Below are 144179 nucleotides of genomic sequence, written 5' to 3' on the forward strand. Positions count from 1 at the left end.
GCCATACAGTTTTGAAGCCACCAGTTCCAAAAACATTTATCTTGGTCTCATCACTCCAGAGTATAGAGTCCCAGTAGTCTTCATCTTTGTCAGCATGGTCCCAGGCAAACTCTAGGTGAGCTTTTTTGTGCCTGGGCTTTAGGAGAGGCTTCTTTTGTGGACGGCATCCATGCATGCCATTCCTCTGCAGAGTACGCTGTATTGTGTCACGGGAAATAGTCACCCCAGTTTGGCTTTCTACTTCTTTAGATAACTGCAGTGAACTTGCATGCCGATTTTCTTCAACCCTTCTCATCAGAAAACGCTCCTGTCGAGGTGTAAACTTCCGTGGACGACCTGGACGTCTCTGTGAGATGGTTGCAGTTCCATCTTTCTTAAATTTTTTTGTACCACTTTTGCTACAGTATTCTGATTGATAAGTAAAGCTTTGCTGATCTTCTTGTAGCCTTCAGCTTTGTGGTGTAAAGAAATTATTTTCTTTGGGGAATTCTGAAGAGACAAATTGAGCATCACTCTCCATCCAGCATCCAGTCACTAAAAGAGGTCATTGTTGAAGAATGGAAAAAGATTGATGTTGCAAAATGTCACCAACTTGTTCATTCCATGCCTAGAAGACTTGGTGCTGTCATTAAAAGTCATGGAGGCCATACAAAGTACTAGATGTAGTAGTTTTTGTTGTGGGGTGTACTCATTTTTGCACCACCCTAATTTGAGTAAAACTGGAAAATGTGCAATCTAAGTTATATTATTAACCTTAGTTTCATGTTATAAGTTAAACAGATGTTATATTAAATTTTGTCTTGTCAACAATTTTTGGAAATTGTTTGTGTTCATTGAGATATTCTTTAAAATGTTACTTTTCAAAGGGGGTGTACTCATTTATGCTGAGCACTGTATCTATCGTCTCTTTATTGTGCTTTGTAACCCAGTAAGAACTCACCACTGCCAGTGCTACTGACGAAAGGTGCTTGGACCCCACACATTGCTGCTTCCCACTATATTTGCCTATCAATAATGATGTTTTTATTTCTTTTTGTGTCTTTTCTCTGTTTTGCATATGTCACATCTCTTGTATTTTCTTGATGTTGGTTTATGTTTGTATTGCTCTGCATTCTTCCACCTTATGAGACCTTTCATTGTAGCAGCTAAATAACAAACAAAAGTCTTAACGATCCTCTGAAGAAAGAAATGTACTTTCATCACAGATTCAGGGTCCCAGGTTTGAGCCTGAAGTCTGGTTACTGTCTATTCATGTTCTCCCACCTCTCAAAACCATGCCACTAAGATGAATGAATCAGTGATTAAATGAATAATCTACACTGAAACTGATTCAGCCAGTCTGTACTAACAAATGTGTGTCTATAGAAGACTTGAGATCCATTGGTACCTGCTGTCTGTTCTTTTGCTACTGGTGATACTGGTCATCATCATAATCATCATCATCATCAGCATACGAAGAAAGAAATGCAGTAAGTGTCCCTGGTGTGTAAAATGAAAATACAAATTAATTTTGCATTTTTGTGCAGCAGCAGGATCACACCAGTTAGCCATATTATTTGAAATGGACATGACAGAGGTGTTCTGAGAATCCATTTCAAATCATTCAAGTCAAAGTCCCTCTCATGCCAGAATCTGGTCTTCCCAGGCAGTCTCCTGTCCCAGTATTAACCAACTCCTTAAGGTGCATGGGTGCGGCGCCTATCTCCGTTTCGATAGCCCTCGGCCTCTCGCCTATACAGGTAGGGTTACAATGGGGGGGGCTAGTCCTCTGGTAACCGCAAGAGTTTGACTTCCCCACTCACATCTGTATTGCAGCATGCCTTGCCAAACAGTAATAGGTACCATTTTTATGATGGTCTTTGGTATGACCCGACCGCAAGTAGACCTTGTGATCTCCCAGTCGAGAGACGGACACGCTAACCACTAGGCCAATTCGTGGTTGAGAAGCCATTTGCTGGAGGCTTATTGACAAGAAATTCCACAATCCAAAACTTAACATCCAAACAGGCCAGGGTCAAATACAATACAGCATTTCTGAAACCAGAGACCGCGAGCTGGCCAAGTGGTTAGCGTATCCGCCTCTCAACCAGAAGATCATGAGTTCTACTTGTGATTGGGTCATACTAAAGACCATCATAAAAGTGGTACCTACTGCCATCTGGCAAGGCATGCTGCAATACAGCTGTGAATAGGGAAGTCAAACTCTCGTGGTTACCAGAGGACTAGCCCCCCACTGTAACTCTAGCTGTATAGGTGAGAGGTCGAGGGCTATGGAGATTGGCACCACATCTATGCGCCTCAAAGAGCTGGTTAGTACTGGGACAGGAGACTGCCTGGGAAGACCAGATCCTGCCGTGGAAGGGACATTGACTTTTTTTAAACCAGAGGACAGAGCCAAAATATAGTCAGATAAATCAGCCAGGAGTCACTATATACAACAGTATATACAGAATCAAATGGTAAAATGAAAAAACGCAAGGGTCATACAGTACCTGTCAGGGTGCAGGCACTTACAGATGCAAATGCAGGGGAGAGTGGGTGCATTGCAAACTGGAAACCAAATCAGCAAACAGAAGATGTAGTCAGGGTCAGACTAGGGTCGGCCGATGTGCAAACAGCGCCTCAGAGATCAGGTGAGAAAGCAGAGTCAAAGTAGTCATGGGAAATAGGATCAAAGTCACAGGAGGTCAGTATTGGTAAATAAGGCACAATATGCTCAGGCATGAGGACACAGAACAATACTTCGCAACTCGTGTGAGTGTTTGCTGAGCTTATATAGAGGGGTGATTACTGAGGAAATGGGAAACAGGTGCAATTCCTTGTATTTGGAGATGAGGGGCGCTCTGGTGCTTGGGAAGTGTTTGGAGGCTGCTCCAAACTCAGGTTTTTGGTACTATTACTGACTGTACCCTGTTCAACAACTGTAATAATTCATATTATGTCAAGAACTGCTCAAAGTAAAGAGAAATGGCAGTCCATCATTACTTTAATACATGGCTTTGAATTAATAAAAATAAAGAAAAACATTGAATTAGAAGGTGTGTCCAAACTTTTGATGTGTACTGTACAATGTAACGGCTCAGAACTTAAATGAATGGTAATAATTGGCAAGGCTTTGAGTCTCTAAAATCTAGGGGAGGGGGCCCTCTCGTTGCAGAGAGGTTATATTATTACACTGAAACCCTACTATAACAAACTCTTTTACTATGAACTCTTAGAACGTAATGAACTAAGTTCATGTCCCCCGCTTTTAATCACGAGTCAGAGTCTTTAAAAAAACATCACTGTGTCACATCCCTGTGTACTGGCACTTGGAGCATGAAGCAGATTACGATGTGTGCGCAGTGCCATTAGGACTAATGACTATGCACCTGTTCCAGACTAGCGTGCAATCACAACATGTGCTTATAAGGACTCTCTAAACACACAGACTTGGTGAAGTATACGCGCTGTACCGAGTGTCTCACATCACCAAGACTTGTATCAGTGTATTGCCTTTCTGGTTTTGACTTTGTTTTGTGTATTTGGACTCGGCCTTTCGTTTTTGCCTCCATCTTTGTGTTTGCACCTCACGTGACCATTGCCCATTTCATGAACCTGCCTTTGTCTTACATTCTTGAACTGTTTGCCTGCCTGTTCGTAAATAAACATTCTTCCTACAATTACATCCATCATTCACTTGCGTATGTGATACACTGAGCCATGCGTTCCTCTTCCTACCAGAGACAAACAATAAGTAATCAAGTCCGCAGGCAAGTTAACAATACTTGTTCAAGCCATAAAACAAAGGCTTAACAAGCTTCGCTTAGGTGTTGATTACTAACAGTTATCGAGAACGGTTATCAAAGGATCGATAAAAGGACGAAATGACTGCTGATGCCGCTAAACTTAACACCTAGATAAAGCGTACTGGCATTGATTTTATACCCCCTGCCCAGCCCTGTGGCATGACATAAATGGCATCATCTGTGATTTGCAACACACACATAAACTGAATGGTGAAGATTTCGAAAACATCACGAGTCATTGGGTGGACAGTGACAACGATACACTTGTAACCTCCGTCATTTCTGTAACAGGCAAAGAAATCATCACCTCTGTTCATGATCCACCCATCCATTACGCGTAGCCGCTTATCCTGTTCTGCAGGCAAGCTGGAGCCTATCCCAGCTGCTTATGGGTGAGAGGCAGGGTACACCCTGGACAAGTTGCCAGGTCATCACATGGGTGACACATCGAGACAAACAACCATTCACACTCATATTCACACCTACAGTCAATTTAGAGCCACCAATTAACCTAACATGCATGTCTTTGGACTGTGGGGGAAACCGGAGCACCTAGAGGAAACCCACACAGACACAGGGAGAACATGCAAACTCCACGCAGAAAGGCCCTCGCCGGCCGCTGGGCTTGAACCCAGAACCTTCTTGCTGTGAGCCGACAGTGCTAACCACTACACCACCATGCCGCCCTCATGATCCTTTAACTCAATCAGTAAGCTGCGATAATAACTCAGGAGAAATTTGTGCTGAAAATTTCACATGTATAACGTACGGTAAGTGTTTGGTGTGACAAGTGGGTCCCTTTTAGTATTACAAACTTTTTAGTACAGCAAATTATTTGTACCTCCTCCAAGGAGTTTGTTATTGTGGGGTTGTGGTGTATTATTATTTAGCTCATCCGGTCGACAGGCGATCATCTTATGCCATCACGTGCTGTCCGTCATCCATCCGGTGCCATTCACATTTCCTGAAAATCGCTTCTTCTCTCTCAATTCTTCACAGATTATTATTCTTTTTGGCAGGAAGGTAGGTCTGCCTGGGGTACATATACAGTAGCTTCTACCCAAATTTGCATAATGGCAATTAATAATGAAGATATGGAGTAATTAATCAATCCCTAACGAGAAGTTTCCATACAAATTGCTTCTTTTCCTTCAATTCTTCACTGATTTTGATTCTCTCTCTCATGAAGGTAGGGGTAGCTAGAGTACAAAGAACTTCTACCCAGATTTGCTTCATTACAATTATTAATGAGGTTATGGACTAATTAATCCTTAATGAGCAGTTCAACAAATATCACTTCTCCTCGCTGTTTTGGATTCTTTCTGGCAAATAGGTCGGTATTCCTAGAGTGGGAATTGCTTCTATATATAGCTTGTATATACTGTATATAGCTTGCAACATTTATTGTGCAAAGTGGCCCAGTTTAGATCGTTCCTTCTGGACTAGACGGGGCCGGAGTGAGCTATGCCGTCATTGATGGTCTCATTATTATTATTATTACTACACCATGTAATTATTTGTATTCTTAATAGGATATAATTGAATTCAGCTGACGAAGAGTAAATTTGCTTTACTCCCTCTTTCTAACTTCCAGAAGCAAAGAATCAAACCCGGAGCAGTGAGAGGAGCACTGACCCCACTGTTCACACTGTGAGTATTGCGTTTCATGTGTGGTGTAATGCAATCATGTTACCAAAATCACGTTCCCTTTTATTTTATTACTTTTAGTACCTTTTATCACTTTTAATGATCTGTCATCATCACAATATCTCATCGTGAATGAATTTCTTTCAGGCTGAGAGTGAGTACAGCACAATTGTTTTCAAGTCAAGAAAGAAGAAATCAAAACAAAGGAACCTGGAGCAGGTTTGCCTTTATTTTAAATTGTGTAACACAGTTATTTGTGTTGTAAAATATTCTCACATATGTTTGATTAATATCCTCCTGAGAACCAACCCATGGACTTGTGTCCTCTGTAGTTGACATTAGTTTTACGTGCACACCCTCTTACTCTTTCAAGCTATTCACTTGAATCCTGGTGTCTTGTAAAGAGTGCATCCTGGGCTTTCCAGTGATATATCATCTGACTAGGAGGGTTGCTGGGAAATTCCTAGTAAGGAAATCACAACAAAAGAGAAATTGAGAGACATTTTTTTTTCTTGGTTTCCAGGAGGCTAGAATTGTTTTTAATATGATTATGGGGGGGCAGCATGGTGGTGTAGTGGTTAGCGCTGTCGCCTCACAGCAAGAAGGTCCGGGTTCGAGCCCCGTGGCCGGCGAGGGCCTTTCTGTGCAGAGTTTGCATGTTGTCCGCGTGGGTTTCCTCCGGGTGCTCCAGTTTCCCCCACAGTCCAAAGACATGCAGGTTAGGTTATTATTAACTGGTGACTCTAAATTGACCATGAGTGTGAATGGTTGTCTGTGTCTATGTGTCAGCCCTGTGATGACCTGGCGACTTGTCCAGGGTGTACCCCGCCTTTTGCCCGTAGTCAGCTGGGATAGGCTCCAGCTTGCCTGCGACCCTGTAGAGATAATGAGATGAGATGAGCTAGAGATAATGAGATGAGATAATTGTGGGGGACATTGTAGGGATGTTTGGCACTTTTTAAAATTACAGTTATTCTTTAATAAAGAGCCAAAATATCTCCTTTTGGTTACGCCGCATAAGATTAGTTACATTTAGGTGTAGCTTTGCATTAATCAGCTGCATTAATAATTATATCATATTCTTATATTAATTATTATTCATCAACATTTATTAAATATTATTGATACTTTAACAAAGTATTTTCTTACATCCACAGTCTTCAGTATCAAAACGTAATGAGCAGGACACGACCTACAGCTTTATAAATATTACTCCCAAGAAGAAAACTGTGAGTAAATTCCTTTAACTGAAGTCTATTCCTGTACAATCCAAGCTAAGAATCTAAGTATATAAACCCATTATAACCAGTTTACTCACTAATCTGCCGGGGACTGGTTTGATATTGAGACTCTTATTCATCTTTATTCGTGTCCTGTTCTAGGTGTCTCCAAATGATGTTGATAATCAGACCATCTACAGCACCGTGGTTGTCTAGTAAGAGGTGTGTGATAAATATATATTCTTATGTTTGGTAAAAGTGCAAAGCTTTCACACGGCAACTGTATTTATTGTCTTTAGAGACTAACTTGCTGTTTTTGTGGAAGGAAACTGTGGCTGGTGCCTCAAGGATCATGACTGGGTCTCGTGTTCATATTCATCCTGAACAAACCCCATCAAGACAAAGACAACATGCTCCACACTCATACCACAGATTTACATCATAGTCACATGACCCTCAGGTCATTCAGAAGAGACCAGTTTCACTCTCAGAACATAAAGTACCTTAAGTACACTGTACTCCTGCAGGAGCATAGGGTGGGGGTTGCTTTTTTTCTCCTCTCCTTAAATTCTTAAGTTCTTTTTAAATTTGAATTTAAATTTTCTCTCTTTTTTTCCCTGTCTTCCTGTCCTGTCTACCCCCCTCTGTTAATATGTGTATGTATGTAAGGACAGGTTGATGGTCAATTTCACTGGTAAAGCAGTGACAATAAAGGGTTCATTCATTCATTCATTATTGTAACTTTAGGCCTGTAACGGCTTGTCATTGGCGCAGTACCTTCTAAGGTACTTATTTGTACCCTTTATAATATATATATATATATATATATATATATATATATATATATATATATATATATATATACGCACTGCTTGGGAACATATCACTCACACACTCACTATCCGTTTACGTCAATGTTTCCACCAATGTGGCTTTGACGGCACATGGTATTTATTCTTTCCCTCCACAAATCGCGATTAGCAGTATCTCTGGTATCTAGTCCAGATAACTTAAGATCTTCTCGCAACACCTCTTGCCAGCTCTTTCGTGGCCTTCCGCGTGTCCTACTTCTATGCACCTGGAGGGAACAGATCTTCTTGGTCCAAGACACACTCCGCTGGACATGGCCAAACCATCTAAGACGGTTCCGCCTGAGGACTAGATCAAGATCTTTTATGTTTAGCCTCAGGCGGAGGTCATGTGTACTGATGTTATTTGTAGGCTTGATAGCACACATCCAACGGAGCATGGCCCTCTCATTACTCTGGAGATGTGCCAGGTCAGATCTTTTCAAGGGCCAGCTTTCACAAGCATAAAGCAAGGCCCCCCTAACACAGCTATCGTAGACTTTGCCACGGGTGTGCAGGGACAGACTCTTAGCGCAGAGTATCGGCATCAGCTCCCTGAACTTTCCCCAGGCAGCTCTGACTCTGGTTATTGTGGCAGCCTCACAGCCACCACCCGCAGATATGCTATCTCCCAGATGGCAAAAAGAATCGACAACTGCAAGCTGATGGTCATATATGTACCTTTTTAGCCCGAAACAATTCCTTCTGCACCAGTGGTCATCATTTCCATCCATACGGCATACACCACTGTTGTGTGTATTAGCAGTTTTTATTTTAAGTTTAGGATTAGATTTGTCACTTTCAACCAAGTTTTGACTTTTCCTTCCAAGACGGCACGGACGACCCGCAACATTAATCGGAAGAAATTATGAATAAATAAGTTGTTGTTGCTTTTGTTGAGTATTTGAATGCTGTTGTTGACATTTCTGGCTGTGTTACAGTTACAAATATCACTTCTAATGATAATTTCCACAGTTACAACACAGTCGACAAATTCTTGCGGTAAAGTAGCCCTGTGAGGACTGAAATAATATTATACATTGCTGATAGGAATGAGTCATTATACACTTGCATTTTATGGTATTTAACATCATTTTAGAATATGTTTAGATTTCTCATGTATGTCTTTTGAGTTGTGTGTGTGATTAAAAACTAAACTTATAGAGAGGACTCCCAGTAATATTATTGATTGTACTGTACATCTATCTATCTATCTATCTATCTATCTATCTATCTATCTATCTATCTATCTATCTATCTATCATATAATGGACATTCTTAGTCAATGGAGTTTCTCTGTGATATCAAAAGAGCATTCCTTTTCTAAGCAATATATTAACTTTGAGTGAAGTTACATTTGTATGCTATTGTGTCGTTAACTACTGCAAATAAAGCTTGTATTTTGTTCCGACATGTGTCTCTGACTTGCTAAATGTCTGAATGAGATATTCTAAGGTGTCATGTGCATGAAGAATGTGAGTACAGTTTTCATGCACTCTTCCATCCTATTTTACATTCACGTGCAGAATAAACCTTTGATACATTAAACCCTGGGCGGCACGGTGGTGTAGTGGTTAGCACTGTTGCCTCACAGCAAGAAGGTCCGGGTTCGAACCCCGTGGCTGGCGAGGGCCTTTCTGTGTGGAGTTTGCATTTTCTCTCCGTATCCACCGGGTGCTCCGGTTTCCCCCACAGTCCAAAGACATGCAGGTTAGGTTAACTGGTGACTCTAAATTGACCGTACGTGTGAGTGTGAATGGTTGTCTGTATCTATGTGTCAGCCCTGTGATGACCTGGCGACTTGTCCAGGGTGTACCCCGCCTCTCGCCCGTCGTCAGCTGGGATAGGCTCCAGCTTGCCTGCGACCCTGTAGAACAGGATAAAGCGGCTAGAGATAATGAGATGAGACATTAAACCCTGGTACTGGTGCATTGCAGGAGATCTGCAGGTTCCTGTTCACATCAGAGTCTGTGAGCCACCTCCAGGTTTTTATCACATACACTGATCTCTAGTTTAACATACGATATGCTAGATATCACACTTTTTTTTTTGACACTGACTCCACCCACTCAGGGGCAGCACAGTGGTGTAGTGGTTAGCACCGTCACCGCACAGCAAGGAAGTTCTGGTTTTGAGCCCAGCGGCCAACCGGGGCCTTTCTGTGGAGAGTTTACTCCACAGTCCACAGACACGCAGTTGGGTTAACAGGCTACTCTAAATTGTCCATAGGTGTGAGTATGCAGCAAGGAACTGACCACCCTACTGCTGCAATTCTGACCAAGTCAACCAAACATGGTTTGCCTCAGGGTCAGCAGTGACGATGACAACCACTCACCATGTTACAACTTGCATGCTCCATTTTATTCGAAGCCCATATTTACAGGTCTGCACAACTGTTGTAATTTTGTCTTTGTAATGTGTCCTAAAAATTTGTCCAACTAGTATCAGAATGTGTTTTAACCAATGACTGTATCCATCCATCCATCCATTATCTGTAGCCGCTTATCCTGTTCTACAGGGTCACCGGCAAGCTGGAGCCTGTCCCAGCTGACTATGGGCAAGAGGCGGGGTACACCCTGGACAAGTCGCCAGGTCATCGCAGCTGTATCCATATATAGATGGATATTCTCACAGGGGGTTCCAAAGTGAAGCCAAGTGGTCTCTGAGTCCCTCTAGTGGCTGGTTGCAGTACAGTTTTTATCCCAGCCCATTCTCATGGTAGTGAATGAACCACAAGACAAATTCACATTTTATCTCCAAAAGAATGTTGTCATTTTTAGAAGTTCAGTTGACCTTGATATCTCTTGCAATATTTTTCTTTATGATAAATGTTTTGTAGAAGTTATTTGATGACAACTAAAAGGCCACGACTGATGAGGTGATTGACTCATGGAAGCGTCCGCACTTTCCAAGATGTAGCTGATGCTGCTGAGAGTTCTGTAGCAAAGCCATGTCTTGTTCTGCTGTAAACTGTTGTAACAAACCCTCAGTGAGAAATTATTTCCAGTTTTTCCGGTATGTTTCATTTTGATGTCTAAACTAGCTTGGTGCTTTGATACAAATAACAAACCAATGGCCTTAGCGGGCACTTGAAGGAAATATTTTCTTGACAGCAGTAAAATCAATATACTTGTTCAAAGTATACGACTACAAATGACCATTTTGCATATTAATTAATAGCCCTGTACTTACCTCATTGAGCTAGTTTTTTGATGCACCATTTGAAGTTGCACTTTAGCTAATAGCTTTCACCATGAAGCTGGGGAATGTCCACAACCAATATGGACATGGACAAGAAGACTGGTTTCAGTTTTGACCTACTGCACAAACTCAGTCAACACCCTGCCAACACCAACACCCCACAATAGGAGTGAATTTCATCATGTCGTCCACTTGTACATCCAGTCACTTATTCAAGAGGCTTTATCAGTTCTACCATCGCTGGCCTGTTGAATACCTGCTCATTCATGCAATTTTCCAGTGGTTTGCCAGTATGATGTAAGTGATAAAAAAATATATTTAACCCACTCAAATGTGTAGGTTTAAAGGAACAGTCCACTGTACTTCCATAATGAAATATGCTCTTATCTGAATTGAGACGAGCTGCTCCGTACCTCTCCGAGCTTTGCGCGACGTCCCAGTCAGTCAGACGCGCTGTCACTCCTGTTAGCAATGTAGCTAGGCTCAGCATGGCCAACGGTATTTTTTGGGGCTGTAGTTAGATGCGACCAAACTCTTCCGCGTTTTTCCTGTTTACATAGGTTTATATGACCAGTGATATGAAACAAGTTCAGTTACACAAATTGAAACGTAGCGATTTTCTATGCTGTGGAAAGTCCGCACTATAATGACAGGCGTACTAACACCTTCTGCGCGCTTCGGCAGCGCATTGATACGGAGCTCAGTATCAATGCGCTGTCGAAGCGCGCAGGTGAAGTATGGTGGACTGTTCCTTTAAATGACAAACCTTTTGCACAATAACTGCATTTATTCTCTTCACAGAAAGCAAAAGAAACTGTGGAAGGAAACACATGGGTGGTGCCTCAGGGATCTCTCCTAGGTCTCATGCTAAGCATTACATTACAGGCATTTAGCAGACACTCTTATCCAGATTAACATACAACATACCCAGAGCAGCTTGGGGGGGTTAGGTGCCTTGCTCGAGGGCACTTCAGCCATTCCTGTTGGCCCAGGGAATTGAACCAGCAACCTTTTGGTCCCAAACTACTTCTCTAACCATTCAGCCATGGCTTCTACAGGCAATACCAAGCAGAACAAGGACAACATTCCTTACACTCATACCACAGACTTATGGCCCTTTTCCACTACCCTTTTTCAGCTCACTTCAGCTCGCTTCAGCTCACTTCAGCTCACTTCAGCCCGACACGGCTCGCGTTTCAACTATCTAAGAACAGCACGACTCAGCTCGCTTCAGCCCTGCTCAGCCCCTGAAACTCGCACGGTTTTGGAGTGGGGCTGAAGCGAGCCAAACCGAGCCGAGTGGAGCTAGGGGCTTGAGGAGACACTCCCCTGTGCACTGATTGGTGAGGAGGAGTGTCCTCACACGCCCACACACGCCCCGCGAGCACGCTGGGATCTGTAAACACCGTAAACCCGGAAGAAGGAGAATTACGAATTACGAGAATTATGAAGCCTTATGCGCCTCGCCTCATCTATACGCTCTTGCCAGTATCTGTTGGCGTTGTAAATGACAACAAGCCACAGCACCAAGACCAGCAACACTAACGACTCCATGTCCTCCATGTGTATTGTTTACTCTCCGGGTCGTGAGACTACCGCTGAAAAGATCACTGATGTCACTGTTTGCGCCGCCTAACGACATCACCTGACGTCCACCCACTTTCGCTAACTCCACCCAATGTGTCCACCCACTTCCAGCCAGCACGGTTCAGTGCGGTTGTAGTCGAAATGCAACTCCAACAGCCCCGCTCAGCTCGACTCAGCCCGACTCAGCACGGCACGGCTCAGCCCAACTCAGCCGCGTTGGTAGTGGAAAAGCGACATTAGATCAGAGTCACATGCCCCTCAGTCATGAAGAAAAGACCAGTTCCTGACAAATGTAATCCAGCGATCACTTTCCCTCAAGCTGCTTTATTCTCGTCTGTATTTTAGTCTTTTTATTTTTATTATTATTTTTTGCTAGACTTGCGAAATCTGAAATTTAACATTTTTATCAGTGCTTGTTTTCTTTTGTAAATTCTAATTCTGTAGTGGGGTGGCATGATGGTGTAGTGGTTAGCACTGTCACCTCACAGCAGGAAGGTTCTAGGTTCAAGCCCAGTGGTTGACCGGGACCTTTCTGTGTGGAATTTGTATGTTGTCTGTGTGGGTTTCCTCCGGGTGCTCCAGTTTCCACCAAAGACATGCAGGTTAGGCTAATTGCAGGCTCTAAATTGACGGGGAGTGTGAATGGTTGTGTCGTCTCTATGTGTCAGCCCTGTGATGACCTGGCAACTTGTCCATGGTGTACCCCGCCTCTCGCCCATAGTCAGCTGGGATATGCTCCAGCTTGCCTATCTATCTATGTCTCACAGAAATGTTGTGTTTTTTGAACCCATATAAGAGTAAATTAGATGAGTTTGTTAGAAATAGTGTAAAATGGCAGCAAACATATGAACCTATTTATGGCTTTGACGATGTGGTGCAAACCTTCACTGAGAGTTACATGAATTAGTAAAACTAGAAAATCTATTGTGTACACTATGCGTCAACTGTAACGCGGCTGTGATAAACCAGACGCTCGCGGATTATAAATGAACTCAAGGTTTTAATGAGAAAAGGGTAATCAAAAACAGTGTACAAAAGCCAGGCCAGGGGCCTCATGTACAAAGCTTGCATACGCACAAAAAAGCTACGTACGTCACTTTCTGCGCAAACATTCGTATGTACAAAGATTGACTTGGCGTGGAAAAGTGCGGTACTCTACGCAAACCTCATGGCTGGCATACGCACATTTCTGGTGCATCTTGGTACTTGGCGACACTTAGAGGCAGAGCAACGCAACTACATTTAGGCCTACTCGGTCAAGAGTCATGACATGGCGATAAGAGGCATCCAAAAATGCATCGGAACATCAGGATGCTTGAATTGAAATGTATGTCAGTCATACGACATTGTCGAGGCACATAATGCGAGACTGTTGGGTAAATGCCAACAGATCCATCAACCATCCCTTCCATATTGTAATTACGGGAAATGAGAAACTCCAGCAATATAATTTCGATATTATTCCCATTGACTATTGGTTCTCATCTCATCTCATCTCATTATCTGTAGCCGCTTTATCCTTCTACAGGGTCGCAGGCAAGCTGGAGCCTATCCCAGCTGACTACGGGCGAAAGGCGGGGTACACCCTGGACAAGTCGCCAGGTCATCACAGGGCTGACACATAGACACAGACAACCATTCACACTCACATTCACACCTACGGTCAATTTAGAGTCACCAGTTAACCTAACCTGCATGTCTTTGGACTGTGGGGGAAACCGGAGCACCCGGAGGAAACCCACGCGGACACGGGGAGAACATGCAAACTCCACACAGAAAGGCCCTCGCCGGCCCCGGGGCTCGAACCCAGGACCTTCTTGCTGTGAGGCGACAGCGCTAACCACTACACCACCGTGCCGCCCTGACTATTGGTTAATTAATTAAATTAAAGAATGCACATGCAGGACCATGCATTGCAGCTAGCTTAATAGATCTTCCTCGCGCATTTGCCGCGAGGTGTCAGACTGAAATATTATTATTAGTTGATGTTGCGTGGGGTAGCCTTATCACATAATTACCAAGATCAATATAAGAAATGATTTCCAAGTGCGTACAAATCAGACACAACCGCGGTGTGTGGGGACCAATCACTAGCATGCATCAAATTAAATGAGGATATAAAAGCATGCGCAACATGTGGCGATAACCGATAGGATGACAATGGCGTGGTTGGCCTTAGTGGAAGACGCTGCAAATGGTCAGATTAGGAGGGAACGGGTGTTCCGTGATTACACCGATTTCCTGGCTCACGATGATGACTGGCTTATCAACCGATTCAGACTTCCAAGAGCCATTCTTTTGGAGCTCTGTGCTGAGTTGGGCCCGGGGTTGGAGAGGGAGACGGCGAGGAGTCACGCCTTACCCGTTCCTATCCAAGTCCTGACCACGCTTGGGTTCCTAGCAACAGGCTCATTCCAGAGGGAACTGGCCGACCGGTCGGGAATGAGCCAGGCAGCTCTCAGCCGCGCTATTCCGTCTGTGTTAAATGGGATCATCCGACTGTTGGCCAGGTACATACGGTTTCCCTATGATGTGGCAGACCAAGCACAGATAAAAGCGCAATTTGCAGCGATAGCCGGTTTTCCAAATGTAATCGGAGTGATCGACTGCACGCATATTGCTATAAAGGCGCCATCTGAGGGTGAATATGCGTACGTGAATAGGAAACATTTCCACTCTATAAACGTACAGATTATATGTGATGCCCAAATGCGTCTGACAAATATCATGGCAAGGTGGCCTGGGGCGACCCACGATGCATTCGTCCTGGCGAACAGCTCGGTGGGAAACAGGCTGGATGCCGGCAGAGTGCGTGATGGGTGGTTACTTGGTAAGCAATCTAAAACACTTGAAGTGAATTCACTTGAAATATACACATGTTGGATAGCTTATGCTGGACCTATCCCAAGTGCTCATAGGAGACAGCGGCTACCCACTCCGAAAATGGTTACTGACCCCCCCTAGCCAACCCACGGACTGATCAGGAGCAGCGCTACAACAACCTCCACGCACGGACGCGGTCAGTGCTGGAGCGCACCATTGGCCACCTGAAAAGCCGGTGGCGCTGCCTTGACCGGAGTGGGGGGGTGCTGCTCTATCAGCCTGACAAGGCATGCCGTATTGCACTGGCGTGTGGCGTGTTACACAATGTGGCACAGCGGCACGGCGTGCCAATAATGGAGCGAGACCTGCCGGAGGACCCAGACCCTGGGCCTCACAACGAGGTGCCACAGCGACATGGCATACAAACCCGGCAGCGCTTAATAGCCACAATGTGAAAAGGTAAGGGCAGATGGGACACCATTCATTTTTTAAGATATTCTTTTAATGTGTTATTCAGTTCCTTCAATTCCTCGCGGATTCCCTCGAGGTTGTCGTTAATCGCCTCTATCCCCTTTAAAATTTCCCCCTGCGACTCAAGGACCGCGCGCGTCAGCACCCGGCCTGTGGACCCGGCGACAGGGGCAGGTGGTGGAGAAGGGGGGCAGGTGACAGTGACGCTGGATCCGCTCGGCTGGGGGTCCTCTTCCTGCTCGGGTGGGATGGACTGGGGACCTCCTGTTGTTCCCTGACACCCTGCTAGAATACATTTGTCATTAAAATCCTATTGTGGAAAATATGTGCACGTTTTATTTCTGGTTACATGTGGCTAGGAATATTGGGCCTACTAAGAGAGGAAGACATTTCCTCAAATACAGGGTGTCCCCGAAAAAATGTACACATTAGAGCACTAAAGGTGTTTTTTTGTTTTCAAAACCCATGTAACTCAAATAGACACTCATTGTGGCGCAGGCACTGCGGACGATGCGAATCATACCGTTATCTTGGTATAGGCTACATTCACATTCAGTGGCATACAATCAGTGACCGTTGCATGTCTCATAGCATACACTTTGAACATCACTTTAATTGGAGGTGACAGAACAATTAAGTGATGTATGTGAATTCTATTACACTGTGCTAAAGGCAGGGATTTCAGTTCACACATACTTTATGGCGATTTAGAGTATAGGCTACATTTTTCGGGACGCCCTGTATGAAAATGATTACAGCACCTGTGAGATCCTGCTGGGCCAAGTCGGAGTCCCCCTCTTCGGGCGGAACCACGCCGACTAATGCATGGTCACCGAGGACCGCGGTCACCCTCTGGTCGAAAGGGGAGAGGGCCTCGACCCCCGGCCCGCCATCCGTCTTCATTGCGCTCCTGTGCTGCGCAGCCATCCTCCTTTTCACATCTACTTTGATGTCCGACCATTTTTTTTTAGTGTCGGCTGTGGATCGATTGTTGGCCCCGACTTGATTGATGACATTAGTTATTTGCTCCCAATTCAGACGTTTGGTTTTGGTGCTGATTCCGGAGGAGAGGCTTCCGAACAAGATCTTGTGTCTTGCCTCTACCTCCAAAATCAGCGCCTCCACCTCGCAATCTGTGAAATTTCTTTTTCGAGATTTCGCCATGTCTTTTACCTAACGCGGGCCTTACTGCAGGTCTATTTATACTAATTAACATATTCAGTGTGGAATAATTGAGGGAGGAGACGGGGCGGGGAACGGGGCTCGTGCATGTGCGCCGAATTCCACGTTGATTGGGATGTACAACAGGAGAGTGCGTGGAAACCTTCGTACGCACTGATTGATACATCCGGATTTTTTTGGTCATACGCAAATTTCCCAATTTTGACGTGCGCACATATTTAGTGGGAAATCCACGCAGGACTTTGTACATGAGGCCCCAGGTCAATACCGAGAGATCCAAAACAATAACAAGGGCTCGACAAATTGTGGTCAGAAAACAGGCAATAGTCAAAGAACCAGGAATCAGGAGATACGGGCAAGCTAAACACAAGGGCGAGGCAAATCATAATCAGAAAACAGGCGAGGATCGAGAAACGGGCAATCAAAACACAAGGGCTAGGCGAAACGGGAAAAAACTGGAAGGCAAAAAGTGTCGTACACAGGTAAACAATCAATACAATAACGCTCAGTAGGCTTATGAAAAGTGAAGGCAATACTGTGCAAGGAACAAAACAGACAAAGGGGTATAAATACAGACATAAACAAAAAGGTGCAGGTGATTGTGATTAGAACTCAGGTGAACCACCCCTAGGAAGTGGTTCTGGATTGGACGACGGAGTGCACGTGGTAGTGACTGGTGTGTGAGGGGGATTATGGGAACTGGAGTCCTGAGGGTTGAGGGTGAGCCTGGAAGCGTGACATCAACATTGCAAGGTATGAAGTGATGCAGGTCTTGCTTCTGGTAGGACTGGGACTGCTGATTCTTCTTCTGCTCAGTGTTATTTTCTTACAGGCTTTTCAAAGACACATTTAAATGTAAAAACTCACTGAATCCTGGACTTTCATTTTGCATCAACAAACAAATCTCCTGCAAATGTCCTACACATAATTAGGTTCTGCCACCCATTAGTGTCCTCTTGTGAGAAAAGGAAACTTGGGACATGATCTACAATTGCAGTGTAATCAAAAGTCAAGCCATTACATGCTACACGAGTGGAAAAAAAAATACATTATCTATATATACACAGGACTAAGGAGATATGAGTGTGGCAGTGAGGGTGTGGTCGAGCAAAGGTGAAAGGTGAGGAGTCAGGCTGAACCAGTAGGTAACATGTGACAAAGTACGCCTTTGTCTAATTACGGGCTGTCTATTAATGTGTGTCTTTCAGATAGCCAGGAACGACAGAGAAAACTTTGTCACCCCATCGCATGCATATATGTATAATGTGCTGAAAAGCGTTAATAAAGTTAAAGTGCACCTTGAATTGCAGCGCCTGTCTCCCGTTCCTCATTGCCCCCCTCATAAAGTTATTACAATGAGCAACACTTGTGAACAATGACTGAGCAGGATGAACAGTTAAGAAAAAATTAAACAGGGTGTGCTGTTACAGGAATGTAATCAACAAAAAGCACTCATAAGCTTACGGTTTTCCTTTTACAATACATCTTGGAGTGGTTAAGTCTACTTATATCATAGCAATTTGGCAAAACTAACATCCATCCATCCATTATCTGTAGCCGCTTTTCCTGGTCTACAGGGTCACAGGCAAGCTGGAGCCTACCCCAGCTGACTATGGGTGAGAGGCGGGGTACACCCTGGACAAGTCGCCAGGTCATCACAGGGCTGACACATAGAGACACACAACCATTCACACTCACATTCACACCTACGGTCAATTTAGAGTCACCAGTTAACCTAACCTGCATGTCTTTGCACTGTGGGGGAAACCGGAGCACCTGGAGGAAACCCACACGGACACGGGGAGAACATGCAAACTCCGCACAGAAAGGCCCTCGCCGGCCACGGGGCTCGAACCCGGACCTTCTTGCTGTGAGGCAGCAGTGCTAACCACTACACCACCCTAAACGGCATCTTATATTCATTAAATGACACTAAATGGAATAATAAATTAATTAAAAGCATAACATCAGCAGGACAAATTAGTTCCTGTGACAGTATCACAGCTAAAAACACTTTTGCTCTTTTATCAGCTTCTTTGCTTCTCCATTTGATATAATTAAGGCACGCTGTGGTTTTCGTCTGGATAGAAAACTGAGCAAGAAGAGGAACTGCTCGAGTTTCTACAGACTCAGTAACACATTCACAGAGAAGCCAAACAGAAAAGAACCTCACTTTTTACAACATCAGAACAAATCAAACATGGGCTGCTTTTTCTTTTTTATTCTCATCATTTCCAGTAAGTACATTTCTCATACCCTGTTCTATCCTATTCATTATTCATGAGCAGAATAAAGCATTGACTCCATCAAAAACTAAGTATTGAAGTAGCCTTCAGAAATATATTGTATTATTAGGGCTGTCAAACTATTAAAAAATTTTATCGTGATTAAGTCTTTGATGCAAAGCATATGCACAGCCCTTCTAATGCAGAACATGGGTCAAAAATGACCCGCTTTCATTTTCCAGGTTATTTCATGCTGACTGAGTTTTTCTTTGCTCTATCTTTTGAAATCAATTTATTTTATGATTGAATATTCCAAGTATTCTTTAAATATCTTGTTTTTAATTACCACAAATCATTAATTTAATTTTTTCTTTCCTACTTTATGAACAAAAATACTTTTTATATTACTACACATGGGTCATCCAAATGTGATTTAAAATTAAATGTCTTAATACTATAATAATAATTTGTTTCAAGTAATTACTTTAGCAGTGAATGGGGCCAGTTATTTATTTATTAACTATGTAGTTAGCTAAGCCAACTACAATAAAATTAGCTAACTAAAGTAGAATATGTCAACAGCTCGGTAGCTAATAGTAATTACTTGTAACTTTCTGACAAGTAATCTACTCACTCTCAAGGTAACCTAAACATAATCAGTTTTTTTCTAAGGTAATGTTAGAACAATTGAAAAACATTACTTCCATGTATTAGATGGGCAAAGGGCGCTGTGCTGAGCTGTGAAATGTCTGACACAAGCACAATTCACAGTTCCCACCAAACGCTGGAGTAAATGCATGCGGGTCGGTTCTGACCCATGTGTGTAAACTTGATGTAGAATTACAAAAGCTGTGCTTGTTCATAACTTAAGAAAGGAAAAATAAAAATGATTTGTGCTAAACAAAAACAAGATATTTACTGCATATTTGGAAAAGTAAATGACAAAATGAATTTATTTCAAAAGTATATCACAGAAACACTCAGCCATACTAGTACATGAAATAACCTGGAAAATGAATGCAGGTCGTTTTTGACCCATGTTGTGCATTAGAAGGGTAGTGATACAAAAAGGGGTTTTATTCAAAAAGTAAGAAAGAAAAAAATAAAAAGGATGTACGATGATCAAAAACAAGTTAATTGAGGAATACCTTGAATACTGAATGATGGAATTAATTTATTGCAAAGATATAGAAGATAAAAACTCAGCCGGGTCACTTTTGACCCATGTTTTGCATCAAAGGGTTAATCTCAGAATTTCATATAGTTAATTGCGATTAATCATTTTTTTTAAATCTATGTAAATGAATAAGGCTTTTAAAGTGAAATGTTACAATTAAAACGGTGAACACATTTTATGCTAAAAGTACTTGTTAAAAACTGCTGGGACAAGAGAAAATGGTAAGGGAGTTTATTCACTCACATACTAGGCAGTACTGAACATACAAAACACAAAATTGGATTTTGTGATGGATTAGGGAGCTGTAGTCTCAAATATAAAACATGTAGTCACATACTACTGTGTCTCAGTTCAGACATGTGTGACAAAAGAAAAAAAATGAAATAAAACTTCAATTGTGCTGGAGTTGTATTCAGTCACAGCCTATAGGACTTCACTAGTCTGGTTAACACCAGACCATATCACAAGTGAAATATGGTCTGGAATCCGCCTACTGAATTTCTCGTAGGGGAGGTGTGGTTTACGATTGTCAATGGCCGTTTATTGGACGTTGCGAATGTCTATCATTTGGCGTATACGTAGCCCATGACCAATCATGGCAGTTGTACCCGGTGATGTAGTTAGAGCGACGAAGAAAGACTGTAACGCCAAACGCTGTTCTTTTTTTAAAACAAACTTTCGCTCTAAACTATTCAAAGCAGTGTCTAAAGCTTGATCGAAAGTTTGGTTCGTCTCGCTCGCCGCCATGTTAAATGTGATCCGTAAACAGTCCCAAATAAACTACAAGCTTCTGTTTGTCGAGTAGTACGCGTCACCGTCTTTCCACCCCTCCCCACTCTCTGATTGGCTCCCTAACTCAGGCGAGCCTTTAGACCAGGGGTGGGCAAACTTTTTGGCTCAGGGGCCACGTTGACTTTTGAAATTTGCCAGGCGGGCCGGGCCAGCACCAAATTCATACATATCGAACATAAACCGGAAAAGCTTTAGTGTTATTGTAAGGCCTTCACTGACAGAGACCCAAATGCAGATCAGATTGACATTTATTTTAGTTCTCAGTCAACAAAGGCAGAGCAGAAAAATGTTTGCAGTTCAATAGATTGGCACTGGATCCATCCAGAAAAGTAACACACACACACACACACACACACACACACACACACACGACAGTAAGAAAAGTAGCACACTTAATTCTTAAATTACATCTTTGAGCTGCCAGGATGAGTAGGATGCCAGTGTATTTGTATATTTGTATCATTTTATACATACAACTAAATTGCATATCATTAAATTGAACTAAATTACATATCAGTACATATCATTTTTGTACATTTCACTGAACTCGTAGATTTACACCTGAGTGTTTTTTTTTAACCATCCACTTCCAGCCTGCCAGTACAACCAACCACCATTAGTAGGAGAGGTACCACACCATTCCAAAATGTTTGCAGTTCAACAGTTTGGGTACCACACCATGCCAACATGTTTGCAGTTCAATGGTTTGGCACTGGATCCATCCAGCCCACAAAATCAAACAAAACGGCTCAAGAAAGCAAAAAACTCCAAACTGGTTTTCAGGTTCAAAGTCACTCACTGAAATATTTCCAGTCCTCAAAAAATCAAAACACAGGTTCCAAACAGGTTTTCATATTCCAAAAGGCCACTCATAGATCAGAATAACCTCCACAGGCAAAAGTCCAGGAACAGATATAAGCAGAAGCAAGGTCAGCTGCTCATAAAACACCTATAATAGCAGACAGGGACATAAATGAGGGGCGGAGCAGACACCCAAAAGCACATGGTACCTAGGTCACAACCAGGTGTAGTCTGCTTTTTTGCAGTGGGTATACTCAGTGCTTGCCATGCAACGCCCCCCGGGAAAAAAAATTTATACTCACACACACATATAACACGTGTGTGTTGTGGCTATTACTTGTACTCATCCATCTTGTAACTGTCCGATAACCTGAAAGCAACACCTCATGAGCACCATCACTGCCTAATGCAGAGTAATATGCATCTTGAAACTGGTTTTGTGTACAGATCTACTGTATGCAAAACAAATGTGGTTTAAATGTACAAAATTTATAAAATTTTGATTCACCGTTCAACTTAAGATAAGTGGGCTTTTCCATCATTGTTTTTTTTTATTTTTCATGTATCAAGAAAATTTTACATTGACATGTAAATTAAACACATATCACACAATGTTTTTAACATATTAAATGCATTTCTTATTTCTTATCTATTCAGCACATCAGCTTAAATGAACAAGAAAACATCCTAGATGTGCTAAAACAAATGTTTGCTTCAAAGAAGAAAAAAATAATTTAATTAACAAATATGCAATGCCCTTCAGTGTGTTAGTCCACAAGCCCTGCAAAAAAGGTCTACAGGACTTTCCAGGTGTTTTTATATTCTGGCATTTGAGGTCTGCATTGCCTCCTTGGTTGTGTTGCAGAGTGATGGCTGAGGACACTTCTGAAAACACTGAAATAGTGTCGTTTGTTTTTGTTTCATGATTTCGCAAGCTTGATTGAATGCTAGATAATGCCGCGTAGTCTGTCATGACTGAATAAGCACTGTTGCTTAGCAACAAGTCAAAGGCAACAGGCATCAAACTACGTAGCTTCGTACGACCTGTATGCTTTCCTCTCTATTCTGACGTCATTTGACTGGCTACATACACGGCAAGTGCAGACGGCTGGCTTGACTGACATAGCAACAGTTGCTATGGGGGGGGGGCGGAGCTCCCGGAAGGGTCAATTCTCTGCTCTTGGATCAACTCGCAACGCCTTGAGTGCTGAGTCGGCTCTGTCAGCGTCTAATAAATGAAGCCCATAGGATTTGAATTGAATAGGCGCTTGTAGCGCTAAAGCGCGTTTGGTGGACACAGGCATCTAGGAATGGAACTGTGGAACATTCATCTGACAATGTTGACGTTGGTTTGGCCAGTTCAAATAACGAATATATTTTTCGGCAGGCGTATGCGCATACGCAAATCACTGAGCTCTTCAGTGAGTATACGGAAATCGCTGAGCTTTTCCAGTGGGCATACGGCGTATACCTGCGTATCACGTAGACTACACCACTGGTCACAACCGGACGTACGATTTTTTTTGCTCGTGGAGAAAGACGCGCGCTGGCTGTAAGTTTGTCTTGCAACCTGAAAAAAATGTAAGCGCCCGTAGAGTTTGTTTGACATGACAAAGAACCTCTGCAGCCGGTCTGCGGCTCGAAAATCAGCACATCATGCGCGCCCTCCGTGCGTTTCTTGCACGTAGACCGGCCGTAGGAGCACGTACGGCCGGTTGTGACCTAGGCTTTAAAAACAAACCCCAGCACTACAGCAGCCAACCACGACAACCAAAATTTATACTTTTTATATAATTTCTACTTTTTATATTATTATGTCTGTAAACATGTGACTACCATCTTATTACAGCTCCAACATAGTTTTAAAAAGAGAAAGTGTTAATACTCACATTCACTCCGCAACCGCTGAGCTGTATTCGTCCGTTCTTGCGCTGACTGGTTGTTAGCATAATTAGCATGCTTGGAGGAAAAGTGCCGTTTGATGTTATATATTCCTTTAAAACTGCAACGGTTTCTTTGCAAATAAGGCATACAGCCTTTGATCGGACTTCAGCAAAAAATATGTAGTTGTCCATTCTTTACTGAACACCCTGCACTCACTGTCCACTTTTCTTCTTTTAGGACCACTCACTGTAAAGTTTTATCCTGTGTTCTCGAGATCATCAGTGGCACGGGCGCCAGAATGACTTCCATGGCACGCGCTGCACCACTCTGCAAATGTAATCTCGCGTGAATACGACTGAATGGAAAGACGGATCTCTAGAACACCTGTCTACGTGATAACACTGACGCTTATAGTTTATAGATCTGCTCAATCGCGTTTATATGATTGTCTTCCGCGGGCCGGATTAAAAACGCCAACGGGCCGGATGTGGCCCGCGGGCAGTGTTGCCAGATATTGCTAACGTTTTCCACCCCAAAATATGTTCAAAACCGGACAAAAAGCACCTAAACCCGCCCAATCTGGCAACACTGCCCGCGGGCCGTAGTTTGCCCACCTCTGCTTTAGACCATAGTTTCCATGCTGTCTTTTCAGATCGGAACGATTGTGCAAAGCAGCATGGGATTTCCCAGGCTAGGACTTCACAGTGCTGTGCAAACAAAAATAAATTGCAGTTGGACTTCAATAAAGACATTTAGTGTCATATCACAGTGCTACAGCATACTGAAATCTCACTTTACAAAAGTATTTTAGAACTGCAAAGTGCATACCAAAACCAACTCAATCACACTCTTCTTCTGAAATGAAACTTCCCGTTTAACAGACCTTTCTCCATCACTTACTCTTACTGCAGCAGCGCGCGACAAACCTCAACATGAACTACGGGTGGCTCGCAGGGCCAAATTAGAATTTGCGTTAACGGCACTATTTTTTTTAATCGCGATAAATTGAGATCGCGTTAATGCGTTATTATTGCGTTAACTTCGACAGCCCTATGTATTATCAAATATCTCATATATTTTATTTGCATTGAGTAATATAGTGTTTTTCTGTTCTGTATGCAGGTGTTGCCAGTCAGGATTACAGGCATTTTAGTGTTAAAACTGGAGGATCTGTCACCATCCCGTGTCATTATGACAGGAAATATATACAACATAAGAAATACTGGTGCTCTGGTACAACATTAAATTTCTGCACTATTGAGGCGTATACAAATGAAACACGGGGGAAAGTGACAGTGACTGATCACCCAGCTGAGAGACTCTTTACTGTGACTTTGAATAATCTCCAGACAGAAAACACTGGATGGTACTGGTGTGCTGTAGAGATATCTGGAGGGCCAGATGTTAAAGAATACCTTTATATCACAGTGAAATCAGGTATAAAGTTACAAATTGCAAATAATTTGGGAATTCAGCAGATTAATCGTCATCATAAAGATTAATCATACCTAACTGACTATATACAGTATTTGTGCTCAGATCCTGATCTGTCTGTGATGAAGAGCAGTGTGAGTGCTGAGGAAGGAGGCAGCGTCACAGTCCACTGTCTCTACAGCGCTGCGTATCAGAAGAAACAGAAGCAGTGGTGCAGATTCAAAGACCGGCAGTGCATCACATTGGGGAAAACTGGGAAACCCAAGACATCAACAGTGCAACTCAGGGATGATGAGAGAAGAAGAAACTTCAGTGTGCAGATGAATGGACTGAACAAGAGTGACGCTGGCTGGTACTGGTGCAGAGCAGGAGATCTACAGGTTCCTGTTCACATCAATGTCACTGATCCACCACCAGGTATCATCACATACACTGATCTCTACTTTAAACACATGATGAGATCGAAATCACATTGATTATTTTTCTGTTTCTTAGTTTTGACTACAACAGTGATGGCAGCCAGTCATCAAGCCACTACTCATGAAGGAGGAAGTTAAGTAGAAAAGCTCCATTTTATTTGACGTCCATATTTACAAGTCTGGCGGCACGGTGGTGTAGTGGTTAGCGCTGTCGCCTCACAGCAAGAAGGTCCTGGGTTCGAGCCCCGGGGCCGGCGAGGGCCTTTCTGGGCGGAGTTTGCATGTTGTCCGCGTGGGTTTCCTCCGGGTGCTCCGGTTTCCCCCACAGTCCAAAGACATGCAGGTTAGGTTAACTGGTGACTCTAAATTGACCGTAGGTGTGAATGTGAGTGTGAATGGTTGTCTGTGTCTATGTGTCAGCCCTGTGATGACCTGGTGACTTGTCCAGGGTGTACCCCGCCTTTCGCCTGTAGTCAGCTGGGATAGGCTCCAGCTTGCCTGCGACCCTGTAGAAGGATAAAGCAGCTAGAGATAATGAGATGAGATGAGATTTACAAGTCTGTACAACTGCTCTCATTTTGTTTTTGTAACATGATATACCACAGTAATGGGTTGATAACATTTTTCTTTAGGCAGGCGAAAATATGAGCAGAAATGGATCAACTTGAAAAAGCGAATTAAGCATGAAGTTAAATCTTACACAATGATGATGATCCTGTAGCCTGTAGCCACATTAAAATCAATGATGCACAGCTTACTGCATCGTCTACAAGGACAAAAGAAAGCTTGTAATGACTTATCCAGGCTTTTATACGCATTAGCCTGTAGATGAATTGAGTGTAACCTGCACATTAAAGAGCAGGCAACACTTTCCTCCAAGTGTTCAGCAGCCCTCTAATATAGTATAAGCAGCAGTTCATAAAATGGCTTCACGTGTCTTGGAGGAAGCACATGTTGGCCTTCACGCCACCTGGCATGTGATGAGGATGGGAATTGGAAAACGGCCAAATTGGAGAAAAAAACTGTACCTGTATATAAATCTAACTCCATTACTACGTATATGGAAAGGAAAGTGAATGTAGTCACCATGACCTTAAATACGTGTAAACATTTTTATTTCATTAAACATAACTCAGAGTGCTCAAGCTTTACTTTGTCTTTTTCTTTTATGTTTTAAATACAGATCTGTCTCAAAGTACAGTCCAGGTAAGATCAAATGTACATTTTATTGAGAAAATTAATAAAACTCTTCTTCTTCTTTTTCTTCACTATTTGTGCTTCTCACATTAAGTATTTCTGACCCACATCAGCGTCGACCTGTGAGGAAACCACGTAAGTGTAAACCACATCCATTCTTTATTAAAGGAAAGGGCGTTGAACATTTCCAGTCAGGGGTGTCAAAGACATCTTTAAATGTATGTTTCAATATGTAGAAATATTGTAATCTGGCCCACCAAAGGATTTTACAGTTCATGTTCTGAATGAAAATCTTGTGGATTGGAGTGGGGTCACTGCACAAACACTTCAGCGTTCTGAGTACTACTCCGGTGTTTCTGGTTCCTTCTCTAAACACGCAGTAGAAAACCCACATCAACAACCAAAGATCCATTAAGGCTTGTAAATGTGAGAAATTTTAGTAGTAAAGAGTAAATAATAATAATAGTAGTAGTAGTAGTAGTAGTACAGTCCCTGATGCCCCTGTCTCAACTTATTTGAAAATTTTGCAAGCATCAAATTCAGAATGAGTGTATCATTAAAAGTTATTCCATGAAATCAAGCCATACATGACCTGGCAGCCAATGAGGCGCGTAGCACCAAGTCGGCTGTAAGCCATGTACGACGAGATTGAGTGGGTAACTGTTTCATTCTATCCACATTACTGGGTTTTGAGAAACAGGGCATTTTTATTTTTTGCAAATTCGATAAATAAAAACTTTCTACAAAACGTCCGACAAAATCATTTCCACTTAGAATGTAAACAAACCGGTGAAATGACAGGAGCAATTTGTGAAAAATGTGATAATTCTTGAAAAAAAAAGTTCTTATCATCAAATACTTTTATTCCAAATTTTGTTGATTTTTTTTTAATTAGTATTTGTTGGGGTTTTGGTTTTGAGTAGAGTTTTTATTTCATCCTCGGTTAGTTCAGCAAGATGCTCCGCCATTTTGTTTTTCTTCTTCTTTAGTCTTTTCTGGTGGCAAAGCAACTTATGCATTACCGCCACAGACTGGGCTGGAGTGTAGAATGGGAGATATTGGAGGGGGGAAAAAACCTGTATTCTTTGAACTACAGTGCCTTGCAAAAGTATTCATCCCCCTTGGTGTTTGTCCTGTTTTGTCGCATTACAAGCTGGAATTAAAATGGATTTTTGGGGGGTTAGCACCATTTGATTTACACAACATACCTACCACTTTAAAGGTACGCAATGTTTTTTTGTTTTTTTTATTGTGACACAAACAATAATTAAGATGAAAAAACAGAAATCTGGAGTGTGCATAAGCATTCACACACACCCAAAAGTCAATACTTTATAGAGCCACCTTTTGATACAATTACAGCTGCAAGTCTCTTGGGGTATGGCTCTATTAGTTTAGCACATCTAGCCACTGGGATTTTTGCCCATTCCTCAAGGCAAAACTGCTCCAACTCCTTCAAGTTAGGTGGGTTGTGTTGGTGTACAGCAATCTTCAAGTTATGCCACAGAGTCTCAATTGGATTGAGGTCTGGGCTTTGACTAGGCCATTCCAAGACATTTAAATGTTTCCCTTTAAACCACTCCAGTGTAGCTTTCGCAGTATGTTTAGGGTCATTGTCCTGCTAGACTATGAACCTTCGTCCCAGTCTCAAACCTCTGGCTGACTCAAACAGGTTATCCTTCAGAACTGCCCTGTATTTAGTGCCATCCATCTTTCCTTCAGTCCTGACCAGCTTTCCTGTACCTGCAGATGAAAAACATCCCCACAGCATGATGCTGCCACCACCATGCTTCATTGTAGGGATGGTATTCTCAGGGTGTTGGGTTTGCGCCACACATGGCATTTCCCATGATGGCCAAAAAGATCAATTTTTGTCTCATTTGACCAGAGAATCTTCTTCCATGTGTTTGGGGAGTCTGCCACATGCTGTTGGGCAAAGTCCAAATGTGATTTTTTAAGCAATGACTTTTCTGGCCACTTTTCCATAAAGCCCCAATCTGTGGAGTGTACAGTGGTGCTTGAAAATTTGTGAACCCTTTAGAATTTTCTATATTTCTGCATAAATATGACCTAAAACATCAGATTTTCACACAAGTCCTAAAAGTAGATAAAGAGAACCCAGTTAAACAAATAAGACAAAAAATATTATACTTGGTCATTTATTTATTGAGGAAAATGATCCAATGTTACATATCTGTGAGTAGCAAAAGTATGTGAACCTTTGCTTTCAGTATCTGGTGTGACCCCCTTGTGCAGCAATAACTGCAACTAAGCATTTCTGGTAACTGTTGATCAGTCCTGCACACCGGCTTGGAGGAATTTTAGCCCATTCCTCCGTACAGAACAGCTTCAACTCTGGGATGTTGGTGGGTTTCCTCACATGAACTGCTCACTTCAGGTCCTTCCACAACATTTCGATTGGATTAAGGTCAGGACTTTGACTTGGCCACTCCAAAACATTAACTTTATTCTTCTTTAACCATTCCTTGCTAGAATGACTTGTGTGCTTAGGGTTACTGACCCACCTTCTTTTGAAATTCAGTTCATGGACAGATGTCCTGACATTTTCCTTTAGAATTCACTGGTATAATTCAGAATTCATTGTTCCATCAATGATGGCAAGCCATCCTGGCCCAGATGCAACAAAACAGGCCCAAACCATGATGCTATCACCACCATGTTTCACAGATGGGATAAGGTTCTTATGCTGGAATGCAGTGTTTTCCTTTCTCCAAACATAACGCTTCTCACTTAAACCAAAAAGTTCTATTTTGGCCTCATCCATCCAAAAAACAGTTTTCCAATAGCCTTCTGGCTTGTCCACGTGATCTTTAGCCAACTGCAGATGCGCAGCAATGGTTTTTTTGGAGAGCAGTGGCTTTCTCCTTGCAACCCTGCCATGCACACCATTGTTGTTCAGTGTTCTCCTGATGGTGGACTCATGAACATTGGCTAATGTTAATGTGAGAGAGGCCTTCAGTTGCTTAGAAGTTACCCTGGGGTCCTTTGTGACCTCGCTGACTATTACACACCTTGCTCTTGGGGTGATCTTTGTTGGTCGACCACTCCTGGGGAGGGTAACAGTGGTCTTGAATTTCCTCCATTTGTACACAATCTATCTGACTGTGGAATGGTGGAGTCCAGACTCTTTAGAGATGGTTTTGTAACCTTTTCCAGCCTGATGAGCATCAACAACGCTTTTTCTGAGGTACTCAGAAATCAGGTTCATGCCATGATACACTTCCACAAACATGTGTTGTGAAGGTCAGACTTTGATAGATCCCTGTTCTTTAAATAAAACAGGGTGCCCACTCACCCCTGATTGTCATCCCATTGATTGAAAACACCTGACTCTAATTTCACCTTCAAATTAACTGCTAATCCTAGAGGTTCCCATTTCTGTACTTATGCCACTCACATATGTAATATTGGATCATTGTTCTCAATAATTAAATGACAAGTATAATATTTTTGTCTCATTTGTTTAACTGGGTTCTCTTTATCTACTTTTACGTGTGAAAATCTGATGATGTTTTAGGTTAAATTTATAGAAATACAGAAAATATAGAAATATAGAAAATTCTAAAGGGTTCACAAGCTTTCAAGCACCACTGTATGGCTGAAAGTGGTCCCATCTCCACTGTGAATCTTTGCAGTTCCCTCAGCATTATCATTGGTGTCTTTGTTGCTTCTCTGATTTATGCCCTCCTTGCCCGGTCTGTGAGTTTTGGTGGGCAGCCTTCTCTTGTATGTGGTGGTGCCATATTCTTTCCATTTTGCTATAATGGATTTAATGGTGCTCCCTGGGATATTTAAAAGGTTGGTATTTTTTTTTTATGACCCAACCCTGATCTATACTTCTCCAGAACTTTGTCTCTGACCTGTTTGGAGGCTCCTTGGTTTTCATGTTGCTTGCTTAGTAGTGTTGAAGAGTCAGGGTCCTTCCAGAACAGGTTGATTTTATACAGACATCACGTGACAGATCATGTGACACTTTGATTGCACACAGGTGGATCTCATCTCATCTCATTATCTCTAGCCACTTTATCCTGTTCTACAGGGTCACAGGCAAGCTGGAGCCTATCCCAGCTGACTACGGGCGAGAGGCGGGGTACACCCTGGACAAGTCGCCAGGTCATCACAGGGCTGACACATAGACACAGACAACCATTCACACTCACATTCACACCTACAGTCAATTTACACTACCGTTCAAAAGTTTGGGGTCACCCAGACAATTTTGTGTTTTCCATGAAAAGTCACACTTTTATTTACCACCATAAGTTGTAAAATGAATAGAAACTATAGTCAAGATGTTTTTCTGGCCATTTTGAGCATTTAATCGACCCCACAAATGTGATGCTCCAGAAACTCAATCTGCTCAAAGGAAGGTCAGTTTTATAGCTTCTCTAAAGAGCTAAACTGCTTTCAGCTGTGCTAACATGATTGTACAAGGGTTTTCTAATCATCCATTAGCCTTCTGAGGCAATGAGCAAACACATTGTACCATTAGAACACTGGAGTGATAGTTGCTGGAAATGGGCCTCTATATACCTATGGAGATATTGCACCAAAAAACAGACATTTGCAGCTAGAATAGTCATTTACCACATTAGCAATGTATAGAGTGGATTTCTGATTAGTTTAAAGTGATCTTCATTGAAAAGAACAGTGTTTTTCTTTCAAAAATAAGGAAATTTCAAAGTGACCCCAAATATTTGAACGGTAGTGTCAAGTCACCAGTTAACCTAACCTGCATGTCTTTGGACTGTGGGGGAAACCGGAGCACATGGAGGAAACCCACACAGATAACATGCAAACTACGCACAGAAAAGCCCTCGCCAGCCCCAGGGCTCGAACCCAGACCTTCTTGCTGTGAGGTGACAGCGCTAACCACTACACCACTGTGCTGCCCACAGGTGGATCTTAACCAACTAATTATGTGACTTATGAAGTGACTTAGTTGGACCAGCTCTCATTTAGTGGTTTCATACGAAAGGGGGTGAATACTTATGCACACTCCAGATTTTTGTTTTTTCATCTTAATTATTGTTTGTGTCATAATGAAAAAAAAAACAATATGCACCTTTAAAGTGGTAGGCATGTTGTGTAAATCAAATGGTGCTGACCCTCCAAAAATCCATTTTAATTCCAGCTTCTAATGCAACAAAATGGGACAAACACCAAGGGGGATGAATACTTTTGCAAGGCACTGTATTTCTGTTTCTTTTAAATACTCAATAACAGAGTCGCCATTTTGTTTTTCTCTACTCATGGTATATGAGCTGATATCCTAGTCGCAGTCAATCAGATTGCACGATTGCTCAGATCCAGTGAATGTGGATAGGATATATATAAGTTTAAACATTAAATGCCTTGTCTTTGTATTGTATTCAGTTGGATACAGGTTGAAAACGGTTTGCAAATCATTGCCTTCTGTTGTTTTTATTTATGTTTAAACCTTTTCGGAATTGGGGTTGTTGCAGTAGCAGCAATAATAATACTACAAATTATAATAATAATATTATTATTATTATAGCAATTAATTTAATTGCTGATGCAAGTGTTGCCTCATCACATGTTGTAAGACACACTGATCGATCCCTGGTGTGTTTTATGTTTCAGAAAGCCAGGGCACTTCTGTATTGCAAACAACTGAAGGCTGTGATCCTGAGAATTTAAAAAGCTGGCACGTCTGATTTCTATAATTATATAATGTTTTGTAAAAACAGCACAGTCAGTCTTGTATTATTCCTTACATATCAGTTCCAATACAGTATTTTATCGCAGAAATTGTACGTTTTTTACTGTGCGCTTTTGAAAAGACAGGAGAAAAACCACATATTTCACTTAACAGATCAATAAAGTACATCTATCTATCTATCTATCTATCTATCTATCTATCTATCTATCTATCTATCTATCTATCTATCTATCTATCTATCATATAATGGACATTCTTAGTCAATGGAGTTTCTCTGTGATATCAAAAGAGCATTCCTTTTCTAAGCAATATATAAACATTGAGTGAAGTTATATTTGTATGCTATTGTGTCGTTAACTACTGCAAATAAAGCTTGTATTTTGTTCCAACATGTGTCTCTGACTTGCTAAATGTCTGAATGAGATATTCTAAGGTGTCATGTGCATGAAGAATGTGAGTACAGTTTTCATGCACTCTTCCATCCTATTTTACATTCACGTGCAGAATAAACCTTTGATACATTAAACCCTGGGCGGCACGGTGGTGTAGTGGTTAGCGCTGTTGCCTCACAGCAAGAAGGTCCGGGTTCGAGCCCCGTGGCTGACGAGGGCCTTTCTGTGCAGAGTTTGCATGGTCTCCCCGTGTCCACCAGGTGCTCCGGTTTCCCCCACAGTCCAAAGACATGCAGGTTAGGTTAACTGGAGACTCTAAATTGACCGTAGGTGTGAGTGTGAATGGTTGTCTGTGTCTATGTGTCAGCCCTGTGATAACCTGGCGACTTGTCCAGGGTGTACCCCGCCTTTCGCCCGTAGTCAGCTGGGATAGGCTCCAGCTTGCCTGCGACCCTGTAGAACAGGATAAAGTGGCTAGAGATAATGAGATGATGAATGATGAGACATTAAACCCTGGTACTGGTGCATTGCAGGAGATCTGCAGGTTCCTGTTCACATCATAGTCTGTGAGCCACCTCCAGGTTTTTATCACATACACTGATCTCTAGTTTAACATACGATATGCTAGATATCACACTTTTTTTTTTTGACACTGATTCCACTCACTCAGGGGCAGCACAGTGGTGTAGTGGTTAGCACTGTCACCGCACAGCAAGGAAGTTCTGGTTTCGAGCCCAGCGGCCAACCAGGGCCTTTCTGTGTAGAGTTTACTCCACAGTCCAAAGACATGCAGTTGGGTTAACAGGCTACTCTAAATTGTCCATAGGTGTGAGTATGCAGCAAGGAACTGGCCACCCAACTGCTGCAGTTCTGACCAAGTCAACCAAACATGGTTTGCCTCAGGGTCAGCAGTGACGATGACAACCAATGTTACAACTTACATGCTCCATTTTATTCAAAGCCCATATTTACAGGTCTGCACAACTGTTGTAATTTTGTCTTTGTAATGTGTCCTAAAAATGTGTCCAACTATTATCAGAATGGCAGGCAAGCTGGAGCCTATCCCAACTGACTATGGGCGAGAGGCGGGGTACACCCTGGACAAGTCGCCAGGTCATCGCAGCTGTATCCATATATAGATGGATATTGTCACAGGGGGTTCAAAAGCGAAGCCAAGTGGTCTCTGAGTCCCTCTAGTGGCAGACAGAAGCATGGATGCGCCATGGGCTCACCGGTATCCCCTATTGTGGCCAATTTATACATGGAGGAAGTGGAACATATAGCTTTGACCACTTTTGCAGGAGTTGCTCCCAGCCATTGGTTTAGATACGTGGATGATACCTGGGTTAAAATCAAAATCCATGAGGTGGAAGCTTTCTCGAAACACATCAATGCAGCGGATAGCAACATCAACTTCACTCGGGAGGATGTCAGTGGGAATAATCTAGCCTTCTTGGATTGTGATGTACACATTAGACAAGACAGAAGCCTTAGTATCGAGGTCTACCGGAAACCCCCACACACAGACCAGTACCTACTTTTCGACTCTCACCACCCACTGGAACATAAATTGGGGGTCATTAGGACCTTGCAACACAGGGCTCAGAACATTCCTATAACGATAGAGGGAAAAGAGAAGGAGCAGAATCATATCAAGAAAGCACTTCAGAATTGCGGTTATCCCAACTGGGCTTTCCTAATGAGCATAAAAAGGAACATAACGGACAACAATGATAACAGGAACAAATGCAAGAACATTGTCATTCCCTACATTTCTGGTCTATCTGAGAAACTCAGGAGGATCTTCTACAAACACAACATTCTGGTACATTTCAGACCCAGTAACACCCTGAAGCAGAAACTGGTCCACCCTAAGGACAGAATACCCAGACACAAACAGGACAACGTAGTGTATGCAATTCAGTGCAGTGAGGAATGCACGGACTCGTATATTGGGGAAACAAAATAACCGCTATACAGGCGCTTGGCTCAACACAGGAGAGCCAGCTCCTCAGGCCAGGACTCGGCTGTCTACATTCATCTTAACAACAAAGGACACTCATTTCAGGATTGTAATGTACGCATTTTAGCCAGAGAGGATCGTTGGTATGAGCGAGGAGTTAAAGAAGCCATTTTTGTCAACCTGGAACGGCCATCACTGAACAGTGGTGGGGGTCTAAGACATCATTTATCAACCATCTACAAAGCGGTCTTGGACACTCTTCCCAGACAGCTGGGTGTACGCCAGGACCCAGCTGTTTTCGGTGACTCACAGGAGGACAGAGAGAGTCAGCTTTCCATTGATCACCCTAATGGGCAATCCTTTGATCACCCTAATGACTCGCCGTTCACACCCAGACTCCAGTGACCCACACCAACATGATGCCTCAATGACACCTTAGATGAGCTGGTCATCAGAATTCTGATTCTGATCCAGGAAAGGATAAATATCTGATACTCCCTATTAGGCTACATCCACACGACAATGGCAACGAGATTTTATTTAAAAAAATATCGCTTCCACATGGGCAATGGATCAGTAAAATATCAGGTACATATGGCAACGCAACGCTTGCTGAAAACGATGCAATACACATGCCACACCACTAGGGGCGCTGTAAGACGGTCCCATCGGAGACACCAGAACAATAGAAGAAGTAAACGCATGCGCATAAACCCCTTCTACCCGGTGTGAAGCACTCACAGGAACAAACACACAACAACAAGAAGATGACTGCAACTACGCGAGGAAATCGTGCCTTGTGTGTGTACAAATTAGTTTTATTAGTGTGCATAGTTTTATATAACTTAATTTTCTTATTGTGTGTGAACATTTTGAAAAGCATTTTATATAATTTAGATAACTTTTTATATTGTGTGTGAACATTTTGAAAAGCAGTCTTATCCAATAAAAAAAAGAAATTCAAGAAATGGTTCAGTTACTTGTTTATTTAAAAGAAAAGCTGTATACAAAAGTGAATGCAATGCAGTGGTTCATACAAAACAGCGAGAGTTCTGCTTGTTCTAGTCATGTGGTTATGATGTCATCGTAAACAAATCCGTTCTACTTATCCAGACGACTTCGCAATGGCGCCGTTGCCAGATTTTTCCACTCTGGAACCCGTTCTCAAAAAATATCGTTGTGGGGCACCCAAAACGCCGGTGCCGTGTGGACGCCAGGGCGAAACGATAAACAATTTTATCAGATTCACCTGAATCCGTTGCCGTGTGGACAGGGCCTTAGTCAGACAGAACTGAGGAAGCCTTTCGGACTCGAGGTGAAATGTTTTCAAGAACCTTCAAGCAAGTCCAGTTGCCCTTTTCTACCACCCACAGTTTAAATTTCTCATGTATGTCTTTTGAGTTGTGTGTGTGATTAAAAACTAAACTTATAGAGAGGACTCCCAGTAATATTATTGATTGTACATCTATCTATCTATCTATCTGTCTCACAGAAATGTGTTTTTTGAACCCATATAAGAGTAAATTAGAAGAGTTCATTAGAAATCGTGTAAAATGGCAGCAAACATATGAACCTATTTATGGCTTTGACGATGTGGTGCAAACCTTCGCTGAGAGTTACGTGAATTAGTAAAACTAGAAAATCTATTGTGTACACCATGTGTCAACTGTAACGCGGCTGTGATAAACCAGACGCTCGCGGATTATAAATGAACTCAAGGTTTTAATGAGAAAAGGGTAATCAAAAACAGTGTACAAAAGTCAGGCCAGGTCAATACCGAGAGATCCAAAACAATAACAAGGGCTCGACAAATCGTGGTCAGAAAACAGGCAATAGTCAAAGAACCAGGACTCAGGAGATACGGGCAAGCTAAACACAAGGGCCAGGCAAATCATAATCAGAAAACAGGCGAGGATCGAGAAACGGGCAATCAAAACACAAGGGCTAGGCGCAACAGGTAAAAACTGGAAGGCAAAAAGTGTCGTACACAGGTAAACAATCAGTACAATAACACTCAGTAGGCTTATGAAAAGTGAAGGCAATACTGTGCAAGGAACAAAACAGACAAAGGGGTATAAATACAGACATAAACAAAAAGGTGCAGGTGATTGTGATTAGAACTCAGGCGAACCACTCCTAGGAAGCGGTTCTGGATTGGACGACGGAGTGCACGTGGTAATGACTGGTGTGTGAGGAGGATTATGGGAACTGGAGTCCTGAGGGTTGAGGGTGAGCCCGGAAGCATGACATCAACATTGCAAGGTATGAAGTGATGCATGTCTTGCTTCTGGTAGGACTGGGACTGCTGATTCTTCTTCTGCTCAGTGTTATTTTCTTACAGGCTTTTCAAAGACACATTTAAATGTAAAAACTTACTGAATCCTGGACTTTCATTTTGCATCAACAAACAAATCTCTTGCAAATGTCCGACACATAATTAGGTTCTGCCACCCATTAGTGTCCTCTTGTGAGAAAAGGAAACTTGGGACATGATCTAGAATTGCAGTGTAATCAAAAGTCAAGCCATTACATGCTACACAAGTGGAAAAAAAATACAGTATCTGTAAAGTCAAACTGGTTTTTAATGGTGTTTGTTTACATTTGGGAAACACAGGGGAAAAATGTGTGTTTAGAAAACTGGGAAAAAAGTGTGTGTTTGAAAGTGAGATCACTGCAACTCAGCTGATTGACTGGAACGAGCATTGCCAGTCAGCTGATTATCAATTGCAGCTGGGCTCGTTGCAGCTGAGTGTGAGCTGCAAACTGAAGGCTCACGGGTGTGTTAATCAGCTGATTAGTTGTGGGGTGGTGAGAGACTGGTAAGAGTTGCTTTAAAACTGTTGTGCTTCTGAGCTACTCGAGCTAACACTGTGCAAATGTGGCATTTGGGAAACTGGAGAGGCAGCCGGTAAAGGCCCGGTCCCACTGCACTTACGGATGCAAAGAGGATGTAAAACGTAAAAAAATCTTTGCCATCCGTTGGAAAACGCTATGCATCTGTTGTGTACTCATTGCATACGTGCTTCATACGCTCTATCCATCGAGCATCCGTCCACTGTGATTTCATCCGCGCAAAAAGTTTTGAGCTGCACAAAACTTTTAGAACGGATGAACTTTCCGCCGTGTACGATGTAAATCCGCGACATATACGAGCAACAAACGTTCTATGTCCGTCATCATCCGTTAAATGTCTGCTGTATCCTCTCTGCATCCTCGCAACTCACATCCGCTGCAGCTGAAAACGGAAAGAGGGAGGAAACATAAGGTACATGAAACGTCTATTCATCGTTAGTAGCACGGAAATAGAAAGGATGTAAGCGTATGCATCTCGTATATAAAGTATTCAAAACGGACAAAGCGTTTATATCTGGGATGTATCTCGTATATTTAGGATGTCTGGAGTATGTCTAGAGTATGTAGAAGGACACCTAGCGCAGTGAACGGTCTGCATCCGATATACATCCGTGCAACATCCCCTTTGTTTCCATTAGGCGTACGTGATGCAGCCCCTTCATCTGCTATGCATCTGCTCTTTCTGCTATGCGTCCGCTTCTCAGTTATCACCGGTAACCCCTTCGGAGCTGTCATCCACTTCCATCCGCTTTCATCCGCTAGGCTTCCTATGAACATGCGTTTAACATCCCCGCTATATACTACTCACGTCCGTTCTTTTCCGTTCTGTTTTCGCAAATTTTCGCCAATTTTGTCCATTTCTGGAGCGGATGAAAATGGATAGAGCCACCCCCGAAATTTTGCTCGTCCACTGTGTCCTTTTTGCATACGTTTTGTGTCCATCAGCCAGTGGGACTGGGCCTTTAGCATTTGTATTTTGTTCTGCTTTACTTAATGTTGAAATTGTTTGTGTTGCATCTCTGTGTTTGGTTGGTATTTGCTTTGACAATGCGTGGCCGTGCAACAGTGTTGGGCTTTCTATTTGGATACACGCAGCATAGTGTTTGTACTCCATTGTTGGCGTCTTATTGTTTGTGTGGTTAAGTATAAACCTGGGCACAGATTCCTTCATTGCAATATTTATCTGCATTATGTGGTATTGGTAGTTGCAGTGGATTTGTGGGCTACTTAAAGAAGCTGTGAATGGCCCAATTGAGCGTACTGCTATAGCTTGTGTAGTTGTATTGGTTCTTCTGGTACAACCCCGATTCCAAAAAAGTTGGGACAAAGTACAAATTGTAAATAAAAACGGAATGCAATAATTTACAAATCTCAAAAACTGATATTGTATTCACAATAGAACATAGACAACATATCAAATGTTGAAAGTGAGACATTTTGAAATTTCATGCCAAATATTGGCTCATTTGAAATTTCATGACAGCAACACATCTCAAAAAAGTTGGGACAGGGGCAATAAGAGGCTGGAAAAGTTAAAGGTACAAAAAAGGAACAGCTGGAGGACCAAATTGCAACTCATTAGGTCAATTGGCAATAGGTCATTAACATGACTGGGTATAAAAAGAGCATCTTGGAGTGGCAGCGGCTCTCAGAAGTAAAGATGGGAAGAGGATCACCAGTTCCCCTAATTCTGCACTGACAAATAGTGGAGCAATATCAGAAAGGAGTTTGACAGTGTAAAATTGCAAAGAGTTTGAACATATCATCATCTACAGTGCATAATATCATCAAAAGATTCAGAGAATCTGGAAGAATCTCTGTGTGTAAGGGTCAAGGCCGGAAAACCATACTGGGTGCCCGTGATCTTTGGGCCCTTAGACGGCACTGCATCACATACAGGCATGCTTCTGTATTGGAAATCACAAAATGGGCTCAGGAATATTTCCAGAGAACATTATCTGTGAACACAATTCACCGTGCCATCCGCTGTTGCCAGCTAAAACTCTATAGTTCAAAGAAGAAGCCGTATCTAAACATGATCCAGAAGCGCAGACGTCTTCTCTGGGCCAAGGCTCATTTAAAATGGACTGTGGCAAAGTGGAAAACTGTTCTGTGGTCAGACGAATCAAAATTTGAAGTTCTTTATGGAAATCAGGGATGCCGTGTCATTTGGACTAAAGAGGAGAAGGACGACCCAAGTTGTTATCAGCGCTCAGTTCAGAAGCCTGCATCTCTGATGGTATGGGGTTGCCTTAGTGCGTGTGGCATGGGCAGCTTACACATCTGGAAAGACACCATCAATGCTGAAAGGTATATCCAGGTTCTAGAGCAACATATGCTCCCATCCAAACGACGTCTCTTTCAGGGAAGACCTTGCATTTTCCAACACGACAATGCCAAACCATATACTGCATCAATTACAGCATCATGGCTGCGTAGAAGAAGGGTCCGGGTACTGAACTGGCCAGCCTGCAGTCCAGATCTTTCACCCGTAGAAAACATTTGGTGCATCATAAAATGGAAGATACGACAAAAAAAGACCTGACAGTTGAGCAACTAGAATCCTACATTAGACAAGAATGGGTTAACATTCCTTTCCCTAAACTTGAGCAACTTGTCTCCTCAGTCCCCAGACGTTTACAGACTGTTGTAAAGAGAAAAGGGGATGTCTCACAGTGGTAAACATGGCCTTGTCCCAACTTTTTTGAGATGTGTCGTTGTCATGAAATTTAAAGTCACCTAATTTTTCTCTTTAAATGATACATTTTCTCAGTTTAAACATTTGATGTGTCATCTATGTTCTATTCTGAATAAAATATGGAATTTTGAAACTTCCACATCATTGCATTCCGTTTTTATTTACAATTTGTACTTTGTCCCAACTTTTTTGGAATCGGGGTTGTAGTTTATTTCCTTGTAATTTTAATGTGTATACTAAATAGTTAAATCCTATTTTTCTAGTCATATTTAAGTGTTATCTGGTTTGTAGTTTAAAATATTTATTCTCATATGTCTAATTTTGCATAAATATTTAAGGCACATTTGCATAGTGCATTTCTACATGTGTATTTTGCACAGAAGCATTGCATTTTTGCATTTTAACTGTTAATAATTTGTTTTTTCTATTTTTATATTTTCAAAGGATTTTCACCTAAAGACAAAGCTAAAGGAAAAGTGCTAAGAGCTAAAGAGAACTAAAGGCTAATGAGCTAAAGGCTAAAGAGAGAACTAAAGACCTAAAGAGCTAAAGACCTGTTAACTGTTTCTACCATCTACCTGCCATTGCAACTTTATGGATGTGCCTTGAACTTGATGATAAAAAAAGAAAAAAAAAAGAGGAAACGGAAACAGTTGTCTTGTCGAATCCTTTGAGTGAAGTCCAGCTACCCTAAACCTCCACCAGATGCCACAATCCTTTATTAAAGTTGGGGAAATTGTACAGAAATAACCAAACAAAACTGACACAACTTGACAGTGTGTGTGTGTGTGTGTGTGTATGTATGTATATATATATATATATATATATATATATATATATATATATATATAAGCAGCGTTGTCGTTGGTGTCTTTGTTGCTTCTCTGATTTATGCCCTCCTTGCCCGGTCTGTGAATTTTGGTGGGCAGCCTTCTCTTGTTTATAGTGGTGCCATATTCTTTCCTTTGTGCTATAATGGATTTAATGGTGCTCCCTGGGATATTCAAAGGTTGGGATTTTTTTTTTTATGACCCAACTATGATCTATACTTCTCCAGAACTTTGTCTCTGACCTGTTTCATGCTCCTTGGTTTTCATGTTGCTTGCTTAGTAGTGTTGCAGAGTCAGGGTCCTTCCAGAACAGGTTGATTTTATACAGACATGTGACACTTTGATTGCACACAGGTGGATCTCATCTCATTATCTCTAGCCGCTTTATCCTGTTCTACAGGGTCGCAGGCAAGCTGGAGCCTATCCCAGCTGACTACGGGCGAAAGGCGGGGTACACCCTGGACAAGTCGCTAGGTCATCACATGGCTGACACAGACACAAACAACCATTCACACCTACGGTCAATTTAGAGTCACCAGTTAACCTAACCTGCATGTCTTTGGACTGTGGGGGAAACCGGAGCACCCGGAGGAAACCCACGCGGACAACATGTAAACTCCGCGCAGAAAAGCCCTCGCCAGCCACGGGGCTCGAACCCGGACCTTCTTGCTGTGAGGTGACAGTGCTAACCACTACACCACTGTGCCACCCACAGGTGGATCTTAACCAACTAATTATGTGACTTATGAAGTGAATTATTTGAACCAGCTCTTATTTAGTGCTTTCATACGAAAGGGGGTGAATACTTATGCACACTCAAGTTTTTTTTTCATCTTAATTATTGTCAAATGAAAAAAAACAAACAAAAAACAATGTGCCCCTTTAAAGTGGTAGGCATGTTGTGTAAATCAAATGGTGCTAACCCTCCAAAAATCCATTTTAATTCCAGCTTGTAATGCAACAAAACGGGACAAACACCAAGGGGGATGAATACTTTTGCAAGGCACTGTATTTCTGTTTCTCTTAAATGGTCAATAACAGTCGCCATTTTGTTTTTCTCTACTCATGGTATATGAGCTGATATCCTCGTAGTCGAGTACCCAATCATATTGCATGATTGCTCAGGTCCAGTGACTGCGGATAGAATATATATAAATGTAAACATTAAATGTCTTGTCTTTGTATTGTATTCAGTTGGATACAGGTTGAAAACAGTTTGCAAATCATTGCCTTCTGTTTTTATTTGTTTAAGCCTTTTCGGAATTGGGGTTGTTGTAGTAGTATCACTACCACTACTACTACTACTAATAATAATATTTTTAATTGCTGATGCAAGTGTCACCTCATCACATTCTGTAAGACACTCTGATCGATCCCTGGTGTGTTTTATGTTTCAGAAAGCCAGGGCACTTCTGCATTGCAAACAACTGAAGGCTGTGATCCTGATAATTTAAAAAGCTGGCACGTCTGATTTCTATAATTATATAATGTTTTGTAAAAACAGCACAGTCAGTCTTGTATTATTCCTTACATATCAGTTCCAATACAGTATTTTATCGCAGAAATTGTACGTATTTTACTGTGTGCTTTTGAAAAGACAGGAGAAAAACCACATATTTCACTTAACAGATCAATAAAGTACATCTATCTATCTATCTATCTATCTATCTATCTATCTATCTATCTATCTATCTATCATATAATGGACATTCTTAGTCAATGGAGTTTCTCTGTGGCATCAAAAGAGCATTCCTTTTCTAAGAAATATATTAACATTGAGTGAAGTTACATTTGTATGCTATTGTGTCGTTAACTACTGCAAATAAAGCTTGTATTTTGTTCCGACATGTGTCTCCGACTTGCTAAATGTCTGTATGAGATATTCTAAGGTGTCATGTGCATGAAGAATGTGAGTACAGTTTTCATGCACTCTTCCATCCTATTTTACATTCACGTGCAGAATAAACCTTTGATACATTAAACCCTGGGCGGCACGGTGGTGTAGTGGTTAGTGCTGTCGCCTCACAGCAAGAAGATCCGGGTTCGAGCCCCGTGGCCGGCGACGGCCTTTCTGTGTGGAGTTTGCATGTTCTCCCCGTGTCCGTGTGGGTTTCCTCCGGGTGCTCCGGTTTCCCCCCCACAGTCGAAAGACATGCAGGTTAAGTTAACTGGTGGCTCTAAATTGACCGTAGGTGTGAGTGTGAATGGTTGTCTGTGTCAGCCATGTGATGACCTGGCGACTTGTCCAGGGTGTACCCCGCCTTTCGCCCGTAGTCAGCTGGGATAGGCTCCAGCTTGCCTGCGACCCTGTAGAACAGGATAAAGCGGCTACAGATAATGAGATGAGACATTAAACCCTGGTACTGGTGCATTGCAGGTGATCTGCAGGTTCCTGTTCACATCAGAGTCTCTGAGCCACCTCCAGGTTTTTATCACATACACTGATCTCTAGTTTAATATATACGATATGCTAGATATCACAATTTTTTTTTTTTTTGGACACTGACTCCAACCACTCAGGGGCAGCACAGAGGTGTAGTGGTTAGCACTGTCACTGCTCAGCAAGGAAGTTCTGGGTTCGAGCCCAGTGGCCAACTGGGGCCTTTCTTTGTAGAGTTTACTCCACAGTCCACAGACACGCAGTTGGGTTAACAGGCTACTCTAAATTGTCCATAGGTGTGAGTATGCAGCAAGGAACTGGCCACCCTACTGCTGCAATTCTGACCAAGTCAACCAAACATGGTTTGCCTCAGGGTCAGCAGTGACGATGACAACCACTCACCATGTTACAACTTACATGCTCCATTTTATTCGAAGCCCATATTTACAGGTCTGCACAACTGTTGTAATTTTGTCTTTGTAATGTGTCCTAAAAATTTGTCCAACTATTATCAGAATGTGTTTTAACCAATGACTGTATCCATCCATCCATTATCTGTAGCCGCTTATCCTGTTCTACAGGGTCACCGGCAAGCTGGAGCCTATCCCAGCTGACTATGGGCAAGAGGCGGGGTACACCCTGGACAAGTCACCAGGTCATCGCAGCTGTATCCATATATGGATGGATATTCTCACAGGGCGTTCAAAAGTGAAGCCAAGTGGTCTCTGAGTCCCTCTAGTGGCTGGTTGCAGTACAGTTTTTATCCCAGCCCATTCTCATGGTTGTGAATGAACCACAAGACAAATTTACATTTTATCTCCAAAAGAATGTTGTCATTTTTAGAAGTTCAGTTGACCTTGATATCTCTTGCAATATTTTTCTTTATGACAAATGTGTTTTGTAGAAGTTATTTCATGACAACTAAAAGGCCACGACTGATGAGGTGATTGACTCAGGGAAGCGTCCGCACTTTCCAAGATGTAGCTGATGCTGCTGGGAGTTCTGTAGCAAAGCCATGTCTTGTTCTGCTGTAAACTGCTGTAACAAACCCTCAGTGAGAAATTCTTTCCATTTTTTCTGGTATGTTTCATTTCAATGTCTAAACTAGCTTGGTACTTTGATACAAATAACAAACCAGTGACCTTAGCGGACACTTGAAGGAAATCTTTTATTGACAGCAGTAAAATCAATATACTTCTTCAAAGTATACGACTACAAATGACCATTTTGCACATTAATTAATAGCCCTGTACTTACCTCATTGAGCTAGTTTTTTGATGCACCATTTGAAGTTGCACTTTAGCTAATAACTTTCACCATGAAGCTGGGGAATGTCTCATCTCATCTCATTATCTCTAGCCGCTTTATCCTGTTCTACAGGGTCGCAGGCAAGCTGGAGCCCATCTCAGCTGACTATGGGCAAAAGGTGGGGTACACCCTGGACAAGTCGCCAGGTCATCACAGGGCTGACACATAGACACAGACAACCACTCACATTCACACCTACGGTCAATTTAGAGCCACCAGTTAACTTAACCTGCATGTCTTTGGACTGTGGGGGAAACCGGAGCACCCGGAGGAAACCCATGCGGACACGGCGAGGCCCTCGCCGGCCACTGGGCTCGAACCCGGACCTTCTTGCTGTGAGGCGACAGCGCTAACCACTACGCCACCATGCCGCCCAGGGTTTAATGTAACCAATATGGACAAGAAGACTGGTTTCAGTTTTGATCTACTGCGCAAACTCAGTCAACACCCTGCCAACACCAAAACCCCACAGTAGGAGTGACTGGCACCACGTCGTCCACTCGTACATACAGTCACTTATTCAAGAGGCTTTATCAGTTCTGCCATCGCTGGTCAGTTGAATACCTGCTCATTCATGCAATTTTCCAGTGGTTTGCCAGTATGATGTAAGTGATAAAAAATATATTTAACCCACTCAAATGTGTAGGTTTAAATGACAAACCTTTCGCACAATAACTGCATTTATTCTCTTCACAGAAAGCAAAAGAAACTGTAGAAGGAAGCACATGGGTGGTGCCTCAGGGATCTTTCCTAGGTGTCATGCTCATCCTAAGCATTACATTACAGGCATGTAGCAGACACTCTTATCCAGATTAACATACAACACACCCAGAGCAGCCGGGGGGAGGGGGATTAGGTGCCTTGCTCAAGGGCACTTCAGCCATTCCTGTTGGCCCAGGGACTTGAACCAGCAACCTTTTGGTCCCAAAATACTTTTCTAACCATTCAGCTATGGCTTCTACAGGCAATATCAACCAGAACAAGGACAACATTCCTTACACTCATACCACAGACTTAGATCAGAGTCACATGCCCCTCAGTCATCCAGAAAAGACCAGTTCCTGACAAATGTAATCCAGTGATCACTTTTCCCTCAAGCTGCTTTATTCTCATCTGTATTTTAGTCTTTTTATTTTTATTATTTTTTGCTAGACTTGCGAAATCTGAAATTTAACATTATCAGTGCTTATTTTCTTTTGTATTTTCTAATTCTGTAGTGGGGTGGCATGATGTAGTGGTTAGCACTGTCACCTCACAGTAAGAAGGTTCTAGGTTCAAGCCCAGTGGTCGACGGGGACCTTTCTGTGTGGAATTTGCATGTTGTCTGTGTGGGTTTCCTCTGGGTGCTCCAGTTTCCCCCAAAGACATGCAGGTTAGGCTAATTGGAGGCTCTAAGTTGACGGGGAGTGTGAATGGTTGTGTCGTCTCTATGTGTCAGCCCTGTGATGACCTAGCGACTTGTCCAGGGTGTACCCCGCCTCTCGCCCATAGTCAGCTGGGATAGGTTCCAGCTTGCCTATGTATCAATCTATCTATGTCTCACAGAAATGTCGTGTTTTTCAACCCATATAAGAGTAAATTAGATGAGTTTGTTAGAAATAGTGTAAAATGGCAGCAAACATATGAACCTATTTATGGCTTTGACGATGTGGTGCAAACCTTCACTGAGAGTTACATGAATTAGTAAAACTAGAAAATCTATTGTGTACACTATGCGTCAACTGTAACGCGGCTGTGATAAACCAGACGCTCGCGGATTATAAATGAACTCAAGGTTTTAATGAGAAAAGGGTAATCAAAAACAGTGTACAAAAGCCAGGCCAGGTCAATACCGAGAGGTCCAAAACAATAACAAGGGCTCGACAAATCGTGGTCAGAAAACAGGCAATAGTCGAAGAACCGGGAATCAGAAGATCCAGGCAAGCTAAACACAAAGGCGAGGCAAATCATAATCAGAAAACAGGCGAGGATCGAGAAACGGGCAATCAAAACACAAGGGCTAGGCGAAACAGGTAAAAACTGGAAGGCAAAAAGTGTCGTACACAGGTAAACAATCAGTACAATAACGCTCAGTAGGCTTATGAAAAGTGAAGGCAATACTGTGCAAGGAACAAAACAGACAAAGGGGTATAAATACAGACATGAACAAAAAGGTGCAGGTGATTGTGATTAGAACTCAGGTGAACCACTCCTAGGAAGCGGTTCTGGATTGGACGACGGAGTGCACGTGGTAGTGACTGGTGTGTGAGGCGGATTATGGGAACTGGAGTCCTGAGGGTGAGCCCGGAAGCGTGACATCAACATTGCAAGGTATGAAGTGATGCCAAGGGAGTAACTTTTTGATTTTGACATTGGTGGGGACACAAAAGTGATCCAAGGCAGAGCTTCCGAAAAGTGTTTTTTTTCCCCATTAGTGTTTCGTTCTTCATTTTGAAATAAAAGAACGTTGTTTAGCACTTTGTATTTTATTAAACACGGAGCATATTTACATGCGTCTTCACTGAATCATGTCTGTGCTAAATCTAATCTGTGTACAATGTTAACCATTCATTAATAAGGAACGCTACTGACACCTTGTGGTAGGAGGTAGAATTACACATCATGACATCCCCCTTTCTTTAAAGTAGATACTCACCAAATTAAATGCATTGCAGGTGTCAGGGTTTTTTTTTAACCATTTACCTTAGATAACTTTTCATTTAACTTGCATAACTCATCTTACTATTGGTAGTAGCAACTCATAACTCATTTCTCAGTACTCAGCTACTGTAAATCACAATGGCAAATTACTGTGACTAACTTGAGCATTAATGTAACCATAACACACAACATATAACAAAGCTCATTAACTCTCTTTTTTTTTACAGGTCAAGTCTTTCAGGTTTCTTGATTGTTCTTGTGGATCTTCTTGTCGCTGTTTCACCTGGAATAAATGCATTGGTTAGATTTCCAGTGTGTGTCTGTGTTGCAGTGTGTAGTATGTGTAGAGTTGGACTCAGACTCAGCTTGTGCTTGACTGAGCTCTTGGTCTGGAACAGTCTCTGGTGTCGCTGGTGTCTTCAGGAGACTGCGCTGATTTCGTCTGATGATCTGTTCTTCTGGCGTTCTCACGGTGTAGGATTGTGGAGCGACCTCTTGAAGAACAGTGGCTTTCGTCGTCCATCCTTCAGGACTTTCAATCCTGACTGCGTCATCCCTGGACAGTGGTGGAAGCTGCTTTGCTGTTCTGTCATAGAAAGTCTTTTGTTTCATTTTCTGATGTTTCAACTTTTGTTCCAGCTTAAGGTGTTTCTTTTGCTTTGAACAGGTTGGAAGTGTTGTTCGGAGCTTTCTTTTCATCAGTTAGTTAGTTAGAAACTTTATTGTCCCCATGGGGAAATTTTGGTCAGCAAGTGAGGTACACCAGGCATGCTGTACTTGCCTAAGACATGAAGGAACAAAGTCCAACACACTTGCATTACACATTTACCCAGATATCAACAACAAAAAAAAAAACATTGGACATTAGACAGGACAGAACAAACTATTCAACAGTCCCACTCACAGTTTCTACTTCTCTGGCACAAGTGCATAATGGCCAAAATGCACTGGCCGTGCAAAAACACTGGCTGTGCAGGTACAGCAGGGAGGGGAAACAAACAGCACTAAAGTGCCCTAGATAAAAGTATATACTGGAGAAATGTGCAAACAGCAAGGAGGAAATAAATACATCCTTAAAAACAATAAAAACGCCAGAAGTTAAAAGTGTACACTCAATAAAATAAAATGTGATAAAATATGTCTTCCCTGCTCAGGCCCACTGAACAGCTCCTGCACAACCAAAACCAAATTTAAAATCAAAATTAAGATCTGGGGTTTCGTTTATTAAAAAGGCTAAAGGCTTGTGGAATGAATGACTGCTTGGTCCTATTCTTGGAGAGAGCAGGGTAACAGAATCTACTGCCTGATGGCAATAATTCAAATGTATAAAATAGAGGGTGTTTCAGTGTGCTGCTCCCACCTTATCTTGTTATCTAAGACTACCCCCAAATATTTATACTCTGTGACAGACTGTATGGTCTGCCCCCCGATGACAGTGGGGTTGGTTGGTTTGTCTTTTCCAAAATCAATAGACATCTCTTCTGTCATAGAGGTGTTGAGCAGGAGGTTGGACTTCTTGCACCAGACGAGAAACTCTTCCAGGACTGGTCCATGGTCCTGCTCGTTCTCACTGAGCAGGCTTACCAATGCAGTATCGTCTGCAAACTTGATTAAATGTCTGCCAGGATAAGAGCTGCAGCAGCTATTGGTGTACAGTATGTACAGTAGCAGAGATAAAACACATCCTTGGGGGGAGCCTGTGTTAGTGATGGTTTTATCGGAGAGAGAAGAGCCCACCTTCACCTGCTGGACTCTCTGACTCAGGAAATCTGAGAGCCACAGGATCAAGCCTCCAGCTAATCCAAAGTCCTCATGTAGCCTCTGAGCCAAGATGTTCGGCTTGATAGTGTTGAAAGCAGATGAAAGGTCAAAAAAGATTATTTTTGCATGGGTTTTAGCAGCTTCCAGGTGTGTGTACACAAGATGTAGTAACGTTGCAATAGAGTCATCAACCCCCCCTGCTGGGACGGTACGCAAACTGTAATGGGTCCAATAGCTGATGAGTGTGTATAAAAATGTATTTCTTCACTATTCGTTCCAAGCATTTCATAACAAGGGAAGTCAGTGCTATAGGACGGTAGTGGTTTTGCTCAGAAGGTGAAGGGATCTTTGGGATGGGGATAATGACTGAGGTCTTCCAGAGTGTAGGGACAGTCCGCTGATCCAGAGAAGACTGGAAAATGTCAACAAAAACAGGGGACAGTTGTTCGGCACAGTGTTTTAATACGCTACCACAGATGTTATCTGGGCCAGGGCACTTGCGTGTATTAATTCCCTTAAATAGCCTACTGACCTCCCACTGTGTGACGGTAATAAACTGGGTGGCTGACAGGTCAAGCTGGCCTGTATCAGTGTTCATATCAGATTTAATATCAAAGCGGGAAAAGAAAGCATTTAAACCATTTGCCATCTCACAGCCATCCTTGCCCATGACACTCATGTTGCGTTTCCCACTACCCTTATCAGCAGCTCAGCAGGTGACAGCCCGCACTCCAGAGGTGATGCTCTGTAGCTCAGTAGAGCCAGGTAAGGATTGGAGTCACTATCTGAAGCCTTCTTCAACAGCTGCTTGAGGATGTGAATGCCTTTCTCAGCTTTGCCATTAGACTGTGCATACAGAGGGCTAGATGTGACATGCTTGAAATCATAGACTTTTGCGAAGTCTTGCCACTCTTTGCTACTGAAGCATGGTCCATTGTCACTCATTACTGTATGTGGAATGCCATGTCTGGCGAAGATGGATTTGGCATGTGTAATGGCACAGTTGGACGATGTACTTGAGAGTAATGCCATCTCGGGGTAATTTGAGAAATAGTCAATGACTACTAAGTAGTCCTTTCCTTTCAGGTGGAACAAGTCCATTCACTTTGTGCCACAGTGCTGTTGGCACATCAGTTACAGTCATTGGTTCTTTTGTTTGTTTGTTTCTGTATTTCTGGCATGTCTCACAGCTGCTTATCATATTGTCAATGTCTTTGTTAAGTCCAGGCCAGAACACCATCTCTCTCGCCCTTCTTTTACATTTTTCGACACCTAGGTGTCCTTCATGAATTCTCTGCAGTAGCTCTTGTCTGAGCGTACTTGGAATGACTATTCTGTTTTGTTTTAACAAAAGTCCATGAACTACACTCAGCTCACCTCTGAAGTGGTAGAACTGTGGACATGATCCTGCAGCCCATCCATTCCGCATGTTCTCCATCACACGCTGTACGGTAGTTCTGGATCTCTCACTGTCTCATCGATGATCTGCCTGGTCTTGGTGTTGGACACAGAAAGCGTTGCAGACACCGTGTTGACGTGCACCCGGACATCCTCTTCGGTCGTGCTCGCACAACCCTTTACAGGTGCTCTTGACAATGCATCAGCGAGAATGAGGTGTTTGCCAGGTGTGTAGATGAGTTCAATGTCATACCTCTGCATCTTCATCATCATGTGTTGTATCCTTGGTGACATTTCATTTAAGTTCTTCTTCATGATTGCTACGAGTGGACGATGGTCAGTCTCCACAGTGAAGGTGGGTAGGCCATATACGGTATGTAGCTGTGAAACTTCTCAAGGCCAAACACTAATCCGAGACACTCTTTCTCAATTTGTGCGTATCTGCACTCAGCCTCTGTCATAGACCTGGATGTATATGCTACAGGCTCACCTTCAGCTTGTAGTAGTACTGCACCGATTCCATCTTTCGAAGCATCTGTAGACACCTTGATTCTCTTGGTTGGGTCAAAGAATGTCAGCACAGGTGTGGCAGTGAGTGCATCTTTGAGCTTTTGCCACTCGCGCTCATGGTTGACTGTCCAGTCGAAGTTGTTGTCTTTGTGAAGGAGTTCACACAGGTAAGTTGTCTTTGTTGAGAGGTTGGGTATGAATTTCCCGATGAAGTTTACCATTCCCATGATGCGTAGGACGCCTGCTTTGTCTGTGGGTTTCAGTATGTTCAGTATGGCGTTGATCTTTTCTTCATCTGGCTGTATGCCCTGAGCTGAGAGCTTGTCTCCCAGGAACACGATCTCTTGAGCAGCGAACCGGCATTTGTTTTTGTTGAGCTTTAATCCATTCTTCTGTATTCGCTCCAGGACATTGGTCAGTCTCTGATTGTGCTGCTGGATTGTGGACCCCCATATGATTATGTCATCCACATAGGCTCTTACTCCATCCAGGCCTTCGATTATGTGTTCCATTGCCCTATGAAAGATCTCAGAGGCGGATATAATTCCAAAGGGCAGCCTCTGAAAGCAATATCGTCCAAAGGGTGTATTGAACATACACAGCTTGGTACTGCTCTCATCCAGCCTAAGTTGCCAAAAACCTTGTGACGCATCAAGTTTGGAGAAGTATCTGGCGCCTGCCATCTCGCTGGTGATCTCCTCTCGCTTGGGTATTTGATAGTGTTCACGCTTGATATTTTCATTGAGGTCTTTCGGATCCATGCATATCCTCAACTCTCCATTCTTTTTCTTCACACAGACCATGGAATTGACCCACTCTGTCGGTTCTTCTATCTTCTTTATCACACCAAGCGCTGTCATCCGCTCCAGTTCTTTTTTCAAACTGTCCCTGAGTGCCAGTGGAACTCTTCTTGCGGCATGTACAACTGGCTGTGTGTTGTCTTTCAGCTGAATTTTGTATGTGAATGGCAGCACACCAAAACCTCTGAAGACGTCGGAGAAGTTCTGCACAATCGCGTCAGCAGAGTCAGGTGCGTCAGTTATGCTGGGGTTGATCCGATACACTCTTTACACAAGCTCCAGACTTTCACAGGCTTTGTCCCCCAGCATTGAATCAAGTCCTTCGGGAACAACTGAGAAGAGCAGGTGATGCACTTGATCCTTGACTGTGACTTCCAGCTTGCATGTGCCTAAGCACTCGATGCTCTGTCCATTGTGGTCTTTCAGTGCGAGTGTTTTCTTCTGTATTTTTGGTTTTTCTCTCATTGCCTTCACATCTGACATACTGATTAAGTTTGCTTTTGCGCCAGTGTCCAGCTACAGTGTGATTATAGTCCCATTTATTTGCAGTGGTGCTATCCATTTGTCTGCTTTAACAGCGTTTATCTGTGCTTTTGGTTCTTCTTCACAGTTCACCTTGCCAACAAAGAATGTATCATCTGAATCCGGATCTTCCACGACATTCACCGATTTTCCTTTCTGTTTCTCTTTTCTTTTTGAAAAACACTGTTTGGCGAAGTGGTTCTTGCCCTGGCAGTTGCTGCATTGTTTACCGAAGGCAAGACATTCTCTTGGCTTGTGCTGTGCGCCGCATCGTTTGCACTGGAATTGCCCCGTTTTCTGTCCGCTACCCTTTCCTTGACGAGCGTTGTGTAGCTTGGACACGGCACCAACGTCTGCTGTTTCTCTCACATTCACGCTGCCAGTTGCTGCTTCACTGAACGTCCGTACGTGCTTTTTGCTAAGTTCGCTAGCATGGCAAATCTTCACTGCTTCTTCTAGCTTCAGTTCAGTTTCTCTTAGCAGTCTTTCCCTAACCTTTTTATCTTCGATGCCAAACACGATCTGATCCCTGATCATTGAGTCTTTGAAAGTGCCGAAATTGCATGACTGTGCCTTTATCTTGAGGTCTGTGACAAAACAGTATTTGTGCTCAGATCCTGATCTGTCTGTGATGGAGAGCAGAGTGAGTGCTGAGGAAGGAGGCAGCATCACAGTCCAGTGTCTCTACAGCGCTGCATATCAGAAGAAACAGAAGCAGTGGTGCAAATTCAAAGACTGGCAGTGCATCACAATTAGGAAAACTGGGAAAACCCAGACATCAACAGTGCAACTCAGTGATGATGGGAAACGATCCTTCAGTGTGCAGATGAATGGACTGAAGAAGAGTGACGCTGGCTGGTACTGGTGCAGAGCAGGAGATCTACAGGTTCCTGTTCACATCAATGTCACTGATCCACCACCAGGTATCATCACATACACTGATCTCTACTTTAAACACATGTTGGGATAGAAATCACGGATTATTTTTCTGCTTCTTAGTTTTGACTACAACAGTGACTACAAGCACACACCATGTCAGTACTTCCACGTAAGTAGGAAAGCTCCATTTTATTTCAGCATGGTTTTCTCCTCTGTAGTTTTACAGCTTTTCTAGATTTATTAACTAATTCAAAGAAGGTGTGCTTAACGTGCAAAACAAACACCCCGTTATTTAATCTTTTGACCAGTACATGAGACCATTTGAGCAGAACCTGAGACATTATCTTGTTAGATCTACTTTCCCATGCCATAAGACCTTAAACTCAGTGATGCATGAATGAGCAGATGTTCTTACTAAGTGTATTGTTTTTGGGAGTGAATTAAATTAAATTAAATTGTATATTAAATTGTGAGCTTGAAATAGCAAATTAAACATGAATAAAGTAGCAAGATCTTAAACATTATGATCCTGTAGCCACATTAAATTAAACCGCACACAGTTTAGGACACTGTGTACAAGAAAACAAGAAAAGCTTTAGTGCCCTATCCAGGCCTCTCTGTGCATCCTGTATGTAGGGTTTCTCAAACTAGGAGCTGTTTGACTTACAAATGTAAGAGCTAGTCAAGCAGTAGCGAGAGGATGAGAATTGGAAAAGTGACCAAATTAGGTTTTTAAAAAACTGCATAAGATACAGCAAATCACCATGATCTAGTGTTGTACTCGAGTCACTAAATCTCGAGTCCAAGTCCAGTCTCGAGCCCCCGGTGTTCAAGTCCAAGTCATTAAAAAAAAAGTCAGAGTCGAGTCCACTATTGATCCAAGTCGAGTCTGAGGTCAAGACTTCAACCACACCATTAGACGATGGCCGTTTCAGTGCCATTAACATTATTTTGTTCCTGAACATGATGTATGAACAGGTGAATGTGCTTCTCTTTGTCAAGAAGTGTGAAGTATTTTGTCAGAGATGGTTGAGAGACGGATGAAAGTGCAAAAGGTGTATTTATTAATACAAGTGAAGACGGTAAACAATCCAGAACGGCAGGCAAAATCGTAAAACAGTGAAACAGGCAGTAGGTCGAGCAAGGCACAAACAGGCTATCGTAGACTCGGCAGAATCAAAGATGAGAAACAGGAAATCAGGGATCAGGAAACCAAACAAGGAAATAAGGCTCGGTAATTTGTCAGCAGTGCAGCTCAATACTTCGTAAGTGCATTTTCACACCGGTGCGCTGATTGCATCTTAATCCTGTACAGGTGTGAGTCATTTATGGCGCGTGTGAGAAAGCCCAAGAGTCTGATGCACAAGCCAAAGCACACAGATGTGACGCTCTTGCATGAAATTAGTACAAAAATTAATGTAGATATAAATATCTTATGCTAAATTATGGCACGTTACAAAAAAAATAAAGAAAAAATCCAAGTCTTCGTCTCCAGTTTATGAGTCCAAATGCAGTTCATGTACAAATCCGAGTCCAATTCATCAGTGCTCAAGTCCAAGTCGAGTCATGAGTCCTTAAAAGTAGGGCACGAGCCGGACTCGAGTACTACAAGCCTGCCATGATCCTATGCATCATACCAGTCAAAAGTTTGGGGACACATTCTAATTGTTTTCTTTATTTTTATTAATTAAAAGTCACGTCATGTCATGATATGATAACAATATTGCATGCCATCCATAAACCCACTAGAAAGGAATAGAATACATGTTTTTATCCCATGGAAAAAGTATCCCATATGTATAATAATTCATAATAATGTGCACCAGGGGTGGAGAGTAATGAACCATATGTAGTCTGGTTATAGTACTTAAATACATGATTCACTGTAATGATACTTTTGGTTAACTAAAAAGTACTTTTTTACTTACACTGTGAAGTACATTTACTTGGATTTTTTTTTTTTTACAAAAAAAGAAATTCAATGTCTATTTCTATGTCAAGACCCAATTAAAATAGTCATTTCCTGCTGAAAGTATACACTTCAGGGATCAGGATTTACATTGGAATGGCGCTCAAACTAAACATAGCAAAGCTGAAAAATTTTATTTGCTCAGAAAAAAAGAAAGTAAAAGTAATATTTCTCTGATTTAAAAATACTCAAAAATATTCCCTTACAGTGAATTGTGTATGTAAGTACCAAGAGTACACGTAATTCACTGCCAAGTTAGAGGATGGGAATTGGAAAATTACCAAATTGGGGAGAAATAGGAAAAAATGAAGTGCATATTGATATAAATCTATTTACATTTATACTGTATATATAAAGAAATATCTCCTACAGCCATGACACATAACCACAGCTATATGACAGACACATTAGTAGATTCATTAAAACATTCACTCCCAAGTGTATTCATATTATACACATACACAAGCCAGATGACGGTGTTGTAGATGATCATTATAGTCATGAGTGTTAAAATTACTGCTGCTTCACCACTGTTCTCCAGTGTTATTAGGAATCCAAGCACCAAAGGAAGAATGCTGAGGCCAAGAGACAAACATTTTTTCTGATGATTCTTTTGCTAATTTCAAATCAAACTGCAAGTTGGACTATTAAACTCCCCTCACTTAGATTTCAGTTTTCAGCAGCCATTTCACAAAGTTAGCATGAAGATATCATCATAGACCTTGATAACGTATGTTGTAGTATGTACAGTGCTGAGCGTAAATGAGTACACCCCCTTTGAAAAGTAACATTTTAAACAATATCTCAATGAACACAAACAATTTCCAAAATGTTGACAAGACAAAGTTTAATAGAACATCTGTTTAACTTGTAACGTGAAAGTAAGGTTAATAATATAACTTAGATTACACATTTTTTCAGTTTTACTCAAATTAGGGTGGTGCAAAAATGAGTACACCCCACAACAAAAACTACTACATCTAGTACTTTGTATGGCCTCCATGATTTTTAATGACAGCACCAAGTCTTCTAGGCAAGGAATGAACAAGTTGGTGAGATTTTGCAACATCAACCTTTTTCCATTCTTCAACAATGACTTCTTTTAGTGACTGGATGCTGGATGGAGAGTGATGCTCAACTTCTCTCTTCAGAATTCCCCATAGGTGTTCAGTTGGGTTCAGATCAGGAGAGATACTTGGCCAGTGAATCACTTTCACCCTGTTCTCCTTCAGAAATCCAAAAGTGGCCTTGGATGTGTGTTTAGTCATGTTGGAAAAGTGCATGACGACCAAGGGCACGGAGTGATGGTAGTATCTTCTCTTTCAGTATAGAGCAATACATCTGTGAATTCATGATGCCATCAATGAAATGCAGCTCCCCGAAACCAGCAGCACTCATGCAGCCCCACATAAGGACACTGCCACCACCATGTTTCACTGTAGGCACCATGCATTTTTCTTTGTATTCCTCACCTTTGCGACACCATACAGTTTTGAAGCCACCAGTTCCAAAAACATTTATCTTGGTCTCATCACTCCAGAGTATAGAGTCCCAGTAGTCTTCATCTTTGTCAGCATGGGCCCTGACAAACTCTAGGCGGGCTTTTTTGTGTCTGGGCTTTAGGAGAGGCTTCTTTCGTGGACAGCATCCATGCATGCCATTCCTCTGCAGAGTACGCCGCATTGTGTCACAGGAAATAGTCACCCCAGTTTGGCTTTCTACTTCTTTAGATAACTGCAGTGAACTTGCATGCCAATTTTCTTCAACCCTTCTCATCAGAAAATGCTCCTATCGAGGTGTTAACTTCCATGGACGACCTGGACGTCTCTGTGAGATGGTTGCAGTTCCATCTTTCTTAAATTTTTGTACCACTTTTGCTACAGTATTCTGACTGATAAGTAAAGCTTTGCTGATCTTCTTGTAGCCTTCACCTTTGTGGTGTAAAGAAATTATTTTCTTTGGGGAATTCTGAAGAGACAAGTTCACTGGATCACTCTCCATCCAGCATCCAGTCACTAAAAGAGGTCATTGTTGAAGAATGGAAAAAGATTGATGTTGCAAAATGTCGCCAACTTGTTCATTCCATGCCTAGAAGACTTGGTGCTGTCATTAAAAGTCATGGAGGCCATACAAAGTACTAGATGTAGTAGTTTTTGTTGTGGGGTGTACTCAGTTTTGCACCACCCTAATTTGAGTAAAACTGAAAAATGTGTAATCTAAGTTATATTATTAACCTTACTTTCACGTTATAAGTTAAACAAATGTTATAAACTTTGTCTTGCCAACATTTTGGAAATTGTTTGTGTTCACTGAGATATTGTTTAAAATGTTCCTTTTCAAAGGCGGTGTACTCATTTATGCTGAGCACTGTATCTATCGTCTCTTTATTGTGCTTTGTAACCCGGTAAGAACTCACCACTGCCAGTGCTACTGATGAAGGGTGCTTGGACCCCACACATTGCTGCTTGCCACTATATTTGCCTATCAATAATGATGTTTTTGTTTCTTTTTGCATCTTTTCTCTGTTTTGCATATGTCACATCTCTTGTATTTTCTTGGTGTTGGTTTATGTTTGTATTGCTCTGCGTTCTTCCACCTTACGAGACCTTTCATTGTAGCAGCTAAATAACAAACAAAAGTCTTAACGGTCCTTTGAAGAAAGAAATGTACTTTCCTCGCAGATTCAGGGTCCCAGGTTTGAGCCTGAAGTCTGGTTACTGTCTCTTCATGTTCTCCCACTTCTCAAAACCATGCCACTAAGATGAATGAATGAATCAGTGATTAAATGAATAATCTACACTGAAACTGATTCAGCCAGTCTGTACTAACAAATGTGTGTCTACAGAAAGGACATTCCACTGAATGGGTGCCACTGGCTTGTTGTACCACTCCCAAATTAAACTTAATTTGTTACATCTTTTCAACACTGATTATAGTAACACACACATTTAACTATTCAAAATGTTAAAAGGCTACATTATTTATTTTTTATACAAGGTTTGGAAGTCAAAGAAGGCTGCATTTTTTTCAGTCCTGTTACCAAAACTCAAAGTAACAGGACTGAGTTTTTAGCCTAGGATTAGCTAATACATGGAATTAAGCCACAAGGCATCATCGCTAATAGCATGACCACACTTAGCACATTCTAGTGATTTACCAAAAATCTGTATTTTTAAAAAAAACAAATATCATCTAAGAAATAATTTAAGTAACAGGACAGTATGTTGACATTGACCTTATCAGTCAAAGTTAAAAAATCATCAAATATACAGAAAAGTAAATGAGAGAACTAACTTTTGGTCTTCCCATGGCCTTCACAAGACACAAATGATGTAACTTCCTGTTGAGCATGTGATTTATGTGTAACCCCTTTAAAGTGTCATACCTACTTTAAAGCTGCACTCGAACACTAACAGGATCCTGGGTTTCAGCTATAGATGGTGAATTCACTGGATTTTCCGTCTACCATTTGCAGTTAGGGAATTTGCCATTAAACTTACAACAGTAGGCCTATGCCTTAAATGAACAACTTGCGCAGTGCCTCCACTGGAGAAATACTGTACCAGTAGTCCTGACATACACTATGTAAATCTCCAGAAATTTAATTATTAAGTATATGCAACACCACTCTGCCATGAAATATAACCAATGGGTGACATTTATTTTGTAGGGTCTTAAAAAAAATAATAAATAAATGAAAACAGGTATAGGGGTGTGGCAAAATATATGCCCACGGGTGATGGTATAAAATACAAGTACACTTTGTCACCTTTGGTATACCAAAATGAACATAAAATATGCCAATAAACCTGGCACACAACATACCCTGTAAACCTTTATAAAATAAAATAAAAGGTTAGAGAACACCTGTAGAATTACTTTCCTTAATCAAATGAACACTAACGCCCTACAGGCACACATATTTACAATATCTGTCCCATCAGTCAATGAATACCCAGCTTGCAAGCATAACGTTGGGGCCCATTACGTTGGTGCACATGAAAGGGCAAACAAAAAAAATGTAATCCACAATGCAGCCTCCAAAATGTGGAAACGAGGTCCAACGGACGAGAAACAATGTTTACTCACTCACACGGTAGTCTCTCAGCTACGTGGGTGACGAGACAGTTGAGTTTCAAGTTGGCTACTCACAACCGGTAGCTCCGTAGCGAGCAGACAATGGCCGGGCCTTTCGAAGTGTATACGCAGGCGGTCCCGAGGGCAACGAGTCTTTGAGGAAGAAGCCTTTCTTCCGAATTTGCTCGGACGAAAGTTTGAGTCTCAGTTCACTACGTTAGTGTTCCAAGGAAAAAAACTCAGAACTTAACTTGCCTGGCATGAATTACTTCCGAACTTGTTCACGCAGCTAGAAAAAAAAAAAAACACACACACATTGGCTTGCTAGCCTTCACACCCGACAGTTTACAAAGTCTCTCTCCCGTAATGCTGACTGCACTTAGTTACATCTCAGGCCAGCAGCTTATCGGTTAGCTTACTCTGTCCATCCGAGGCCCGCGACGTCTCGAACACAAAAACCCGGTCACTCCGTTCACTCCCTGACCCATAAGCCCTTTTTTCTTTTTCTTCCTCCACCCCCCCCGCAGTGGCAGATTCAACATTCCTATCTCCTGCATTCTCATTGGTCCAAATGCACACCATTACAATTAAACCTATATAGGATTGGTTACAACATAAACATTACAGCAGACAACATTTGGTAAGTCACAGTAAGGAAAAAAAAAACATTGCACTATGGTACTTGCAGTATTCTCAATGATGAAATATAATTAGCTATACAATAACTTTAGAAGTTGCAAAGACCTTAGTGAAAGCCATAAGGCAGCTATTTTAATAGGGCCTTACATACTCCCCCCACCAAATTATAGCATGCCCCCATGCTGTTCTATAGGGCCAGCTTTAACCCATACAAAGGGAAATCATCGCTGATGCCACACTATACAGTAAGAGAAGGTGAACGAACAGGGGACATAATGCAGTTTTCACATAAAGCTTGAGATGTACACCACCATGCATGTAACTTATTGAAGTGATCTGGGAACTGAACAGTCTTGGAAGTAACCAAGTGGTCCCTACAACTCTTAGAAGTCAACACAGTTTCCCTAGTGGGCTCCCCTAAAGAATCATAAGTAAATCTCTCAGCAGGCTTCCTCTCCCTCTGTGATCTTCTACACGGGAGGTCAACACTGCCTACATTTAAATCTTCAGAAGGCATGATATCTGAATCACAGTCTTGGTTCTCTACATTTCCTTTCAAATCTCTGTCTACCCTTTCCCCATCTGGCTCTACAGAGTCACCCTCATTGTCCTCAGACTCGGCAGGTTGACTGTCTGTTTCCAACAGTTCAACAATAGGAGGAAATTCGGTAAAAGGCACATCAGTAGTAAACTCAGACTCCACGACTGGCAAATCACCTGTAGTGTCCCTAACATCTGTCCCTGTGGTCCCTATGGCAGACTCATTAGGTTCTAAAAGCACTGAGCCCTGCACACCCGGACCAGCAGTCTCGGTCTGAATGAAATCTCCAGGATAGTATCCAAACTCTGACTCAGAGTCTGAAGAATAACATTCTCCTGGAAGTTCATATGAAGAGGGGTTAGCATTCTGTGCAGAAGGTACACACTGTTTCTTGGCTTTCCTTTGTCTAATGGTTCTTGGAGAACAAACAGGCTTTGGAGTACTCTCAGCGTTCAATCGAACCTCTTGCCCTAAAGGAAGAATGTGATTTCGATGCATCACTTTCATAGGTCCACTGCCATCTAGTGGTGTCAGTCGATACACTGGAAGGTTGGGCATCTGACTCTCAACCACATAAAGAACTGAACTCCAGCGATCAGATAGCTTATGCTTCCCCTTTAAGCCAAGGTTACGTATGAGAACTCTATCACCAGGGCTCAAGCTGTGGTAACGCACTTTCTGATCATACCTTTCTTTGTTTGCTTGATTCAGCTTGGCAGCAGAACTATTAGCCAACTGGTAGGCTGCTTCAAGTTCTTGTTTCATTCGGGATACATATTTGTTGTACGAGACTGAAGATGTACCATCGGCCGAAACACCAAAACAGATGTCCACCGGCAGTCTCGCCTCTCTACCAAACATTAAAAAGTATGGCGAGAATCCTGTGGCTTCATTCGGAGTACAGTTATATGCGTGCACAAGGTGGGCTATGTGCTGACTCCATTTCTGCTTCTGACTTGGTTCAAGTGTCCCTAACATATCCAAAAGTGTCCGGTTAAACCTTTCTGGTTGTGGATCACCTTGAGGGTGATAGGGAGAAGTTCGGGATTTTATGATGCCCAACATTGTTAACATCTCTTTCACCAACTGGCTTTCAAAATCCCTCCCTTGATCTGAGTGTATACGTGTGGGAAGACCATAATGGATGAAATACTTCTCCCATAGTGTTCTTGCCACCGTTATTGCTTTCTGATCCCGTGTTGGAAACGCTTGCGCATAACGCGTAAAATGGTCTGTTACCACTAACACATTGCAGACATTACGGCTGTCAGGCTCAAGTGACAGAAAGTCAATACATACAAGATCAAGAGGCCCTGAACTTTGCATATGAAATAACGGTGCAGCTCTCTGCGGGAGAGTCTTTCGTGTTATACACCGCCCGCATGTCTTACAGTGGGACTCCACATCAGCTTTCATACGTGGCCAGAAAAATCTGTCACGGAGTAAAGCATATGTTTTGTCAACACCCAAATGCCCTGTCTGGTCGTGCAGAGATTTCAATACAAACCTATGAAACTCTTTGGGTAACACAAGTTGCTTCTTAATGCGTCCGTCAGGCAACCTCACTGTTCTGTGTAGTAAGCCTCGGTCAATGCACAGTTTGTGCCATTCCCTTTTGAAAAGTCGAAGGTCTGAATGGTCTAAATGGATGTCATTAGCAGATTTCCGCTGCTGTACAGCAAGCAACACTGCTCCAAGGCAAGGATCAGCATGCTGTGCCGCGTGGAGTTCACCTGTGCTAAACTTGGGCAACGGGTCTGTCGTTACAGCGGTAGTTTGACAGTAGGCTTTGGGCAGAGCAGACACATGAGCACCAACCTGTTGGATGACACAGGGATAAGGGAGGTGACATAGTTCATCCCCTGTAGACACAGACTGGCAAAGTGCTCATACTCCCGGGACTGGTATTTCATGCCATTCATTGCCAGCGGACAAACTTGGATGTGGGCGTCTTGACAGAGAGCCTGCATCGATGTTATTGCGCCCTGGCCTATATTTGAGACTGAAGTTGTATGTACACAACGCTGATAACCATCTGTGGCCAGTAGCATCAAGTTTGGCTGATGTCAAAATATAGGTCAATGGATTGTTATCAGTTCGCACTTCAAACAATGCCCCATACAAGTAGTCATGTAGTCTGTCGACCACGGCCCACTTTAGAGCTAAAAACTCCAATTTATGCGCAGGGTAGTTTTTCTCAGATGGAGACAGGCTTCTGCTAACAAAGGCAACCGGTCGCAGCCCCTCATCATGTTCCTGGTACAAAACTCCTCCAAGCCCATCTATACTTGCATCAACATGCAAGATGTAGGGCTTCTGTGGGTCAGCAAATGCTAACACTGGGGCCTGTGTTAACTGAGTCTTCAACTCTTTGAAAGCTTTTTCACAGGATTCACTCCACCTGGAGCCAAAGGGTTCTGAGGGCTTGAAGAAGGTCTTGCTGTTAACAGCCTCTCCAGCTTGCATTTTCTTGGCCCGGGAACCAGATGGATACCCTTGGAGTAGTTCGTTAAGGGGGCGGCACAGTCTGGAAAAATCCCTCACAAAACGTCGATAGTAGCCACAGAATCCCAAAAAGGATCTGAGCTCTGTCACTGTGGCAGGCCTGGGCCAGGATATGACAGCCTCTATCTTTGATGGATCGGTTGCAATTCCATCCTGGGACACTATGTGTCCCACATAGGTGACAGAGGTTCGGCCAAATTGACATTTATCAAGGGACAGTTTCAGACCTTCATCCCTTAGCCTATCAAGGACTTTTAACAACCTTTCTTCATGTTCCTCAATGGTTCTGCCAAAAACAATCAAATCATCCAGATACACCAGGACTTCCATAAAGTTCATATCTCCAATGGTACGTTCCATAACTCTCTGGAAAGTCGCTGGGGCTCCGGAGATCCCTTGAGGCATGCGTTCAAATTCATAAAAGCCCAGGGGACAGATAAATGCCGTCTTTTCCTTGTCAGCCTCAGTCATTGGTATTTGGTAATACCCACTCCTCAAGTCCAAAACACTGAACCACCTACTGCCGGTCATTGAGTGTAGAGCATCTTCAATTCTTGGAACCGTATACTGATCCGGTATAGTTCGTTGGTTCAGAGTTCTGTAATCGACACACATTCGGACTTTTCCGGATTTCTTACGAACAACTACAATTGGCGATGCGTAAGGGCTCCGGGATTCAGATATGATGCCATTCCTCTGAAGTTCTTGTAGGTGTTGCCGGACATCTTCCAGATCAGCAGGTGGTAAGCGCCGTGATCGCTCTCTGAAGGGGCGTGTGTCTGTCAGTCTTATCTCGTGTTTAGTACTCCTGGAACACCCAACATCCCACTCATGACATGAAAAGACATCCTTTCTTTCTAACATCTTCTCACATAGACGCCGTTTTGCATCTTCCGGCATTGGGGAGTTTCCGAAATCAAAAGAATCTACATTGAGTGAGGTAGGAGGTTCCATGTGAGTCTTAGCAGTAAGCTGGGGAACCAGTGCAACAGGGAAAACATGAGCAAGCGGAGTTCCTCTTTTCAGAACCAACTCTCTAGTGGAGATGTTCTTGACAATCACTGTGATGCGTTTGTTGCGCACCACTGATGCAGAACGCACTTCTGGTCTGACCTGAATCTCATCAGAGCGAGACATGTCCTTAACCTGATCTATGAGTGCCAACTCATCATTGAAATCTCCAGGGAACTTGGCTAAACCAGTAACATACCGCTGCTGACCAGGCCGAAGTGTTAAGGGCTCGCCTTTGGTAAACCATACTGTTCCACACTTTTCGATATCTTCTGCTAAGACATCCACCTGGCCAAGGGCTTGGTAAGCCTCTTTGACAAGGGGATGAATGGTCAAGGTGTTTAGAAAACCCTCCCCAGCTTTCTCTTTACAGGAGTCAAATAACCTTTTCACTAAACTGGTGTTTGTCCCAACAAGAACAGCTATACCTTCATCTTTCACAGGGTCGGGGCAAACTAAAGCCAAAGTATCGACTGTCTGGGGCACCCCAGTCACATTTTCAGTGAATTCTAGCCGGATGTGAAGATAACCATCATAAGGGTATTTGTGTGAACTTAACCCCCATATCTCAAGGTTCTCAACAGGCTGAATAGCTAAATGTTTCAAGTAAGTATCATAAAAGCTCCTGTACAAAATAGTCACTTGAGAACCACTATTTAGCAGAGATCTTGTGTAAATCCCTTCTACCTGTACCGGTACAACAGAAGTGGGTCCCACTAAGCCTGGGGGTAGGCCAGCATTAATAGCAGAGGAGCAATTGGTGGAACGTGATTCCCGTGGAGCCCTGTGCCGTTCCCTCACAGACCTCCGGCTGAGTTTCCCTGCCTCCTATGCATCTTCAGCAACTTCTGATTGACTTTTCTCAAGTCTTCCGAGCCCTGACACTCTCTCTTTGTGTGCCCATCTTCGCCACACTTGTAGCAGAAAATGCCTGGTTGAGGTCTCACAGCTCTGTCTCGTGGCAGGCCACTCTGAGCAGCAGCTTCTGCCACTCGAACATCAGAGCCTGCATTCGTCGCAGGTGTATCAGAGCTAGGCATCACCTTAGCTACGCTCAACAGTTTTGACACTTGAGAAGATAATTCTTTGACCTCTTCTTTCAGACTGTCCAATCCAGACATTGCAGATGCACCAGGAATGACAGGGGTAGCCACTTTGGCTGTTGTTCTCACGCTTTCTCTGGCACTAATCCAGTTTTCCTCTTCTCTCACCTTTTTCATCAACTGGGAAAAAGAAGGAGGAGCTTCTAGGGTGTGACTTATTCGAACACGCAAAGCAACCATGTCATTGGGTAGAGCACCTTTAATCAATTGCTCCATTCGTGCTTTATTCATGCCTTCAGCGCCAATGCCCCCTTTTAACAACGCTCGGTGCAGTAGCTTATCAAGTCGATACAAGAACACTGACAGCTTTTCTCCATCTTCTTGGTAAGTATGCCTGAATTTGGCCATGAGATCTGGCCCACTCTCTGTCGTGCCATACGCCGTCTCCAAAGCAGTTAAGTAATCAGTGGCAGTAGCCAAGGAATTGCTGACCTTTAAAAATCTGACAATGTCAGCAGCAGGTCCCTTCAAACTTTCCACAATGCGCTGTTTCTTAACTGCATCGCTACATTGCCATTCACTAATCATTTGGGTAGCCTGTTCCATCCAGGCGTCATACTCCTCTTCACCCGCTGGGACAGGTTTCAGTCCCGAAAACAGTCTCAACTTTCTGTAACTAGGCCCATCAGTGGGCCCCTGACAACATTTGTCCACTAGCCTACCAATAGCTGTCACCAAATCCATGTTCACGTCAGGTTTTGGACTGGATGCATCAGACAGAATAGACCTCACATCATCCATGGTCTTACCCTCTTGTTGCATTAGTGCCATCAGTTTTGAGTGGAAATCTGATTCAGGCTCTGCAATCAGACCTTTAACAACATGCACAGTCCAAGGCCCTGCCTCTCCTTCAATGCCTATTTCTGAAGGCACTGTGACAGACTCTAAATCTGTGCTAGTTTCCACTAGTAGAAGAAGTTTGAGACCAGTGCTGTCTCCACGTCGTCCCTGTATTTCAGTGCGCCCAAATACTTTCACTGTGCTCAAAACTTTCGAAATAGTGTCATTCACTACATCTAAGGGCACATCACTAATAACGATAGCGTGAGAAAGGCTAACTTTCGCTTCTCGACTCCAATCAACAGCTTTAGTAAGCTCCATTATGTGTGAAAAGTTAGACGAAAACACCAACTGAATTTCACTAATGATGAGAAAAAGGAAAAAAAAAGGGAAAAAAAAATCCCTCTATGGTAAACAGGATATCCCAGCGGTGCCTCCAAAATGTAACCCCTTTAAAGTGTCATACCTACTTTAAAGCTACACTCGAACACTAACAGGATCCTGGGTTTCAGCTATAGATGGTGAATTCACTGGATTTTCCGTCTACCATTTGCAGTTAGGGAATTTGCCATTAAACTTACAACAGTAGGCCTATGCCTTAAATGAACAACTTGCGCAGTGCCTCCACTGGAGAAATACTGTACCAGTAGTCCTGACATACACTATGTAAATCTCCAGAAATTTAATTATTAAGTATATGCAACACCACTCTGCCATGAAATATAACCAATGGGTGACATTTATTTTGTAGGGTCTTAAAAAATAAATAAATAAATGAAAACAGGTATAGGGGTGTGGCAAAATATATGCCCACGGGTGATGGTATAAAATACAAGTACACTTTGTCACCTTTGGTATACCGAAATGAACATAAAATATGCCAATAAACCTGGCACACAACATACCCTGTAAACCTTTATAAAATAAAATAAAAGGTTAGAGAACACCTGTAGAATTACTTTCCTTAATCAAATGAACACTAACGCCCTACAGGCACACATATTTACAATATCTGTCCCATCAGTCAATGAATACCCAGCTTGCAAGCATAACGTTGGGGCCCATTACATTGGTGCACATGAAAGGGCAAACAAAAAAATGTAATCCACAATGCAGCCTCCAAAATGTGGAAACGAGGTCCAACGGACGAGAAACAATGTTTACTCACTCACACGGTAGTCTCTCAGCTACGTGGGTGACGAGACAGTTGAGCTTCAAGTTGGCTACTCACAACCGGTAGCTCCGTAGCGAGCAGACAATGGCCGGGCCTTTCGAAGTGTATACGCAGGCGGTCCCGAGGGCAACGAGTCTTTGAGGAAGAAGCCTTTCTTCCGAATTTGCTCAGACGAAAGTTTGAGTCTCAGTTCACTACGTTAGTGTTCCAAGGAAAAAAACTCAGAACTTAACTTGCCTGGCATGAATTACTTCCGAACTTGTTCACGCAGCTAGAAAAAAAAACACACACACACATTGGCTTGCTAGCCTTCACACCCGACAGTTTACAAAGTCTCTCTCCCGTAATGCTGACTGCACTTAGTTACATCTCAGGCCAGCAGCTTATCGGTTAGCTTACTCTGTCCATCCGAGGCCCGCGACGTCTCGAACACAAAAACCCGGTCACTCCGTTCACTCCCTGACCCATAAGCCCTTTTTTCTTTTTCTTCCTCCACCCCCCGCAGTGGCAGATTCAACATTCCTATCTCCTGCATTCTCATTGGTCCAAATGCACACCATTACAATTAAACCAATATAGGATTGGTTACAACATAAACATTACAGCAGACAACATTTGGTAAGTCACAGTAAGGAAAAAAAAACATTGCACTATGGTACTTGCAGTATTCTCAATGATGAAATATAATTAGCTATACAATAACTTTAGAAGTTGCAAAGACCTTAGTGAAAGCCATAAGGCAGCTATTTTAATAGGGCCTTACAAATGGAATGTTCCAAATTTGTCAGATGGGGTAATATGTTTGGGTAACAGGACTGAGTGAAAACCCAGGGGCACGAGTAAAATGTGTATTTTAACTAAGATTTTGTGGGTTTCTCATGAAAAAAAATATATTTAAACCATGGAGAGGATATGGAGTCACACAACAGTGCAAAAGAAATACTGTTTCTGAAGGATTTTAATCATAATATTTCATAGTTAAGTATAAAGTTAGAGTGCAGGGACAGGTAACACATGCTATTTTTCAGTGTTTTAGGTAGTTTTTATTAATCCTTACAATTATATATCTTACATTTGAAATCAGATCAATGTGCAGGACATTCTGCATAATAAGGAAATGTATTTTAAAGTACATTTTTATGTGCATTTATATATATAATTTTCTAGGAATGGAAATGGCACCGATTCGGGGGAACCCCTCGAGATCTGGTACCTGCTGTCTGTTCTTTTGCTACTGGTGATACTGGTCATCAGCAGCAGCAGCAGCATACGAAGAAAGAAATGCAGTAAGTGTCCCTGGTGTGTAAAATGAAAATAAAAATTTGTTTTGCATTTTTGTGCAGCAGCAGGATCATGCCAGTTAGCCATATTATTTGAAATGGACCAGACAGAAGTGTTGTGAGAATTAATTTCAAATCAGTCAAGTCAAAGTCCCTCTCATGCCAGAATCTGGTCTTCCCAGGCAGTCTCCTGTCCCTGTATTAACCAACTCCTTAAGGTCTATGGGTGCGGCGCCTATCTCCGTTTCGATAGCCCTCGGCCTCTCGCCTATACAGGTAGGGTTACAGTGGGGGGCTAGTCCTCTGGTAACCGCAAGAGTTTGACTTTCCCACTCACATCTGTATTGCAGCATGCCTTGTCAAACAGTACTAGGTAACATTTTTATGATGGTCTTTGGTATGACCCGACCATGAGTAGAACTTGCGATCTCCCAGTCAAGAGACAGACACGCTAACCACTAGGCCAATTCGTGGTTGAGAAGCCATTCGCTGGAGGTTTATTAACAAGAAATTCCACAATCCAAAACTCAACATCCAAACAGGCCAGGGTCAAATACAGTACAGCAATTCTGAAACCAGAGACCACGAGCTGGCCAAGTGGCTAGCATGTCCGCCTCTCAACCAGAAGATCACGAGTTCTATTCGTGGTTGGGTCATACTAAAGACCATCATAAAAGTGGTACCTACTGCCATCTGGCAAGGCATGCTGCAATACAGCTGTAAGTGGAGAAGTCAAACTCTCGTGGTTACCAGAGGACTAGCCCCCCACTGTAACTCTAGCTGTATAGGTGAGAGGTCGAGGGCTATGGAGATTGGCACCACATCTATGCGCCTCAAAGAGCTGGTTAGTACTGGGACAGGAGACTGCCTGGGAAGACCAGATCCTGCCATGGAAGGGACGTTGACTTTTTTTTAAACCAGAGGACAGAGCCAAAATATAGTCAGATAAATCAACCAGGAATCACTATATACAACAGTATATACAGAATCAAATGATAAATCGAAGATGAAAAAACGCAAGCGTCATACAGTACCTGTCAGGGTGCAGGCACTTACAGATGCAAATGCAGGGGAGAGTGGGTGCATTGCATACTGGAAACCAAATCAGCAAAACAGAAGATGTAGTCAAGGTCAGAATAGGGTCGGCCGATGTGCAAACAGTGCCTCAGAGATCAGGCGAGAAAGCAGAGTCAAAGTAGTCACGGGAAATAGGATCAAAGTCACAGGAGGTCAGTATTGGTAAATAAGGCACAATATGCTCAGGCATGAGGACACAGAACAATACTTCGCAACTTGGGTGAGTGTTTGCCGAGCTTATATAGAGGGGTGATTACTGAGGAAATGGGAAACAGGTGCAATTCCTTGTATTTGGAGATGAGGGGCGCTCTGGTGCTTGGGAAGTGTTTGGAGGCTGCTTCAAACTCAGGTTTTTGGTACTATTACTGACTGTACCCTGTTCCACAACTGTAATAATTCATATGTCAAGAACTGCTCAATAAGTAAAGAGAAATGGCAGTCCATCATTACTTTAACACATGCCTTTGAATTAATAAATATAAAGAAAAACATTGAATTTGAAGGTGTGTCCAAACTTTTGACGGGTACTGTACAATGTAACGGCTCAGAACTTAAATGAATGGTAATAATTGGCAAGGCTTTGAGTCTCTAAAATCTAGGGGAGGGGGCCCTCTGGTTGCAGAGAGGTCATATTATTACACTTTATATTATTGTTATATTATTGCCGCCAAAAGAGAAATTGAGAGACATTTTTTTCTTGGTTTCCAGGAGGCTATAATTGTTTTTAATATAATTGTGGGGGACATTGTAGGGATGTTTGGCACTTTTTAAAATTACAGTTATTTTTTAATAAAGAGCCAAAATATTTCCTTTTGGTTTCGCCACATAAGATTAGTTACATTTAGGCGTAGCTTTGCAGTAATCAGCTGCATTAATAATATCATATTCTTATATTAATTATTATTCATAAACATTTATTAAATATTATTGATGCTTTAACAAAGCAATTTCTTACATCCACAGTCTTCAGTATCAAAATGAGCAGGACATGATCTACAGCTTTGTAAATATTCCTTCTAAGAAGAAAACTGTGAGTAAATTCCTTTAACTGAAGTCTATTCCTGTACAATCCAAGCTAAGAATTTAAGTATATAAACCCATTATAACCAGTTTACTCACTAATCTGCCGGGGACTGGTTTGATATTGAGACTCTTATTCATCTTTATTCGTGTCCTGTTCTAGGTGTCTCCAAATGATGATGATAATCAGACCATCTACAGCACCGTGGTTGTCTAGTAAGAGGTGTGTGATAAATATATATTCTTATGTGGGGTAAAAGTGCAAAGCTTTCACACAGCAACTGTATTTATTGTCTTTAGAGACTAACTTGCTGTTTGGCTGGAAGGAAACTGTGACTGGTGCCTCAAGGATCATCACTGGGTCTCGTGTTCATATTCATCCTGAACAAACCCCATCAAGACAAAGACAACATGCTCCACACTCATACCACAGATTTACATCATAGTCACATGACCCTCAGGTCATTCAGAAAAGACCAGTTTCACTCTAAGAACATAAAGTACCTTAAGTACACTGTACTCATGCAGGAGCATAGGGTGGGGGTTGCTTTTTTTCTCCTCTCCTTAAATTCTTAAGTTCTCTTTAAATTTTAAATTTGAATTTAAATTTTCTTTCTTTTTTCTTTTTTCCCTGTCTTCCTGTCCTGTCTACCCCCCATTAATATGTGTATGTATGTATGTATGTATGTATGTATGTATGTATGTATGTATGTATGTATGTAAGGACAGGTTGATGGTCAATTTCACTGGTAAAGCAGTGACAATAAAGGGTTCATTCATTCATTCATTCATTCATTCATTATTGTAACTTTAGGCCTGCAACGGCTTGTCATTGGCGCAGTACCTTCTCAGGTACTTATTTGTACCCTTTATATTATATATACACACTGCTTGGGAACATATCACTCACACACTCACTATCCGTTTACGTCAATGTTTCCACCAATGTGGCTTTGACGGCACATGGTATTTATTCTTTCCCTCCACAAATCGCGATTAGCAGTATCTCTGGTATCTAGTCCAGATAACTTAAGATCTTCTTGCAACACCTCTTGCCAGCTCTTTCGTGGCCTTCCGCGTGTCCTACGTCCATGCACCTGGAGGGAACAGATCTTCTTGGTCCAAGACACACTCCGCTGGACATGGCCAAACCATCTAAGACGGTTCCACCTGAGGACTAGATCAAGATCTTTTATGTTTAGCCTCAGGCGGAGGTCATGTGTACTGATGTTATTTGTAGGCTTGATAGCACACATCCAACGGAGCATGGCCCTCTCATTCCTCTGGAGATGTGCCAGGTCAGATCTTTTCAAGGGCCAGCTTTCACAAGCATAAAGCAAGGCCCCCCTAACACAGCTATCGTAGACTTTGCCACGGGTGTGCAGGGACAGACTCTTAGCGCAGAGTATCGGCATCAGCTCCCTGAACTTTCCCCAGGCAGCTCTGACTCTGGTTATTGTGGCAGCCTCACAGCCACCACCTGCAGATATGCTATCTCCCAGATGGCAAAAAGAATCGACAACTGCAAGCTGATGGTCATATATGTACCTTTTTAGCCCGAAACAATTCCTTCTACACCAGTGGCCATCATTTCCATCCATACAGCATACACCATTGTTGTGTGTATTAGCAGTTTTTATTTTAAGCTTAGGATTAGATTTGTCACTTTCAACCAAGTTTTGACTTTTCCTTCCAAGACGGCACGGACGACCCGCAACATTAATCGGAAGAAATTATGAATAAATAAGCTGTTGTTGCTTTTGTTGAGTATTTGAATGCTGTTGTTGACATTTCTGGCTGTGTTACAGTTACAAATATCACTTCTAATGATAATTTCCACAGTTACAACACAGTCGACAAATTCTTGCTGTAAAGAACCCCAGTGAGGACAGAAATAATATTATACATTGCTGATGGGAATGAGTCATTATACACTTGCATTTTATGGTATTTGACATCATTTTAGAATATGTTTAAATTTCTCATGTATGTCTTTTGAGTTGTGTGTGTGATTAAAAACTAAACTTATAGAGAGGACTCCCAGTAATATTATTGATTGTACTGTACATCTATCTATCTATCTATCTATCTATCTATCTATCTATCTATCTATCTATCTATCTATCTATCTATCTATCTATCACAGAAATGTCATGTTTTTTTGAACCCATATAAGAGTAAATTAGATGAGTTTGTTAGAAATAGTGTAAAATGGCAGCAAACATATGAACTTATTTATGGCTTTGACGATGTGGTGCAAACCTTCACTGAGAGTTACGTGAATTAGTAAAACTAGAAAATCTATTGTGTACACTATGCGTCAACTGTAACGCGGCTGTGATAAACCAGACGCTCGCGGATTATAAATGAACTCAAGGTTTTAATGAGAAAAGGGTAATCAAAACCAGTGTACAAAAGCCAGGCCAGGTCAATACCGAGAGATCCAAAACAATAACAAGGGCTAGACAAATCGTGGTCAGAAAACAGGCAATAGCCGAAGAACCGGGAATCAGGAGATACGGGCAAGCTAAACACAAGGGCGAGGCAAATCATAATCAGAAAACAGGCGAGGATCGAGAAACGGGCAATCAAAACACAAGGGCTAGGCGAAACAGGTAAAAACTGGAAGGCAAAAAGTGTCATACACAGGTAAACAATCAGTACAATAACACTCAGTAGGCTTATGAAAAGTGAAGGCAATACTGTGCAAGGAACAAAACAGACAAAGGGGTATAAATACAGACATAAACAAAAAGGTGCAGGTGATTGTGATTAGAACTCAGGTGAACCACTCCTAGGAAGCGGTTCTGGATTGGACGACGGAGTGCACGTGGTAGTGACTGGTGTGTGAGGGGGATTATGGGAACTGGAGTCCGGAGGGTTGAGGGTGAGCCCGGAAGCATGACATCAACATTGCAAGGTATGAAGTGATGCATGTCTTGCTTCTGGTAGGACTGGGACTGCTGATTCTTCTTCTGCTCAGTGTTATTTTCTTACAGGCTTTTCAAAGACACATTTAAATGTAAAAACTCACTGAATCCTGGACTTTCATTTTGCATCAACAAACAAATCTCCTGCAAATGTCCGACACATAATTAGGTTCTGCCACCCATTAGTGTCCTCTTGTGAGAAAAGGAAACTTGGGACATGATCTAGAATTGCAGTGTAATCAAAAGTCAAGCCATTACATGCTACACAAGTGGGAAAAAAATACAGTATCTATATATACACAGGACTAAGGAGATATGAGTGTGGCAGTGAGGGCATGGTTGGGCAAAGGTGAAAGGTGAGGAGTCAGGCTGAACCAGTAGGTAACGTGTGACGAGGTACACCTTTGTCTAATTACTGGCTGTCTATTAATGTGTGTCTTTCAGATAGCCAGGAACGACAGCGAAAACTTTGTCACCCCATCGCGTGCATGTATGTATAGTGTGCTGAAAAGCGTTAATAAAGTTAAAGTGCACCTTGAATTGCAGCGCCTGTCTCCCGTTCCTCATTGCCCCCTCTCATAAAGTTATTACAATGAGCAACACTTGTGAACAATGACTGAGCAGGATGAACAGTTAAGAAAAAATTCAACAGGGTGTGCTGTTACAGGAATGTAATCAACAAAAAGCACTCATAAGCTTACTGTTTTCCTTTTACAATACATCTTGGAGTGGTTAAGTCCACTTATATCATAGCAATTTGGCAAAACTAACATCCATCCATCCATTATCTCTAGCCGCTTATCCTGTTCTACAGGGTCGCAGGCAAGCTGGAGCCTATCCCAGCTGACTACGGGCGAAAGGCGGGGTACACCCTGGACAAGTCGCCAGGTCATCACAGGCCTGACACATAGACACAGACAACCATTCACACTCACATTCACACCTACGGTCAATTTAGAGTCGCCAGTTAACCTAACCTGCATGTCTTTGGACTGTGGGGGAAACCGGAGCACCCGGAGGAAACCCACGCGGATGCGGGGAGAACATGCAAACTCCGCACAGAAAGGCCCTCGCTGGGCATGAGGCTCGAACCCGGACCTTCTTGCTGTGAGGCAACAGTGCTAACCACTACACCACCGTGCTGCCCTAAACAGCATTTTATATTCATTAAATGACACTAAATGGAATAATAAATTAAAAGCATAACATCAGCAGGACAAATTAGTTCCTGTGACAGTATCACAGCTAAAAACACTTTTGCTCTTTTATCAGCTTCTTTGCTTCTCCGTTTGATATAATTAAGGCACGCTGTGGTTTTCGTCTGCATAGAAAACTGAGCAAGAAGAGGAACTGCTCGAGTTTCTACAGACTCAGTAACATGTTCACAGAGAAGCCAAACAGAAAAGAACCTCACTTTTTACAACATCAGAACAAATCGAACATGGGCTGCTTTTTCTTTTTTCTTTTCATCATTTCCAGTAAGTATATTTCTCATACCCTGTTCTATCCTATTTATTATTCGTGAGCAGAATAAAGCATTGACTCCATCAAAAACTAAGTATTGAAGTAGCCTTCAGAACTATATTGTATTATTAGGGCTGTCAAACGATTAAAAAATTTAATCGCGATTAATCTCAGAATTTCATATAGTTAATCGCGATTAATCGCATTTTTTATCTATGTAAATTAATAAGGCTTTTAAAGTGAAATGTTACAATTAAAACGGTGAACACATTTTATGCTAAAAGTACTTGTTAAAAACTGCTGGGACAAGAGAAAATGGTAAGGGAGTTTATTCACTCACATACTAGGCAGTACTGAACATACAAAACACAAAATTGGATTTTGTGATGGATTAGGGAGCTGTAGTCTCAAATATAAAACATGTAGTCACATACTACTGTGTCTCAGTGCAGACATGTGTGACAAAAGAAAATAAAAATGAAATAAAACTTCAATTGTGCTGGAGTTGTATTCAGTCACAGCCTATAGGACTTCACAGTGCTGTGCAAACAAAAATAAATTGCAGTTGGACTTCAATAAAGACCAGGGCCGTGCAAAGACCTTTGGAGGGGCAGGGGCTCAACATTCAAAAAAGGGCACTTGGAACAAATTTTTCACACAAGTTAACTTCATTCAAAACTAAATTTCAATTGCAACTGAACATTCTGTGTGTCTTGATAGAATATGTTGTGGACGTCGTCATTCAGGGCGGCACGGTGGTGTAGTGGTTAGCGCTGTCGCCTCACAGCAAGAAGGTCCTGGGTTCGAGCCCCGGGGCCGGCGAGGGCCTTTCTGTGTGGAGTTTGCATGTTCTCCCCGTGTCCGTGTGGGTTTCCTCCGGGTGCTCCGGTTTCCCCCACAGTCCAAAGACATGCAGGTTAGGTTAACTGGTGACTCTAAATTGACCGTAGGTGTGAATGTGAGTGTGAATGGTTGTCTGTGTCTATGTGTCAGCCCTGTGATGACCTGGCGACTTGTCCAGGGTGTACCCCGCCTTTCGCCCGTCGTCAGCTGGGATAGGCTCCAGCTTGCCTGCGACCCTGTAGAAGGATAAAGCGGCTAGAGATAATGAGAATGAGATGAGACGTCGTCATTCAGCCTTAAGTTTTCGAAGCTGCTAGAATACGTTATTAACGCCGTCGTTCAAACTAAAGTTTCCGAATCTGCCACGTTAATGAAATGGATGGAGCAAATGGTTTAAATATAGCCTAGGCGGCTTCATTAAATGATAAACAACCCTACGCATTTACTGTTGTGTTCTAAGCTGCACAATATTGCATGTTCAGATAAGAAATGAAAGGAGACGTTCAGTGTGACCTCACCATGCCGTTCCTCGCACTGTCTCCCACTGTCAACCGCCTGCATGCGCTTTCTGCACGGAGGCTCACTGAATGCATGACGTCACGGATTGATGCCAGCATTTACATAGAAAAACGTTCTTTTATAAATCTATAATTTCATATATTATTGTCAAATTGTAGAGAATATTGATGTTGGAGCTAACTTATTTTTTACAAATATAAAAAAAAAAAACCAAAACAACAAAACAGTCCCTATGAAAAGGGCACTTTGGACAGCAAACAGAAAAGGGGCAGGGGCCAGAGCACCTGTAGCATCGGTTCATTGCACGTGGGTGATAAAGACATTTAGTGTCATATCACAGTGCTACAGCATACTGAAATCTCACTTTACAAAAGTATTTTAGAACTGCAAAGTGCATACCAAAACCAACTCAATCACACTCTTCTTCTGAAATGAAACTTCCCGTTTAACAGACCTTTCTCCATCACTTACTCTTATTGCAGCAGCGCGCGACAAACCTCAACATGAACTACGGGTGACTCGCAGGGCCAAATTAGAATAATAAATAAATACAGTATTATCAAATATCTCATATATTTTATTTGCATTGAGTAATATAGTGTTTTTCTGTTCTGTATGCAGGTGTTGCCAGTCAGGATTTCAGGAATTTTAGTGTTAAAACTGGAGGATCTGTCACCATCCCGTGTCGTTATGACAGGAAATATATACAACATAAGAAATACTGGTGCTCTGGTAGAACATTCAATTACTGCAATATTGAGGCGTATGCAAATGAAACACAGGGGAAAGTGACAGTGACTGATCACCCAGCTGAGAGTCTCTTTACTGTGACTTTGAATAATCTCCAGACAGGAAACACTGGATGGTACTGGTGTGCTGTAGAGATACCTAGAGGGTCAGATGTTAAAGAATACCTTTATATCACAGTGAAATCAGGTACAAAGTTACAAATTGCAAATAATTTGTGAATTAAGCAGGTTAATCATCATGATAAAGATTAATCATACATAACTGACTATATACAGTATTTGTGCTCAGATCCTGATCTGTCTGTGATGAAGAGCAGTGTGAGTGCTGAGGAAGGAGGCAGCGTCACAGTCCAGTGTCTCTACAGCGCTGCGTATCAGAAGAAACAGAAGCAGTGGTGCAGATTCAAAGACCGGCAGTGCATCACATTGGGGAAAACTGGGAAACCCGAGACATCAACAGTGCAACTCAGTGATGATGAGATAAGAAACTTCAGTGTGCAGATGAATGGACTGAAGAAGAGTGACGCTGGCTGGTACTGGTGCAGAGCAGGAGATCTACAGGTTCCTGTTCACATCAGTGTCACTGATCCACCACCAGGTATCATCACATACACCGATCTCTGCTTTAAACACATGATGAGATTGAAATCACATTGATTATTTTTCTGTTTTATTGAAGTAGCCTTCAGAAATATATTGTATTATCAAATATCTAATGTTTTATTAGCATTGAGTAATATAGTGTTTTTCTGTTCTGTATGCAGGTGTTGCCAGTCAGGATTTCAGGCATTTTAGTGTTGAAACTGGAGGATCTGTCACCATCCCATGTCGTTATGACAGGAAATATATGCAACATAAGAAATACTGGTGCTCTGGTAGAACATTCGATTTCTGCACTATTGAGGCGTATGCAAATGAAACACAGGGGAAAGTGACAGTGACTGATCACCCAGCTGAGAGTCTCTTTACTGTGACTTTGAATAATCTCCAGACAGAAAACACTGGATGGTACTGGTGTGCTGTAGAGATATCTGGATGGTCAGATGTTAAAGAATACCTTTATATCACAGTGAAATCAGGTACAAAGTTACAAATTGCAAATAATTTGTGAATTCAGCAGGTTAATCATCATGATAAAGATTAATCATACATAACTGACTATATACAGTATTTGTGCTCAGATCCTGATCTGTCTGTGATGGAGAGCAGAGTGAGTGCTGAGGAAGAAGGCAGCGTCACAGTCCACTGTCTCTACAGCGCTGCGTATCAGAAGAAACAGAAGCAGTGGTGCAGATTCAAAGACAGGAGCTGCTACAACATGGGGACGACTCCCACATCCCAGAATTCAGCAGTGCAGATCAGGGATGGTGGGAAACGATCCTTCAGTGTGCAGATGAGTGGACTGAATAAGTGTGATGTTGGCTGGTACTGGTGCAGAGCAGGAGATCTACAGGTTCCTGTTCACATCAATGTCACTGATCCATCACCAGGTATCATCACATACACCGATCTCTACTTTAAACACATGATGAGATCAAAATCACATTGATTATTTTTTCTGTTTCTTAGTTTTGACTGCAAAAGTGATGGCAGCCAGTCATCAGGCCACTACTCATGAAGGAGGAAGTTAAGTAGAAAAGCTCCATTTTATTTGATGCCCATATTTACAAGTCTGTACAACTGCTCTCATTTTGTTTTTGTAACATGATATACCACAGTAATGGGTTGATAACATTTTTCTTTAGATAGACGAAAATATAAGCAGAAATGGATCAACTTGAAAAAGCGAATTAAGCATGAAGTTAAATCTTACACAATGATGATCCTGTATCCTGTAGCCACATTAAAATCAATGATGCACAGCTTACTGCATCGTCTACAAGGACAAAAGAAAGCTTGTAATGACTTATCCAGGTTTTTATACGCATTAGCCTATAAAGTGGAGCTTGAAAGTTTGTGAACCCTTTAGAATTTTCTATATTTTTGCATAAATATGATCTAAAACATCATCAGATTTTCACACAAGTCTTAAAAGAAGATAAAGAGAACCCAGTCAAACAAATGAGACGAAAATATTATACTTGGTCATTTATTTATTGAAGAAAATGATCCACTATTACATATCTGTGAGTGGCAAAAGTATGTGAACCTCTAGGATTAGCAGTTCATTTGAAGGTGAAATTAGAGTCAGGTGTTTTCAATCAATGGTAAGACAATCAGGTGTGAGTGGGCACCCTGTTTTATTTAAAGAACAGGGAACTATCAAAGCCTGATCTTCACAACACATGTTTGTGGAAGTGTATCATGGCACGAACAAAGGAGATTCTGGTGACTTCAGAAAAAGCATTGTTGATGCTCATCAGGCTGGAAAAGGTTACAAAACCATCTCTAAAGACTTTGGACTCCACCCATGCACAGTTAAACAGATTGTGTACAAATGGAGGAAATTCAAGACCATTGTTACCCTCCCCAGGAGTGGTCGACCAACAATGATCACTCCAAGAGCAGGGCGTGTAATAGTCGGTGAGGTCACAAAGGACCCCAGGGTAACTTCTAAGCAACTGAAGGCCTCTCTCACATTGGCTAATATTAATGTTCATGAGTCCACCATCAGGAGAACACTGAACAACAATGGTGTGCATGGCAGGGTTGCAGGGAGAAAGCCACTGCTCTCCAAAAAGAACATTGCCACTCCTCTGCAGTTTGCTAAAGATCCCGTGGACAAGCCAGAAGGCTATTGTAAAAATGTTTTGTGGACGGATGAGACCAAAATAGAACTTTTTGGTTTAAATGAGAAGCGTTATGTTTGGAGAAAGGAAAATACTGCATTCCAGCATAAGAACCTTATCCCATCTGTGAAACATGATGGTGGTAGTATCATGGTTTGGGCCTGTTTTGCTGCATCTGGGCCAGGATGGCTTGCCATCATTGATGGAGCAATGAATTCTGAATCATACCAGTGAATTCTAAAGGAAAATGTCAGGACATCTGTCCATGAACTGAATCTCAAGAGAAGGTGAGTCATGCAGCAAGACAACGACCCTAAGCACACAAGTCGTTCTACCAAAGAATGGTTAAAGAAGAATAAAGTTAATGTTTTGGAATGGCCAAGTCAAAGTCCTGACCTTAATCCAATCGAAATGTTGTGGAAGGACCTGAAGCGAGCAGTTCATGTGAGGAAACCCACCAACATCCCAGAGTTGAAGCTGTTCTGTATGGAGGAATGGGCTAAAAGTCCTCCAAGCCGGTGTGCAGGACTGATCAACAGTTACTGGAAACATTTAGTTGCAGTTATTGCTGCACAAGGGGGTCACACCAGATACTAAAAGCAAAGGTTCACATACTTTTGCCACTCACAGATATGTAATATTGGATCATTTTCCTCAATAAATAAATGACCAAGTAAAGTATTTTTGTCTCATTTGTTTAACTGGGTTATCTTTATCTACTTTTAGGACTTGTGTGAAAATCTGATGATGTTTTCGGTCATATTTATGCAGAAATACAGAACATTCTAATGGGTTCACAAACTTTCAAGCACCACTGTAGATGAATCGAGTGTAACCTGCACATTAAAGAGCAGGCAACACTTTCCTCCAAATGTTCAGCAGCCCTCTAATATAGTATAAGCAGCAGTTCATAAAATGGCTTCACGTGTCTTGGAGGAAGCACATGTTGGCCTTCACGCCACCTGGCATGTGATGAGGATGGGAATTGGAAAACAACCAAATTGGAGAAAAAACTGTACCTCTATATAAATCTAACTCCATTACTACATACTGTATATGGAAAGGAAAGTGAATGTAGTCACCATGACCTTAAATACGTGTAAACGTTTTATTTCGTTAAACATAACTCAGAGTGCTCAAACTTTACTTTGTCTTTTTCTTTTATGTTTTAAATGCAGATCTTTCTCACAGGACAGTCCAGGTAAGATCAGATGTACATTTTATTGAGAAAATTAATAAAACTCTTCTTCTTTTTCTTCACTATTTGTGCTTCTCACATTAAGTATTTCTGACCCACAGCAGTGTCAAGCTGTGAGGAAACCACGTAAGTGTAAATCACATCCATTCTTTATTAAAGGAAAGGGCGTTGAACATTTCCAGTCAGGGGTGTCAAAGACATCTTTAAATGTATGTTTCAATATGTAGAAATATTGTAATCTGGCCTACCAAAGGATTTTACAATTCATGTTCTGAATGAAAATCTTGTGGATTGGAATGGGGTCACTGCACAAACACTTCAGCGTTCTGAGTACTACTCCGATGTTTCTGGTTCCTTCTCTAAACACGCAGTAGAAAACCCACATCAACAACCAAAGATCCATTAAGGCTTGTAAATGTGAGAAATTTTAGTAGTAAAGAGTAAATAATAATAATAATAGTACGGTACAACCCCGATTCCAAAAAAGTTGGGACAAAGTACAAATTGTAAATAAAAATGGAATGCGGAATGTGGAATTTTCAAAATTCCATGTTTTATTCAGAATAGAACATAGATGACTTATCAAATGTTTAAACTGAGAAAATGTATCATTTAAAGAGAAAAATTAGGTGATTTTAAATTTCATGACAACAACACATCTCAAAAAAGTTGGGACAAGGCCATGTTTACCACTGTGAGACATCCCCTTTTCTCTTTACAACAGTCTGTAAACGTCTGGGGACTGAGGAGACAAGTTGCTCAAGTTTAGGGATAGGAATGTTAACCCATTCTTGTCTAATGTAGGATTCTAGTTGCTCAACTGTCTTAGGTCTTTTTTGTTGTATCTTCCGTTTTATGATGCGCCAAATGTTTTCTATGGGTGAAAGATCTGGACTGCAGGCTGGCCAGTTCAGTACCCGGACCCTTCTTCTACGCAGCCATGATGCTGTAATTGATGCAGTATGTGGTTTGGCACTGTCATGTTGGAAAATGCAAGGTCTTCCCTAAAAGAGACGTCGTCTGGATGGGAGCATATGTTGCTCTAGAACCTGGATATACCTTTCAGCATTGATGGTGTCTTTCCAGATGTGTAAGCTGCCCATGCCACACGCACTAATGCAACCCCATACCATCAGAGATGCAGGCTTCTGAACTGAGCGCTGATAACAACTTGGGTCGTCCTTCTCCTCTTTAGTCCGAATGACACAGCATCTCTGATTTCCATAAAGAACTTCAAATTTTGATTCGTCTGACCGCAGAACAGTTTTCCACTTTGCCACAGTCCATTTTAAATGAGCCTTGGCCCAGAGAAGACGTCTGCGCTTCTGGATCATGTTTAGATACAGCTTCTTCTTTGAACTATAGAATTTTAGCTGGCAACGGCGGATGGCACGGTGAATTGTGTTCACAGATAATGTTCTCTGGAAATATTCCTGAGCCCATTTTGTGATTTCCAATACAGAAGCATGCCTGTATGTGATGCAGTGCCGTCTAAGGGCCCGAAGATCACGGGCACCCAGTATGGTTTTCCGGCCTTGACCCTTACGCACAGAGATTCTTCCAGATTCTCTGAATCTTTTGATGATATTATGCACTGTAGATGATGATATGTTCAAACTCTTTGCAATTTTACACTGTCAAACTCCTTTCTGATATTGCTCCACTATTTGTCGGCGCAGAATTAGGGGGATTGGTGATCCTCTTCCCATCTTTACTTCTGAGAGCCGCTGCCACTCCAAGATGCTCTTTTTATACCCAGTCATGTTAATGACCTATTGCCAGTTGACCTAATGAGTTGCAATTTGGTCCTCCAGCTGTTCCTTTTTTGTACCTTTAACTTTTCCAGCCTCTTATTGCCCCTGTCCCAACTTTTTTGAGATGTGTTGCTGTCATGAAATTTCAAATGAGCCAATATTTGGCATGAAATTTCAGAATCTCTCACTTTCGACATTTGATATGTTGTCTATGTTCTATTGTGAATACAATATCAGTTTTTGAGATTTGTAAATTATTGCATTCCGTTTTTATTACAATTTGTACTTTGTCCCAACTTTTTTGGAATCGGGGTAGTAGTAGTAGTACAGTCCCTGATGCCCCTGTCTCAACTTATTTGAACGTTTTGCAAGCATCAAATTGAGAATGAGTGTATAATTAACAATTATTCCATGAAATCAAGCCATACATGAGCTGGCAGCCGATGAGGCACATAGCACCAAGTCGGCTATAAGCCATGTACGACGAGATTGAGTGGGTAACTGTTTCATTCTATCCACATTTACTGGGTTTTGAGAAACAGGGCATTTTTATTTTTTGCAAATTCGATAAATACAAACTTGCTACAAAACGTCCGACAAAATCATTTCCGCTTAGAATGTAAACAAACCGGTGAAATGACAGGAGCAATTTGTGAAAAATGTGATAATTCTTGAAAAAAAATTTTCTTAGCATCAAATACTTTTATTCCATATTTTGTTGATTTTTTTTAATAGTATTTGTTGGGGTTTTGTTTTTGAGTAGAGTTTTTATTTCATCCTCGGTTAGTTCAGCAAGATGCTCCGCCATTTTGTTTTTCTTCTTCTTTAGACTTTTCTGGTGGCAAACCAACTTATGCATTACCGCCACAGACTGGGCTGGACTGTAGAATGGGAGATATTGGAGGGGGGAAAAAACCTGTATTCTTTGAACTACAGTGCCTTGCAAAAGTATTCATCCCCCTTGGTGTTTGTCCTGTTTTGTCGCATTACAAGCTGGAATTAAAATGGATTTTTGGTGGGTTAGCACCATTTGATTTACACAACATGCCTACCATGTTAAAGGTACACAATGTTTTTTCTTGTTTGTTTTTTTTATTGTGAGACAAACAATAATTAAGATGAAAAAACAGAAATCTGGAGTGTGCATAAGCATTCACACACACCCAAAAGTCAATACTTTATAGAGCCACCTTTTGATACAATTACAGCTGCAAATCTCTTGGGGTATGGCTCTATTAGTTTAGCACATCTAGCCACTGGGATTTTTGCCCATTCCTCAAGGCAAAACTGCTCCAACTCCTTCAAGTTAGATGGGTTGTGTTGGTATACAGCAATCTTCAAGTTATGCCACAGAGTCTCAATTGGATTGAGGTCTGTGCTTTGATTAGGCCATTCCAAGACATTTAAATGTTTCCCTTTAAACCACTCCAGTGTAGCTTTAGCAGTATGTTTAGGGTCATTGTCCTGCTAGACTATGAACCTTCGTACCAGTCTCAAACCTCTGGCTGACTCAAACAGGTTTTCCTCCAGAACTGCCCTGTATTTAGTGCCATCCATCTTTCCTTCAGTCCTGACCAGCTTTCCTGTACTTGCAGATGAAAAACATCCCCACAGCATGATGCTGCCACCACCATGCTTCATTGTAGGGATGGTATTCTCAGGGTGTTGGGTTTGTGCCACACATGGCATTTCCCATGATGGCCAAAAAGATCAATTTTTCTCTCATTTGACCAGAGAATCTTCTTCCATGTGTTTGGGGAGTCTGCCACATGCTGTTGGGCAAATTCCAAATGTGATTTTTAAGCCATGACTTTTCTGGCCACTTTTCCATAAAGCCCCACTCTGTGGAGTGTACAGTGGTGCTTGAAAGTTTGTGAACCCTTTAGAATTTTCTATATTTCTGCATAAATATGACCTAAAATATCAGATTTTCACACAAATCCTAAAAGTAGATAAAGAGAACCCAGTTAAACAAATGAGACAAAAATATTATACTTGGTCATTTATTTATTGAGGAAAATGATCCAATATTATATATCTGTGAGTAGCAAAAGTATGTGAACATTTGCTTTCAGTATCTTGTGTGACTCCCTTGTGCAGCAATAACTGCAACTAAACATTTCCGGTAACTGTTGATCAGTCCTGCACACCGGCTTGGAGGAATTTTAGCCCATTCCTCCGTACAGAACAGCTTCGACTCTGGGATGTTGGTGGGTTTCCTCACATGAACTGCTCGCTTCAGGTCCTTCCACAACATTTCGATTGGATTAAGGTCAGGACTTTAACTTGGCCATTCCAAAACATTAACTTTATTCTTTTTTAACGGTTCTTTGCTCGAATGACTTGTGTGCTTAGGGTCACTGACCCACCTTCTTTTGAAATTCAGTTCATGGACAGATGTCCTGACATTTTCCTTTAGAATTCGCTGGTATAATTCAGAATTCATTGTTCCATCAATGATAGCAAGCCATCCTGGCCCAGATGCAACAAAACAGGCCCAAACCATAATGCTACCACCACCATGTTTCACAGATGGGATAAGGTTCTAATGCTGGAATGCAGTGTTTTTCCTTTCTCCAAACATAATGCTTCTCATTGAAACCAAAAAGTTCTATTTTGGTCTCATCCATCCAAAAAACAGTTTTCCAATAGCCTTCTGGCTTGTCCACGTGATCTTTAGCCAACTGCAGACGCGCAGCAATGGGTTTTTTTTGGAGAGCAGTGGTTTTCTCCTTGCAACCCTGCCATGCACACCATTGTTGTTCAGTGTTCTCCTGATGTTGGACTCATGAACATTAACATTAGCCAATGTGAGAGAGGCCTTCAGTTGCTTAGAAGTTACCCTGGGGTCCTTTGTGACCTCGCCAACTATTACACACCTTGCTCTTGGAGTGATTTTTGTTGGTCGACCACTCCTGGGGAGGGTAACAATGGTCTTGAATTTCCTCCATTTGTACACAATCTGTCTGACTGTGGATTGGTGGAGTCCAAACTCTTTAGAGATGGTTTTGTAACCTTTTCCAGCCTGATGAGCATCAACAATGCTTTTTCTGAGGTCCTCAGAAATCAGGTTTGTGCCATGATACACTTCCACAAACGTGTGTTGTGAAGATCAGACTTTGATAGATCCCTGTTCTTTCAATAAAACAGGGTGCCCACTCACACCTGATTGTCATCCCATTGATTGAAAACACCTGACTCTAATTTCACCTTCAAATTAACTGCTAATCCTAGAGGTTCACATACTTTTGCCACTCACAGATATGTAATATTGGATAATTTTCCTCAATAAATAAATGACCAAGTAAAATATTTTTGTCTCATTTGTTTAACTGGGTTCCCTTTATCTACTTTTAGGACTTGTGTGAAAATCTGATGATGTTTTAGGTCATATTTATGCAGAAATATAGAAAATTCTAATGGGTTCACAAACTTTCAAGCACCACTGTATGGCTGAAAGTGGTCCCATCTCCACTGTGCATCTTTGCAGTTCCCTCAGCGTTATCTTTGGTGTCTTTGTTGCTTCTCTGGTTTATGCCCTCCTTGCCCGGTTTGTGAGTTTTGGTGGGCAGCCTTCTCTTGTTTATAGTGGTGCCATATTCTTTCCATTTTGCTATAATGGATTTAATGGTGCTCCCTGGGATATTCAAAGGTTGCGATTTTTTTTATGACCCAACCCTGATCTATACTTCACCAGAACTTTGTCTCTGACCTGTTTGGAGTGCTGCTTGGTTTTCATGTTGCTTGCTTAGTAGTGTTGCAGAGTCAGGATCCTTCCAGAACAGGCTGATTTTATCCAGACATCATGTGACAGATCATGTGATACTTTGATTGCACACAGGTGGATCTCATCTCATCTAATTATCTTTAGCCGCTTTATCCTGTTCTACAGGGTCGCAGGCAAGCTGGAGCCTATCCCAGCTGACTACAGGCGAAAGGCGGGGTACACCCTGGACAAATCGCCAGGTCATCACAGGGCTGACACAGAGACACAGACAACCATTCACACTCACATTCACACCTACAGTCAATTTAGAGTCACCAGTTAACCTAACCTGCATGTCTTTGGACTGTGGGGGAAACCGGAGCACCCGGAGGAAACCCATGCAGACACGGGGAGAACATGCAAACTCCGCACAGAAAAGCCCTCGCCGGCCATGGGGCTCGAACCCGGACCTTCTTACTGTGAGGTGACAGCACTAACCACTACACCACCGTGCTGCCCACAGGTGGATCTTAACCAACTAATTATGTGACTTATGAAGTGAATTATTTGGACCAGTTCTTATTTAATGGTTTCATACGAAAGGGGGTGAATACTTATGCACACTCCAGATTTTTGTTTTTTCATCTTCATTATTATTTGTGTCATAATGAAAAAAAAAACAAAAAACAATGTGCCCCTTTTAAGTGGTCGGCATGTTGTGTAAATCAAGTGGTGCTGACCCTCCAAAAATCCATTTTAATTCCAGCTTGTAATGCAACAAAACGGGACAAACACCAAGGGGGATGAATACTTTTGCAAGGCACTGTAGTTCTGTTTCTTTTAAATACTCGATAACAAAGTCGCCATTTTGTTTTCTTTTACTCATGGTATATGAGCTGATATCCTAGTAGTAGAGTAGCCAATCAGATTGCACAATTGCTCAGATCCAGTGAATGTGGATAGGATATATATAAGTTTAAATATTAAATGCCTTGTCTTTGTATTGTGTTCAATTGGATACAGGTTGAAAACGGTTTGCAAATCATTGCCTCCTGTTGTTTTTATTTATGTTTAAACCTTTTCGGAATTGGGATTATTGTAGTAGCAGCAGTAATACTACTACTACTACTACTACTACTAATAATAATAATAATAATATTTTTAATTGCTAATGCAAGTGTCACCTCATCACATGCTGTAAGACACACTGATCGATCCCTGGTGTGTTTTATGTTTCAGAAAGCCAGGGCACTTCTGTATTGCAAACAACTGAAGGCTGTGATCCTGAGAATTTAAAAAGCTGGCACGTCTGATTTCTATAATTATATAATGTTTTGTAAAAACAGCACAGTCAGTCTTGTATTATTCCTTACGTAACGTATCAGTTCCAATACAGCAGCGCTTTTCAAAGTGTGGGGCGTGCCTCCCCTGGGGGGCACCAGAGTTCTTCAGGGGGGCGCAACGTGAGGAAACATAAACCAGAATAAGTTACTATTGCGGACATTTAGCGAACTTCAGCTAGCCTTTGCCAGAGACAAAATGGATCGATTTTTAGTACCTAAAGCTACAGTGAGTGAAGAGACAGAGTCTGGGCCAAGCAAAAAACCACACCCTCCAGGATTTCGCGATGTTGTGATTCAACCAATCCCCGCGAATTCAGGGCGGTGTTGCAATTATATCCAATCACCGCAACCTTCCCGCAAATTTGACCAATCGTTGGCATCGTCTTGAGGTGACGTCGACTAACTACCTTCCACCTTACTTCCGTGTATACGTTCAAGAGAAGCAGCATGCGCGCAGTGTTGCCAGATTGGGCGGTTTCAAGTGCATTTTGGCGGGTTTTGAACATATTTTGGGCTGGAAAACGTCAGCAGTATCTGGCAACACTGCATGTGCTAGACAATGTTTATATAGGCTTAAATTCTGTTACTGAAAGTGTGTTATGTTTACAGTGAAGGACTGTGGGCACTTTATTTTTTTACTTAATACAAGAAATTAATGGCTGCCAACATTTTTGCCAAAATGGTATTTTATTTTCCATTGTTTAGGCAGCTTCAGCATCATACTGTGAGATTCTGTTCCAATTGTTTTTTTTCTTCTATGAAGCCTGAGCCATTTATTTTATTAATTTATAATTATTGTTTAATTTAGTCTTCAGGAGAGACTGCCTACACACAATACTAGTATTAATAGTTTCTTTTTCTTACATGAAAGCTGAGGCATTTATATTATATTTTAAGGTAACTTCATGTTGTGCTGTGAGGTTCTATGCACTTTAACTTTATCTGGATAAGGAAAGCCTATTTTTCTGCATTTTTGTAGTCCTGGTAATCTTTTATATTGGTAAAGTTGTTTATAGGACCATTTCTCAGTGTCTTTTTTTAATCAATAGTTTTTCAGTAATAACTTAATATTTAACACATCACTCAATTTTAAATCACAAAAAGAGAAAATCGCAACAATTTCTCGCAACTTTCACTTCCTCCCGCAATGTAATCGCAACAAAATCTAAAAAACACAGCAGCTTTCATCGCAATTTTTTAGAAAAACCCCACAACATCAGACATTTTAGCCCGCAACAATCACAAAGGCCCACAAAATCCTGGGGGAACTGAAAAAAGAAGGAAGTATGACCACGATTATTTAAAGTTTGGATTTTCATGGACTGGATCTGAAGATGCTCCACTGCCACAGTGTGTTGTCTGCCAAGAGGTGCTAGCTAACGATGCTATGAGATGTTTAAAATGTGTAAAACAAGATGTTTTAAAAAGAAAAACAGATGTTTAAAATGTGTAAAAGAAAAAAATAAGTGTACAACAACCATTTTTTTAAAATATGAATGGAACATTAAGTATAGCAACAACAAAAATTGTGAGGGGGGGCGCTGTTGTTTAGAGTAGAGTGGGGTAATACGCCCCCGTGGGGTAATACGCCCCTGGCCTGTTTTACCCAAAATAACCACCAGATGGCGCAAAGTTACATTTCTATTGTTGCTATGGACTGGCTTGACAACGGGGATATACAAATATCCACTGTGGATCGCATATCAGCAACACAGCAGAGAGAAATCAAATTTCATGGTAAGTGATATAATTTTCAGATATCAGTAAAACTGTATTTAGATAGCTGCTATTTCGTCAGATATCACAGCTGTGTATGTGGTATGAGTAGACAAGTCAGTACGTTAAAAAAAAATACATTAGGTATAAAAAGTTGAATCACATTTTGAAAGTAAGACCCTTTTTTGTAAAAGTGTAGTCTGTGGGGTAAAACGCCCCCTTAATGGCAGGGTAAATGGCCCCCAGGGGGCATCGTTTCCTTTTATCATAATTACTGTATTTCATACATTTCTGAATAGCAGATACATAGTTTTTAATAACATCTCGCTTACCTGGTTGAGTAAAGCAAGTAATTTGAACTTAATATTAAAAATAATTGAAATAAAAAAAAAAATTGAAATTAAAATGCGAAATATAATAAAATAATGCATCTATTCATTAATTCAGGGATATTTTCTTGTTTCTTTCGCATAATAGGCTTAAGTAAACACTTTTGCTATCCAAACAGCTTTTATTGAGTGAGGGGGCCTATTGCCCCACCTCAGGGGGCCTTTTACCCCACTGGGGGGGTAAAAGGCCCCCTTGGCACAATGTTTGTTTTTGTTAAAAAAAAGAAAAAATTAAGTATTAACTTTAGGCAAACTTTAGGTGGCATTATTGTTCATGTCACTGTTGTCAAAAACTATGATTAAAACTAAACACATGGTTCATTTCAACTTGGAGAAAAACTGAATTTTCCTTAAGGGGGGCTTTTCCCCCCACTCTACTCTATTTGCTCTCTGAGGGGGGGCTGACTCTCCCACACTTTGAAAACCCCTGCAATACAGTATTTTATCGCAGAAATTGTACGTTTTTTACTGTGCAGTTTTGAAAAGACAGGAGAAAAAACACATATTTCACTTAACAGATCTATCTATCTATCTATCTATCTATCTATCTATCTATCTATCTATCTATCTATCTATCTATCATATAATGGACATTCTTAGTCAATGGAGTTTCTCTGTGATATCAAAAGAGCATTCCATTTCTAAGCAATATATTAACATTGAGTGAAGTTACATTTGTATGCTCTTGTGTCGTTAACTACTGTAAATAAAGCTTGTATTTTGTTCCGACATGTGTCTCTGACTTGCTAAATGTCTGTATGAGATATTCTAAGGTGTCATGTGCATGAAGAATGTGAGTACAGTTTTCATGCACTCTTCCATCCTATTTTACATTCACATGCAGAATAAACCTTTGATACATTAAACCCTGAGCGGCACGGTGGTGTAGTGGTTAGCGCTCTCGCCTCACAGCAAGAAGGTCCGGGTTCGAGCCCCGTGGCCGGCGAGGGCCTTTCTGTGCGGAGTTTGCATGTTCTCCCCGTGTCCGCGTGGGTTTCCTCCGGGTGCTCCGGTTTCCCCCACAGTCCAAAGACATGCAGGTTAGGTTAACTGGTGGCTCTAAATTGACCGTAGGTGTGAATGTGAGTGTGAATGGTTGTCTGTGTCTATGTGTCAGCCCTGTGATGACCTGGCGACTTGTCCAGGGTGTACCCCGCCTCTCGCCCATAGTCAGCTGGGATAGGCTCCAGCTTGCCTGCGACCCTGTAGAACAGGATAAAGCGGCTAGAGATAATGAGATGAGAATGTGTTTTAACCAATGACTGTATCCATCCATCCATTACCTGTAGCTGCTTATCCTGTTCTACAGGGTTGCAGGCAAGCTGGAGCCTTTCCCAGCTGACTATGGGCGAGAGGCAGGGTACACCCTGGACAAGTCGCCAGGTCATGGCAGCTGTATCCATATATGGATGGATATTCTCACAGGGGGTTCAAAAGTGAAGCCAAGTGGTCTCTGAGTCCCTCTAGTGGCTGGTTGCAGTACAGTTTTTATCCCAGCCCATTCTCATGGTAGTGAATGAACCACAAGACAAATTTACATTTTATCTCCAAAAGAATGTTGTCATTTTTAGAAGTTCAGTTGACCTCGATATCTCTTGCAGTATTTTTCTTTATGATAAATGTGTTTTGTAGAAGTTATTTGATGACAACTAAAAGGCCACGACTGATGAGGTGATTGACTCATGGAAGCGTCCGCACTTTCCAAGATGTAGCTGATGCTGCTGAGAGTTCTGTAGCAAAGCCATGTCTTGTTCTGCTGTAAACTGTTGTAACAAACCCTCAGTGAGAAATTCTTTCCAGTTTTTCCCGTATGTTTCATTTTGATGTCTAAACTAGCTTGGTGCTTTGATACAAATAACAAACCAATGGCCTTAGCGGACACTTGAAGGAAATATTTTCTTGACAGCAGTAAAATCAATATACTTGTTCAAAGTATACGACTACAAATGACCATTTTGCATATTAATTAATAGCCCTGTATTTACCTCATTGAGCTAGTTTTTTTGATGCACCATTTGAAGTTGCACTTTAGCTAATAGCTTTCACCATGAAGCTGGGGAATGTCCACAACCAATATGGACATGGACAAGAAGACTGGTTTCAGTTTTGACCTACTGCACAAACTCAGTCAACACCCTGCCAATACCAACACCCCACAATAGGAGTGAATTGCACCATGTCGTCCACTCGTACATACAGTCACTTATTCAAGAGGCTTTATCAGTTCTACCATTGCTGGCCAGTTGAATACCTGCTCATTCATGCAATTTTCCAGTGGTTTGCCAGTATGGTGTAAGTGATAAAAATATATTTAACCCACTCAAATGTGTAGGTTTAAATGACAAACCTTTCGCACAATAACTGCATTTATTCTCTTCACAGAAAGCAAAAGAAACTGTGGAAGGAAACACATGGGTGGATCTCTCCTAGGTCTCATGCTCATCCTAAGCATTACATTACAGGCATTTAGCAGACACTCTTATCCAGATTAACATACAACACACTCAGAGCAGCTTGCGGGGGGGTGCCTTGCTCAAGGGCACTTCAGCCATTCCTGTTGGCCCAAGGAATTGAACCAGCAACCTACTTCTCTCACCATTCAGCCATGGCTTCTACAGACAATACCAACCAGAACAAGGACAACATTCCTTACACTCATACCACAGACTTAGATCAGAGTCACATGCCCCTCAGTCATCCAGAAAAGACCAGTTCCTGACAAATGTAATCCAGCGATCACTTTTCCCCCAAGCTGCTTTATTCTCGTCTGTATTTCAGTCTTTTTATTTTTATTATTATTTTTTACTAGACTTGCGAAATCTGAAATTTAACATTTTTATCAGTGCTTATTTTCTTTTGTATTTCCTAATTCTGTAGTGGGGCGGCATGATGGTGTAGTGGTTAGCACTGTCACCTCACAGCAAGAAGGTTCTAAGTTCAAGCCCAGTGGTCGACGGGGACCTTTCTGTGTGGAATTTGTATGTTGTCTGTGTGGGTTTCCTCCGGGTGCTCCAGTTTCCCCCAAAGAAATGCAGGTTAGGCTAATTGGAGGCTCTAAATTGACGGGGAGTGGGAATGGTTGTGTCGTTTCTATGTGCCAGCCCTGTGATGATCTGGCAACTTGTCCAGGGTGTACCCCACCTCTCACCCATAGTCAGCTGGGATAGGCTCCAGCTTGCCTGCGACCCTGTAGAACAGGATAAAGCGGCTACAGATAATGAGATGAGATGAGGAGCTCACGTTGTTTCCATCCACATGGCATACAGCCTTTAAATACAACATAACACACTGCAGTACGTAATTAGTGTTTACAAATGAACACATACAGCTCTATTATTGTAAACATCCAGAAAAAAGCCATTGTTTGGTCACATTGCAATATGAGAAGTGGCCTAGGAAACCCTTCACATCGTGAAATTTCTCCTATATATATTTTTACATGAATCCCACCACAGTGACATCTAATGGATTTTCCCCAGAATGCCACATACAGTACATGAATTTTTAATGCAAATAGCTGTATTTCTTCTTTAAAAAAATCCTTACATCAAGTTCCAGTATCTATTTATTCTTGTCCTTCTTCCATTTACATATAAATGCAAGAACCCACAAAGTTGTCCATACATCTACATCTCATCATCTCTAGCCACTTTATCCTGTTCTACAGGGTCGCAGGCAAGCTGGAGCCTATCCCAGCTGACTACGGGCGAAAGGCGGGGTACACCCTGGACAAGTCACCAGGTCATCACAGGGCTGACACATAGACACAGACAACCATTCACACTCACATTCACACCTACGGTCAATTTAGAGTTACCAGTTAACCTAACCTGCATGTCTTTTGACTGTGGGGGAAACCGGAGCACCCGGAGGAAACCCACGCAGACACAGAAAGTCCCTTACCGGCCACGGGGCTCAAACCCGGACCTTCTTGCTGTGAGGCAACAGCGCTAACCACTACACCACCGTGCCACCCACCATACATCTACATGTCAAATGAAAATTTGAAACATTCATGTTTTTGTCACTCCTTAATATCTGTCTTAATACACACTTTTATACACAATTTAGCACTTCATACAGTGCCACAGTGTTTGTCTGTGTAAAGTAAAGTAAAATTTCTTTATATAGTGCTTTTCCCAGACAAAACAGTCACAAAGTGCTTCACAATAACAGAAAAATTAAAAGGCTAATACACAGTAACATAACACAATGAGACATAGATAATGAAGCAATAGGTATACAATGTTAACCAAAAGCTAGTTTAAAAAAAGTGTCATTAGCTGCCTTTTAAAACAGTCTACAGAGACAGCAAATCTGAGATGAATAGGTAGGGCATTCCACAATTTAGGAGCGACTGTCTCAAATGCACGGTCACCACGGGTTTTTAGACAAGTACGTGGGACAGACAGAAGGTTTTGATTGTCAGATCTGAGAGAGCGTGCCAGTATATGGGGGTGAATTAAGTCTGCTAAATAGGCAGGGGCCTGGCCATGCAGTGCTCTATTAGTGATAGTGAGAATTTTAAACTGAATCCTGTACTGTACAGGAAGCCAGTGAAAGGAGCTGAGAATGGGAGTAATGTGGGAGTATCTGCTTGACTTAGTAAGTAGCCTAGCAGCAGCATTTTGAATGGACTGTAAGCGAGAGAGGACAGATTTGTTAAGGGAAGAGAAAAGAGCATTACAATAATCAATGCGGGAAGAGATGAAAGCATGAAGAAGCATCTCTAATTCTGTGTAAGACACCATAGATCTCAGTTTACTAATGTTACGCAGATGAAAAAAAACATGATTTGGTTAACTGTTTGATAAGTGTTTCGAAAGACAAGGATTTATCAAAAGTCACCCCTAGATTTCTCAGACTGGACCGAACAAAAGGTGAATAAGGCCCAATATTCTGTATAATCTCAGGTGTAACATTATCAGGAGCAAATATTCACACCTCTGTTTTACCAGTGTTCAGCTGCAAAAAATTTCCTCCCATCCACTCCTTGATGGCATCTAGGAGCCTAGACACCTCCTTGGGTTTAAAATTAAAATGAAGTTGTAAATCATCTGCATCCATATGATAAGTGATATTAAAACTATTTATAATATGACCCAGCGGTAACATGTACAGTGTAAAAAGGAGTGGGCCCAGAACTGACCCCTGCGGGACACCACAAGAAAGAGGAGAGAAAGTCCCCTATGGAAACATTAAAACTCCTACTAGTAAGATAAGAGGTAAACCAATCTAATACAATCCCTGAGATGCCCACCCAGTCACGTAGCCTCTTAATCAGAATGTGATGGTCTACAGTGTTAAAAGTAGAGCTAAGGTCAAGGAGCACAAGTACAGAGCATTCACCTGCATCTGCAGCCATTTGAATGTCATGAGTGACCCTTAAAAGGGCAGTTTCAGTTGAATGACGTTTCCAAAAACCAGATTGAAATTTATCTGTGTGTATTAGCTGTGAGAAATTTACATGCCCGCCTGCACATACTTTATATTTGTCACAAATCCAGGGGGTTGGATGCAAATGCAGGCTTGATTGAATTAACAACTAACAACCCAGCAAAAGACAGGAAAACCTATAAAAACAAAGGACTAGACTTTGTTTCCCTGAGCACAAAAGCTACTTATAATGCAAGGAAATAATAACTATACAACAGCATGACCAACAACTAAGGAGGGAAAACCCAGAACTTAAATAGGGGAACCAATTAATGGAACACAAAACAGGCAAGCACACAAACACAGGAAGTGAGGCAGACAACAAAGGAAAAAAAAAATCAAAATTGTGAATGAGGGTGCCATCTGGTGGTCTGGAGGGGCTGTGACAATATTTATGATCGATTTATTCCAGATTACCCTCTGGTCTTGGATTGATTCATGATACTGATGTCAAAATTATATTGAATTTGATTTAAAAAAAATTTGAAGAAAAATTTTAATGAAGAAAAATTGTGACTATGCTACAAATAGAGGTTTCATCTTCTTCTTTTGGCTGCTCCCATTAGGGGTTACCACAGCGGATCATCATCATCCACATATTTGATTTGGCATAGGTTTTTACACCAGATGCCCTTCTTAATGCAACCCTCCCCAATCTATCCGGGCTTGGGACCAGCACTAAGCTTGTGCAACCCCAGTAGCTGGGTATTTCACCTAATCTGCATGTCTTTGAACCGGAGCACCCAAAGGAAACCCACAGAGACACGGGGAGAACATGCAAACTCCACAGAGAAAGGCCCCCATCAGCCATGAGGTTCAAACCCAGAACCTTTTTGCTGTGAGGCGACAGTGCTAACCACCATGCCACCCATGAACAGAGGTTTAATATTGTAAACTAATTGTGGTAATGGTTCATCATATCTTATGATCGTAAATTTTTATTATTATTATTATTATTATGGACATTCTCTCAAAATTTCCATTGAATAAACAAAGTGTCTGAACTTGGAAAAGTGATCAGTTGAAACATAATGAGCTTCATAGTAGCTTCTGAGGCATCATTTTAATGAAAATTGAGAAAAAGACAGAAATAGAGCTCCAAAGTTGGCTAAACTGACCGTCTCAGTGGTCTGTCTCTTGATTGCAGTGGCGCAGGTGTCAATCGAAAGCTTAAAACTTATGATCTCTTTTTAACAGTTATAATATGGTTGTGTAACCATATAACCTATAATGCATTTATTCATTGTGTTCCAGAGGTATCACTCACTTCACAAGTACAAATAATGGAGCAGGCTCTCCATGAAAGAATGCAATCATGTGATCAGCATGCACTCCATATATTTCAACTCTATGGGTTGCACAGTTTGGGACGTCTGATTTTCAAAAAGTGCAACTGCATTAAATGCATGATCATGAAAGTACTGAGTTCCATGATGCACAATGTCGCATTTTTGCAGCGTGATACATTGTTACACATCTATTAAAGATAAAGGATAAAACTCACTGGTTTAAGTTGTCCTGTTAGTTATTTTAGATCATCTGCAGTTTCACACTTTAGAAAACGAAACCATCAGGCTCTTTATTATGGCATTGTGATAAGCTTAGGAATCACCAGAATTACACCACAGTGTTGAATTATCTATTTTGATTGGTCAGAAGGTTTAAGTGATTGATAAGCTCACTATCTGATGTCATCAGGGTAAGTTTCTTTTTGTGTCTAGCTCCTCTTAGAGTTCGAGTCTGGTTGGCGTCAGGCGGTTTGCTTGATCATTGGGGATCTAAATCTATATCTGAACTTCTGCAAAGTAGCTTTCTGACATCTCAAAAGGCAAAATATGGACATTGATGTATTTCTGCTGTGAATGTAATAAAATTGTCTATCTATCGATTTATTATTTTTATTTCACTACTAGAGAACCATGGAAGTTCTATGTACTGCTGGTTTTCTATACAGAGCCACGATTTAGAAAGCATAGCAGACAGTGAGAAAAAAAGAAAAGAAAAAAGGGAAGTATGCTAGTACAAAGCAACTTCACCAAAAAGTAGGAAGAGCATTTGTCATATGAGTCTCTTGGAGAAACATGAGCTTTTACTTACTAGATGTTTCTGTAACTCTCTTTGTGTTCTTCCTCTGTATATCAGGTAAGACTAAAACTGTATCATTCCTACATGATGTGTGTATGTCTGTGTCCTTCATTTTCTAAAGGTTTAAATAAGCTCTTATAACCTAATTCCTTTCATGAAGCAATAGTTCTTCAATCTTTCATTATTGGTAGACCAAATTTGTCTAAGTAGTGACCTAGTGATTCATAATAGTCCTGATTGTTGTGAATCAGTCTTTGAGTAATGCTAATGCTGTTTCCTAATGTGGTTTCCTACCAGCTAATGCTGTTTCCTAATGTGTTTTATTTGCAGATGTCGAAAGCATGAGGACACTGAAAAATGTAGCTGCAAAACATGGAGGATCTGTCACTATTCCGTGTCTTTATGATGAGCAATACAAAGCAAACCCAAAATTCTGGTGCAAAGGGTACTATTGGTCTTCCTGCAAAATAGTAGCCTATGCAAACTCAAAAGAAGGTTCATCAGTCACTGATTATCCAGCACAGAATATGATGACTGTAGATCTAAACCCTGACTCTGATTCTGGATCGCATTGGTGCGCTGCAGAAATTGGAAATCAGTGGAAACCAGATGACCGTGATTATTTTTACCTGACGGTTAGTAAAGGTAAGAAACCTCCATGAGGCAGAAATATAAGGATTGTTATAGAGTCACCATTCATTAGCTGCCTTTTTATTCAGATCCTGATCTGTCTGTGATGGAGAGCAGAGTGAGAGGAAAGGAAGGAGGCAGCATCACAGTCCAGTGTGTCTACAGCGCTGCGTATCAGAAGAAACAGAAGCAGTGGTGCAAATTCAAAGATGGGTCATGCCAAACAGTGAGTAGGACTGACACGTCCCAGAATTCAGCAGTGCACATCAGTGATGATGGGAAAAAGTTCTTCACTGTGAAGATGAGTAAACTGAAGAAGAGTGATGCTGGCTGGTACTGGTGCAGTGCAGAAGATCTGCAGGTTCCTGTTCATATCAGTGTTGGTGATGAAGCTCCAGGTATTACATTTGATTTCATGAAACAGTGGAAAGAAACTATTCATGGTAGTTAATTTACACTGAAAAAAAAAAAACTGGGCCGGTAAGCTGACTTTAGCTTGTCACCAGCCTCAGCAAGTCAAATTGATTAGATTAGATTAGATTAGATTAGATTAGATTAGATTAGATTAGATTAGATTAGATTAGATAGAACTTTATTGATCCCTTTGGGAGGGTTCCCTCAGGGAAATTAAAATTCCAGCAGCATCATTACAGGATAAACAGAGAATAGAAAATAGAGAAAACTTCTCATCTCATTCCCATTCTCATCTCATTATCTCTAGCCGCTTTATCCTTCTACAGGGTCGCAGGCAAGCTGGAGCCTATCCCAGCTGACTACGGGCGAAAGGCGGGGTACACCCTGGACAAGTCGCCAGGTCAGAGAAAACTTCTAGATAAATTAAATTAAATGAAGTATTTACATATACAAATATAAAAAAGAATAAGATGGGGGGGGGAGTCCAGCAGGAGAGGTATTGCACATTGTCCAGTATTGCTTTTTGTCAGGCTAGGCTACTGCTCCTTCCCGTCCTCTGTCCTCCTGTTACCCCTCCTCACCCCCAGAGAGGAGTTGTACAGTCTGATGGCGTGAGGGACAAAGGAGTTTTTAAGTCTGTTCGTCCTGCACTTGGGAAGGAGCATTCTGTCACTGAACAGGCTCCTCTGGTTGCTGATGACGGTGTGCAGAGGGTGACTGGCATCGTCCATGATGTTCAGTAGTTCATCCATAGTCCTCTTCTCTGCCACGTTGGTCAGGTTTGATCATTTTAACAGGGTTTTGGACATTTACAGCCTATAATTTTACCAGCCTTGATGGTCAAGCTGATTCTAATTGATTGATCTGGTTCTAAATGGTCAGGTCTGATGATTTCAGTGGGATTTTAGACATTTGCAGCCTTGTTCTAGCTGATCAGGGGTGGGTTTCTCAAGAGCATCGCAGCACAAAGGTCATTGTTAAATGGTAGAGCAAGCAGCACAATGAATGCTCTCTCTCCTAGTTAAGATGCTTTTAGTGTTAAGAGGCTTTTGGGGAAACTCATTGCAGACTGGTTCCAGCTGGTCAGATTTGATGGTTGTAGTGGGGTTTTGGACATTTACAGACTGGTTCTAATTGGGAAGGTTAGATGATTTTAGAGAGGTTTGGAACATGGCTGTTTCTAGTTTGTAAAGCTGGTTCCAGCTGATCAGTATTAATCATGTTGGATACTTGTGGTTGATTCTAGCTGGTTAGACTGCTTCTGGTCTGTGGTGGGTTTCCCAAAAACCTCTTAATGCTGAGAGCATCTTAACTAGGAGAGAGAGAGTGTTCATTGTGCTGCTCGTGCTACCATTTAATGATGATCTTTGTGCTACGATGCTTTTGGGAAACTCAGCACAAACTGGTTCCAGTTGGTCAGGTTGACAAGCCCAGTTGGACAACTTGGTTCTAGTAAGTTTTGGACACTAATAATCTGATTTCAACTGGTGAAGTTGACCAGCCCATGAGACCAAATAACCACTGTAGAAAAGACAGCTAGGCCGGGTTGGAAGACCACCTGAACCAACCTATCTAAGACGAGCAACCATCTTAGAAACCTGACTGGTTGGTCAGGCTGCTTCTCACTAGTTGAGCTGGTTCTAGCTGGTCAGTTTTGATACTCTTAAAAGGTATCTAGACACATTATAAGCTAGATCTAGCTGGTTCTAGCTGGTCAAGTTGTTGTAGTTGTTCATTAGTTCTGTAAGTGTTTATTTGGTTAAGGAGTTTATTTGGTTCTGTTCCTCTGAATCAGAAAAGAATAAAAACTAAAACTTAAAGTGACCCAGGTCGATGTATTAAAAAGATGAATAGTACCCTGTAGAGCTCGAATAACCCCTCGGTACTTGAATCACACGCTGTATTGCCCGCTGCCTCATGCCTGTGAAGGAGAATGACCTAGAAAAACACTGCGTGCTAATGTTTACATTTAGGTACAGAAATGGTCGAAGTTTATCCTCATTATAATATTATAACGAGCGAGGTCACAACAAACATGGAGGAACCGGCGGCCTCCGACACAGAAGCGAGCACTCGAGAGCCTTCAAGCTCACATGTGTGTTTAGATTTGGAATATTTCAATTCTAACCTGTATAAAAGTTGATGTTTCTCAAAGTGCAAACTCTTGTCACTCACCTGTCCAGTAACATCTTGGCAAAGTTGGCATCAGATGCCGTGTTTGTTTTTGCCTATTTCAGCCATCCATCAGGAAAGCTGGCCAGCAATATTTACCCGGCGTGTCTGCCGTGTTTTTTCCCTCTCTTTTCTGACATGTTTTGCCTCTGATAATGCCAGATACTTCCTTAAAATCATTGTTTTTTTGTCTCAATTTAGGAGTCTTTGTTCGATCTGGGCAATCCGCCATGTTTGCTGTGGCTCCATGGTCGTGACCTCTGACCCGCGCATGTCCTCATGTTACTTTTCCAAACTGGCTGCCGAGCGAGCGGTTTGTAAACAGACTAACGTGGGTAGGACGCCCCGCATTGGGAAATAAAATGTATTGAAACAAGATGATGTGTACCAGCTGAGGGGATGGGTATCAGCTCAAACAATTCAGAAAGGGGAGTGGATTAAATGATTCCTAAATCAGCACATCGACCTGTGTCACGTTAAACTCTATTCAACATTATAAATGCCAACACTTGTTTCAATTAAAGACACTTTTATTTCTTAAAGCCATTTTTAAGGCATCTTTATGATAAGTGTATACCAGTAGATAATGTTAACCTTTGTAATTCCTTCATAAAGCAATTTGATTGCAATACTTGTTGTCAGAGTGTAAAACCAGAATTTATTGATGTCCTTATTGTGAAAAAAAAGTATTGTACAATTACAGAAAGTATATCTGTAAGTCATTATTTCCTTTATGTTTTTATGTTGGCCAATCTTTCTGCTCTGAAATTGTTTTATGCTCGTCACAGGTCTGCCTCAAAACCAAAGGATAGATTCAGGATCAGATATGTATGTACTGAGTTTTTTTTTTTTTTTTAACCCGAATACCAAATGTAGCGACAACGTACTTTTTAAAAAAATTTGTCTTTACCAAGCCAAACATTTTTCAGTTTCTAATTTTGATGGCAAATATTTTCAATGTCTCCTCTTTCAACACAGTTATGACACGATCCTGGCTCTTTGCATCATCTCCGGGCTCTTGTTGGTGCTCGTGGTGGTTGGTTTGGTCATCTGGAAACTTAAGCAGAAACACAGTCAGTAGCCTTTTTCATGCATTCTCAAAAATATATATTCAGTATCTGCATTTATTTCTCTGTTTCTTTTTCTTCTCTGTTTTCCTCTATGGAACGGATACGCCATAATACCTGTGGTATGTACAGTGGATATAAAAAGTGCACACACCTTGTTAAAATGATCGGTTTTTCTGATGTAAAAAAAAATGAGACCACGATAAATAATTTGAAAATTTTTCCCACCTTTAATGTGACCTATAACCTGTACAATTCAATTGAAAAACAAACAAATCTGTTAGGGGGAAACATAAAAAATAAAAAAACGTACAATAAGCTGGTTGCATAAGTGTGCACACCCTTAAACTAATATTTTGTTGAAGCACCTTTTGATTTAATTACAGCATTCAGTCTTTTTTGGTCGGAGTCTATCAGCCTGCCACATCTAGACTTGGCAATATTTGCCCACTCGTCCTTGTAAAAGTGCTCCGAATCTGTCAGATTGCGAGGGAACCTCTTGTGCACAGCCCTCTTCAGGCCACCCCACAGATTTTCAATTGGATTTCGGTCTGGGCTCTGGCTGGGCCGTTCCAAAACTTTTTTTAGGTCATTGTCATGCTGAAAGATGAAATTCCTCTTCATCTTCAGCTTTCTAGCAGACACCTGAAGGTTTTGGTCCAAAATTGACTGGTATTTAGAACTGTTCATAATTCCCTCCACCTTGACTAAAGCCCCTGTTCCAGCTGAAGAAAAACAACCCCAAAACATGATGCTGCCACCACCATGCTTCACCGTGGGTATGGGATTCTTTTAGTGATGTGCAGTGTTTTTGCACCAAACATACCTTTTGGAATTGTGGCCAAAAAGTTCAACCTTGGTTTCATCAGACCATAACACATTTTCCCACATGCTTTTGGGAGAGTTGATGCATTTTTTTTTTTTGCAAAATTTAGCCGGGCCTGGATGTTTTTCTTTGACCCTACCTCATAGTCCAGACATGTGGAGAATACGGGAGATTGTCGTCACATGTAGTACACAACCAGCACTTGCCAGAAATTCCTGCAGCTCCTTCAGTGTTACCGTAGGCCTCTCAGCAGCCTCCCTGACCAGTTTTTATCTTGTCTTTTCATCAATTTTGGAGGGACGTCCAGTTCTCTGTAATGTCACTGTTGTCCCATATTTTCTCCACTTCTTGATGACGGTCTTCACTGTGCTCCATGGTATATCTAATGCCGTGGAAATGTTTTTGTATCCTTCTCCTGACTGATACCTTTCAACAATGAGATCCCTCTGATGCTTTGTAAGCTCTCTGTGAGCCCTGGCTTTTGCTGCAGGATGCAGCTGAGTAAATGTCTGAACTTTATTTGGGGTTAATCAGAGTCATTTTAATTGATGGTAGGTGTGAACCCAAAAAGACTGAATGCTGTAATTAAATAAAAAGGTGCTTCAACAAAGTATTAGTTTAAGGGTGTGCATACTTATGCAACCAGCTTATTGTGCGTTTTTATTTTTTTGTTTTTCTCCCTCACATGTTTTTTTTTTTTTTCAATTGAATTGTACAGGTTATAGGTCACATTAAATGTGGGAAAAGTTTTTAAATTATTTATCGTGGTCTCATTTTTTTTTACATCAAAAAACCTAATCAATTTAATGGGGTGTGTGCACTTTTTATATCCACTGATATGATTTTTACATAATCTTACCTTATCTAATCTACCTGCTCTCATTGGCCATTTTATCAGATAAATCAGACAATCACTAGTCTGTGTGACTCTACAGTCTGGGCTAGAAAGAAATCAGCCCCAGCCTCTGCTTCTTACATGATTTATTTTTTCTTATAGTCAGCGGTGGTGCAATAGTTCTTGGTTTTATGGAAGTAAAACATAATCCTTTTTAAGTCAGCAGATTAAATGATGTGGATGGCAAATAATTTTAACCATAATTTTATTATTTGTACTTGAAAGACAGGAGCAGTTATAGCTTTAGCAGTTTTTTTTTCTCTCTCTTTTGCAGTTGGACTGTTAGTCACAAATAAAGGACATAGCAATACTCTGGTATGTGTTACATGTGTTACTTAATTGTGTACTTTCCCATACTGAACAACAGGAAGAAGTCTGAGAGCGGTCATCCACCGCCCCCCCCCCCCCCCCCCCCCCTTTTCTGATGAGACTTAGGTTACTGTCATTTTTAATCAAGGTTTCATTTTCTTTGTGAAAACCTCAGAACCATCATACTTTAAAAAAAAAAAAAGTATAAGGAAAGCAAAATTTCCTGATTAGTCATCTAATTCAGTTATATTTCTGTCTTGGGGAATTGAGTATGTGCATGTTTATGTCTCCAAATGTAGCATCCCAAAGCATGTGAAGATGCAGTGACACATAGGATTATGGCACATGGACAATGCAAGGTATGTTAATACTAAATGCAGAGATGGACAAAGTACCCAACTTCATTACTTGCAGTGGTGCTTCAAAGTTTGTGAACCCTTTAGAATTGTCTATATTTCTGCATAAATATGACCTAAAACATCATCAGATTTTCACACAAGTCCTAAAAGTAGATAAAGAGAACCCAGTTAAACAAATGAGACAAAAAATAATCCAATATTATATATATATATATATATATATATATATATATATATATATATATATATATGTGTGTGTGTGTGTGTGAGTGGCAAAAGTATGTGAACCTTTGCTTTCAGTATCTGGTGTGACCCACTTGTGCAGCAATAACTGCAACTAAACGTTTCTGGGAACTGTTGATCAGTCCTGCACACCGGCTTGGAGGAATTTTAGCCCATTCCTCCATACAGAACAGCTTCAACTCTGGGATGTTGGTGGGTTTCCTCACATGAACTGCTCACTTCAGGTCCTTCCACAACATTTCGATTGGATTAAGGTCAGGACTTTGACTTGGCCATTCCAAAACATTCACTTTATTCTTCTTTAACCATTCTTTGATAGAACGACTTGTGTGCTTAGGGTCGTTGTCTTGCTGCATGACCCACCTTCTCTTGAGATTCAGTTCATGGACAGATGTCCTGACATTTTCCTTTAGAATTCGCTGGTATAATTCAGAATTCATTGCTCCATCAATGATGGTAAGCCGTCCTAGCCCAGATGCAGCAAAACAGGCCCAAACCATGATACTACCACCACCATGTTTCACAGATGGGATAAGGTTCTTATGCTGGAATGCAGTGTTTTCCTTTCTCCAAACATAATGCTTCTCATTTAAACCAAAAAGTTCTATTTTGGTCTCATCCATCCACAAAACATTTTTCCAATAGCCTTCTGGCTTGTCCACGTGATCTTTAGCAAACTGCAGATGAGCAGCAATGTTCTTTTTGGAGAGCAGTGGCTTTCTCCTTGCAACCCTGCCATGCACACCATTTGTTGTTCAGTGTTCTCCTGATGATGGACTCATGAACATTAATATTAGCCAATGTGAGAGAGGCCTTCAGTTGCTTAGAAGTTACCCTGGGGTCCTTTGTGACCTCGCCGACTATTACACGCCTTGCTCTTGGAGTGATCTTTGTTGGTCGACCACTCCTGGGGATGGTAACAGTGGTCTTGAATTTCCTCCATTTGTACACAATCTGTCTGCCTGTGGATTGGTGGAGTCCAAACTCTTTACAGTAGAGATGGTTTTGTAACCTTTTTCAGCCTGATGAGCATCAACAACGCTTTTTCTGAGGTCCTCAGAAATCTCCTTTGTTCGTGCCATGATACACTTCCACAAACATGTGTTGTGAAGATCAGACTTTGATAGATCCCTGTTCTTTAAATAAAACAGGGTGCCCACTCACACCTGATTGTCATCCCATTGATTGAAAACACCTGACTCTAATTTCACCTTCAAATGAACTGCTAATCCTAGAGGTTCACATACTTTTGCCACTCACAGATATGTAATATTGGATCATTTTCCTCAATAAATAAATGACCAAGTATGATCCCTTATTATTATTATTATTATTATTATTATTATTATTATTATTATTATTATTAATGGCTCAGCTGGCTGTTCATGTAAATATATTAATTATTTCCTCGTATGATAAGTGGAATGGATTTATTCATTATTTCAAAAGTTTGGTTTCATGCTTCAATATACTGTATGTGTATCTGTAGAGATTATATAGTAAAGTGTTACCAGTTAAACAAAATACGGAAAAGCAGTCCACATCAAAGTAAACATGTGTTCGTCTGCTATCTCCAGGCCTCATCAGCTTCTGAGCCGGACGTCACCTACAGCACAGTCAGAATCTCTCACCATCCATCAGTAAGAACCAAATATAAAGAACTACTGATGCACAAAACATGGTCTGAACCATGTGCCAGTCAAGCAGCTGAGCAATAAATCCAAACCAGTACATTTCATTTTAACCCAAATTCAATTACAATGCTTAGATACATGAATTGAAATATATTTTCTTTTTAAGTATGATTTTCAGGTCTCTTCAGATGCCCCAAATGACAAGGTCATCTACAGCTCAATAAAACATTCCTAATGAAAGGTGAGTACAACAACAACAACGTCAACCATTTATGTGTAGATTTCCTGCACAGGCTCACAATCAAGTAAGCAATAAAACACTTGGGAGCGTTCTGATTTGGGAAAATAATCAAAGACAATGTGAAGCGTTCGTTTTATCTTTTTATCTGTCTACAGCAGCAAAACAAGTTAGTTCCTGTTAATGTATTTTATAAGAAACTTCTCCTATATATATTTTTACATGAATCCCACCACAGTGACATCTAATGGATTTTCCCCAGAATGCCACATACAGTACATTGAATTTGCAATGCAAATAGCTGTATTTCTTCTTTAAAAAAATCCTTATATCAAGTTCCAGTATCTATTTATTCTTGTCCTTCTTCCATTTACATATAAATGCAAGAACCCACAAAGTTGTCCATACATCTACATCTCATCTCATTATCTCTAGCCACTTTATCCTATTCTACAGGGTTGCAGGCAAGCTGGAGCCTATCCCAGCTGACTACGGGCGAAAGGCGAGGTACACCCTGGACAAGTCGCCAGGTCATCACAGGGCTGACACATAGACACAGACAACCATTCACACTCACATTCACACCTATGGTCAATTTAGAGTCACCAGTTAACCTAACCTGCATGTCTTTGGACTGTGGGGGAAACCGGAGCACCCGGAGGAAACCCACGCGGACACAGGGAGAACATGCAAACTCCGCACAGAAAGGCCCTCGCCGGCCACGGGGCTCGAACCCGGACCTTCTTGCTGTGAGGCGACAGTGCTAACCACTACACCACCGTGCCGCCCTGTCTTGAAGTTAATAAGACAAAAAGAATCTACGGAGAAAATTACGAAGAAGATGGTGAAAAACTTAAAGTTTCAGCTGTTATATGCAGCTAAGTTATATCTCTTGCTGTTACAAAACACTAAAACTGGCGACTCCTTCCACAAATGCCAAATAAACATCTCCTCGCAGAAAAATTCTCCATATCAACAATGCCACACATTTCAGCCTGCTTATGTGCAGTATCCGCCATGTGTACTAGCCGTTACTATAGAAACAATAACGTATTATGACGTTGTAGAATGCACACAGTCATTTAAACCTGGGATTTGAATTACAGTCAAATTACTGCTTGAACCGCTGTTATAGAATATTAATCAACACCTTCTGATCAATCAGAATCAAGAATTCAGCAATGCTGTGGTATTTTTAAATAATATTGGCTGGCGTTTTTTCATGGTATATCAGATATATTCCATTCAGCTAGTATTATATTGAACGAGTCAAAGATGAGTAGCTGAATGGAATATATCTGATATACCATGAAAAAAAATCCAGCTATTATTATTATTAGGGCCCGAGCCCTATGGGCGAAGGCCCTATTGTTCTTGTAAGAGTTCACTATTATTCTTCTTCTTCCGTCTTCTTCTTCTTCTTCTTCTTCTTCTTCCGTCTTCTTCTTCTTCTTTATTTTTCTCCGCTGTTGGGCCATTTTCGGGGCGCTTGCCATGGGCGAAAACGCACGAAATTTGGCACCAGTTCCGAGAATTGCCACCGCTACTCAGAACCAGAAGCCCAAACTTGGCCGGGGCTCAGGGCCTCTATAGCGCCCCCTAAGTCGTTGTGATTTTGGCCTCCCGCATTAAGGTGCCTGGGTGCCATGTCGTTTGTGGTAGTGGCATGCCATTTGGTATGCATATGTATCTCACTAAGCCGGACAAAAATGTAATGCCAATGCATTAGCCACGCCCAACAGGAAGTGAGGTAATTGCACTTTTGTGCGAAATGCATGGCCACGAAGACGGTGCAACTCCTCCTAGACCGTTCATAGGAATGTCACCAAAATTGATACCCATCATCTACAGACATGGCTGACAAAAGTTACTAAATACGTTTCACGTAGGATAAACCGTTCAGAAGTTATACGTCAATCAATTTTCGATGCAAAATTTTACATGCTTAAAAATTCATAACAAATCTTCTGATTGCTCAAAACTGCTCATACTTCACAGGCAGATCACTCATTGGGCTTCTAACATGTTACCCAATTTCTGTGATATTTCGCCACTGGGGGCGCTATTTTTGGGCAAAAATTCCAATCTTTCCTCAAATTTGATCAAACTTCACGGCCACCCTCTTACTACCTCCCATGTCATGTATACCACATTTTGGAAATTTTCGTCCATGGGGGGCGCTGTTTTTGGCCGACGCAATTGCTCCAAAACGGGTTTTTGGTAAATAATTCCATCATGCTTTTCCTTCACACCACTACCTTGTGATAGTACGTTGATGTTGTAGACACTTATTTTTCCAACTCATAATCGCTCATGTACAGCATAGCGCCACCTACTGACATGGGAAAAACCAAAAAATTTATTCTTGAAAAATCTATATCTCATCTTCTATTTACTCAATTGTCATCAAACTTCATACGCAAACTCTTCATAGCTCCCCTGAGATGTACGCCAAATTTTGTGCACTTTCGCCCCTGGGGGTGCTGGTTATGGCAGAAATGATATTGCAGCTTCTGATTTGTCAAACTTGGCAGGCAAACTCTTTACAAGACCCTTATTGGGGCGCTTGCCATGGTCGACAACGCACAAAATTTGGCTCCTTTTTCTTAGACTGCCACCGCTACTGAGAACCAGAAGCACAGATCCAGGCGGGCCTCAGGGCCTCTATAGCGCCCCCTAACTCGTTGTGATTTTGGCCTCCCGCATTAAGGTGCCTGGTTGCCATGTAGTTTGTAGTAGTGGCATGCCATTTGGTACGCATATGTATCTCACTAAGCCGGACAAAAATTTAATGCCAATGCATTAGCCACGCCCAACAGGAAGTGAGGTAATTTCACTTTTGTGCGAAATGCATGGCCACGAACACGGCGCAACTCCTCCTAGACCGTTCATAGGAATGTCACCAAAATTGATACACATCATCTACAGACAAGGCTGACAAAAGTTTCTAAATACGTTTCACGTAGCATAAACCGTTCAGAAGTTATACGTCAATCAATTTTCAATGCAAGATTTTACATGCTTAAAAATTCATAACAAATCTTCTAATTGCTCAAACCTGCTCATACTTCACACGCAAATCACTCATTGGGCTTCTGACATGTTACCCAATTTCTGTGATATTTCGCCACTGGGGGCGCTATTTTTGGGCAAAACATCCAATCTTTCCTCAAATTTGGTCAAACTTCACGGCCACCCTCGTTCTTCCTCCCATGTCATGTATACCACATTTTGGGAATTTTCGTCCATGGGGGGCGCTGTTTTTGGCCGACGCAATTGCTCCAAAACGGGTTTTTGGTAAATAATTCCATAATGCTTTTCCTTCACTCCACTACCTTGTGATAGTACGTTGCTGTTGTAGACACTTATTTTTCCAACTCATAATCGCTCATGTACAGCGTAGCGCCACCTACTGACATGGGAAAAACCAAAAAATTTATTCTTCAAAAATCTATATCTCATCTTCTATTTGCTCAATTGTCTTCAAACTTCATACGCAAACTCTTCATAGCTCACCTGACATATACCCCAAATTTTGTGCACTTTCGCCCCTGGGGGTGCTGGTTATGGCAAAAATGATATTGCAGCTTCTGATTTGTCAAACTTGGCAAGCAAACTCTTTACGGTATTTCGCGGGGACGCATGCCCCCGCCCCCCTTGGCCGCTGGCGCGAGGGCCCGTCGAGGCCGCTTGCGGCTTTAATTATTATTATTATTATAATACTACATTCCTTTTAGGTGTTCAGCGCGTATTTCTCTTTCAAAATTCTCTCTAAATCTTCCGTGTTTAATGAAACAAACCTGGCAGCAATGTTTGTGTACAAATTGTCACAGTTGCTCGCTAGTGTGGAAGTTTTATATCTCCAATGTGTGATGTCATGTTGTCTTGACAACCATGCATTATCATAAACCATATTCATCGCTCATTCTCCTTTGGGTAGAGTGACGTAATACACGTAGGATAAGCGATATGCTAACAATATTACATGCTATCAAATCAAATGAATGAAACCTGCTAGAAGGGAATAGAACACGTTTTAATTTCATTGAAAAAGTGTCCTGTATGTATAATATTACATATTAATGCATTCAGCTTCTTTTTTTTTATTGTTCTTGGCATTGGTGTTATTAGAAAAGTATTATGTGTAAAAAATACTCGTAATTAAAGAGAAAAATAGTTCTGAAAACATACTATAGAAATAGGGAGAAAACTTTAATTAAATTTAATGTGAATCAAATTGAATGTGAATCCATTTCAGCATGTAATGCTTTCTGAGCAGAAATTTTATTTCGTAATTACGTTTAATGTTTTGTTGTTTTTTTTTCCCCCACTCAGGCTACCGAAATAACATCAGCACTGGAAAGACTTCGCAAGCAGTGGTGGTAGTACACACCATTTTTGTGTCACTCCATCCAGAATCTGGAATCGTTTACTATGGGCAGATTTGTCTTTTCTGTTGATTCTTTTGCAATCATAAACTTCTCTGGTTGTGTCAGTCGGAGCATGTCTCACTGTTGGAGGAAATTATTGCTTTGTCTGCTTTTTTTTTTTGAAGTAGACAGGAGAACTCTGATGCGTAGAATTTACAGAAGTGTGTGTGTGTCTTTTAACAATGATTTCTGTAATATATCTACTGTCAAGGTATATCCAGGAACTAAGCTTTATAATACCATCATTAATTTCTTAACACAGTTTTTGTGTGTGTGTTCAAAATGCTCAATGCAGGATAGAATCAGATAGAATGATTCATTTTCTGTAATGCTAGCCTCTGCTATTATGCCAAAAAATTATATTCACTAGTTTCCCGAGGGGAAAACCAGTGAATATAATTATTTGTCACCACAGGATAAGTGGCTACAGATAATGGATGGATGGATGGTTTTCCTATGGAAGAGGATTAGGGCCACTGTGAGGAAAAAAAGTGAGTTCTGACTTTTCTCAGAATTCTGACTTTTAAACTTTTCTCAGAATTCTTACTTTAATCTCAGAATTCTGACTTTTTTTCTCAGAATTCTGAGATTAAAGTCAGAATTCTGAGAAAAAAGGCAGAATTCTGAGTTTAAAGTCAGAATTCTGTGAAAAAAGGCAGAATTCTGAGTTTAAAGTCAGAATTCTGTGAAAAAAGGCAGAATTCTGAGTTAAGTCAGAATTCTGAGAAAGTCAGAACTCACTTTTTTTTTCTCACAGTGGCCCTAATCCTCTTCTGTATTTTCCCCTCACCATGAATGTGTGAATATTGTTTTTTTAATTAAATATGCAAACTGTGAAAAATTAAATGTGATATCAAATCAGTAAACAAATTCGAGGTTTTTTTTTTTTACTTTTAAACAAGTATAAATGAGTACTGTATATATACACACTAGTATTTGATTTAGATCACTTAACAGATATATTTGCTTGTTAAATCTTTAGCATTGACGATACGGTTCGCTGTTTGAGGACGTAAATATACATCACTGATTACACTTCGCTTGGAGATTTGTTGTTCACAAAAGATGAACATGGAGAAGTACATGTGTTCGAGAAGCTTTGTATCTCAAACACACAGAGTTCAAAAACGACATAGTTCCTACTTCAGCAGCAAACGTCATTCACCAAACATGTCTTTATTAATAAAATACATTCGGGATATTTGGAAAAATGAGAAAAAATATTTGTTGATAGGTTTTGCTTTTGTTTTAAGGATCGTCTTCCTGTGTTGTTCAGTATACTCTTCCAAACTCTACAGAGCTGTTTTTTTTCTTAAATAGGCAGGCAGTCTGGTATTTTCCACAGGCTTACAGTATTTTACAGACCCTCCAGGATTTCGCCATGTTGCGATTGGCAACTTCAACCAATCCCTGCGAATTCAGGGCGGTGTTGCAATTATATCCAATCACCGCAACTTTCCCGCAAATTTGACCAATCGTTGGCGTCGTCTTGAGGTGACGTCGACAAACTACCTTCCACCTTCCAGTGTTGCCAGATTGGGCGGTTTCAAGTGCATTTTGGCGGGTTTTGAACATATTTTGGGCTGGAAAACGTCAGCAGTATCTGGCAACATTGCTTACTTCCGTGTTTCCGTTCAAGAGAAGCAGCATGTGCGAGTCAGTGTTAGCCTGGCTAGCGCGACTTCAAAGCTCTCCGAGCATTTGGTCTGGCCAAGGTATTAAGCCAAACCGTTTCCCAGAGCCTGTGGTTGACCCGCCTCCCTGAAATGCCTCAGTTTGCTACTGGTCGAAGCCAGAAAAGGCTGTGACGAAGCTTAAACCAGTCACATCACTCTTTCCTCTGACGTATGTGACGCGACGGGGCTAACTGGTAGATTAAACTCTTACCGAAGCCGGTCAGGAGCAAGGCGAAAACGTCCTTCCTTTCAATAAATACCTCCAGGGCTGCTCTTTGCTCCATTTTCAATGAAAACTTCCCGTTGAATGCTTTCAATACAGCATCTACCGCTGTGTTAAAGGCTTGCCGCTGCTCCATATTCGTGATGTGAATGAAGCGCTTCCGGCATAGATTCTGTAAACAATCTATGGCTTCCGGTCGCAGTTCTACTACGTCACTGCCTTGAACACGCCTCTACCCAGGGCTGTTGGAGATGCTCAAAGTTGATTGGTTCCCGATTTTTCGGGAGCTTGGAAATGCTGTAGATAGCCTGCCTGGCCAGACTAAGCTCGGAACAGGCCCTCGTGTTGCATCACCCTTAGGATGGGCGGGCCCAGGTTAAGTCAGTGTTTCTGTAGGCTTAAATTCTGTTACTGAACGTGTGTTACGTTTACAGTGAAGGACTGTGCATACTTTACATTATTTTTTTACTTAATGCAAGAAATTAATGGATGCCAGCATTTTTGCCAAAATGGTATTTTATTTTCCATTGTTTACCCTGGTGAAAAATAAATGTGCTAAGTGTACTAAAATTTAGCATACTTTTATGTACTTGAAGCCACACTAATCATCAATATACTTCGTGTGTTTATGATTAGTTAACTTGAGGCATGCTATTTTGGAACAACGAATTTTGTACTAAATATATTTTAATTGTAATTAAATTGTAGAAAAGTGCAACTTGAAGTGTATTTAGTGTACTTTTATGTGCTAAAGTGGAACAACTTAAAGTATATTTTGTGTACTTTAAGTATAACTTTATATGTACTAATATATGCTTAATTAGTCAAATTAAAGTGTACTTTGTTTGCATTATAGTACACTTTAGAAATTAGTACACTAAGTACACTTTAGAAATTGCACATAACTTTCACTTAAAGTATATTTTAGTATAATATATTTCCATAAAGTGTAATATAGTATAATTATTTTAAAGTGTGTTAAAAGTGTTAGTGTGAAAGCGTGATGTTAGTATACTTTTTATATATTTACAAAAAGTACAATTTGTGTAAGTACATTTTCAATATACTAATGAAAATATGAATATAAATACAATAAAGTACTTTTTTTTCCACCAGGGTAGGCAGCTTCAGCATCATACTGTGAGGTTCTGTTCAAATTGTTTTTTTTTTTTTCTTCTATGAAGCCTGAGCCGGGCGGCACGGTGGTGCAGTGGTTAGCACTGTCTCCTCACAGCAAGAAGGTCCGGGTTCGAGCCCCGTGGCCGGCGAGGGCCTTTCTGTGCGGAGTTTGCATGTTCTCCCCGTGTCCGCGTGAGTTTCCTCCGGGTGCTCCGGTTTCCCCCACAGTCCAAAGACATGCAGGTTTGGTTAACTGGTGACTCTAAATTGACCGTAGGTGTGAATGTGAATGGTTGTCTGTGTCTATGTGTCAGCCCTGTGATGACCTGGCGACTTGTCCAGGGTGTACCCCGCCTTTTGCCCGTAGTCAGCTGGGATAGGCTCCAGCTTGCCTGCGACCCTGTAGAACAGGATAAAGCGGCTAGAGATAATGAAGCCTGAGCCATTTATTTTATTAGTTTATAATTATTGTTTAATTTAGTCTTCAGGAGAGACTGCCTGCACACAGTACTAGTGTTAATAGCTTTTTTTCTTACATGAAAGCTGAGGCATTTATATTATATTTTAAGGTAACTTCATGTTGTGCTGTGAGGTTCTATGCACTTTAACTTTTGAACCAACAGGTGCATTTGGATAAGTAAAGCCTATTTTTCTGCATTTTTGTAGTCCTGGTAATCTTTTATATTGGTAAAGTTGTTTATAGGACCATTTCTCAGTGTCTTTGTTTTTTTAATCAATAGTTTTCAGTAATAACTTTTAATATTTAACATATCACTCAATTTTAATCACAAAAAGAGAAAATCGCAACAATTTCTCGCAACTTTCACTTCCTCCCGCAATGTAATCGCAACAAAAACCTAAAAAACACCGCAACTTTCATCGCAATTTTTTGGAAAAAAACCCGCAACATCAGACATTTTAGCCTGCAACAATCACAGAAAAGGCCCGCGGAATCCTGGGGGGACTCTGATTTTATACAGCCAACACATGCATTGATTTTCAGTGCCACCTTGTGGTGGAGCATCACTGAGCCCATCCTTTCACACTGCAGGTTTTTTGGTCACTGAATCTCTGTGAACAGCAAAATTCATATAATCATATAATTTGACCTGCTTTCCTGGAGCTCGAGCACGGCTCTTGCTGTTCTTGTCAAAAAAAAGGATTGGAGCAGGGTGGTGTAGTGGTTAGCGCTGTCGCCTCACAGCAAGAAGGTCCGGGTTCGAGCCCTGTGGCCGGCGAGGGCCTTTCTGTGTGGAGTTTGCATGTTCTCCCCGTGTCCGCGTGGGTTTCCTCCGGGTGCTCCGGTTTCCCCCACAGTCCAAAGACATGCAGGTTAGGTTAACTGGTGGCTCTAAATTGACCGTAGGTGTGAATGTGAGTGTGAATGGTTGTCTGTGTCTATGTGTCAGCCCTGTGATGACCTGGCGACTTGTCCAGGGTGTACCCCGCCTTTCGCCCGTAGTCAGCTGGGATAGGCTCCAGCTTGCCTGCGACCCTGTAGAACAGGATAAAGCGGCTACAGATAATGAGATGAGGATTGGAGCATACACATGTATAAACAGTGGGCATAGTGAGCAAATGGTTTTAGCAGCATTAAGTTTCCTGCTCACCGCTTTTTAACCACCGCTGAACATTATAGAGATGCTGCAGGATGTGAGAAATAAAGAACACTGACTGATCCATTTTCCAGACATTCCTGCAGGCAGACAGGAGCACTATTGTGTATTTCTACACACATGGTACTATTGAGCCCTTCTAGCTCTTAAAACGCCATTTTTCTACAATGACATATTTGGGCCGTTGTAGGTTAAAATAAATAAATAAATAAATAAATAATTTAAAAGTTAAAAAAAAAAACAGACGGGGGTAATATTCCAAGAAGAAGGAAAAAACTCAAATTTATAAGAAAAAGTCACAAATTTACGAGAAACTTTTTTTGTCAAGGAACCACATCAATTACAAAGTCGTGCATTTCCGTTAACTCTTGGCTCAGCTGTATTAAAGTAATAGCGGAGCTCCAGCGGAGCACCATACCTCAGAAAAAATGGTAAACCCATCGAGTCGATTTTTTGTGGTTTGTCCGTGTACCACCACTCGTACACACCGTCTAGTGGCCAGTGTTAGTAATTACCAGTCATACACACCGCCTAGTGGCCAGTGTTAGTAATTACCAGTCATACACACCGCCTAGTGGCCAGTGTTAGTAATTACCAGTCATACACACCGCCTAGTGGCCAGTGTTAGCAATTACCAGTCATACACACCGCCTAGTGGCCAGTGTTAGTAATTACCAGTCATACACACCGCCTCGTGGTCAGTGTTAGTAATTACCAGTCATACACACCGCCTAGTGGCCAGTGTTAGTAATTACCAGTCATACACACCGCCTAGTGGCCAGTGTTAGTAATTACCAGTCATACACACCGCCTAGTGGCCAGTGTTAGTAATTACCAGTCATACACACCGCCTAGTGGCCAGTGTTAGTAATTACCAGTCATACACACCGCCTAGTGGCCAGTGTTAGTAATTACCAGTCATACACACCGCCTAGTGGCCAGTGTTAGTAATTACCAGTCATACACACCGCCTAGTGGCCAGTGTTAGTAATTACCAGTCATACACACCGCCTAGTGGCCAGTGTTAGTAATTACCAGTCATACACACCGCCTAGTGGCCAGTGTTAGTAATTACCTGTCATACACACCGCCTAGTGGCCAGTGTTAGTAATTACCAGTCATACACACCGCCTAATGGCCAGTGTTAGTAATTACCAGTCATAGCGCTGTCGCCTCACAGCAAGAAGGTCCGGGTTCGAGCCCCGTGGCCGGCGAGGGCCTTTCTGTGCGGAGTTTGCATGTTCTCCCCGTGTCCGCGTGGGTTTCCTCCGGGTGCTCCGGTTTCCCCCACCGTCCAAAGACATGCAGGTTAGGTTAACTGGTGACTCTAAATTGAGCGTAGGTGTGAATGTGAGTGTGAATGGTTGTCTGTGTCTATGTGTCAGCCCTGTGATGACCTGGCGACTTGTCCAGGGTGTACCCCGCCTTTCGCCCGTAGTCAGCTGGGATAGGCTCCAGCTTGCCTGCGACCCTGTAGAAGGATAAAGCGGCTAGAGATGATGAGATGAGATGAGACACACCGCCTAGTGGCCAGTGTTAGTAATTACCAGTCATACACACCGCCTAGTGGCCAGTGTTAGTAATTACCAGTCATACACACCGCCTAATGGCCAGTGTTAGTAATTACCAGTCATACACACCGCCTAGTGGTCAGTGTTAGTAATTACCAGTCATACACACCGCCTAGTGGCCAGTGCTAACCAGTAAAGAAATAAAACAAAAGAGACTGGCTATGATATAACAAAATTCTACAACCCAGAAACAGACGGGAGCTCCGCTTTTAGGCAGTGCCTAAATCTATATATTAGAGATTTGGGCAAATGAGAACAATCCACATGCTGAGTGTAAAAGGAAACTGCTCTTACACAATAATTTGACAGTTATAAACAGTTTTGTTTCTCATAAATTAGTGATTTATTTTCTTGTAAATTTGTCAATTTTTTTCTCATAAATTTGTGACTTTATTGTAAATTTCTGATCTATTTCTCATAGATTTCTGACTTTTCTCATAAATTTGTGACTTTTTTCCTCATATATTTGTGAATTTTTTCCTTATAAATCTGTGACTTTTTGTTGTAAATTTGTGATGTATTTCTCATATTTGTGACTTTTCTCATAAATTTATGACTTTTTTCTCGTAAATTTTTGAATATTTTCTCATAAAATTTTCAATTTCTCATAAATTTGTGACTTATTTGTTAATTTGTGAATTTTTTTTCCTCATAAATTTGTGACTTTTTTCATAAATTCATGATTTTTTTCTTGTAAATTTGTGACTTTTTTTCTCATCAATTTGTCACTTTTCTTCTCGCAGATTTACTACTTTACAATCTCAGAAAATATCCAAGTTTTTTTCTCATAAATTTACAACTTTAATCTTGGAAATTCTGAATATTATCACCCTCCCCCTGGTCCGTATTTTTCTTTCCTACAATGGCCCTAACACACCATCATATTTTTAAACTTTAAATCAAATTAATTTTTCTTACAAGGTTTCTTTGCCGACTCAAATAGCTTGCTCTTAAATTAATAACAGGGTTGAGTTTCTTAGCATAAAAATAGCAAACATATAAAATGTGATGATCTAGCATCAAATGGCATGAGGATGTTCAGAACATTATAACCATGACTTAAAACTATTGTTTTAAATTAAAAATTTGCTTTTGATCTCTAACTTCAGTAACGGGGCTGTGCTTTCAATTACCTCATGATTCAATATCACAATGTGAAATAATGGAAATAAAGAACAGAAATCTGACCCAGCTTCATTTCCCTCTTCAGCGATCTTCAGACAATTCAAATGTTGCGAGTGGTGAGATATTACACATACCGCATGGAGGTTTACTGATGTCTCGGCTCAGAAAAAAGCAGAAGTGCAGGTTTCCTGTATTGAAATAGGAAGACGTCATAAACTGTAAATGCTATGGTGAAACTGTAATTATTGGCACCCCTGTTTTTCTTCGACGCAATACAACACATTTGCTTGGAGTGACTTTAGTGGAGTTTCTGGTATATTTTTGACATGATTTGTATTTCCAATTTTAAATGTACACCTCATACATACACCAAATACTGTGCTATCGTACTGAAACAGATTTCATTATAGCATTTCTTATCAAGATGTCCTGAGTATATTTACCTCAGTGCTGAAAAGTTCTCTAGACATGAACATTTTGAACATTATCAGCAAAACCACACACACTGGAGGTAAGTAAATATCAATGCTGATTTAAGCTCCATAACTGTTCTCACAGATTAATGCACACTTGGTATCGTTGACAATACCCCATCCTCATTCCTCCTTCATAAAGAAAAAAAATACAGAATGACCCATAGTACAAACATCTTTTATCTCCTACAGGATCTGAATGCTGAACAGCTCAGTGGAGAGACGACCAACTTTTTTACCTTTATATACTGTAGGTACATCAATAATGTACAGTGGATATAAAAAGTGTACACACCCTGTTAAAATGATCGGTTTTTCTGATGTAAAAAAAAAAAGAGAGACCACGATAAATAATTTGAAAACTTTTCCCACTTTTAATGTGACCTATAACTTGTACAATTCAATTGAAAAACAAACAAATCTGTTGGGGGGGGACATTTAAAAAAAAAACATACAATAAGCTGGTTGCATAAGTGTGCACACCCTTTGGTGTTAAACTAACACTTTGTTGAAGCACCTTTTGATTTAATTACAGCATTCAGTCTTTTTGGGTCGGAGTCTATCAGCCTGCCACATCTAGACTTGGCAATATTTGCCCACTTGTCCTTGTAAAAGCATTCCTTGTAAAAGCCCTCTTCAGGTCACCCCACAGATTTTCAACTGGATTTAGGTCTGGGCTCTGGCTGGGCCATTCCATCATCTTCAGCTTTCTAGCAGACACCTGAAGGTTTTGGGCCAAAATTGACTGGTATTTAGAACTGTTCATAATTCCCTCCACCTTGACTAAAGCTCCTGTTCCAGCTGAAGAAAAACAACCCCAAAACATGATGCTGCCACCACCATGCTTCACCTTGGGTATGGAGTTCTTTTGGTGATGTGCAGTGTTGTTTTTGCACCAAACATACCTTTTGGAATTGTGGCCAAAAAGTTCAACCTTGGTTTCATCAGACCATAACACATTTTCCCACATGCTTTTGGGAGAGTTGATGTATTTTTTTGCAAAATTTAGCCAGTTCTGGATGTTTTGCTTTGACTCTACCTCATAGTCCAGACATATGGAGAATACGGGAGATTGTCATCACATGTAGTACACAACCAGCACTTGCCAGAAATTCCTGCAGCTCCTTCAGTGTTGCTGTAGGCCTCTCGGCGGCCTCTTGGCAGCCTCCCTGACCAGTTTTCATCTTGTCTTTTCATCAATTTTAGAGGGACGTCCAGTTATCAGTAATGTCACTGTTGTCCTATATATTCTCCACTTCTTCTTGATGACTGTCTTCACTGTGCTCCATGGTATATCTAATGCCATGGAAATGTTTTTGTACCCTTCTCCTGACTGATACCTTTCAACAATGAGATCCCTCTGATGCTTTGTAAGCTCTCTGTGAGCCCTGGCTTTTGCTGGAGGATGCAACTGAGTAAATGTCTGAACTTTATTTGGGGTTAATCAGAGTCATTTTACTTGATGGCTGGTGTGAACCCAAAAAGACTGAATGCTGTAATTAAATCAAAAGGTGTTTCAACAAAGTATTAGTTTAAGGGTGTGCATACTTACGCAACCTGCTTATTGTACGTTTTTTATTTTTTATGTTTTTCCCCCTAACAGATTTTTTCTCAGTTGAATTGTACAGGTTATAGGTCACATTAAAGGTGGGAAAAGTTTTGAAATTATTTATCATGGTCTCATTTTTTTTTACATCAGAAAAACCTATAATTTAACGGGCTGTGTGCACTTTTTATATCCACTGTATGTCTAAGGTTTCCTTTGAATCTTCCTTGGGGTAAAAAAGCTTCGGTCAATCATTTCATATTGATATAGAAGAATAGAGAATAAATCCAACATCATGTAAAATACAATGCCTTGAAAAAGTATTCATACCCCTTGAACTTTTTCACATTTTTCCACCTTACAACCACGAACTTAAAAGTTTTTTATTGAGATTTTATGTGATAGACCAACACAGAGTAGCACATACCGTAATTGTGAAGTAAAATGAAAATGATAAATGGTCTTCAAAATTTTAAACAAATAAAAATCTGAAAAATGTGGTGTGCATTAGTATTCAGCCCCCTGTACTCTGATACCTCTAAATACAATCCAGTGCAATCAATTGCCTTCAGAAATCATCTAATTATCATATAGTCATCTAACTAATAATTAGTTAATAGAGTCCTACTGTGTGTAATTTACTCTCAGCATAAATACACTTGTTCTGTGAAGGCCTCAGTGGTTTGTTAGAGAACACTGAAGAACAAACAGCATCATGAAGACCAAAGAACTCACCAGACAGGTCAGGGATAAAGTTCTGGAGAAGTTTAAAGCAGGGTTAGGTTATAAAAAAATATCCCAAGCTCTGAACATCTCAAGAAGCACTGTTCAATCCATCATTCAAAAATGGAAAAAGTATGGCACAACTGCAAACCTACCAAGACATGGCCGTCCACCTAAACTGACAGAGTGAGCAAGGAGAGCACTGTCAGAGAAGCAGCCAAGAGACCCATGATCACTCTGGAGGAGCTGCAGAAATCCACAGCTCAGGTGGGAGAATCTGTGCACAGGACAACTATAAGTCGTACACTCCACAAATCTGGCCTTTTTGGAAGAGTGGCAAGAAGAAAGCCATTGTTGAAAGACAGGCATAAGAAGTCCCATTTGCAGTTTGCCAGAAGCCATGTAGGGGACACAGCAAACATGTGGAAGAAGGTGCTTTGGTCAGATGAGACCAAAGTTGAACTTTTTGGCCTAAATGCAAAGCGCTATGTGTGGCGGAAAACTAACACTGCTCATCACCCTGCTGCACACACCATCCCCACTGTGAAACATGGTGGTGGCAGCATCATGCTATGGGGATGCTTTTCTTCAGCAGGGACAGGGAAGCTGGTCAGAGTTGATGGGAAGATGGATGGAGCTAAATACAGGGCAATCCTGGAAGAAACCTGTTGGAGGCTGCAAAAAACTTGAGACTGGGAAGGAGATTCACCTTCCAGCAAGACAATGACCCTAAACATACAGCCAGAGCTACAATGGAATAGTTTAGATCAAAGAATATTCATGTGTTAGAATGGCCCAGTCAAAGTCCAGACCAAAATCCCATTGAGCATCTGTGGCAAGACTTGAAAATTGCTGTTCACAGATGCTCTCCATCCAATCTGGCTGAGCTTGAGCTATTTTGCAAAGAAGAATGGGCAAAAATTTCAGTGTCTAGATGTGCAAAGCTGGTAGAGACATACCACAAAAGACTTGCAGCTGTAATTGCAGCAAAAGTTGGCTCTACAAAGTATTGACACAGGGGGGCTGAATACTAATGTACATCACATTTTTCAGATTTTTATTTGCTTAAAATTTTGAAGACCATTTATCATTTTCGTTTCACTTCACAATTATGTGCTACTCTGTGTTGGTCTATCACATAAAATCTCAATAAAAAACTTTTAAGTTCGTGGTTGTAAGGTGGAAAAATGTGAAAAAGTTCAAGGAGTATGAATACTTTTGCAAGGCACTGTAAAGAAATAGGATGGTACTACTTATCATTTGCAGCTTCCATCAGCTTACAGAGTGTGTCATGTACTGTCATGTCTCATGGTCCAGGTATCCTGTAGAATGTGTAGTTACTATCGTTCTGCTGTGCTGTTGAGTTTTGCAGCTATTAAGAAGTTGTTGCAGCCTGGCCTTAAGGAAATCCTGAGCTCCATAACACAGCATTTCGAACGTCCTTTGGATCCAAGTTGTTTCTGGAGTTTCCAGTATACAAAGATGTTAAAGATATAGCACAACATTACTGTTTTGTATATATACAGTGCTGTGCAAAAGTCTTAGGCACCCTATTTTTTTCATACAAAGTTGTTATAGATTTCCATTTTATGGCTTCTACATTATCAAATCAGTACAAAAGCATTTTAGAGTTCCAAACGTTCATTTTTTTCCAGCACAAAATTAAATATTACAGAAAAAAACAAGTGTTGCCAGGCAAAACAAAACTCACCCGGCAGCACTTATTTTATACCTATATGTTGATAACGGTAATATTTCTCAATCATCAGTTGCCAGGTTATAGTCCTCTGAAAATCCATGACCTTGATTTTGACATTTCAAAGTCATTCAAGGTCAAAGGTCATGGTGCCAAATGAAAGCCCATATGGCACTTCATGCAAGTTGATAATGGTAAATATCTGTCTACCATCAACCGTTTTCAAGTTACAGCCCTCTGAAAATCCGTGACCTCGAGTTTGACCTTTCAGCATCACTCAGGGTCAAAGATCATGGTGCCAAATTAAAGGCCATATTTCCTATATGCTTATAATAGTAAACATCTGTCTATCTGCAACCTTGTTTGAGTTATAATGGAAAATACAGTGGTGCTTGAAAGTTTGTGAACCCTTTAGAATTTTCTATATTTCTGCATAAATATGACCGAAAACATCATCAGATTTTCACACAAGTCCTAAAAATAGGTAAAGAGAACCCAGTTAAACAAATAAGACAAAAATATTATACTGGTGCATTTATTTATTGAGGAAAATTATCCAATATTACATATCTGTGAGTGGCAAAAGTATGTGAACCTCGAGGATTAGCAGTTAATTTGAAGGTGAAATTAGAGTCAGGTGTTTTCAATCAATGGGATGACAATCAGGTGTGAGTGGGGACCCTGTTTTATTTAAAGAACAGGGATCTATCAAAGTCTGATCTTCACAACACATGTTTGTGGAAGTGTATCATGGCACGAACAAAGGAGATTTCTGAGGACCTCAGAAAAAGCGTTGTTGATGCTCATCAGGCTGGAAAAGGTTACAAAACCATCTCTAAAGAGTTTGGACTTCACCAATCCACAGTCAGACAGACTGTGTACAAATGGAAGAAATTCAAGACCATTGTTACCCTCCCCAGGAGTGGTCAACCAACAAAGATCACTCCAAGAGCAAGGTGTGTAATAGTCGGCAAGGTCACAAAGGACCCCAGGGTAACTTCTAAGCAACTGAAGACCTCTCTTACATTGGCTAATGTTAATGTTCATGAGTCCACCATCAGGAGAACACTGAACAACAATAGTGTGCATGGCAGGGTTGCAAGTAGAAAGTTACTGCTCTCCAAAAAGAACATTGCTGCTCATCTGGAGTTTGCTAAAGATCACATGGACAAGCCAGAAGGATATTGAAAAATGTTTTGTGGACGGATGAGACCAAAATCAAACTTTTTGGTTTAAATGAGAAGCGTTATGTTTGGAGAAAGGAAAACACTGCATTCCAGCAAAAGAACCTTATCCCCTCTGTGAAACATGGTGGTGGTAGTATCATGGTTTGGGCCTGTTTTGCTGCATCTGGGCCAGGACGGCTTGCCATCGTTGATGGAACAATGAATTCTGAATTATACCAACGAATTCTAAAGGAAAATGTCAGGACATCTGTCCATGAACTGAATCTCAAGAGAAGGTGGGTCATGCAGCAAGACAACGACCCTAAGCACACAAGTCGTTCTACCAAAGAATGGTTAAAGAAGAATAAAGTTAATGTTTTGGAATGGCCAAGTCAAAGTTCTGACCTTAATCCAATCGAAATGTTGTGGAAGGACCTGAAGCGAGCAGTTCATGTGAGGAAACCCACCAACATCCCAGAGTTAAAGCTGTTCTGTACGGAGGAACGGGCTAAAATTCCTCCAGGCCAGTGTGCAGGACTGATCAACAGTTACCGGAAACATTTAGTTGCCGTTATTGCTGCACAAGGGGGTCACACCAGATACTGAAAGCAAAGGGTCACATACTTTTGCCACTCACAGATATGTAATATTGGATCATTTTCTTCAATAAATAAATGACCAAGTATAATATTTTTGTCTCATTTGTTTAACTGGGTTCTCTTTTAGGTACTTTTAGGACTTGTGTGAAAATCTGATGATGTTTTAGGTCATATTTATGCAGAAATATAGAAAATTCTAAAGGGTTCACAAACTTTCAAGCACCACTGTATGTTATTTTGACCGAAAGGTTGACCTTTCCGGTGACTTTGACCTTCACCTTGACCCGATTACCCCTAGATTTAATCAGGTAATCGACAGACCATTGTCCATCTAACCTGAAAATTTGAAGTCAATCAGTGTAACCGTCTAGACACTAGATTGTTAACAGACACACACACAAACAAAAAAATGAACCAAAACAAAACACATTGATTACGATATCTCGCCCTGTTTACTCTGTTGTGGGCAAGGTAAAAAGTTTGTATCTGAGCGGCATATTCCGTAAAAGAGCACTTTTCAGATTAAAAAAGAAAACATAACGAAGGCTACTGGGTTTTGGTGCAAAATGAAGAAGCGAGTGTGACAGTCAAAGTGTCCAGAAGAACCGTGGCTGGTTCTGGAAGATGCTCAGTAAAACCTACAGCTCATTTCCGCATAAAACTGCACTCATTGTACCTGAGACTACTATTTTTTTTAAAGCAAAGGGTCGTCTCACACCAAATATCGACTTTGCATTTATTCATTTATTATGGCTTACTGATTACGGTTTATAGTTGTTGTTTTTTTAATGGTGAAACATTTCATTTCATTATCTCATCTCATCTCATCTCATCCTCATTATCTCTAGCCGCTTTATCCTGTTCTACAGGGTCGCAGGCGAGCTGGAGCCTATCCCAGCTGACTACGGGCAAAAGGCGGGGTACACCCTGGACAAGTCGCCAGGTCATCACAGGGCTGACACATAGACACAGACAACCATTCACGCTCACATTCACATCTACGGTCAATTTAGTCACCAGTTAACCTAACCTGCATGTCTTTGGACTGTGGGGGAAACCGGAGCACCCGGAGGAAACCCACGCGGACACGGGGAGAACATGCAAACTCCACACAGAAAGGCCCTCGCCGGCCACGGGGCTTGAACCCGGACCTTCTTGCTGTGAGGCGACAGTGCTAACCACTACACCACCGTGCCGCCCATGATCTATTTTATGTCACTTGATATTAGATTGTCCTCCAAGCAATCTTGTGATAATTAATCTCAGATTTATTACAGAATCATATCCATTCATCCTTTTCTTCCAATACCTGATCCAGAATTTTCAGCTCATATTGACCTGATATTGATAAAGGATCAATATAACATATATAGAAATACTGGATATACAGTAGAAATTTGTGCAATTTCTGATGTGGTGAAGAACACAATTATTTAACAAATTTTAGGAACCAGTCATCAGTGTCAGCACATTGTAACAGAGTTAAAGCTTATGACTTCAGGTTTTCCACCATGGAAAAGTCTTCAGAACAAATTACACTCATTGGCCACTTTATTAGGAACACCCCTGCATCCACCTGCTGCTTTATGCCGTTCTCTAATCAGCCGATCCCTTTACAGCAGCATGATGCATAAAATCATGCAGATACAAATCAAGAGCTTCAGTTATTAATGTTTGCTTCATTCACACATCAGAATGGGAAAAAATTGTGATCTCAAAGTGTGACTTTCACTGTGATGGACTGGTTTGAGTATTTCAGAAACTGCTCATGTTAACAGAATGGTGCCAGATTGCCAGATTAGTTTGAGCTGCCAGGAAGGATATAGTAACTCATAGCAACTCTTTACAACCGTGGTGAGCAGAAAAGCATCTCAGAATGCAACAGGATAAGACGGCATTAAGTTCCACTCCTACAACAAAGAACAGGAATCTTAGAATCAAGCACAACTGGAGCAGTACTCTCTAAGGTACTTGTTTGTACCTTTTATATACTGCTTGGGAACATATATGTACATTTTTGCCCCTAAAAAGGTACACAAAGTTACCGTGAAGTCTAGTAATGAGCCTTAGGGGGTACATTAGTGTAGATTGTACCTTGGGGGACAGAAATAGACTCCTTCTGTACCCCTATTTCTGACAGTGTAATATAAATTTGTAATGTATCTAATTTATTTTATTCTATCCACATTCACTGGATATGAGCAATCGCACACTCTGATTGGCTACTCTACTACTAGGATATCAGCTCATATACCGTGAGTAAAGAAAAACAAAATGGCAGAGCGTGTTGCTGAACCAACCAAGGACGAAATAAAAACTCTACATGAAGACAAAACCCCAGAAACATACAAATAAAGCAACAAAATATGGAATAAAAGTATTTGATGGTAAGAACGTATCTTTTTTATTTATTTTTCAAGAATTATTATTATAACATTATTCACAAATTGCTCCTGTCATTTCGGCAGTTTGTTTACATTAGAAGCGGAAATGATTTTGCCGGACATTTTGTATAAAGTTTTTATTTATCGAATTTGTAAAAAATAAAAATAAAAATGCTCTGTTTCTCAAAATCCAGTGAATGTGGATAGAATAAACCAGTTATTCCATGAAATTGAGTCATACATGGGTTATAGACAACTCAGTTCTATGCGCCTCATTGGCTATCAGCTCATGTACGACTCGATTTTGTGGAATAACTTTATATATATATATATATATATATATATATATATATATATATATATATATATATATTAGTGCTGTCAAGCAATTAAAATACTTAATCGCGATTAATGTCGTGACTGTCATAGTTAACTCGCGATTAATCGCAATTTAATCGCACATTTTTGTCACATGAAAAACCATTGTAATTCTCTTATCAGCATAAAAATGTGAATGGGCTTGCTCACCGTTCGAACTACGGGGGTACTCGGGGGATCCGAGATCCCCTGAAACAGACATGAGATCCCTTGAAAACATGACTTGGGAAATGTTGGGGGGTCTCTAAAATATTGTCAAAATGATGTTTATTGACATAGTAATCGTGTGTAACGGGAAGCATTTGCATATCCGAAGTGAGCGCGCGATGGAGGGCCACGCTCTGAGACAAGTGCAAGCACCCCCCCCAAGGGAATAAAGGGACCCCCCGAAAATATCGGCATAGTTCGAACACTGGTTGTACCAATGTTTTTTTTTTTTTATTGCAGAGCATAACACGTCTTGTCACAGCCACTGCAAAGTGGGGCTGGAGCCGCCGATGGGAAAACGAAACTTAAGCCAAGCACCGTGGCTCTTCGGGGGAGGGCAGAGGACTCTGGCTGTGCGGGGCGTGGCATCATGTCACAGAGCATTAATCTCGCGATAAAAAAATTATCGCCGTTAAAATTGAGTCAAGTTAACGCGTTAATAACGCGATATCATTTTTGACAGCACTAATATATATATATGTGTGTGTGTGTGTGTGTGTGTGTGTGTGTGTGTATATATATATACTGTATATGAAGAATTTGGTTCCAAAACGCGATAAACACCAAATTTGAAAAATTGAAACTCCTGCCACCAAACCATCAGCAATTATCATATCTTACTCGTACCATATTTAGTTTTCGCCATTTATATCTGCCATTGATTTGCACACTGTATTACGGCCTTTCATTCCAAAATGCATCAAGTGCCATCACTGATTTTTCTCAAAACCAGACATATCCATTTGGCCAATCAGAGGCCGCCATTGGTGTGAAGTCTTCTAAGATGGCTGCGCCCATGAAGTAGGAAATCACTCGTCACTTCTCGCATTTATTCGACAATTTCATTCTGAATTATGAATTATTTTGATAAAATAATCTAAAAAAATAAAATAGTCTATAAAATAAAATAATCTGTCATGAAAGAACTTGATTAAATGCACTTTAAATAGAAAGGGATATGTAGTATTTGGGTGGATATGTAGCGACTTGACAAAAAAATAATTACTTGGTTCAGTTAAAAGCTATTAATTAGTTCTGGGTTTCATTTTTGAAGTTTATTATCATTAAGGAGTTAGTCAGTAAATTTTAAAACAGGACACAGTGGTTTTCCTTTTATCACATCCCATAATCAGAAAAAGTGATTTTTCTCGAAACAATGGAATTGGATATATAGCGTTTTGGAACCAAACTCTTCATTCATATAGTCTAATTACATTTTACATTTGTTTTCCTCTGTGTCTTGAAAGAAATCCAGATCCAAAGTTGGACCAAAAAAAAAAAAAAAAACAGATTTTATTTAGATAAACATAACCGTCACATTTATTGGACATTTGACAAACAAAAATACATACTGTTCCAAATTATTGTACTGAGCTTAAGCTTAATACCTTTAGATGTTGTCACCAGCTGTGATGAGTGTTTTTATACCCTGAAGTAATTACTAGGCTTTTTCTGTACAAACCTGGCAAGATTTTTTTTTTCAAAAAAAGCAAAAATTACCCTACACTCCAGAGAACAATGTTATAATGTCATACAAAATGCCATCTGGAGAGATACAGAACACAATGCAATTCGAGAAATGTTGGTAATTAATCAGGAAATCTAGTGTCTAGAACGTTTATTTTCACAGTGTTACTTAAATAGAGGTCAAGAGGATGAGAGAGAGTGCAACCTAATTAAAGACATTAAAATTCAATAATTCATTGGCTATCACAAACACAGACATGATTTCTCCCTGTCTCTGTCTCGGTGACTCACTGGTCTTCTCATACGGTACACAAGGAAATGTGCATCAAAACCCTAAATATGATAAATATGTACGAATGAAAAATAAAACACTCTGAAAATATAAAGATGTGCATAATGTGAATAGGTTTTGAAAATAGGTGACAAAATTTTCACTATTCACAATGCCGAGCTGAAAAAGATGGAAAATAAGGTCTGATACAATGAGAAAATGGCCTTCTCTTTTACTCACTATGCAGAAAAACAGACGAGTGTCTGTCAGTGTATAGCAGCTTACACGAGCATCCGTCCTATTTTCTACTTTGTGAATAATAATAAATAAAATGTCCACTATGCTGGTTTTCTTCAAGGTATTGAGGTGCCAAGCTTTTTTTATTCACTCATTCATCTTGAGAAATCTCTTTATCCCAGGCGTATCCTGGGAATATTCGGCGTGAGGCAGGAAAATACCACCAGTCCATCACAAAGCCCCATGCACACACACATTCACACGCTGATTAACACTTGGGGCAATTTAGTGCAGCCAATCCACCTACTGGCATGTTTTTCCAGGGTGGGAGGAAACCCACAAGGACACATGAAGAACATGCACGTAAACTCAGCGCAGACAGTAACCCATAGTCAGGATTGAAACATGGAACCTTCGAGCTGTGAGGTGGCAATACTAGGGTCCCCTGAGGGACTGTTTTGGGAGTTTGAATTCTAAAGCATGATGTCAGGTGACCAGAAATTCCTGTATTCTTCTCATCTTGTGCAAGATAAGCCAGTGATTTTATCCTTTTGAAACAGCCTTCAGCTTATCCCTTTCAGCTAATAATTAATAAAAAAAAAAAAGAATAGAAATAGGCAAACTAATCAGAGATTGCATCAGGCTGACTTCAAGCCCAATACACAGAGCTTTTCTATAACTGGCCTCATGAACTGCCTTCTCTGATCGATCTGCTTTTAGTCTTCTTCAGCAGTGGATCTCATACGCGATCTGTGTGTCAAAAAGCAGACTCTGGTTTATAAATAGTCCCTCTGGGTCTGGTGGTGGACCTTCTATGCCCTCTGCTGGAGCTCTGCGTAGTCCAATGGTAGATGTCAGAGTGCCTTGGCCCTGGAGCACTTCTCTAGGCTGGAGGTGGCTGGAGGTGGGTGGTGGAGGCAGCACAGGCTTGGCCCGGTTTAACACATACATCTCATGGCCACGCTCATCCCGGTACTCCTCAAGCTGTGCAAATGTAGTGGGTCCATCAGAGTAGTCATTGACATATAGGATGCTCTCCTCCTTGCCATAAGTACTGTCCTCTTTCTGGCGCTGCCGGTGGCGGCTGTAGATCATGCACAGCAGCAACAGGGCAGTTAGCGCCAGGAGTGAGATACCCACAGCAATGGCTGTTTGCGTGGCTGTGCCCAGGGCACTGAAGTCCATACTCTCAAGCTCATACAGCGGCTCCTGATTGACATCCCCTAAAGATGGGCGGTGGTTCGAAGAGGGTGACAAGGGGTGCAGGCGAGGCCAGGATGATGACAAAGTTGAAGATGAAACATTGACAGCGAGGTGGAAGGTAACACGTGCTACCCCTCCAGGATTCCAAGCCTCACACTCGTAGCGTCCTGCATGTGCCACTGTAACATTACTCAGAAACAGCATTCCACTGCCTGTGTCTTGATCGAAGCGCTCCCTATCTCCACCATCATCTGTTGGTCCACGGTTTCCCACATTGCCTCCATTACCCCCAGGCTTGGCTGTCACTGGCTTCCTGCTGTCCCCATCTATACCTTCCTCTTGTACCAGACCTCGTGGTGATAGCTGAGCCCTCCCGTAGGACACCTTCCTCCAGGTGACCTGAGGCTGCGGGTAACCTGAGGCCTGGCAAGACACACGGATGCTCTCACCCAAACGTACACTTAGTTCCCTTGGCTCAAGCTGCACAGTAGGTGGGATACACACCAGGCTATTAGATGGAACCTCTACTAGACTAAGGTGCGAGAGGCGTGGCGGCTCATAGCACAGCAGTCTGCGCTCAGCTGAGCTCAGCAACCGCTGGCCCTCGGTGTTTATCCAGTCGCGAAGCCAGTGAAGAGCACAGTCACAACGCCATGGGTTATCTAACCAAACAGAGAGAGCGTGAAGAGAAATGGAGAGGGGAAGAGAAAGGTATAGGTAGACAGATCAAGATTGTTTAAGAGAGGAAACAGAGACATAGAAGACGAAGAGACTGTGAAAAAGCAAGGAAAGGAAAGCTTCAGCGGGAGAAAAGTTGAATGCAAGGAAAAAAGCCTCTATAACAGCTTCGGTGCTGTTTTTTTTTGCTTTTGATTCAACTCTGTGCTAATTCCCCTTTCCTTACAATGTCCTTCCACCCCAAATAAAGATTTCTCTCCCAGCTTGATGTGCTCATTTTTCCCCTTTCTGTCTGTGCTTTCCTTTTTCCTCCCCCCAAGTCTTTGCAGGTGTCTAAGAAGGTACCTGTGATGCGCAGCACCTGCAGGCTGATGAGAGGCCTGAGCGCGACAGCGCTTAAGGTACGCAGATTATTCTTGCTGAGGTCAAGCAGAGCCAGAGAAGACAGGCTCATCAGAGCCTGCTCATCTAACACTTCCATTGCGTTCTCCTGCAGGTGCAGCTCTTGCAGACGCTGGAAGGAGAAAAATCAGATCTCATTATCCTCATCATCATCCTCCGCATCATGTTCAGTATGATCATTCTTGTTATTTTAGACATCATCATGTTCATCACTGTCATCATCCTAACCACCACCTTCATTAAAATCTATGATGATCATAGTCCCTGCTTCCATTTTGTTCCAGTTCAGTTCACTGCAGTGTGTACAACCATCTGCATATTTATTCTGTCACATTTATTACACTCCAATTGACTGGAAAATTATTCTGTACAGTGTACATAATCCAAATGGGACTCAAATGTGCAGGATGAGAGACCATACACACACACCTGCAATCCACGGAAGGTGTAATCCTCCAGCCGGTTGATGTGGTTCCCTGCCAGGTAGAGGATGCGCAGGTGCTCCAGACCACGAAAGGCATCAGCGGAAATCAGATGGAGGCGGTTACCATTGAGCGCAAGCTCTAGCAGTTGGCCCAGACTCACGAAGGCACTTGCCTCCAAAGCTGAGATGCTGTTATTCTGTAGGTACAGATAGTGCAGGTGACCCAAACCAGACAGGTCGTCTGCCCGGATCTGACCAATGGCATTATCCTGCAGGAAGATAGTCTGTAAAAGAGTGCAAAATCTTGTTCAACAACATCCTCAGATTTTTCAGTTCTCTGGGACCTAAATATTGCTTTCTAGAAGTATTGGCACCCTTGGGTAAGATGAACAAAAATGGCATGGTAAAAAATAACAGTGTTACCTATTTTTCAAAATGTAAGAGGTTATTTACCTGCCTCACAACTCCAGGGTCCTGAGTTCTAAACTCTCTGTGTAGTGTTTTGCATGTTCTCCTCATATCCATGTGGGTTTCTTCCAGGTTCTTTGGTTTTCTCCTACCACCTAAACATACCATTTGGTGAACTGATTACTCAAATATTCCTGCTTCACATCCAGTAGGATTCCTGGAACAGGCTCGAGATCCACCAAGACCCTGACCAGGATGAAGTGTTTATCAGGATGAAGATGTCCATCCATCCATTATCTATAACTGCTTATCCTGTGCAGGGTCACAGGCAAGCTGGAGCCTATCCCAGCTGATTATAGGCGAGAGGCAGGGTACACCCTGGACAAGTCGCCAGATCATCACAGGGCTGACACATAGATACAAACAACCATTCACACTCACATTCACACCTACGGTCAATTTAGAGACATCAATTAGCCTAGCCTGCATGTCTTTGGACTGTGGGGGAAACCGGAGCACCCAGAGGAAACCCACACAGACATGGGGAGAACATGCAAATTCCACACAGAAAGGCCCACATTGGCTGCTGGGCTCAAACCCAGAACCTTCTTGCTGTGAGGTGACAGTATTAACCACTACACCAGCGCCCGGACTCAATGGAACAAAACTATTTGTTCACTAGTTCTTAGCTGTTTAGAGCCACAGAGGTCTCTCATCTCATTATCTCTAGCCGCTTTATCCTGTTCTACAGGGTCGCAGGCAAGCTGGAGCCTATCCCAGCTGACTACGGGCGAAAGGCGGGGTACACCCTGGACAAGTCGCCAGGTCATCACAGGGCTGACACATAGACACAGACAACCATTCACACTCACATTCACACCTACGGTCAATTTAGAGTCACCAGTTAACCTAACCTGCATGTCTTTGGACTGTGGGGGAAACCGGAGCACCCAGAGGAAACCCACGCGGACACGGGGAGAACATGCAAACTCCATACAGAAAGGCCCTCGCCGGCCACGGGGCTCGAACCTAGACCTTCTTGCTGTGAGGTGACCACTACGCCACCATGCGGCCCCCAGCCACGGAGGTAAAATATATAAATATATGTAACAGTTATTCCATGAAATCGAGTTGTACATGCGCCGATAGCCAATGAGGCGCGTAGCACTGAGTCAGCTATAAGCCATGTACAACGAAATTGAATGGAATAATTGTTTTATCCTATCCACAGTCCTTGTATTTTGAGAAACAGAGCATTTTATTTTTATTTTTTGCAAATTCGATAAATAAAAACTTTACACAAAACGTCCGACAAAATCATTTCTGCTTAGAATGTAAACAAACCAGTGAAATGACAGGAGCAATTTGTAAAAAATGTGATAATAATTATTCTTACCATTAAATAATTTTATTCCATATTTTGTTGCTTTTTTGGGGGGGGGGTTGTTTTTGAGTAGAGTTTTTATTTCGTCCTCGGTTGTTTCAGTAACACGCCCCACCATTTTCTTTTCTTTTTTTTGGCGGTTAGCAAACCAACTTAAAGGTGCATTCCTGCCACCGATTGGGCTGGAGTGTGGAACAGGAGATACGGGGGGAGACGACTATATTCTTTTATTTAACTATTTCTGTTTCTTTTAAATACTTGATAAAGTGATAGATGGGCAATTCCATGTAAATGTCAACCTCACCATGCAAAAATAAAGCAACATGTAATACATCAAAACCACTCCCAGAGATATCACCTAGGCAATAAACAAATAAATACATACATAAATAAATATTTTGATCACCTAATATGTCACTGTCAGTCTTTCTTTCTTATAATGTAAAACCCAAGCTAAAATCAACTTTGATCATGTACAATTCTATATTATTGCCACAAGCCACAGAAATGTATGATAAAATCCACAAAACAGCAAAACAATAGCCATCCTAAATATTATTTAAGAACTTTGATAGTTTTAGCTGATATTTAGAGAGTTTTTCAAAGGGTTATGGTGGTTAAATTGCTGATTTTCTAAACATATGCCATGTCTATTTCAGACGCATCACATCCATAACGGAATTTCGTCACATCCATAACGCTGACTTTTCCTTCCGAAACTCTGCATGAAATACAAAATATTTTAAACAAAGATTTTTTAATATTCACCTTGGTCCCCTCTATCAAATGGATATCTCCATTTCGACATTAGGTTTACAATTTCACAGAGTTTGATAAAAATGTACAGTCACCCAAGAAAAGTGATACTTTTTCTGTCACATCCATAACGCATCTTTTATTGGCATTTTCTGGCATGCCCTAGATGTACTATGGGAATTGTTCTTGTTCTATCACTTCTCCAGTATGGTACAGCCTTAAAATATGCAACACCTGTTTAAATACTGGGAGACAAGAAAACATGCACTGGGTCATTTGTTGCCATTTTGAGTTCAAGTGTCACGTCCATAATGCTGGAATTGCTCAGATCTGACTTTGATACACTCCACCATTTTCTTTTTCTCTATTCACCATATGAGCTGATATCCTAGAAGTAGCGTAGCCAATCAGAGCACACGATTGCTCATATCCAGTGAATGTGGACAGAATAAATAAAAATATATCTATAATGTATCTTTATTCATCTCCAAGTGGATGTTTAGTGAGTAACATGTCAGTTACATCATAGCAACTATTTGCGAGAAGGTAGCTTATTATGATGGCGCTTTTTTCAGTGAGTGAGAATTGGATCAATGGGATGCTTTAGGCACTGAATCGACTCTTTCATAAACGCTCTCCCCAGAGTCTCCACAGCACGGCTTCTTGTAAACAACTCAATTGGTAGAGGCATCATTTGCATTAGAAAGTTTTTCAATGTGAACAGCGGTGCGCTTGTTTGGGCCTTTCATCTTGTCTTTAGTGATTTATCAACACCATATCAATTGCATAATTCATTACTTTATTTGATTGCTCGTGTTGATATCTCTCTCTCTCTCTCTCTCTCTCGTATTTTTTCCGTAGAGATTAACACAGGCGGAGCAACATCAACTCATTTGTATGGCACAAGTTCCTCAGGTTATTTGACTAGTCTATGTAAAAAAAAGCTTATTAATATGTAAAACATGCTGTGGTGTTATGGTTGCAGCGCAGGTTCAAGTATAGACACAGGGAATTGAACCAATACCATAGAGGATGATGATTATAATTATATTTATGTGGTTGGGAGAATCCTCAGAGTGGAACCATGTCAGAGATCTGATATTCATCTACCAGAGCATTTTAATTATAGCATTTAAAACAAAGATAAAACAGACATCTTGCTTTATAATCTGATTACCAGATGCCACAAAATGTAATTGACTATCCTGATTCATACCCAATATTTATCCATTTCTAATTTTAAGTTAAACTTGGCTTCTCTGTTCTGGGATACTGTGATTTAATTTGGTCTTCTGCTGCTACCGGTCCTTCTGAGAACTGATTTTATTTTTCTTGTATATATTCTTCTGTCTTTTATTAGATTTTTTTTTGCCAAGCAGTTGATGCATCCAGTGTTTTATTGTATATTTTTCTTTTAATGCATGTAATCCATTTTGCTTTTATTTGACTTTTATTGCTGCAATTCAGTCAACATCTGTTTCATCAATAAATTTGACTTGAAATCTAACAGTCGCCAACAGTATCTCTCGGCCCCAATAGGAGATAAATAGGAAATAATAATACTGTTATGTCGGAAATTATGCCGTTTTCAAACAATGACCTGTGTGCTATGAGCAATGCCCCGTGGTATCTCTTTGAGTCCGATGGAGCCGCACTCCACTGTCAGGCTGTAGCACCGGCAGCCAGATGGACATCCGATGCAGGGCACAGGTAATAGGACCAGAACTACCACCAGGAGCAAGAGACAATGGAGGAGGAAAGCCATCTCAGAACAGAGAGCACCTGGGGAAGGAACGAAGGCACAGGTGGAGAACTGGATTAGAAAAAGGTGACTGATGGATTAGGAAGAGAGTGAAAGGATAAGTAAAACACTTCAGGGCATGCCTTTATTGGAAAATTCAACAACACTAGGATGGTGTGATGTGGCTTGGTGCAAAGTTGATTATTTTCCAATATCAGCTGGTCTTGAACTGTTTTATTCTTCATATACTACAACAATTTGTCAACGTGAAACAAATTAGATTCTGGTATCACTTGTTACAGCTGCTGTAAACAGTTATACCGCCTTCTCCTTATTCTCTCTTTTGAAGTTAATAATGCAAAAAAAACCCAAGAAGACAGAGTCATCTATATCCCCCGCCCTATATACCAACTATATACCAATTTTCAAGATATTATTTGTCACATTTTTCAGGTTCTGCTGCAGGAAACCAACCCTACCTCTTTACACTGACCTCAGCAGCCCATGGCATAAACCCACCGGACCTTTGGTCCAGGTGAGCTAAAAATTAAAAATTTCTCACATTTCTTAGTATCAAAAGGCACATATACATTACTTAATCAACACATACACCAACTTTCAAGACCATACCGCTCATAGTTTTCAAGTTCTGCTCCGGAAACAAAACCTACCCTTAAGACTAACCTGAGAGACTAAGTCTGAAATTGTTTCCATGAAAACATGAAAAAGTTACATTTCTCAAATTTCTTAGTATGAAAAGGCACATCTACATCACCATGTTAACATGTATACCAAGTTTCAAATCCATATCATGAATAGTTTTGGATGTATGCTCCAGAAACGAACATTGCTCTTAGAAACTAAATCAAAATCTATTTTTTATGTAAAAGTTTGAAAAATCCTTTTTTGCAAAAATCCAAAATAGCAAAAGCCACCAGGTCACATGTTGCTTGATATGTATACAAAGTTTCATGCAGATATCTTCAGTAGTTTTAAAGATATGGCCTGGAAATGAAAACATGACCGGACGGACAGACGGACGGAACCCATTTCTATAGCCTCCGCCAAACTCATTTGGGTGGGGGATTAAAAAAAAACCAGCTTGTCATGTTACTAAGAACCCACAAAATACACTCTTCTGTCCTGAAGATGGCGGAAAACTGCAACCTGTAACTGGCCAGGACAAAGTGCAGACAATGGAAAGTCCTTTCGTACATGTTAAGCAAATCTCCTCCGGAAAACTTTACTATTTCAACAATTATTCTGTCCCCATTCACTGGATATGAGCAATCGAATGCTCTGATTGGCTACTCTACTACTAGGATATCAGCTCATATACTGTGAGTAGAGAAAAACAAAATGGTGGAGCGTGTTGCTGAACCAACCGAGGACGAAATAAAAACTCTACTCGAAAACAAAAGCCCAAAAATTATTTTTTTAAAAAGCAACAAAATATGGAATGAAAGTATTTGATGGTAAGAACATATCTTTTTTATTTTTCAAGAATTATTATTATCACATTTTTCACTAATAGCTACTGTCATTTCGCCGGTTTGTTTACATTCTAAGCGGAAATGATTTTGTCAGGTGTTTTGTAGAATTTTTTTTCATCGAATTTGCAAAAAAAAAAATGCTTTGTTTCTCAAAATCCAGTGAATATGAATAGAATAAAACAGGTATTCCACTCAGTCTTGTCGTACATGGCTTATAGCTATCAGCTCATGTACGACTCAATTGAGTGGAATAACTGTTAAATATTTCAAGGAAAAGAATTACTGTGTTGTATAGATCTCATCTCATCTCATTATCTCTAGCCGCTTTATCCTGTTCTACAGGGTCGCAGGCAAGCTGGAGCCTATCCCAGCTGACTACGGGCGAAAGGCAGGCTACACCCTGGACAAGTCGCCAGGTCATCACAGGGCTGACACATAGACACAGACAACCATTCACACTCACATTCACACCTACGGTCAATTTAGAGTCACCAGTTAACCTAACCTGCATGTCTTTGGACTGTGGGGGAAACCGGAGCACCCGGAGGAAACCCACGCGGACACGGGGAGAACATGCAAACTCCACACAGAAAGGCCCTCGCCGGCCACGGGGCTCGAACCCGGACCTTCTTGCTGTGAGGCGACAGCGCTAACCACTACACCACCGTGCCACCCCATGTTGTATAGATTATACCATAAAATCATCCCATAGCACTGTTGAATTCTTGAATCTGATTGGTCAGAAAGTGTTGATTAATTTTCTATATGAGCACAGCTTTTTTTTTTTTTTGAGTTATTAGCTTCATGAGAAAGAAAACCAAGTGTTGAGGGAACAACTGTTTAACGTGGCTGGATCTATAAAGGGTTAAAAAGTGCAGCAGAAATTAATCATTCGTTAATAAATTAAATATTGCAATTTGTGACAAATTGCTGTGGCGTATTGGGAATAAAACACTTCAGGATGGATGTGTGGTTGTAGGAAAATAATCAAGGTCATGGCGGCAGTAGTAATTCCGCTTCAGCACATATACGACTCGATTTCGTGGAATAACTGTTAATTATATATTGTTATATCTCATCTCATTATCTTTAGCCGCTTTATCCTGTTCTACAAGGTCGCAGGCAAGCTGGAGCCTATCCCAGCTGACTACGGGCGAAAGGCAGGGTACACCCTGGACAAGTCGCCAGGTCATCACAGGGCTGACACATAGACACAAACAACCATTCACACCTACGGTCAATTTAGAGTCACCAGTTAACCTAACCTGCATGTCTTTGGACTGTGGGGGAAACCGGAGCACCCGGAGGAAACCCACGCGGACAACATGCAAACTCTGCACAGAAAGGCCCTCGCCGGCCACGGGGCTTGAACCCGGACCTTCTTGCTGTGAGGTGACAGCGCTAACCACTACACCACCGTGCCGCCCTATATTGTTATATCATTTAAAAAAAAAGTCTTAGATTATAATAAACATTCCATACTAGTCCACGTGAAATAGTTGTCACTAGAGCAACTGAATCATTAGCATGAGCATGTTAATAAAAAAGAAAAAAAAGAACAAAGGGATTTGAATTACAGCTCGCTCTACTGTCAGAACTGCTGTTAGAAAATTAATCCCCAGCTTCTGACCTTTTTGAGAATTCAATAGTGCTGTGGAATAAGAAAAGAATAAAAATTGTGCATGCCTTAGGAGCCTAATCAGATATCTAATGCATGAGCAATTGTATGTGAAAATGGAATATCACGGTGGAGAAAGTGAAAATGGGCCATGTGATATTAAGTGACAGAAAACGTCAAGCAAGACGAAGCAGACTGAGACAGATTGAAACTATTCTTGTTTCACACAGCTCTATAAAACAGCTTCTGCAGAGGAACCCTCACTGCTTTCTTCTCTGTTTTGGGCTTCAGTTAATTAAAGATGCATGCAGAGGGGTACACATGCAGTCTTAAGAAGCTCTTTTACACTTTCCACCTCATTCTCTCTCTTTGCATCTTGTACATTTTCTCAGATAAATAGTTGAGGTGTAATGCCTCTTGTCCTGCTGCTTTTCCCCAGGGAGGCTTTCTGACTGTAATCAAAATCCATTGACCATGAGCATTTTATGTCGCTCAGTCATTCTGATGAAGACGCAGGGTACGAACATAAATTACAGCCTCTGGCACCACATTTAAAAGAAGAGTGGAGGTAAATCTAAGAATACTCAGCAGAAATCAAAATTACATACTATGATGAGTCCAGATGGAGCGAGAGCACTACAGCATGCTGATCAGATTGTCAGCTCAAAGTCAGGAACAGAATTTCAAACTGATTAGGTTGCAATATAATTAACCATAGTTTAGTCATTTTTGTGTCATCACAAAGTCATAGCCAATACGCTATGCCAAAGTGTTGCCAAGACATCTGCTGCATCAAATATGTGTGCTTGTGAAGCATGAAAAAGTTGCAATTCGGTAGGAGCTAGTTGGATCTTCACATAAACAACGCAGTGAGCCGTAACTGAGACTTTAATATTTTATGGCAGAAAATATCAAGCCTTAACAGGAAAAACTGGATAATGTAACATCCTAGATTAGGGTTCGGTCCATGGCGTAAAATTAGTGTGGAAGTTCACTGCATCAGTAAAATGTAAATTCAAGACTGAACAAATTCATTAAACAAAAAGCTAAAAGGAGAACAGAATGAAAATGACTCTGGGAGAGAGCAAGGCTGGAAGAATAAAGAAATCATGTCAAACTAAGAAGGAAGAGAGACTAATTAGGCTAAAAAAAAGACCAAAAACAAGAAAATCTCCCTCACTGCTTCATTAGCAAGCCAGAAAACATAACTAATTCCAATAAAAAAAAGAGCTCAGCCCTTACTGCTGTTGGCTTTCCAACAACAATACGTTTAACCCTATAATCACTCGTATTTATGACTTTCAAATGTAAAACATGTGTAACAAGACAACATGAACAAATGACACAGTAAGGCCCCGGTCCCAGACCACAGATAATGATAACTACACCTATAACTACAGCTATGACTATACCTATACCTGAATTTAGTTCCAGTCTGGAGCAGAAACACCACAACGATAATCCCGACTATAATATCTGTTGGTCCTGACACTGCATGCAACTTAGGAATAGTCATGGAAGTTTTTTTCCAAGTAGTTCACATTTTTCTGGGTCGTACTGTACAGCTTGGACTTCAAAACAACCCATGTACACACTCCAGTGGTTGATATAATACGGATAGGTCATGGATTACAGAAATATAATAAAAAAGGATAAAAAATACAGAGTGGTTATGGAGTTTGATACAGATGCATCACGGACGCTAATAATTTACAGATTGGTCATGGACGTTTCAGTATATTACAGATTGGTTACCGATTTCATACGGATGATGCATCAAGGATAAAAATTAACAAGTCTAAAACAATTAAATGTTCGGGCTGCCGAAGTTCTCATCTCATCTCATTATCTCTAGCCACTTCATCCTGTTCTACAGGGTCGCAGGCAAGCTGGAGCCTATCCCAGCTGACTACAGGCGAAAGGCGGGGTACACCCTGGACAAGTCGCCAGGTCATCACAGGGCTGACACATAGACACAGACAACCATTCACACTCACATTCACACCTACAGTCAATTTAGAGTCACCAGTTAACCTAACCTGCATGTCTTTGGACTGTGGGGGAAACCGGAGCACCCGGAGGAAACCCACGCGGACACGGGGAGAACATGCAAACTCCACACAGAAAGGCCCTCGCCAGCCACGGGGCTCGAACCCGGACCTTCTTGCTGTGATGCGACAGCGCTAACCACTACACCACCATGCTGCCCCGCTGCCGAAGTTCATAATTAAAATATCTTACCTGCATTTATTTGTTTACTTTATTAATTGACTATTGATATTTCACGGGGGGTGGCATGGTGGTGTAGTGGTTAGCGCTGTCACCTCACAGCAAGAAGGTCCAGGTTCGAGCCCCGTGGCCGGCGAGGGCCTTTCTGTGTGGAGTTTATATGTTCTCCCCGTGTCCGCATGGGTTTCCTCCGGGTGCTCCGGTTTCCCCCACAGTGAATCCGTATTCTGTGACTTCATGATGCAACAAGGTTGTACAAAGATGCCCAGGGAAAATAGCACGTGCTCAGACAATGTCACATGTAAACAATTAGCTGATTGGTTGGATGTTTTATCGGATCAGATTTTTCCAGGCCTGGAAAAATCGCTCCAGAAGCAATCTCACCGATACGGGTAAACTCAGGCCTGGGCTATAGGGATCGTTATTAGTCTGGTGTGAGCACCAACTACATAAACTGCAGGGGACCCATTTATTTATCGTTATCGTTATACAGTGGTATGCAAAAGTTTGGGCACCCCTGGTCAAAATTGCTGTTACTGTGAACAGTTAAGCAAGTTGAAAATGAAATGATCTCCAAAAGGCATAAAGTTAAAGGTGACTCATTCCCTTTATATTTTAAACAAAAACAATTTTTTTTTATTTTCATCTTTTACATTTTCAAAATGACAAAAAAGGACAAGGGCCCGAAGCAAAAGTTTGGGCACCCTGCATGGTTAGTACCTAATAACACACACCCTTTGGCAAGTATCACAGCTTGTAAACACTTTTTGTAGCCAGCTAATAATCTTTCAGTTCTTACCTGGGGGATTTTCACACATTCGTCCTTGCAAAAGGCTTCCAGTTCTACAAGTTTCTTGGGCTGTCTTGCATGCACTGCTCTTTTGAGATCTATCCACAGATTTTCAATGATGTTTAGGTCAGGGGACTGTGAGGGCCAAGGCAAAACCTTCAGCTTGGGCCTCTTGAGGTATTCCATTGTAGATTTTGAGGTGTGTTTTGGATCATCGTCTTATTGTAGGACCCATCTTCTTTTTAACTTCAACTTTTTTACAGATGGTGTGATGTTTGCTTCCAGAGTTTGCTGGTATTTATTTGAATCCATGCTTCCCTTGACCAATGAAATGTGCCCTGTGCCACTGGCTGCAACACAACCCCAAAGCATGATCGATCCACACCCATGCTTCAGAGTTGGAGAGGTGTTCTTTTCCTGGAATTTGGCACCCTTTTTTCTCCAAACTTACCTTTGCACACTGTGGCCAAAAAGTTCTATTTTGATTTCATCAGTCCACAGGACTTGTTTCCAAAATGCATCAGGCTTATTTAGATGTTCATTTGCAAACTTCAGATGCTGAATTTTGTGGCTAGGACACAAGAAAGGTTTTCTTCTGATGACTCTCCCATGAAGGTCATATTTGTTTAGGTGTTGAAGCATAGTAGAACAGTGCACCACCACTCCAGGGTCTGCTAAATCTTTCTGAAGGTCTTTTGCAGTCAAACAGGGTTTTTTATTTGCCTTTCTAGCAATCCAACAAGCAGTTCTTTCAGAAAGTTTTCTTCATCTTCCAGACCTCACCTTGATCTCCACTGTTTCTGTTAACTGCCATTTCTTAATAACATTACAAACTGAGGAAACAGCTACCTGTACCTGAAAGCATTTTGCTCTGTTCTTGTAGCCTTCTCCTGCTTTGAGAGCATCAGTTATTTTATTATTCAGAATGCGAGGGAGTTGCTTAGAGGAGCCCATGGCTGTTGATTTTAGGGACAAGTTTAAGGAGTCAGAGAATTTATACAGCTTTGAAATCTGCATCATCTGACCTTTCCTAATGAAGAATTTGAACAAGCCACAGCTCGATAAGCTAATTAAGGTCTGGAACCTTGATAAAAGTTACCTGAGAACTCAAATGTATTGGGGTGCCCAAACTTTCGCATGGCGTTCCTTTTCTTTTTTTACTCTCCAATTGTAAAAAACAAAAATAATACACAAATCTTGCAGAAAACGCTGAAAAGAAATGTGTCGTCTTTACCTTTATGCCTTTTGGTGATCAGTTCATCATCTGCTCACTTAACTATTCATAGTCACAGACATTTTCAGTAAGGGTGCTCAAACTTTTGCATGCCACTGTAGGTGGCGTTATAGTTATTGGTATTGGTATTGTGGGACTGGGCCTTAACTAATACAACTAGAAAATATGTCAGTATCTGATAGCAGGGAAATGGCAAACCCAAGGCTGTCTTTTCCCATGGGTCTTCACCATCCTTGTCTTCACCATCTTCTCTGTGAACTGTGACATCCATCCATCCATCCATCCATTATCTGTAGCCGCTTATCCTGTTCTACAGGGTCGCAGGCAAGCTGGAGCCTATCCCAGCTGACTATGGGCGAGAGGCGGGGTACACCCTGGACAAGTCGCCAGGTCATCACAGGGCAGACACAGAGACAAACAACCGAACTGTGACAAGTATATCATTAATGTGCATTTGGAGGTGCAACCAATAAGCCTTGAGAGTGTTGGGGCATTGTGAATACTGAACGGCATTACGGTGTAGTGTAGGAAATGAACAGAGTGATCATGTCACAAAAATAACAAGCGTTGCCAGGCAAAACAAACCTTACCCAGTAGCACTTATGATGAATATGAAGGAAGATATTGCGAAAAAAATGATTTGACCTTTTTGGTGACCTTGACCTTGATTTTGACCTTGTGTGTGAACATACTTAGCCAATCATGGTTCTGATTCTGATTCTCATTCATTCACCATACTGCTCTCAGCCAATCA

The 144179-nt window shown here is 41.3% G+C and overlaps 3 protein-coding genes and 1 long non-coding RNA gene across 4 annotated transcripts; 3 read left to right on the plus strand and 1 right to left on the minus strand.

Moving 5' to 3' along the window:
* The first annotated feature begins 1371 nt into the window (after positions 1-1371).
* LOC132871833 (uncharacterized) lies at positions 1372-70708 on the plus strand. Its single transcript, XR_009651341.1, has 5 exons — positions 1372-1469; positions 5383-5438; positions 5583-5654; positions 6593-6664; positions 70674-70708. It is a non-coding gene; the product is annotated as an uncharacterized LOC132871833 (long non-coding RNA).
* On the plus strand, positions 18932-32594 carry LOC132871832 (polymeric immunoglobulin receptor-like). Its single transcript, XM_060906372.1, has 7 exons — positions 18932-19004; positions 24769-25073; positions 25173-25497; positions 25576-25631; positions 26681-26705; positions 26810-26831; positions 32322-32594. Exons 1-7 carry the CDS (start codon positions 18968-18970, stop codon positions 32353-32355), a joined length of 804 nt encoding a protein of 267 aa, XP_060762355.1. The 5' UTR covers positions 18932-18967; the 3' UTR covers positions 32356-32594.
* Positions 70709-74845: 4137 nt separating the features above from the next.
* On the plus strand, positions 74846-113141 carry LOC132871317 (polymeric immunoglobulin receptor-like). The gene is made up of 19 exons (XM_060905429.1): positions 74846-74918; positions 76888-77202; positions 77305-77613; positions 77780-78094; positions 78197-78505; positions 78585-78640; positions 80921-80945; positions 81044-81068; positions 87646-87709; positions 97353-97428; positions 97702-98016; positions 98091-98399; positions 101376-101415; positions 101566-101660; positions 103650-103690; positions 103984-104043; positions 105864-105926; positions 106087-106161; positions 110494-113141. Exons 1-18 carry the CDS (start codon positions 74882-74884, stop codon positions 106153-106155), a joined length of 2523 nt encoding a protein of 840 aa, XP_060761412.1. The 5' UTR covers positions 74846-74881; the 3' UTR covers positions 106156-106161; positions 110494-113141.
* Positions 113142-129791: 16650 nt separating this feature from the next.
* On the minus strand, positions 129792-136085 carry lrrc24 (leucine rich repeat containing 24). The gene is made up of 4 exons (XM_060905458.1): positions 135921-136085; positions 131778-132056; positions 131292-131460; positions 129792-130930 (listed from the first exon to the last, which is right to left on the minus strand). The coding sequence occupies exons 1-4, from the start codon at positions 136083-136085 to the stop codon at positions 129792-129794; spliced, it is 1752 nt and encodes a 583-aa protein (XP_060761441.1).
* Positions 136086-144179: the final 8094 nt, after the last annotated feature.

This window comes from Neoarius graeffei, chromosome 23 (assembly GCF_027579695.1).
Source record: "Neoarius graeffei isolate fNeoGra1 chromosome 23, fNeoGra1.pri, whole genome shotgun sequence".
Classification (NCBI taxonomy): domain Eukaryota; kingdom Metazoa; phylum Chordata; class Actinopteri; order Siluriformes; family Ariidae; genus Neoarius; species Neoarius graeffei.

Coding starts and splice junctions, on each gene's coding strand:
- LOC132871832 (XM_060906372.1), top strand. CDS start 18,968: ATGGGCTGCTTTTTCTTTTTTATTCTCATCATTTCCA. Junction 25,498..25,575: donor TGTCACTGATCCACCACCAG/GTATCATCACAT, acceptor TCTGTTTCTTAG/TTTTGACTACAACAGTGATG. Junction 25,632..26,680: donor CCACTACTCATGAAGGAGGA/AGTTAAGTAGAA, acceptor TGTTTTAAATAC/AGATCTGTCTCAAAGTACAG.
- lrrc24 (XM_060905458.1), bottom strand. CDS start 136,085: ATGGCTTTCCTCCTCCATTGTCTCTTGCTCCTGGTGGTAGTTCTGGTC. Junction 132,057..135,920: donor GCATTGCTCATAGCACACAG/GTCATTGTTTGA, acceptor ACTCTTTTACAG/ACTATCTTCCTGCAGGATAA. Junction 131,461..131,777: donor ACACCTTCCGTGGATTGCAG/GTGTGTGTGTAT, acceptor TTCTCCTTCCAG/CGTCTGCAAGAGCTGCACCT.
- LOC132871317 (XM_060905429.1), top strand. CDS start 74,882: ATGGGCTGCTTTTTCTTTTTTCTTTTCATCATTTCCA. Junction 77,203..77,304: donor TTATATCACAGTGAAATCAG/GTACAAAGTTAC, acceptor ATTTGTGCTCAG/ATCCTGATCTGTCTGTGATG. Junction 97,429..97,701: donor GTTCTTCCTCTGTATATCAG/GTAAGACTAAAA, acceptor TTTTATTTGCAG/ATGTCGAAAGCATGAGGACA.